The sequence below is a fragment of the Equus przewalskii genome, chromosome 6 (genome assembly GCF_037783145.1).
Source record: "Equus przewalskii isolate Varuska chromosome 6, EquPr2, whole genome shotgun sequence".
Lineage (NCBI taxonomy): Eukaryota > Metazoa > Chordata > Mammalia > Perissodactyla > Equidae > Equus > Equus przewalskii.
The window spans coordinates 98,248,167-98,391,005 of record NC_091836.1 but is presented as its reverse complement, the minus strand read 5'-3'; the positions used below and the strand labels follow the sequence as shown (position 1 = coordinate 98,391,005).

Genomic DNA, 142,839 nt, shown 5'->3' with positions numbered 1-142,839 from the left:
GTTGTATATTCTTCGTTGTGGGTCCTTCTAGTTGTGGCATGTGGGACGCTGCCTCAGAGTGGTTTGATGAGCAGTGCCATGTCCGTGCCCAGGATTCGAACCAACGAAACACTGGGCCGCCTGCAGCGGAGCGCGCGAACTTAACCACTTGGCCACAGGGCCAGCCTCTCAGTATTTCATTTTTTAATGGCATATTTTTGTTAATAGTGTAGTGAAAAGCTGGGATGGTCTTACAGACCTCCACTTTGAACATCCAGCTTCTGTTATGATCTCTATGTATGTGAGATGTTTGTGCAATGAATGGAATTCTCACTTTAGCACATGTTCAAGCTGGAGACTGACCCTCCTCTCTCTGCTGGAACTTTTCAAGGCGCAAAGCAATTAACAGCTTCCTTTCAAGGACAGTGTGCGTGCGGAGTGCTTGCTGATAAAAATCGAGGTGCCCTCAGACAGGAGCAGTAGTGACAGCTGATTCCTCCCATGTCCAGCGGTGGAGGAGAGAGGGTCAACGATGCTGCTCCTGCTGGCCTCTTGGTCCAGCTGCCAGACCATCAGTGGGCCGGGTCAGAGAGAAGGAGAGGTTACAGTCGGCTGTACATGAAAGAGGGGCAGGAAGTACAGGCCAAGCAGTCCTCCCAAAAAGTACCTAGAGTGGTCTTAGAGTTTCATCATCTGCTGCGTGATGAAAGCAGCATTTATTTCACTGTTTGGTAAGGCTTTTTCAAATGTAGCAACAAATTCTTTCAGCAGCTGTCTTACATTGGGTTTCTGAGAAATAGACTCTGAAAACAGACTTGCCTCCAGTAGGTTTATTCCGGAATGCTCTTGGGAACAACATGTGAGGGAGGGAGGGAAGCAGGACAGGGCAGAAGGAGAATTGAACTGTGGTGCAGGGGCGGCAGAGGCCTCAGCTGATCCCAGCGGGTTCTGGGGCTGGGATGGTCTGTCAAGGTTGCCCTGAAATGAGGCAAGTGGGCCAGGTCTTTATACTTCACCAACACCGCCCGCCCCCCTGCCACTGACCAATTACAGACGGAAGCTGCGCCTGGGTGAGACTTTGGATAAAGCAGCGGGCTTCAGCCCAGGGCAATTCCTGGAGATGGAGTCAGCTGCGAGGTGTGAACAGCCAGCCCTCCCAGCAGTAGGGGAGCCTGCTGCCGTCCTGCAGGGCGAATGTGGGCAGCGCACCACAGTGTCCACTACAGCCACAGAGAGAGAAAGGGGGAGGGAAGGAAGGCTTCATAAAAACCAAATACTGAGCTTCCACATTTCAGGAAAGTTAATGAACTTATAACTTGCACATAATATCTGTGTGCATTTACCACTTCCGATGGGGTCCATAGCGGTATTGTTGACTAATGGAAACCAAGAAACACAAATATTTTGAAGAAGTATTAAGTTAGAAGTTACTTGAAGAAGACAACACAGGCAGCTTCAGAAGTTGTACTCGTGTGTCACTCTTTAAAGCATGACTTTTCACTTTTATAAATTAATTTTGCTCATTTTGGTTTGAGTTATCTTAGCCTGGTTTCCCCAGAAAGTAGCACCTAAGATAAATCTTCCCATTCAAACGTTCAGTTGGTGAACATGATTTGGGCAGCAGGAATGAGGGACAGGAAGAACAAAGCAAGAAAGGAGGGGGCTGGTCAACATAAAGTGTTACAAAGTTGGCCACTACTGCATGTGACTTACTGTTGACCCATGGGGCTGCCTCAAGAGCCACACCAAGCACATCTCAAGACAGTCCTTAGGACACAAAAAATACAACCCATAAATGAAAAAAATGGATAAATTGGATTTCATTAAAATTTAAAACTTCTGGAGCCAGCCCAGTGATGTAGTAGCTATTTTCTCGTGCTCCACTTCAGTGGCCCAGGGCTCACGGGTTTGGATCCTGGGTGCAGACCTACATATCACTCATCAAGCCATGCTGTCGCCACATCCCACATACAAAATAGAGAAAGATGGATACGGATGTTAGCTCAGGGCCAATGTTCCTCAAACAAAAAGGGGAAGAGAGGCAACAGATGTTGCCTCAGGGCCAGTCTTCCTCACCAAAAAAAAAAAAATTTTAACTTCTGCTCTTCAAAAGTAATCACTAAAGTAACAAAAAGGTAAACCACTGATGGGGCGGCAACATGCACAATACATGTAAAACCCGACAAGGGACTTGTGTCTACAAAATAGAATGAGTGCTTACAACCCAATAATTAGACAAAAACCCAATTAAAAATGGGCAAAAGATTTGAGCAGAAACTTCACTGAAGAAGACATGTGAATGGCCAACAATGATATGAAAAAATACTCAACATCTTTAGTAATCATTTCAGGTAAAAGCAAATTAGAAACACAGCGCGACAGCCTTCATACCTACTAAAATGGTTAAAACTAGAAAGACTCACAACGCCAAGTGTGAGTGAGCGTGGAGCAGCTGGAACACCCAGACGCTGTTGGTGGGAGTGTAAGATAGCACAGCTGGTTTGGAAGACAGTTTGACAATTTCCCATACAGTTGAGCATTCATTTTCCATATGGCCTAGCCGTTCCACCCTCAGACATTATCCAAGAGAAATGAAGGTATCTGTCCACACAAAGACATGCACATGAATATTCACAGCAGCTTTATTCACTGTCACTTCACAGTGAAAAACAAGTAATGGATAAATAAACTGTGGTATATCCATGCAACGAAACACAACTCAGCAATAAAAAAGGACAAACTACTGAAATGAACATCCACATGAAAGAATCTCAACACATCACATTGGGTGAAAGCAGCCAGATTTAGAAGACTATTGACCGTATGATTCCATTTAAAGAAGCTCTAGAACTGACAGAACATGTCTACAGTAAGAGAAAGCCAGTCTCTGGCTCCGTGGGCCAGGAGCCCGGGACAGTGAGACCAACCACAGGGAGTGCAAAGGGACGTCTTCGTGTGACACAAATATTCTGTAGCTTAACTGTGTTGATGGTGACAGGGATGTGCGTGTGTCCAAATACATCAAATCGTGTTCTTAAAATGGCGCTCTTGTTATAGGTAAATCATACTTCAATCAAGCTGATTATAAAGTATTTAGACTAAAATATTTACAAGTTTTTTGTTTTTGTTTTTGTTTTTGTGAGGAAGACAGGCCCTGAGCTAACATCGTGCCCATCTTTCTCTACTGTCTGTGGCTCGCTGCCACAGCATGGCTTGATGAGTGCTGCGCAGGTCCACAACCAGGATCTGAACCTGCAAATCCTGGGCTGCTGAGGTGGAATGCGCAAGCCCAACCATTATGTGACCAGGCTGGCCCCAACAAGTTTTATTTTTAAAAATAGAATTAGGGGGACACATCTATGGACAGCTAATCTTCGACAAAGGAGCAGAGGGCCTACAATGGAGAAAAGAAAGTCTCTTCAACAAATGGTGCTGGGAAAACTGGACAGCCACATGCAAAAGATTGAAAATTGACCATTCTTTTTCACCACACACCAAAATAAACTCAAAATGGATCAAAGACCTAAAGATTAGGCCTGAGACAATAAGTCTTTTGGAAGAGAATATAGGCAGTACACTCTTTGACATCAGTTTCAAAAGAATCTTTTCGGGCACTGTAACTCCTCAGTTGAGGGAAACAATAGAAAGAATAAACAAATGGGACTTCATCAGACTAAAGAGCTTCTTCAAGGCAAGGGAAAACAGAATTGAAACAAAAAAACAGCTCACTAATTGGGAAAAAATATTTACAAGCCACTTATCCGACAAAGGGTTAATCTCCATAATATACAAAGAACTCACACTGCTTAACAACAAAAAAACAAACAACCCGATCAAAAAATGGGCAGAGGACATGAACAGACATTTCTCAAAAGAAGATATGAATATGGCCAATAGACACATGAAAAGATGTTCATCATCGCTAATCATCAGGGAAATGCAAATCAAAACTACACTAAGATATCACCTTACCCCCGTTAGATTGGCAAAAACATCCAAAACCAAGAACGACAAATGTTGGAGAGGTTGTGGAGAAAGAGGAACCCTCATACACTGTTGGTGGGAATGCAAACTGGTACAGCCACTATGGAAAACAGTATGGAGATTTCTCAAAAAGTTAAAAATAGAAATACCCTATGACCCAGCCATCCCATTACTGGGTATCTATCCTAAGAACCTGATAACAGATATCTCAAGAGTCCGTTGCACCCCTATGTTCATCGCAGCATTATTTACAATAGCCAAGACGTGGAACCAGCCTACATGCCCAGAAACTGATGATTGGATAAAGAAGATGTGGTATATATACACAATGGAATACTACTCAGCCATAAAAAAAGACGAAATTGGCCCATTCACAACAACGTGGATGGACCTCAGGGTATTATGTTAAGCGAAATAAGTCAGTCAGAGAAAGACGATCTCTATATGACTCCACTCATAGGTGGAAATTAGCATATTGAGAAGGAGATCTGATCGGTGGTTACCAGGGAAAAGGGGGGGTGGGGGGAGGGTACGGAGGGGGAAGTGGTGTACCCACAACATGTCTAACAAAAATGTACAACTGAAATCTCACAAGCTTGTAATCTATCATAACATTAATAAAAAAATAAATAAAAAAAAAATAGAATTGGGGGGGCTGGTCCGTGGCCGAGTGGTTAAGTTTGCGCGCTTCACTTCGACGGCCCAGGGTTTCACTGGTTTTGATCCTGGGCGCGGACATGGCACCTCTCGCCAGGCCACATTGAGGCAGTATCCCACATTCCACAACTAGGAGGACCCACAACTAAAAATATGCAACTATGTGCTGGGCCTATTTGGGGACAGAAAAATAAAAAAGAAGATTGGCAATAGTTGTTAGCTCAGGTGCCAATCTTTTAAAAAAATATAAAAATAAAATAAATAAAAATAGAATTAGTAATGTCTTCTGTTTAGTATAATTTTCTCTGAGCTTAACAGGCACCTCAGGATCTGTGGAGTATGTTTTTTAAAAAATTATAGTCTACAAAAAATAATTAATTAAAAGTATCAATAGTTTCACACTCACTTTAAAATACACTTTAAAGAGCAGATAATTTTATGAAAAATTTAAAAATAATGGCTTCTTGAGAAAAAATGGGTCCTGATCTGGATGATAAACTATATGGTCACCTCACCTGTAAATGTGGCCCGAATTTCCCTGGCTGTGTGTTCATTCTGCTCCCGTCAAATGGAGCTCTCCACTCGTGCACATCCACGTCTTGCATTTTCTGCCTCTTTGCCTTGATCTCTGTTAGTTCCCAATCCTCAACCCCGTTTCCGTTCCTCATGCGTCGCCTCGCCTTTCTCCAAGGCCTCAGTGGCCTTCTCTAGAAAGCCCTTCTCTGGACAGATTTGGCCTCTAGCACTTTGATTCTCTTGGATGACATCACATTTTTTTGTCTATAGTTCTTTAAGTACATGTTTCATCTCCTCTTATTTCCAGCTGCTCTAAGCCCAGAGGTGGGATTCATTCCTCTTTATATCACCATAGTTGCTAGAACAGTGCCTGGCACATAGTACGCACTCAGTAAATGTCTGTTAAATAAACAAATACGTGAAAGAAAGAACAAACCAACGGATGGAGGCATGAATGAACGAATGAAACCTCTGTTAGCACAGGTGCTGAGCATAGTGTCAGCACCCATGGTGTAGAGAAACAGATTTTTAAGTCCTTTTTTCACTGCATTGGTGATCATTGGTAAAACTTACAAGTCCATTTTAGGACAAGGTTTGTGCACATGGAGTAGTTAAACATGTTTCTTCTGTCTCCGGAGACAGGAGTCCAGCCAGCAGCCCAGATTCTGACGTGTGATGCCCATTGTCTGCAGACTCTGCCCCAAGATTCTTCCATGAGGAAGTGCCAAGATTTTCCCTGATCATAATTCAGGCTGAGCTAGGACAACCCAGACATCACAGTTCAGAACTTTTCTGTGTGTCCTCCATAATGCTGAGCACAGACAGTATGTGCTCATGACTCGAACAAAATCATTGTAATGTTCACTGCATATCGACAAATGAGTGAGCAATCTAATCAGCACGTAAAGCAGGAAGGGCCGCCCTTTGTCCGGAACTGTGAAACTGCGGGCTGTCCCGGGACGTGGGGGGCCGTCCTGCTTAGCTTCCCAGCTGTCTGACTTTAGCCACCACTGTGGAGGTAGCATTTAGCTCCAATGACACAAGTCTACCGAGAAGGAGGACACTTTCCACAAACCCTGCTCGAGTGCCAAAAGCTCACAGCTGAATGAGAGCAAGGAGACGCCAGCCAGCCCGTGCTTGTGGCACTAACTGCACGTATGCACAAGCACTCTCATAGGCTCACAAGTTCACAAAGGAAACACAAGGCACTATTCTCGCTTTTCAAGAACTTTAAATTTTGTTGGGATGCAATATTAAAATATTCACAAAACAAAAAACAATGCACAACTATAAGTAGCACAACATCAAATCACATAGTTGAGAAAATAAGGCAGTGCTGAGTTCAGAGAACAGATTGGGCTGAGGAGACCTCTGCCGTCGCGTGGTCAGCGTCTGTCAGCAGATGCCGTGCAGCTCGTATCTGAAAGCATGTTCAGACCCTGTGGCCCAAACGCCTTATCTGATCCCGGCACCCACAAGGCAACACTGGCTCTCTAAACGTCCCGCTCTCTGGCTGGTCCTAAGGGAGGGAAGTGAGCTCCAGGCACGACACCTCCATCCAAGTGCAGAGAGCCTAGAAGCAGGCTGGACCAGGCAGAGCATTTCTGTAGAGCCGCGGGAGACAGGCACCCAGAGAGAAAGGAGGCAGAAGGGGATGCCGGGCACAGGGTAGAAGCTAACAGATCCCAGCGGTGAGGGAGGCAACAGCCAGGAGGCTGACCCGCTAGATCATGAAGCAAGAAGCTCTGACAGGTCAGGAAGAGAGGCGTATACTGGCCCGAGTTGTGCCGGTCTGTCAACTCCATAGGGTACTGGAGGCCAGGAGTGGTCATGGGTGGAAAAGGAAGGCAGGGGTTGGAACGCCAAGGGGCTTCAGAGAAGTTAGATCGGAGGTAGAGAAACTATCTAAACAACCACTAGTTGAAGATTAACCTGTCCAAGAAGTCCAGAAATAAGCTTTTGATCCAATATCTATCTTGGGGAACTCCAATCTGAGTACAAAACTTTCAATCCTACCATTGCCAGGGACGTCATTTACAACAAACTGTGAAGGAGAGACTTGGGTATTAAGAATAAAACTTATTTAGATTGGTTTGTTCCATGTGACTTCTCACTCACCATACACCAGTCTCACTGGTATTTTTCTATTTCTTATACATGTAAAGCACATTCACACCTCAGGACCTTTGCACATGCTGTTTGCTCTCCAGAGAATTCCTTTGCCTTGAATCTTCAAAGGTCACGTCCTTAACCATACCTTCTAACATTGCTTCCCCTCCACCTCTAGCCTGGCTGAGCCTCAACTGAAGACCTCACTGGGTGGATTCAACCTGTGATCGCCACCATCTTAGAGGAGACTTGTCCACACCCTGAGGAAGCTGCTCAATGGTGTTGGTGACATCTCACGGACAGCCTTGATCTGGAGGAGCTCGGGAAAACTGGTGGCCATCAAGCAAGGATCATCCAAACTTACCTTTTCCTGAACTACTTAGAATAAATTAAAGAAAGAGAAGGGGCTGGCCCCGTGGCCTAGTGGTTGAGTTTGGTGGCCCACGTTCACAGGTTCGGATCCCAGCTGTGGACCTGCACGACTCACCGGCCACGCTTTGGTGGTGACCCACATACAAAATAGAGGAAGACTGGCACAGATGTTAGCTCAACAAAAGCAAAATCTTCCTCAACAACAACAAAAAAAGAAAACAGAATGTGGTCAGCTTCAGAATATTTTAATGCTTCTTTATCTATGGAGAATGTAGAATCATAAAGTTTGGGCTTTTTTAGCACACCAAACTGGCAGGTTTGGAAGAGCAAAGTAATCAAAGCCAAATATTAGCACTGAGAACATTAAGAACAGAAATAAAGGACGGGAATATTAAGGCATCGTGCTAGATGCTTTATTAATTAAGCCATTCTTACACCCACCACAAAAACCAACAGAAATTCCCTTCATGATTTCAGCGGTGTTGGTGGATCACATGAGCACCCAGCCCCGGGAACCAGGAGGGTGATCAGAGCTGAGAACAGAGACGATCAGAGACCCCAGTCAACTCCCATCAACTCCACGAAAGAATTCAACCCTGTGGTTTTTATAATTTCTGCGGATCTTATGATTTTCTGAAGTAATGTGTCTAAGATTTCTGAAACAAACTAAAGGAAAAATGATCTAACAGCAGGATAGACTATTATAAGTAGGACTGTTTTTAAAAATCCTTATGATTTCCTTATCTGACATCAACTGACCCATGCTTAGAAAGACTCCAACTTTGGGCCACGGCACCAGTGTCAGAAGATGAGCCAGTCTCTTCTATTCCATCCGCATGTTGTCTCAAAGCTCTGGGGCTGACACACCTGTCGGGAACCCCAACTATCACAGCACACAGTTTCCAAAAGCACACATCTTAGTACCTGCACTGTGTCTGGGCTTTTAAAAGTGGGTAAGAAGAGAGGAAGACAAGCATGAAGGCACAGGTCCCTGGAATCCAAAGGCTAGACAGGACCTTCCGTTGCTCTGGCCCAACCCCATCACTGCTTATATGGAGACGCTGAGTCCACTACGCTGAGTCAAGAGGTTTTTCCAAAGTCCCTTAGAATCTGGGGCTCCTATTCCCATTTCAGTATGCTCAGAAAGACAGTTAAGATGGTTGAATTCGCTCACTCAATAAGTGGTTATCAAAGGCCTATTTGTGTGTCTGGCATTACGACCGGCGCTGGGGGTGTTTACTGAGTGAGGCAGACACCACCCCTGCCTGCACAGAGCTTAGAATCCGTTAAGGAAAACAGATTATTAAATAAACAACTGCAATGAAGAGGGACAGTGTGATGATAAGGCAAGTGCAGGATAATTCATTCATATCTTCATCAAAAGATTATTAAGTGCTTACTGTGCGCCAGGCACTGTCCACGTGTCCTGACATCACAGTAGAAAACAGACAAAGCCTGCGCCCCGGGGCTCACGCTGCTGCACGGGCGCCAGGCAACAAGCATCGCAAATAAGTGAATGATCGGCAGGGCATTAGGAGGCAGGAACGGTGGGGAAAAGGGAAGATGGAGCTGGGGACGGGGCCGGGACCGCGGAGGTCGTGAGGGAGCCGCTGCGAAGGGGCGGTCGAGCGGGACCTGCAGGAGGGGGCCCCACGCGGACATCGGGCGGGGGGGGGGGGCGTCTCAGGCGGGTGTCTGCCCGGTGGGCTCACGGACCCCGAGGCCGGTGAGGGAGTGAGGGGCCGCTGCGGAGAGTCATCCCGGACCGGGCTTCTCGCCCTGCGGCCTGGGGCGCTTCCTGGAGGAAGAGGGCGTCGAGGGAAGACGCGGAGGCGACTCTGGGTGGGCTGGACCGCGGGCCGCGAAGCTCGAAGCCAAACCCGCAGATTCAGCGGTCTCTTCCTGAGCGCCGACTCCACAGCCGGGCACGTGCTGGGTGTAAAAATAAATTAACAGGGTCCGTGTGGCTCACAGGTGCCTTTCCCGAAACACCCGGAGGTCACCGACCATCGCACAGTCAGATCGGGCGCCTCTTTCAGGGGACGGTGCTAGCAGGGGTGAGGCCGGCCTCCAAGGCCGAATCAGCGAAGACCGGGTTTTGCAGGGCTCGCCCCGACTCGCCCTCCCCGGCCGGCCCCTCGGAAGCAGACGGGCCTGGCCTGGCTGCCACGACGCCCCGGAGCGCCCGCTGCGACCCGGCCGCGCACCCCGCGCTTGCAGAGGAGACCCCTGCGCCCAGGCAAGCCCTCCGGCGGAGCGCGGGGTGCGGGGCGCCCGGGGCGCCCGGGGCACCCGGTCAGGGGTGGGAGGAGCCTGATCTTTTTTCTCCCCCGTTCTCTTCTTTCCTCCCCTAGAAAACAACGTTCGCGGTGTTTACCTTGATTTTGCCTTCATTAATCTTATTAAGTTTCTGCAAAGCTTGTTCCGTGAGTGCCCAATGGGCATGTTTTCTTTACCAAAGTTCACGGCTCTATGTTCAAACCACTAATTTCCACGGCTTCACTCCAGTGCTTTAGTGCTCCTCAGGCCCTCCAGGAATGAGCTCAATTATCAACCCCGAGTGAATCTGAAACCCGACTCAGTCTTCGCATGATCTGATGAAAGCAGCGGAGTTTTATAAATGTCACTAGAGAAATTGTTGAAGCTGGGCTGCTAGAGGCCGGCCAGGCCATCGCTTCCTCCTGCGGACTTGTGGCTCATTATCTTTCAAATATTTGAAGCAGATCAGTGGTCATTGTGGGTCTTAGGGTTTAAGATTTTACCCTGAAAAGCATTCCTTGTAATACTTGGCATGCACATTCAAAAAAAAAAAAAAAAATCATGTCAAGAGACTGGCAGTTTTTAAATTAATTATTTGAGCTTGAACAATTCAAAAGTGTCATCAAATTAAAACAAGGTAATTTGGCAGAGAGGTCATTGCCCATCATGTCTTCTAATTGCTTTTCTGTATTTTGAAAAAACAAAAACAAAAGGTTAAATGCTGAGATAATGAACTTTGAGCACAGCGTTCCACAGCAGCCCCACTGGTGATGGAAAACAGCGCTGGTTTCCAAACAGACCCGTCAGATCCGGCCCAGAAGGATCTGTTTCAGGAAGTGGCAGGTCTGAGACGCCATCTCCTTAGAACACCTGCACAGCACAGCCGCAGACTGCAGAGCTGGCCATGGAGCAAGGAGAAGAAAAAGGGAAACACAAAGGTGCTTTAAAAGACTCTGCTTTACTGATGGGTAACTTACGTATAATTAAATGCATCTGTTTTAAGTGTGTAGTTTAAAGAGTTTTGACAAATGCACCCAGTTGTGTGACGACCAGTACCATCAACGTAGAGCACATTTTCATCACCCTAAAAACTTCCCTGTCTCCCTCGGGGTCGATCCCCACAGTCCATCCCACTTTCCAACCACTGGTCTGTTTTCTGTCTCTACAGATTAGAATTTCATGTAAATGGAATCTCAGAGTACGTACTCTTTTGTGTCTGGCTTCTTTAGTTCAGCAAAACATTTTAAAAAATTCATCCATGTTGCTGTGTGTATCAGTAGTTCTTTCTGATTGCTAAGCAGTATTGCATTGTACGGATGTAACAAAATTTGTTTATCCGTTCACCCGTTGATGATCATTTGGGTTGCTTCCAGGTTTTTATTTTTGTTTTTTTACTATTTTAATAAAGCTGCTGTGAACATTCGTGTGGAAGCCTTTGTGCGGACACAGCAAGTCTTTTTTGCAAGAATAAGTCTGAGAACTATAAAAGGTTGAGGCAAACTCCATAAGCTCAGTTGTCACAGGGAAGAGGTAGGTAATGTAAATGAGGGCAGCAGGTAGGCACGCGACAAAATGGAGTGGTGGGAGCTGTATGCAGGAATAGCTTTCAGCTCCTGGTTTACAGGAATAATGTGAGGAAGTATGAAATGGTAATGGACCAAAACCAGCAGAAGAAAAGGCTTTGTTGGTCAACTCACTCCGTTGGGTCAGGGAACGAACAGCCTTTTTCAGATTTTCCTCTTCCCACAGGCATCATGGAATAAAAACCAAGAACATAAAATTTGGGCACAGTCTTGCGTTTGAATTTGTGATCCACACCCACCAGCTATCTGTGTGGCTCTGGACAGCTTCCCAACTTTCCGAATCTTGGATTTGTTATTTGTAAAATGGGCATAATATTACTAACAACTAGTAGTAAAGGATAAGTGAAGTGAAGGCCACAGGTGCAGTCGGCCTGAACATTTTCGGAGCTGAGTGCTGATTCCCTCCCTCACTTCGGTACAAGCGACACACCAGGAAAGCAGGCACTTTACTCTCATGATCTTTTTATTAAATCCTCACTCCATTTTGCTAAACAGGAAACGAGTCTCGGAGAGGTGGTGAGCCAAATGATGAAGGCAGAGAACAAGAGCCACCAGCTCCAGCTGGACTTTGCGATGCTTCCCTGAAGCACGAGCCACAGCAGGACAGTCTCTGAGACCCTAGACGCACCTCTTCTCTGAGTTTGTGGTGAAGCTCAGTGTTCCCCAAGTGCTGCAGCCTCTGCCGCGGTCCACAGCCCGGGTGTCTGATGTCCTCAGGAGCACTGGAGGCAGAGCTTTTCCAGGAGCGCATCTTGGACTAGCTGTCTCCAAGTTTTCAACTCAAGTGTCTCCCCCATGAGGTGACATAGTGCCGCTCTGTGCTGCTTTCCCAGGACCTGGTGCAGCACCCAGCATGTACTGGGACCCCAGTCAGTGTGATCCCAGCGAAGTTGCGAAGGAATGAGCACGAGGAGAATAACACGGCTGTTACCCACGAGGGCATTCGTCCTATTGTCTGCACGAACACACACACACACAGCTTGAACCCATGAATGATTGTAATAAAATGTAATCACATCCGAATGAAAGGAGAGTTAAGCAGATAATTTCCATAGATGTGATATTGCTTTTGGGCTTATACAGTCTCTGTTAAAAAATTTAAATGAGCCGGTCCCATGGCCTAGTGGTTGAGTTTGGTACACTCCACTTCACTGGCCCAGGTTCAGTTCCCAGGCACAGACCTACACCACTTGTCAGTGGCCATGCTGTGGTGGCATCCCACATACAAAATAGAGGAAGATCAGCAGCATAGATGTTAGCTCAGGGTAAATCTTCCTCAAGCAAAAAAAAAAAAGTCTATAGTCATCTACGTTAAATTTTATATACATATATATGTGTGTGTACATGTGTATATATATACATATATATATCTGCATGTACACACAGACATACACATGTGTGTGTGAGCTGATAACCTGACTGACCATAGAGTTACTTAGAAGTTCAACTTATGAAAAAGATTATAGTTAACTAAAATAATAGGGAATATCTGTGTACTAAACATTTTCATTCTAATGAGATAACTTTTAACTCTTTGGTATGGGTCTGTTTTGTTTTTCACTTGCTTATGAGAATTTGGGAGCAACTCCTACCCAGAATGTGTTTCTGGAGTTTTTCTTCCTGGATTAAGTATGGGGATAAAACGATACTGAATTTGTTCAACTCCTGGCAGTGTTTGGCAGGACAGAGCACATGTTTTCATTGATCAGGTAGAACGATTAAAAAGAATGTTCCTAGAAACCACTAACCTCTGTCTGGGGACCCCTGAGGGAGTGAGTTCCACGTTGGGGTGTTGGGGGGGGTTTCAGAGTTGGAAGAGACTGTCTTGTGGGTCCCACAGTCACATCTGCAGAGCTGAAAGGGACCCAGGGCAGCGTGGAGTGCCGAAGCTCACTTTACTGAAAAAGGAAGAGAAATGACCGTTTAGTTCACAAAGCAAATGCATAGCACTGAGTCCAGAAACCCAGACCTTCAAACACTCATGCCAGTGCTGAGAATGCTGCCAACATCTTATGAATAAATATTTCAAACTTAGAGAAAAGCAGAAAGTGTACTATAACGAGCAGCACGCCCTCCACAGATAGTCAGCAATTTTTAATATTTGCCACATTTGCTTGATCTCTCTCTCTGTAAACCTGAGTAAAGCTTCAGGCTTATTTATAGCTCTTTTTGTCCTTACAATATATCCTATTAAGGATGTACAATATATCCCACTAAGGAACACTGTAGTCAAAAGTTACCTTGAAGAAGTCTTTCTCTGTCTGGTTGCGACATCCATTTGATATACAGTTGGGTTCATTTGTTCCTGTTTTGCTTCAGTTTTAGAGCGTCTTTGTTTTTTCCATTTGACACAAGTTTATTTTTAGAACATATAAAACATATACGGTGTTCAAAGTCAAAGTGACATGAAAAGCTGCGCTCAGAGAAGTCCCCCCCACCACCAACACCTTCTGCAAAATAAACATCTTCCTCCTGTTGTGATTTATCCTTCCTGTAGTTCTTTTCAGGAAAATAAGCAAATATGGGTATGGATTCACATTCCCCCTTCTTTCTTACATACAAGGTAGGGTAGTAAACATCCAGCTCTGCAACTTGATTTTTCCCCCCATTTCACCACAAATCCTGGAGAGCTCTCTGTTTCGGTTCCTCACTCTCTTTTATGGCTGCAAAGTTCTCTGTTCCATGGATGATCCAGCCTGTCCCCTGTTCATGGACTAGGGGCCATCTCTGATCTTCTGCTCTTAAATAATGCTGCAATGAGCAGCCGCATTCGTTTATGCTCGTGTTGTTCACATTGTGGAGGCTTATCTTCAGAGCAGATACTTGGTAGTAAGATTGCTGGTCAAAGGGTAAATGCATGTGTAATTTTGACAGATCTGGCCAAATTTTCCTCCATAGGAATGTACTATTTTGCATCCTACTAATGGATGAGAGGCCTGTCCCACAGCCTCACAGTGGTCTCGAGCTTTTGGGTTTCTGCCAGCTAATAAGTAAGAGATGGTGTCTCAGCACAGTTTTCATTTACAGGCCTCTTATTGTGAAAGAAGTTGAGCATCTTATCACATATTTGAGTCACTTGTCTTTCTTTTTCTATAAACTGCAGGGTCATGTTTTATATCTATTTTCCTATCAGTTTTTGTTGTTTTTCTTCTCAATTGTAAGAGCTCTTTATGTATGGGGAAATTAGTTCTTTATAATGAGTTGCAAATATGCTCCCACCATTTGTGTTTTGTTGTTATTGCTGTTGTTTGCTTATGATATTTTGTTGTTTCTCCATAAAAAGTTTTTAACATATTCAAATTTATTGTTATTTTTTCTTTTTATTGGTTCTAGTCTTTGAGTCGTAGTTAAAAATTTTCCCACTGCAAATTATAAATAAGTTCATCTATGTTTCCTTAACTAATTCTCTTGTTTTATTTTTTATACGTAGATTTGAATCCATTTAGCATTTATTCTGGTAATACTGTAAGTAATAAAAATTCATTTTGGTGTTGATTTTTTCTTTGTTTCATAGTATTTTTAAGATTAATCAACTGAATATTTCTATATTTTATCATTGGCATCTTTTCTGATTTTAAAAGTAGCATAAATTAATTGTGGACAAAATGAATAGTAAAGTATAAAGAAATAGGGGAAACAATCCAGAGAGTTTACAGAGATGCATATTTTTATGTTTTTAATTCTATGTTATATTATTGTGACAAAACTGCCTATACAATTTTGTACCTTCCTCTTGTTCACTTAACATTCTGACACAAGCACTTTCCCATGGTCCTAAAAGCTATTCATTAAACAGGCATTTTGGTGCCTGCAAAATAGTCCATAGTTTGGATATATTATTATGTACTTATCCACTTTGACAATGTTGGTTTACTTTTTTGGTAACTCTTTCATTCATATAAGCAACTCTGTGGTGATTATATCAACATGGTTCAATTTGGAAGATAGATTCCAGAAGAGAAACTGCTTTGTGAAAACTTAAGCACATTTTTTTTAGGATCCTGATACATAGTGTCAAATGCTTTCCAGAAAGGTTATAGTAATTAATATATATTATATATATAACATCTATGTAATTGCTAATATATATAATTGCTAAAAGTATATATATAAAATTGCTACCAGCAATATATAATCCTATCACAACATCCAAGTTCAACATTTTTGAGAAATATCTTTTCCCTCCAGTGAACTTTTTTTTTTTTAATCAAAGAGGAAGTGAAATCTTTACTATGGAGCAGATAAAATAGAATTAGTCAGAATATCTTTACATTGACCAGTAAATTTAGTTTTATTCTCCTTTAATTTTAAGTCAATATAGTGATGGCTACACAATCAAAACACTACTAAAATTTTAGATGTATAATTTGCATACAACTAATAAAAAAACTCATATTAATTCTTTTAATTTTGAGTGTTTTCTATGTACCAGGCATGCCTGGACCACATGAGACTCATGACTGACAAGACACCCCTTCACATGCTTGTCACCCAGCCAAGCCTTGAAGGCATCGGAATTCGTAAAACCTTCTATCCATTATGCTGTCTCCCATCTATTGCTTTACAAATGTTTACTCATTCATTTATGAAACATGTATATATTGATGGCTTACATAGTGCCAGATACTGTTCTGGGATCTCAAGATAAACCAGTAAACAAGACAAAGCCTATCCCTCAGGAAGCTTGTCTTCTGGGAGGGTAGCATGCGGTCAACGCTAAGCATAATGAGTAAGTGTATCCTAAGTTAGAAGGTGGTAAGTACCTGGGTAAACAGAGGCGGGAGCAGTCAGAGGTGGCAGTAGGCTATGAAGGTGGAGTATCTGAACCTCCAATCTTCTCCACAATTTTTTCTCATTAAATTCTCTTTGAGGGTAAAAATAGTTTTAATTTTTTTTTTAAACTTTTATTTTGATCTAATTTTAAGCTTACAAAAAGAGTTGCAAAAATAGTCCAGAGTTCCTGATACCCCTCACCCAGCTTCCTCGAATGTTAACATCCTACTGAACTGTAGCACAATCATCAAATCCAGGAAATTGCCACTGATAGAATTCGAATTTCACCAGTTTTTCCAGTAATGTTCTTTTTCCATTCTGGGATCTTATCCAGCATCTCACATTGATCTGGTTGTCCATGCTCCTTCATCTCCTTCAGTCTGTAACAGGTTCATAGCCCTTCCACGTCTTTCATGACCTGGACACTTTTGAAGAGAACTCATTTCATAGAATGTATCTCAGCTTGGATTTCTGATGTTTTCTCACAATTGGAGTGAGGTTATAAGTTTTTGCAGGAACACTGGGAATGAAATGTTGTCCTTCTCAAATCAAAGGCTTTGTGATGTGAGTATATGATATTGTTGGTGATTTTAACTTTGATCTTTTGGTTAAGGTGGTGTCTGAAAAGTTTCCCCACCGAAAAGTTACTATTTTTCCCTGTGGAATTAATAAATATCTTGAGGGAGATATTTTGGGACTTGGCAAATCCTCAAACTTGCCCACTGATTTTTTAGAACTATCTGTGGATCTTGTCTGCAACAATTACTACTGTGAAATTTGCCTAATGGTGATTTTCTACTTCCGTCTTTTTTTTCTACATTTATTCATTGGAATTCTACTCTAAGGAAGAGCTGTCTTCTTAGCCATTTATTTATTTGTTCAATTATAAATTTATACCAGTCTGGACTCATGGATATTTATTCTATTCTATGGACAAAATCCAATAGTATCAATATTTATTTTGTTGCTCAAATTGTTCTCATTTGTCCATCAGAAGCTTTTTCAGGTAGACTTTTGTTTTCTTTTGATATGCCCCCATCTTATTTTGATCACTGTCCTACCTTCCAGCTCCACAAATTTTTCCAGACTCGTCTTGTATTTTCCCTGTCCCTGCCCTGCCACTTCCCCAAGGAGCCCTGGTTCCTTTTACTGGAGAATGGTGCTTAGAAACCAAGATCTGGGCACTGGGTGTGCTCATTGAGACCGAGTACCATTGCTTCCTGGCAGATAGAACTGGGAAATTATGTATAAACTTTGCATCTATATTTCTGTAAGTGTACAGAGAGAGAGCAGGCTACGATTACTGATAACATATTTACTCATTTGTTTTAGTAAACATTTAATGAGAAACATGTTTACTAAATATAATACAGCATTTACGGATAGTTCTTTTTGTCTTTGGCGTGATAAGACCTAGTCAAGATACTGTTTCCATGGCTCCTTAAGTCAGCTCTTTTCAGCCCCCTGCCTTAGCATAGCTATGTTCCTCATTTGTAGAGTTTGTAATCTACTTTAAGTTCCCTCTGTAGTTGGTTTTGTTTGTTTATTTTTTAGGAGAAAATGAAAGGTATATAAAATATTACTATGGTTTTAATAAACAGGGCTATAAGAAAAGGTAGACTAAAAAATGCTATTAACCTTTTAGAATTCAGGTCTTGGTAATGTTGGCAATTCAATCAATATTTATTGAATAAAATAATTAATTGAGGGCTGACCTGGTGGCACAGCTGTTAAGTGCACACGTCCTGCTTTGGCAGCCCGGGTACAGACATGGCACCGCTTGACAAGCCATGCAGTGGTAGGTGTCCCACGTATAAAGTAGAGGAAGATGGGCACGGATGTTAGCTCAGGGCCAGTCTTCCTCAGCAAAAAGAGGAGGATTGGTGGCAGATGTTAGCTCAGGGCTAATCTTCGTCAAAAGAAAAATAACTAATTTATATGTAAATGCAAAATTTTGATATTCTAAAAGCATAGTTACAATAGTATTTGAAACTAAAATGATGGCATTGGAAAAAATGTGGCTGGGAAAGAAAAAATATTAGAATAAAAAATATTAACAGGATCAAACCAAATCAGAGGAAAACATGGCCTCAGATTCTCACTTTAGCTTTTTTGACTGAATTCTATACTTTTTCAATCAGCACTTGTAGGGAGTTTTGCACAAATTTGAAAAATGTCAAATTTGTCAAAGAATTCTCAAAAACTGAGTAATGTACACGTCAGAGCTGAAGTTAGCCAGAAAGTAGAGTCACCCGTAATACCATTTTCTTATCTTTATATATATTTTTACTTCTATAGAATCTGAGGCATCTTTCATTTCTTGTCTCATTGTAGAATTTAAAGAACTTTCAAACAAAAGAACACATTTAATTATTTCACATTATAAATCTGCATGTGTCCTCTAAGTAAATGACATTATAGACCACAAGTAATTTAAATTCCATTGATCAAAGTTGGGGTGGGGTGGAGGAAGGTGTCACCTCTTTCTGTTGTCAGCTATTGTGGGACACTTTCCACTGTCAGTTCTTTTCTAGGTCACTTTCAAAGAAACTAAACATAGGCTTCTTCATAAAGTCTGTAAACGTGTTTTCTTTTTTAAAGTGGGGAGATAAGGAACTAGATATATTATGACAATAACAATGTATAACGTGGAAAGAGTTATCTGAGGAGAGTGTGACCTGGATTCCCTCAGCTGGACTCTTCTTGAATGCGTCCAGCCTGCTCTCCAGCATGGGTGGCCTTGATGTTGAGGATATTCCCCCGTGTACTTTTTGACCAGCAAATGATCATGTTCACCAAAACAGCACCTTTCCCCCAGTCCTCGCTGACACTCCTCCTTGGGCCCATGCTCCCTCTCCTGCCAAGTCCTGCTCTCAGGAAAGTCTGCTTCAGTCTCCTCCAGCGTCCACGACCTCAAGTCCACAGGACAGGGGGAGGGGAAGGGAGCCCGCGCGTGGGGGCGTGTACCCGGCACTGTGCTGAGGATCTACAGATAAGCCTCACCTCTGAGATGAGGAATGGGGGGATTTGACCACAATGCTAAGAGAATTTTAGTGAGAAAGTTAAAAAAAAAGATCATTTAAACAGATGGAGTCATCCATTTTGTGAAAGCTGAGAGCTGCTCCCCTGGCTGGAAGCAGCGTCTCTCTGACTTCACCTGCGTCTCCCTCGTGCCCTGGCTAGTCTGGTCCCTCATCTACAGACTCTGAGGACCATTAGCTGAAGCTTAGGTTGTTTTCACCCACAATCAGAGCAGATTCCCTGCTCTGACTGACCTCACTTCACAAATATTTATTGAGTTCCTGCTTCGTAAATCTCATTTCCTGTGAAAGGCGATTGGAAAAGGATGCACAGGGAATAAAATGTCACCCCATCTTCGAGAAGCTCACAGCCCAGTGACAAACACGCACACAGAGTGTGATTCGGGAGCACATCCGTGTTTATCCGTGTGGGTCTCCACACCATGTGACTTTGCCTTCTGATTCATCAGGCTCGGGGGGCTCTCGAGTCCCACGTGGACATTCTGGTTTCCCTTTAACCTGCCGTCAACACAGCCACTTTCTCTGACTGTCAGACAATAATACACGTGGGGGCGAGTGATAAATGACTCACGAGGGCTGCCCTGTTTCCAGCTGGAAGGAGCCTCCTCACCCTGGTCAGTGCTGGTGGGAGCGAGGGGCTTAGTGTGGTGTCTGAGCACCCTTTTCTATCCCGAGGTACATGACCTTTTCTCAGCTCTTGTCTTGATTCGCTCAGGGGTGTCTTTTTATTTATGCTCTTGTCCCAGCAGAGGGTGGGCATGAGGGTGTGTTGGTCTCATCTTCCCGGCAGGGTTGAGAGAGATGCCTGAGCATGTCACCCAAACAACACCCCCATCTCTCTAGATGGTTCTCTCCTGCGGCTGATGCTGGGGTGAGCACAGAGCAAGAGACGAGGCTGGTCGCCCGACCACGACTACTGTGAACTACCCCCTCCCCCCACTCTGGAGTCCTGGCTGTGGGACAGGACTCAGGTTCATGTTCATTCTCTCAGGAATTGCCTAGACTTGATGAGAAAGTGACTTCTAACTCTACCCTTGGACTCACCCCAGCCAGGTTCATTAAAACGTCAGCTGTTCCAACAGCTGCTCTCTTGGGTGTAGCCTGTTTACTGTGATGTGTTTTCGGAAGGGCTCTGTGCTCCTGGCTGGTGTGGTTGAGGACCCTGTACAGGGTGACCACAGAATGGACAAAGCTTGTCCACACAAGCACACACCGCTTCTTCATCCTCAGATGGGACGAAGTTGTGTCGCAGAGAGACCTCTGAGGGGGACAGTGCCTCGTGCCATCAGCTTTCCTTTGCACGTATCTCAAAATCTAGAAAAAAGCTGAAGACAGAGAATTTCCTAGGAAAGGGAAATAGACCATATAAATAGCCACAGCTACTCTGGTTTCATGGAAAAATAAAACAGTTATGAGTTCTTTGACACACTTCCTCATCTCACTCTAGGTTTTGGAACGTAAGGCCTTAGACCCCCTTGGATGAAATCTAAACGTCACCAGGAAGGCAAAGCTGGTGTTTCTACTTTGTTGAGTGTCCGGCAGAAGCTGAGTGAGGACCGCACCATTTTGTCAGGAGCTTCTAAACAATAGCTGGGAAAGATGTCAAGGATGCTTTGGACTCGGGGGAAAGAAAGCAGGTTGCAGAGTAAGATTCACCACGTGTCTACATGACTGCACGTGCTCCTATAAACGCTTTAAAGTATTCACACACCACGGGAGGCTGTCCACAGAGCCCCTGCCGCTGTTGCTCCACAGGACGGAGGCAGGAGAGTGGGGAGCAGTCGAGGGTGGAGACAGGGAGACTGTAATATTGTTTTCTTTACACACTTCAAATCTGTTCAAATTGTATAGCAAGTATCTAATTACATTTACAATTAGAAAAAAATAAAGCATTTTGTTTTAAAAAGTAGCTGGAAGGTTGCTTGTGCACCTGAGGCTGTCTGAGGGGGTTAAATCAGAGCCCTGCTAGCCAGGCGGGAGTGTGCTGGGCCCCACTTAGCCCCTCGACCAACCAACCAACCGAGCAGAGGCTGCCCAGGGGCCTGTCTGGCCACCCCAAGGCTGAGGCCGGCTGTCGGCAGCTCGCCTGCGCTTCCTCAGCCCTGACCTCCGGTCGCCGCGACTGCAGGCCCAGGCGTGGTCAGTCGAGTGCCTGCCAGGCCCAGGCCGGAGGGAGACTCTGGAAACCAAAGGAGCTGATAACCAGGAGCCCTCAGCGGGGCCTGGAGCTCGGCACCGGGCTAGGGGCAGCTGCCGAGTGGGCTCCAGGGCCAGGGGGCAGTCGGCGGGGCACCGCCTTTATCTGTGCGTGCCTGCCGGCCGTGCTGGTCTGTCATCTCACGACGAGAAGCAGGAGCTTATAAAGCTGCGTAATTTGTCCAATTCACTCAGCTTCCGTCACAGGTCTGGGTGAAAATGTAGTTGCAGTTCGTTAATGTGTGTGAATAGTTGCACATTCATACTCTTCCAGGAGATGTGCTGCGGCCTCCTAGTTTTTCCAGCACTTTCTAACACCTGAGTAACCTTCCCTAAAGCCTCCCAAAAAACAGCAAGCAGAGGATTTACTTCAGTCCTCCACAGGGCCTGGCATGTCGCAGGCCCTCCTAAAGAGAGGCTGAGGTGTGTTTATTGTCGGAGCAGCGCTGACTGGACTCGGGCCCCACACAGGCCGGGCGAGAAGCCCTCCAGGAGGACATGTCAGAGGCCATCGGCCTCGGGGACATTTCTTCGTGTGGAGAAAGGTTCTCATTCTTCAGCCTGCTCCTTCCTCATATCTTTCTCCTTTTCCTCTTCCTTCCCTTATAAAAATATCTGAGTTTGTGTTCTGGGATAAGAGAAAAATGCGGGTTCTACTCAATTTAGTTCTTCCTCTGCTGATCTGATTAGAATAAACAAGAGCCTCCTAGGACTTGTAAAAAAAAATCCTTACTCAGATCTTGGATGAATTATTGCTGAGAGGTTTTAATTGGCTGTGTTTGGCTTCTGACCTCTTGTACAGATTGATTTACGAGGTGAATTTGCAATCAACTGTTGGAAAAATTGATAGCATGGTAGCAGATAGAAGTCACTGTTTGAATGGGGCTTGGGAAATATTTATGCTATTCCGCGGCCCCCACCACAAGCACCCAGTTTCGTGTCAGCAGACAACATTCCCCAGGAGCAGTGAGGGGCCCTGCGCTGGCCCTCGTGTTCTGTTTCTGGAGTCAGATAAAGGTTGGCATTTTCCCGTCTGCAGAGGGAAAAATATTAAATTATCTGTTTTATTTTTCCTATAATTGTTCTTAAAACTGCTACAAGATTTTACACATGAAGTTTTCTCTTCTAACACGAAAGTATTTTTTTGCTTGTTTTTTGCCACCGTTTTAGTATTTCATGTGTTTCTTCAGGAGGCATGATGGCGCCTACTTGTGAACTGCTGCCCTAGGGATTTCAGACAAGTCTTGGACTGCAGGACGGCCGGTTCCTGGCTTAAAGAAGAAGTCAGATCTGGACAGCCAGTGTGGGACAACGGGGGCCATGCGAAGTGGTCCAGGCGGCTCATAGCAGCCTCTGCGCCTGGCCCTGGATATTGCTGGAAAATGAGAGACCTGTGGATCGTGACATTTCTCTCCAGTTCATATTACTTCTAGGATATAAGGCACAGTTCAGATCCAAGGAGCCGTTCTTAGAAAGCAGTTTAGAAATAAGTGGAGTGTTTCCTTGAGTGAATTTTCATAGGCTGTGTGTTGTGCTGATTCACATTGATCATCAGCCTGCTTTCTCCAACAAGCTTCCGAACCTCCACGGTGCTTTGCCAGGTTCAGAGTCAGTGCCTAATAACTTCATATGAACTTTATCCATTTACCCTTCATTCACTCACCAAGTCTTTGTTGAGTGTCTACCATGAATAGCCTCTGAGGAGGCACCTGTGTGCAGTGGTGAACAAAACAGACGTGGATCCCACCTCACAGGGCTCAGATTCTACGGGAAGGCAGACCCTGGACAAGTAAAACACATCAGCGTGTCATCACAGTTTATCATATAGGCTAAAAGGGAAGAAGAGCAAGATGCTGTGGGGGCCATAAAAGGGGAGCCAACACTACCCCTGAAGAGGTGACATCTAAGCTGAGACCGGAAGAAGGGAGCCAGCCCTGAGAAGAAGGGGGAAAGCATTCCAGGAGGAAGAGACAGCATATGCAAAGGCCCAGCACAGGGGTGGATTGAGCAGGTGCAATCCAGGAGCTAAAAAGGGCCTGTGTGGGAGAAGCATCCCGAGCAGAGAGAAGGGAGATGGGTGGCCAGAAGACCAGAGTCATTCAGGGCTTTGCAGCCTCAGTTAAGAAGTCTGGACTGTGTTCTGTGAACAATGAAGAGACATGCTGATCCTTATGGAGCGTCACAAAGACACTGTATCAAACTTCTGCCTAAAAAAGGCCTCTTGTCAGCCTTGAGCCAAATTCAATGAGGCTACATCTTTTCAGAAAGTTTAGTGTACCTGCTTCATGTTTTTTCAATGCATATTATATACCCTGTGTGTACACTACACCATTGGGATAGCATCCTCTTGTGCTCACTTAACACATCACAGGAGTGTCCCCATGTTATCCAGTGCTCCTCTACGACATGATTTTTTTTTTATTGAGTTATTGGTAGGTTACAATCTTGTGAAATTTCAATTGTACATTAATGTTTGTCAGTCATGTTGTAGGTGTACCACTTCACCCTTTGTGCTCACCCCCCACCCCACCTTTCCCCTGGTATCCACTAAACTGTTCTTAGTCCATAGTTTTAAATTCCTCACATGAGTGGAGTCATACACAGATTATCTTTCTCTCACTGGCTTATTTCACTTAACATAATTCTCTCAGGGTCCATCCACTACATGATTTTTAATGACATAGCATTCCCGGCATGGATGTGTCATAACACATCTAGCCTGGCTCCTATTAGATGTTTGAGTCTAATAACTTAGTAACAATATTAATAACAATGATAAGCAACTTAAATAACATTGCATAGAACTTACTTGCACAGTAATCTTTGCACACGTATACCTGATTCTTTCTTTAGGGAAAACTCCTAGAAACGAAATTGCCGAGCCAACAGAATATGCTTACTTTTATGATTGGATCAAAAGCAACAAGGGTTCGGTCTGAAAGCTATCAATTTACATGCCATGAGTGAAGTTTGAAAGCAGCCATTTCAACGGCAGTGTGGTTTTCAACTGGTGTGTCTTGGGCTGCAGAGGAATGGGGAGTCACTCGGGCCCACTTGGTTGGACTCTTGGGTCTGCCTCTCATAAGCCTTGTGTACCACAGGTCAGTATACAAACCTTAACCTGAGAGAGAGGAGGTGAGAGTATCTGCCTCACAGGACAGATGCAGAGATTGCGAACTCACATATGGAAAGCACTTAACACGGTACCCACCCAGAGCAGGCATTTATTAGTACCCGCCCCCATTTTGTGTGTGTGTCTTATGGGTGTGAATTTGGACACTCTCTTGAGCAAATGGAAAAAGGAAAACTCCTGTCTCCGTTATCACATCTTTTAGGCATTGAATAAAGTGTTTACCCACTTTCTCCTGGAAACTAAGAGTGTGATCTCCATATTCAAAGGTGAAATTTCTCCCACACGCGTATTTCTTTTCTAAACAGAAGACAAGTCCTCTTCAGCTCACACTGGCGTCGAGACTACCTGTTTTGCGCTCAGTCTTTCATTATTCACTAATATTATGAGCGGAAACACGGTGTGTGAGTAAGAGCCCTGAGGGCTGGGCGGGAGGCCGGCTCCGGCTCTGGCCGCCTGCGAGCGGGAGCTTGGGCAGGTTCTCGTGTTCTCTGAGCCTCCTGTCCCCACTCTGTAATGTGAGGTAATACCTCTCAGTGTCGATGGAGAATTAGATGAGATAACAGAAGCAAGAGCACTTAAATTCCACTGAGCAGGAGATCAATAAATGTTGTCGAATCCAAATCTCACAGCCGCTCCTAAGCAACAAATAGTCAGGATGTGACCTCGTGAAACTTCTTACATCCCTGAGGAGGGACAGCTGCTCTGAGGTCCAGCTCAGCCTTTTGTTCCTACAGTGATCGATTGCCTCTCCTCTTTCGTGTGCTGCCTTGAAAAATCACAGCGACCCTGACTTATAACCACGATAAGAAAACACAAGTGATACGGACACCAGTGGCTCTCCTGACGCGTTGCAGGGTTATTGAATGATTAGGCTGACCTGCGATCTTCTTCCTTTGTCAACTAGAGAACTCTGAAATGGTCAAGAGGGCCAGGGCAGCCAGCAGCCCAAGGGACTGAAGAGTAGAAGGAGCGACTGAGTTCATGGTGGTCCTAGGAGAGTCTCGGCAAGCAGAGAAGCGTCTCCCGACAGTCACTGTGACAGGTACGTTCGTTCCCAGTGGGAGTGATGGCCCTGTGGCTAGCACACCAGGACCCACTTGAGCAGGTACAGACTGTGTCTGGAGTTGGGGGCGGTGCAGTTACGGGAGGAAAGGGCCCAGATGATCAGGAAAGTTTGGGAGGACGGGGAGTTTAAAAGTCATAACTCAAAAACTAGGCTTTGAGACGAACTCTATATGACCCCACTTATAGGTGGAAGTTAACATATAGACATGGAGAACCAATCGGTGGTTACCAGGGAAAAGGGGGGTGGGGGGAGGGCACAAAGGGTGAAGTGGTGTACCCACAACATTACTAACAATCATGTACAACTGAAATCTCACAAGGTTGTAATCTATCACAATCTTAATAAAAAAATAAAAAATAAAAAATAAACTAGGCTTTGAGACTTTCTAATTAGTTTTTTCGTTCTTGTAACTTCTGTGAAGCTATTCCTCATGCCCCAGAATCAGGTACAAATCTCCAGACTCCAGGTTCTTAGGATGTTAGCTCGAGCATGGGCTTTGAGACTGATTTGTACCTGCAGCCCAGAGTGCTCCACCCCTCCTGGATGTTGAGGGCGTCTCGAGCCTCTCCATCTCCATTAGTGACAGCTCCGTTCTCTTACTCCGGGAACCAAAACCTTGGGGTCCCTGTTGTGTTTTGTTTGCTTTTCTCATACTCTAGCCAATGCTCTGGGAAATCCTATTGGCCATAACTTCGACATATATCCAAGCCAATTTGGTCCTTTTTAACTGGCCTATAGAGTTGTTCCATCGATATTTATTGAGTTGAATTAAACCCACATCTCAAACTAAAGCCAGGCTCTCCCACCTGTTAGCTGGGTGATAACTAGCAAGACACTTACCTGTCTGAGTGTGTGGAATACATGGGACTCTGCTCGGCCTACCATCGATTTCAACAAACATTTATTCTCTTTGCCTTCTCCCAATTCTAGTAATGGCAAAAAGCTTTCTGAAATGCTAGAAAAGTGACAGCCAAGTACAAGGATATTCTTTCTCTTCTCCTTCCCTCTCTATTTCACCTTTCATCCCCTTTTTATTCCTTGTCCTCATCATTGTTCTTGCTAAGGTTGCTGAAATAATGCATGGAAATAATAAATGGAAAGAATGGCAGACGGACTCTGAGCCAGCAGTTATAATTGTTGGAACCAGGAAAGGGAGTTGCTCACTTAGACATCAGCCCCGTACGCTGCTGATGGGAGAAGAGGCCGGGGGGGATACTGGAATCTGAAGAGTTTATAAAGGCGCAGACTTGACGAGTTTCTTGGTGCCGTTCTGGAGAACACAGGAAACGTATTCAGGAGCTGGACAGTATTCAAAAGAGGCATTTAAAGCAATTCACAAGATTAGGAGAAAGAATGTCTCTGTGAGCCCCCCACTACTCCCACCGACCCCAGCAAATTGTGTCTTCAGTCTGGAACAGTGACGAGGAGAAGGAATGTTAGACAGCAAACCGGTACATCACACTGCACACGTCAGGCTCGTGCTGTGCATATGAACAGTAACCTGTTCAGTCCTCATAGCTCTCCTAGAAGGTAGGTGCTATTATGCTCATTTTATAGATGAGGACACCAAGGCACAGAGAGGTTAAGTAATTTTCCCAAGGTCATTCAGCTGGTAAGTGGCAGAGCTGAGATTCACATCTCGGCAGGTACTGACGAAGAAATATGACTTAAGTCTCCAACAATTGTGTTGATCACGTGAATGTAGACTTGTTCATCAAACTCTAGACCTGCTGTGTAACCTGACGCTGGCTCCTGCTGACGGTCTCTGGTGGCCCAGCTGGCCTCGTCTTACCTGCCCGGTTGATACTGCTTCTGCAGCACGTGCCTACATTCTAGACTGGTTCTCCCTTTGTCCCCAGACCCTATCCACACATTTGTCCTTGCTGCCTTCCTCACATCCTTCTTAGCACGCTCCCCACTCCAAGCAGGGGCTCCACGTCCCAGTGGGAGTGTCTGCCTTTGGCACCAAGCGGCTTGGGAAACGCTCCAGGTTTCCTCTCCGCCTCCCTCCCGAACTCTCGGGCTTCGGACTGAGCTCTCTCCTTCCTGCCTCTCGCTTGTTCGGGCATCCTGCCTCTGGCCCAGAGCTTCCACCTCGACAACTTCCTGGCTTGTGGTTTGGTGCCACTGGCCGCTCTGTCTTGGCCAAGCTCTGCGCCATGCCCTGCAGCCTCGCAGACCATGCCTGCCCACCATAGCTCTAGCAGCCCAGGGGCAGGAACCGCCCTGAGCCACCTTGCCTCTTCCTCTATTGTCCAAATCCTGGGAGAGTCCTGTCAAGACTCAGCTCTTCAATGAGACCTTCCCCAAGGATGCCACCCGGGGTTTCATCCTTCTGCTTCTTGGTCATCCCCGTGTTTGTCATCCATTAGACCTGTGATTGACTGTCCCTTCAGCACTCTGCACAGTTGGTATTGTTCGACATCTATTTCTTCTTTTTTTTAAGATTTTGTTTTTCCTTTTTCTCCCCAAAGGCCCCCAGTACATAGTTGTGTATTTTTCGTTGTGGGTCCTTCTAGTTGTGGCACATGGGACACCCCCTCATCATGGCCTGATGAGCAGTGTCATGTCCGTGTCCAGGATCCGAACCAGTGAAATCCTAGGCCGCTGAAGTGGAGCGCGTGAACTTAACCACTTGGCCATGGGGCCGACCCTCCTCTTTTTTTTTTTCTTAAAGATTGGCACCTGAGCTAACATCTGTTGCCAATCTTCTTCTTCTTCTTCTTCTTTTTCTTCTCCCCAAAGCCCCCCAGTACATAGTTGTATATTCTAGTTGTGAGTACCTCTGGTTGTGCTATGTGGGATGCCGCCTCAGCATGGACTGATGAGCGGTGCCATGTCCATGCCCAGGATCCAAACCAGCAAAACCGCAGGCCGCCGAAGTGGAGCAAGCGAACTTAACCACTCAGCCACAGGGCTGGCCCCCCAATGTCTATTTCTTACCACATCACTCCAAGAAAATGGTATGTCCTCTAACCAAGGACTGTTTCACGTCCCCCATTTTTGTTCGTTTTCTCTTTCATGTGCTAATATTTTCCCAACAAACGCTTGCTGACTTGAAGATTCTAGACTAACCTGTGACGAGTGGATTAGTGAGAGGACCGTGAGGCTGTGTCGACATCTGCAGTGTGGTCCTTGCGAGGCTGGGTTTGGAGGCTGACAGGTGTGGATCCCTATCGCGGCTCTGCCAGTTTGTGCACCAGCTCTGCCTCCTGTGTTACCACCACCGCGTCTGGCCCCTCACCTGGAGTTGAGGGCTGTCGCGAGGGTTAGCCGAGAAAACAGACGGAAGTCCTTCAGAAGTGCTCAGTGAACAGTACCTATTCTTTTTCTTGTCCCTAAGTTTCAAAAGTTATATTAAGGGAACAATGAACCACTGGAATGCGTTCCCTGATGAACTTCTCTGATACTTCCTGGACCGTGAGCCTGTCCCAGGACAGCATTTTGCACAACCTTATGTTAAACTGGATTGTGGGGTTTTCAGCCCCTCGAAACTGTGGAATAAATGCTATTAAACACTCAGGAACGAGGGTTCTGGGGAGACTCTGAGAGGCTGGATGGAGAGGAAAGTGAAGACGTCTGATAATCTCCTGATTACCGGTTTCCCTCTGGCCTCTCCCCTTCCGCTCAAGTTTTGGAGGCTTGTCAGGAAAATGAAGGAAAGATCAAGAAAACCACTGATACACTTAGTTTACGTGCAGACGGGTATTTACAGATTCTTTCAAGTCTTCAGCATTTAAAACTTGAGTTTACTGTTCTTAGCAAAGCTTGGTTGGCTGATTCCTGTCACTCTGTTTTGACCTGTACAGTCTGCAGTCGCAGCTCGAGGCAAAGCCTTGTGTGGAAACCCTGCTGTTCCCTCAGCCTCTCAAGATGCGGTTCCTAGAGGCTGAGTCACAGCTGCCAGAGCTGCGCGCTAACTCCGACCTGTGAGTTCAAAGGTCGTCTCTCAATGTCTACACTTCTTCTTTATTTCATTAATTCACACACATTTATTGGGTTCCTGATATGTGTCAATTATGGAGATGGAAAGATCAATATGAGCTCTCCTCTCGAGAAGCTTACGTCTGCTTTGTCTACTTGCGTTATGCTCTACTGGATCATGATGATCGACTGCTACAGGCTATCTTGATTTCCAACGATGCATTTGAATACTAGCCTCATTAAAACACACTGAGGAAGTTTTTATTGGCTAAAGGGGTGTTTACAGGTGTGTGCATGTGTGTGCGTATGTGTATTTAATGCCCCAATAATTTTTGGTGCTTTAAACAATCTTTTAAAAAAAGTCCTCAAGTCCAACTTATGATCTGAAGATGTGTCTACTGGAGTCTCCTGTCACATTTTGTGTTGCCGTGTGGCAGGCCAGGTTATTAAAACGTCCTAGTTGTTTCCATAGTTTTGAAATGCAAAAGCCTTCTTATTCCCCTAAGTATTCTTTTGTAAAATTGACCTTTTTGTACTCAGAAAACTTGTAGAATGGATAAATGAACCCATAGGAAAATCTCAGTTCTCTTAGTCTCTCACATAACTAAAAACATTTTATCCAGCTATGTTATTTACTATTTTATGAATTTTAATGACTTTTTTGTTTGTTTTTTAGGTGATACATGTTATTGCAATTAATGACAATGAAATTTAGTTATGTTCTAAACTTTGTTTCTCTATTTGTGTTTCATGTTTTGTTGCATTGTATGCATGAACAGGTTTCTTAGCCTCAGCACTCTTGACATTTTGGGCTGGATAATTCTTTCCCATCATTGTAGGGTGTTAGTGGGATCCCCAGCAGCTAGATGCCAATAGCACTCCCATCCCGAAAGTTCTGACAACCAAAAACGGCTCCAGACATTGCCAAGTGTCCCCTGGGAGGCAAAATCACCCCCAACTGAGAGACCCCAGTCTAGGACTTCCAGAACATTCTATAATAATAGCTGTGATAAGACGTCCTGTGTTTGCTCTGGATTTTTCAGGGAATAGCACTGCTGGTGTTTTTCCATGAAGTATATCAGTTTAGCACAAGTAGTCTTCATGAAGTCAAAGAAAGAGAATTTTACTCTTACCCTAAAATAAATAAAATGTAAATTTGCAATGACTATTGATTGGTGATAATGTAGGATAAATTCCTTGTGGTCAAAAAGCCTTAATTAGTTCAGCGGACCCTCGGGAGTGTGCGTGCGTGTGGAGTGTGTGGGGACTGTTCTTGACTCCAGACGCCTGACTCAGAAGCAGAAGAGAACGTGTGCTGAGAGAGCACAGCCAAGGCTTTTGCACAGTGAAGGGAAGGAAACCAAACCCTGGATTATTGCTGTAATTGAGAAATGGTCCCTAGATGTTTTGAGTAGATGAGTTCTTTAGCCACTCCTTTCAAATGATAATTTATAGCTCTTTTTGTTTTTCTGAACTCATTTTATTAGGCTTCTGCTTTCAACATTTCAAACATAATAATGAAGTGGCTTCCAGTGGCCTTGAGGAGTCAGCTTCTGTGGCTGAGGTGATGATGGCAGACTTGGCAAGGAGCTGGGAGGTTATGTTCAAACCTCCAACAACAGACTGGAGTCGGGGCCACAGACAGACACGCAGGTGAGAGGAAGCATAAATTCCACGCCTCCGTGGCTCAGACTTCTGGCCTGGATGGGCCTCCCTTCGCGGGGGTTCAGAGGCCCCTAGGCTGGCGGATTTATGTTGGGAGAGCAGCGTAGTAGAAAGAGATTAAGAACCCTTTCAAAGGGTGTGCAAGGGGGCTGCTTCTGGATCTCAGCAGTCTGGACACAGGGCTCAGGCTGTGGGGACCTGGGCTGGTGCCAGCAGAGGGAGTAGGGCGGGCCTGAGGAATGAAGGTCACCGGCCAGTTGGGTGTTGTGATAATTATGTCCTTGTTTCCTGGAAGGGACTGGGGTCCTTGACTTTCCGTCTTCAAAGAGCACTGGCTCTGAAGTGGCACGTTCACACCTGCCCTCTGCAGTGAGTTCCGCCTTCCTGGCTGCAGACTCAACAGGACAACAACACGTCTGTGGACGTGTTCAAGGCCACACTCATAAGCCAGGCCTGGGAGCTCCTCTTCCACCCTTTCTTCCTGAATGAAAAGAAAGGTTAGTGTGCCCCATGAGACTTCAGCAACGAAACAAATTTAACGGTTTTGCTTAAACTCAGAGGCTTTACCGGTCAGGCCCTCTAAATTATCACCCCACCACCCCAATCCTCTCTCCCTCCAGTTCTGGCTTCTCCCAAAGGGACTGTCACGGACCAGAAGCCGCGTGATTGCTGGAGGTGTCAGTACACAGCACACCTGGAGTGGCCTTTCTTCTCCCCTCCCATTCTTCTCCAGAGAAGCTGCGCCAACGGCAGTTAAGTGTGAGCGTAGTTCTGCCCCTCGTATTTCCTGACAGCACTTAGGTTCCCACGAGAGCTTTATAGAGGAGAGAGAGGTATTTACTGTTTTTAATGGGACCCTGTTTGTCTCCTGGGTGCAGTGAATATGATCGAACAATGGGATATCCACTGACTAAACATATATTTGCTTCTCCCCCCAACTTTCCACTGATCATGTGAGCCCTCCCATCATCAAATGTGCAAATTTGAAACCATACTTTGATAAGTTCCACTTGTTAAAGATGAGATGGCTGGTTTCCAGCGTGTGAAACCTTCCCGAGAAGTAGACCAGGTGCCACGTGTGACTCGGGATCCTGCACTCGGATGCTCCTCTGTTGTTGCGTCAGCTCACAGACAGCCCTTCCTCCTCTGGGCAAAGGCAGGTGGTGGTCAGACCCAGGAATTAGCGAGAGGGAAGCACTGGGTGTTTTTCTAGCTAGTCCTCGTTCTGATCTTGACAGTGATAAATAGTGGTTCCAGTTGCAAAATGTTCCCTAACTCTTTTTCACTTTTGCTCCGAGATCGTGGAAATATACACTGTTCTGTTGATGAATCCCCAATTTAGTGACATATAAGTAACTAGAATCTTCCCCCTAAGAAACGTGCAGACTCTCCCCCTCCCCCATCTCTCTCCCTCCACCTTCCCTCCCTCTCCTCTCCCTTTCTCTTTCTCTCTCCGTTGTTCTGAGAGTTTTCCACTTCCTAAATTCACAGGAATGACACCAGGGGGACAGAAGCTCCGTCCTCCACAGTCAGCTCCGACCTGTCCCTGGGGACCCTGGATTCCAAGCTCTGGCCTGTGATTTAATAACGAGACCCGTGGGGCGGCCCAGGTGCTGTCTCTCATACCCTCGCCGATTGCCAGGGGAACGTTTAGTCTGTTGACTTTATTCAGTTATGCTAGTCTGGCAAACATGCCCGGAGCTGTAAATTATTGAGAAGTTTAATTTATTTGGTGTAGAAGGAATTTTCTTTTACCTTCGTTATCAAATAGCAGAAGATGAAAAACCGCTTTGTTTGCAAATCATAAAAACTTTAACAGACTTGTGCTGTAAAGAGTAAAAGAGACTTCCCTGAACTTAGAGGATAACAGGGGTCACCACACCACCCCAAGATGAAAGTTATGGTACATACCCGTTCAGATTGGGAGCGAAATGTGGAACTACTGCCTCCCGTTGGTGGTAACAGACAACCCCTCTGAAGGGAGCACTAGGCAAACCGGGGACGAGGCCAGCAGGGCCTTTGTCTCGATCCCTCTTCCCGTGATGATCGATGACTTCCCAGTCACCCAGGAGAGGGAGACATTTGAAATTGTAGGAAATATGATATAACCTAAACCCCCTTAGTATATAAAATTACTACCTAATAGTGAACATGTCACTGCTTTTAAATTCTTTGATCTTGTACTTAGTACATGTTTCATTGAAATAGAAACAACAAAAACAAATTATCTCACAGAACAGCCACTGTCACCTCAGACTACAGCCCCTCCCCTCCAACTGGCTCATTCACTCTCTTGATGAAAAAGGGTTGATCTGATGCAAAAATAACCATCATCTACAGCAATGCAAAAATATAAACAACAGAAGCACAGAAATTCTTTGTAAAATTTTTCTCTTATAATTCCCTTGTTTTAAATGTACTTCTGGAATCAGGTGACACCATTGAGCTTTTGTTTATCATCTCCAAGTATTTTAAAAATTTGCCTTTATCCATGGGCAGCAACACCGTTTCAGCTAAGAATGCTGGTTCTGCAATCCAGCTGTCTGGGTTTGAATTCTTGACTGTGTCATTAGCTGTGTGATATTGGATAAGGTATTTAATGTCTCTGTTCCTCAGTTTTCTCATCTGTAAAATAGGGATATTATCTTCCTCATAGGGTTCTTGTGTGAACAAGTACAAAAAATAGCACCTGGCACATAATAAGTGCTCAATAAATGTTAAATTATTGCTATGAATCATTTACTATGTATTTTGGATTCATTTCCTCATTTTCTTACAATAAACAATTATTATAATTGTTATTATTCCCATTTTACTGAAGAGGAAATTTACTCCTGGACCCAGAGTTAGAAGTAAGCGGAGCCCGGGGTCTGTAAGTTTCGGGGGCAGGTCTGGATCCCCCAGCCCCTGAGACGGGAGGTCTACTGGGTAGTGCTCAGGGGACATCAGGGGAGACGCCGCCAGAGCCCTGGACTGTCAGGACACGTTGGAGTTGGCCCCCCCGGGGCCAGGGCTGACCCTTCCATGGAATCGGCAGCCCTGGGTGGCACAGCAGCTCTCTTCAGCCACAGGCTCTCTCCAGAGAGGGTCTCCCCTGAAGAACCATCAGCAGCCCTCAGGCCCCACAGCCGAGGCACAAGCCCTTGAGGAGGGTCCGGCAGTGTCTCACAGGGTCGGCACCTCTCTGCAGCTCCGGAGGGCGTCCGAGGTCGTCTCGTGCATCATGGTGGCTGTGACCTCTGCCTCTTTTGCCCAGACTCTCTCAGACCCTGTTCATGTCAGGGAGTCCCAGAAGCACATGGACTGTTTCTGTGAACCCCGGAGGGTCTGGCCGCCACGGTTTATGTTCTCTTCATAGCTGGCTGTTAGACTGATCCTTTAAACATCCTTAAGTGGCCCAGGTTTTAAAAATCCAGTCTCTCTAGCAAGTGCTTTTCGTGGTGTTTATGTCTTGATCCAGAGGCCAGAACGACAGGACTTTGAAACCAGACAGAGCCGGAGAGACTCGGCCCCTTCAGTTGGGCTGGGGTGGAGGGAGTGATCCAGTCAAGGTCACACAGCAAGTTAACAGTTACACACAATGGGATTGGGACCGTCCGCACGAAAACTGATACCTCAGGGAGAGCCTAGCTGTTTGCCAACTGCAAAGAAATTATAAAAACAAATTCTTGGCTGAAAACTTGAAAGGATAGGTTTGGAATGTTATCTTAATGCACATTACAATCTTGAAGTTTCTTGTCATATCCTAGATAAAGTACTGTGTTTATACTTTATTCATTTCCATGCAAAATGGCTTCTAAAATTAAATGCCAAGAATTCTCACTGACACGGTGTGGTTCACATTTCTTTGCTTACATTTTGTTTCGTTTCTGACAATACAGTATTTTATGATTAAGACACTCTTCTCCTCCTGGCACTATAGTTTTTCCCCATATAACGATACAATTACATAAATACTGTATGGTGTTGGAAATCTTTAAAGAATCCATTTCACATTTGAGAGTAAAGTCTTATCTTTAAAATTACTTTCAGAAAACACATGAGACACACGGAGCTGTCAGCTTTAAACAGTACCCCAACTTTATGTTAACACCATCTAAAGTGCAGTACTCTCCGGCACAGAGATACATCTATAACCACAAAGATTAGTGCTCAGCCAAAAAAAAAGCTTTTAATTTTTCATTACCTCCTCAGTGTACTACCTGGCTGGAGTTAGACATTTAAAAATCCCATATGATTGTTGAGCTCCTCAGAGAAGTTAACCCTCAAATTTCCAGCAGAAAACCTACCGGACAATATTTGACCATTAAGAGTAGCATTGGAGTCCAGAGCACGGACTTGGGATCCACACTGCCAGGGCTCAAAGCCCAGCTTCAACAGCTGAGTGATTCGGGAAAGTTACTGAGCCTCCATAAAATGGGAATAGTAGGGGCCAGCCCGGTGGCACAGTGATTAAGTGCACATGTTCCGCTTCGTTGGTCCAGGGTTTGTGGGTTTGAATCCTGGATGCCAACATGGCACCACTTGGCAGGCCATGTTATGGCAGGTGTCCCACATATAAAGTAGAGGAAGATGGGCAGGGATGTGTGCTCAGGGCCAGTCTTCCCCAGCAAAAAGAGGAGGATTGACGGGGGCTGGCCCCGTGGCCGAGTGGTTAAGTTCGCGTGCTCCGCTGCAGGCGGCCCAGTGTTTTGTTGGTTCGAATCCTGGGCGCGGACATGGCACTGCTCATCAGACTACACTGAGGCAGCGTCCTACATGCCACAACAAAGAATATACAACTATGTACCGGGGGGCTTTGGGGAGAAAAAGGGGAAAAAATAAAATCTTTAAAAAAAAAAAAAAGAGGAGGATTGGCAGCAGATATTAGCTCAGGGCTGATCTTCCTCAAAAAAAAAAAAAAATGGGAATAGTATTAGTACTTGGCTCGTATAGTTGTTGTAAGGATTAAATGAGACAATATGTGTAAAGTGCTTAGAACAGCATCTACATACAGGAGTGCCCAGCCGATGCTCCATCATTAGAATCCACTTTTTAAACTGCAGAGGACTGAACCTTTACAAAGAAAGTTAAAGATGAAAATTTAAAAACTAGATACACATAAGTGATCATGTTAAATTTGAATTCTGACAATAGAACTCTTATGTGAAATAGAATCATAAACCTATATAGACTAAAAGCTTAGATTCTAAAAGTTTATTCCACAACCTGATACACGTAATAAATGAGACTGTAAATTCCCAGTTTTTAAATAGAAGAAATTTGATTCCAGAAAGCCAAGAACAGTGTTCCACTCGTGAGCTCTAGAAAGTCGTTCTCAGCTAGCAGCTCCATGAAGGCGGTGACAGTGCCTTGCTCATCATGATATGCCCAGCATTGTGCACACTGCCACGTGGTAGGAATTTCATACATGTGGAATGACTGACTGATTGACTACAAGAGGCAATGCTCTTTAACTCACAGAACTTTAGAGTTAGAATGGGTTGCCTGCTCATGACGTCATAAACAAGGAACCTGAGGATAAACAACTTAAAACTAATTATGTGATTAGCTGTTAATAGAATCAAGATCCAAGATGTTGACTCCAGGGCTTGGACACTCAAATAAGTCATGCCTTCAGTAGTATTTTTCTAAAATGATGTCTTAGAAACACCATTCTCTTGGGATACACATGGAGTAAAGGATGGAAGGAGTTGTTCTCCGGTCAACGAATTTTGGGAAATGCTGAGTTAAACAAATTAAACTGTGGGTCTCCAAGAGGGAGAAAATAGTACCATTTGCAGTATTTCTGAAGCAGGTTTGACCATAAAACTCCTTTTGAAGGGAGCATCTTTTGGAACTGATGGTCTATGAAATGCATGGGAGAAGACTGACCAGTAGGCTTCAACAAATACTTATTAAGCACCTACTACATGCACTTATCATGATAAGAACCATACAAAAAGTTAAGGTGAGTTAGACCCCACAGTGCTCCTGGGGCCCTTCATGAGAGAGGGTAAGAACAGTGGTGGGGGTGGGAGGGCATTAGGAAAAAGCACATGTAACTTCAGTCTACGTCTAAATTTGAGAAGTGTCATGAGAAAGGCTTAGATGACATGCAACCAAGATTCAAAGGTTAGAGTCCCATTGAAGAAATAGCATTTGAGATGACTCTTGAAGGATGGATGTGACTTCCTCTAGGAAAGGTCTGCTAGGGTTTGATTATCTGAAAATATCTTTATTTTACTATCATTCATGAAATACAGCTTTTTTGGATATGCAATGGACAGTTATTTCCCGCGAACACTTTGAATAATTATTCCACTGTCTCCTTACAGCCACTGTTGCCCTTGGTAAGTCTGCCGACAGTCTAATTGTCAGTCCTTTGTAGGTTAGCTTTCTTCTCTCTCAGCCTGCTTTTAAAATTTTCCCATTGTCTTTGGTGTTTTCTAGTTTTCCTATAACATGTCTAAGGGATAAACTGCCTTTTAATTCATCCTGCTGGGCTATGCTGTATTTCCCAAATCTGTGGACTTAGGTCTTTTCACCAGCTCTGAAAAATTCTCAGCTACTATTGCTTCAAATATTATGTCTCTTCCTCTCTCTCAATCCTCTCCTTCCAAAACTCCAGTTAAATGGGCATCAGAATTCCTCGCTCTAGCTTCCACATCTTTAACCTTCTCTTTCATATTTTCCATTTCCCTTTTTCCTGTGATACATTCTGAACATTTTTTTCAGATATTTCTTCAATTCACTTTCAGATATTTAATATGTTCATTAAATGTCCACTTCCAACCATTTTACTTTCATTTTAGGAGTTCTTTCTAAATTCTTTTTCAAATTTACCTGGTTATTCCTGAGGGTCCTTTGATATACTGATCCTGATTTCTTTAAATGGGTCATATGCAGCCATTCTACGTTAGAAAGGCCCCAAAATGTGGTGGTGAAGAGCACAGACTCTAGAGTCAAAGTTGCAGCTCCACCACGTAAGAAGTGTAGACCTGGGACAAATTAACCTCTCAGTGGCTCAGCTTTTTCATTTATAAAATGGGAATACTAATAGTACTTCCTTCAAAGAGTTGCTATAAGGATTAAATAAGTTAAAGTTTGAAATAAATCTTTACACTACCTAGCACTTAATAATTGCTCTATGCACTTTTGTAAATAAAAACATTGTGTATCTGAGAATTCCCATATCCTAAGGTCTTGAGGTCTAAACTGGATGTTTGTTTTTCCACTGACTCTCTCAGTGTCTTGCCCCCTTCTGTGCTCCGTGGTCTTGGATTAGTGGCCACCCTACTGTGAGATTTTGTATCCGCTTCTGTTAGGAGGCAGAGGGAAACCCACCTGAGAGGCTTTTCCCTCTCGGAGTGTCCTGGCCTAATGCAGAAGTCTCAGAACCTTGGTGTCCCCACCTTCTGATGCGATGGAGCTTCACACAGGGCTAATAAGGCACTGGCCCTTAGGACAACCCAATTTTCTTATCTTCTTAGTACTCTTGGCTCCAAGTTGTGGTTTTAGTTCACTTTTTGGGAGAAGGGCTATCCCTAGACAATTTCCTTCAACTTACAAGCCAAGTCGTGCATTTACAAAGTGATCCAGTTCTTCTGTAGTTGGAAGGCCTTCAAAGTATCTAGTTATCTATACTGCCAGGAGCTCCCTCCTGCTTTGTATCAGTCAGAATGGGTTATTTTATGCTGCAGCAACAAACAACCCACAAACCTCAGTGGCTTAGAATAGTAAAGGTTGATTTCCCACTTGTGTTACATGCCCATCTCAGGTCATTAGGGCCTCTGCACCATCTGGTACTGACTCTGGGACTCAGGCTGATGGAGTGTTGACCATCTGAACATCATCAGTCCTGTAAAAGGGGAGAGAAAAAACGGTGAATAATACTATGGCTGTTAAAGACTTCCATCTGGAAGCAACATACATCATTTCCACTCACTTTTAATTGAGCAAAGCAAGTCATAGGGCCATGCCTAACTCTAAGGAAGTGCTTAGGAAGGACTGGAAACATAAGTGAGCATTACTCACAATTACTACACGCTTTTTCACCTAACATTATAAACTTCTTTATGTTCTTATATAGATTTGGTAACCACATATTTTTTTAAAATTTATTGTGAAAATCTCAAACATAAAAAATGTAAAGAGAATGGTATAATAATATAATCAAGACCTATAAATATAATTTTAAATGTCTGCATAATAGTCCAGATGGGGGATGTTCAAACAAATTTTATCATGAAATATTTCAAACATACTAAATTTGAAATTATGAAAGCTTTTTGTTGTAAAGGTAACATATTTATATTTAAATATTAGAATTTCATTTAAAAATCATAGTAATATATTTCATTAAAAATTTTTAAATACAGAAAAAATAAAGAATGACTAGAATTTTAATAGATGTGCAATCCAAATGGAAGAGAAAGTAACAGCAAAAATAGTGAGGTAGGGGCCAACCCCGTGGCCAAGTGGTTAAGTTTGCATGTTCCGCTTTGGTGGCCCAGGGTTTCACCAGTTCAGATCCTGGGCACGGACATGGCACCACTCATCAGGCCATGCTGAGGCAGCATCCCACATGCCACAACTAGAAGGACCCACAACTAAAATGTGCAACTATGCACCAGGGGTATTTGGGGAGAAAAAGTAGAAAAAAAAAAGAAAAAGAAGATTGGCAACAGTTGTTAGCTCAGGTACCAATCTTTAAAAAAAAAAAAATGAGGTCTGAAAGTACAGGGAATGTTTGTAGAAAAGCAGGTAGCTCTGCTTTGCTGGGACATAGGGTCCTAATGGGAACTGGGAACAGAAAGTTAAATGGAAAACTTGTCATGGAGCGCTCTGAATGCCAGGCTGGAACTTCATTCAGGAGGGAATGGAAAACCATTGGAAATTTTTCAGTAGAAAAATAACATAAATTTAATCTAGCCTTTATTGAGTACCAGATACAGTGTTAGACACTGAGATACAGAAATGGACAAAATGTAGTCCTCATCACCTAGTAGCATGATTGAAAATGTACCTGGGAACACTGATCTAGACCATAGTAGGAAAGACCAGACAGCAATGCAGAGAAACCAACTTAGAGGCTACTGCAACAGTCCAGGCAAGAGCTCAGGAGGGCCAGAACAGAGGACTAGCAGGGGGCTAGAAAGGAAGGAGTGGACTGAGAGGTCTCATGGAGCTTGGGTTTGTAGAATGTTTTAATTACTCAGATATGGGGAGCAAAGGAAAGGAAAGACCCAAGATACTGAAGATCATATCATGAAGGACAGGGAGAATAATAGCATCGATAGAAATAGAAACACCAGGAAGAGGCTTGGTTTGGGGAAAAGATGATAACTTTGGTTGTATACACATTGAATTTGAGATTCCATGAGTACATCCTGGTGGAAGTATCCAGCAGGAAACCGGATGTATGAAAAACAGAACTCGAGGGAAAAGTCAGAAATCAGCTTTTGGCACAGCAGTAATGGTTTATATCCTTTGCAGAAGACAGATTGCTGAAGGAAAGGAGGCTGCAAAATCCTCTTTTAAAAATTTCTGGATGAACATGTGGAAATCACAGGATTGTCCCTAAAAGAGAGTGAAGCACAAGAGGATCCCCCACTCCAGGTCCTGTCCCGTCATGTGGATGCAGGTCCATCCTCACAGGCCCATTCCTTTGTGTCTCAGAGGCTTTTAGTCTCCAGTGTCCTCAGTTACAATCAGATGCCCCCAAACAATCCTTAGGGCTTGATCAGAAAATACCTTCCCTAGCATGGGCTTGTTAGGACTTTCCTGCCAGCTGACAGAGGGGGACCGAGAGGGCATCAGGGTGGACAATGCAGGGGTGAGGACCACTCAGGAGAAGAGGAAGAGCCAGCAGGACGCAGAATCCAGGTGAGGTGGTAAGAGACAGAACCACTGAGGCCTGAAGGGTGTCCTGAGGCTGGGCTGTGGGACACAGGCTCACACATGCACACGTTTACACACGTGTTTACCAAAGGTACAGAGTGGGAACATGGTATCAAAGTTGAGCACGGACGAGTCAGCACTGTCACCTGGTCTGACCATTACGATGCTCACACGGCAGGCCGGTTGACTGAAATACTAAATTGGTTCTCGCCCTGAATTTCACACAGGCTTCCAGGCTTTGTAACGCTTTGCCCGGAAAATGCGGGCAGGGCAGAAAATCGGGTGCAGCCTCTCCTGGTAAAAGTTTTGCACCTTGGTACTCAATACCACTGAACACTGAAAAATGGTTAAAACAGTAAATTGTGCGTTATGTGTATTTTGCCACAATTTTTTAAAACTGGATTGAATTAAATACAAAATAATTTTGTTCTGAGTATTCTAATATATGTGTGTTATAACAAGAAATAAACATAGTACTTATTGTCTTAAAGAGAAGCTTTGCACCTTGAGGGACCTTGAAGGGTGTCGGGAGAGGAACAGCCTGGGGGACGCCTTTGAGCAGCGAGGCGTCTAGGAGGGAGATTCCCCTCAGGAAAGAGTGTCGAATCATCCGACAGGGCTCTGCCCCGAGTCTCGGCAGTGCCTGGGTGGCAGCAGCGGTGGTGGGGGCTGCATGTGCTCCCAGGAGCGCGAGCCCAGCCTCCCGAGGGGTCCCTCTGACCAGGCGAGGAGCAGAGGCGCCGGCTCAGCCTGCAGCGGACACAGGGATTTGGCCTCTCTGTCCACCTACCTACCAGCTCCTGGAGCAGAGCTGGCACGCGGCAGGAGTCCAACAAATGTTTGTTAAATAAATGAATGATCACGATGAGGCGGGGCCTTGGCGTTGCATCAGACCTCTGACTTCTGCACATGCCACGAGTGGGACAGAGGCCGGGGGATGGTGACCCTTCTCACGAGCCTGGCAGCACGGGGACTGGGAGTCAGAATTAGATTGACTCCAGGAAAATAATAGCAACATCTTGCACAGCTGATAGACAGCTTTTTTTAACTGACCATTTCCTTGCGTTATTTATAAAATGTTACGTAACATATTATGTTTGCAAATAAGGGGTAGATACTTATTTACCAGGATAAAGAGCAGGGTAAGAGCTGTGGTTCTCAGAGTAGAGGCACTTTCCTCCTTGAGATCCCTAAAGAATTAGACACTCTCCCCAGGGAAGCCTTGAGTGTGAGCTGGGTCTGGGGTAGAGCAACTCCACCCTACTCACCTTACCTGGGCTCTGAGGCCTCTGGCTGCAGCAGAGAGGGCTGGAGGGCCGGTGCGGGGGCCTGGGCTCCAATCTGAGCTTTGCCACCACCTGGTCTCAGGCAAGTGCTTCAGCCTGTTTTGCAAAACAAGGGCTTGGGTCTGATGGTCCCTAGGATAGGGCTGGGGCTTAGCCTGTACACAGGGGGTCTGGCTGTCCTCAGTGTCTGCAGACTGCGTCATCTCTGACTGGTCAGGTATCTACTATACGATGGTTCGATTTTTTACTATTATCTACTATTTACTATTTTTTACTATTATTTACTATTAGTACTCTCAGGTCCCTTCCAGGTGAGCACAAGTCTCCTGCAGGTCTGCAGAGACAGAGGTAATTTGGCTTTCCAGAAACAGAAGAGTCACAGGAACTCATCCAAAGCACAACTTACCCTGATTATAAGAATTAGTCCTGAGGACTCCAGGAGCACTGCTCTGTGCCATATAAAGCTGACTTCTTATCCCTGGCTCTGTGCTGCAAGCTTCCTTTTTTAACCTCCTCTAAGTCTTTTCTCCACTTACTGCAAAGTAATGTTTTCTCTGGCTTCAAAATATGCGGACACCTTCCCCCTCGATGTGGAAAATAAGAAGAGGCTTGGACGAGGGCACCAACATCCTCTCCAGTGCCCACTGTTGTCCTTGGTGAACGTGACCCAGAGAGAAGGCGCTGCGCTGAGACACAGCCAGGTGGGCAAGGGTGGTTGTGTTCTCCCATCCCTCCACCCTCTTCCTCCACCTGGAAACATCCAGCCACTGCAGTTCTCTTTTGGAAAGTGTCTCAGATGCAAATGAGGTTATAAGGACGTGAGGTTGAGGAGGGTGACACCGAATGTTGAAAGTGTTTCCTGATAGTGATTCTAAGGGGTTCCACCCTATCAACAATAAACGCCCTTTACATAAATTAGCTTGAGAGACTCTGTTCCTTTGCCACCGACAATCCTTATCAGTCAGGGTTCTCCAGAGAAGCAGAACCAAGAGGATGTGTGTATGTATACACGTGGAAAAAGAGATTTTTAAGGAATTGGCTCACACGATTGTGGAGGCTGGCAAACCCAAAATCTGCAGGGGTGGCACAGGCTGGAGACACAGGGAAGAGGTGCAGTTTGAGTCCAAGGCAGTCTCCTCTTCCTCAGGGGAGCTCAGTCTTTTTCTCATTATGGCCTTCAACTGATTGGCTGAGGCCCACCCACACTATGAAGGGTAATCTGCTTTACTTATTTGTGTCAGTCTCAACTAAAAAACGTCTTCACAGAAACATCTGGAATAATGTCGGCCAATGTCTGGGGCCTGTGGCCCAGCCACGTTGACAGAAAATTAACCATCACAGCCCTTATCTCTGATTCTTAGCGGTGGCTGCCTTAAGGACTGTGTTGCAAATGACTCTGAAGCCAAATCCAGACTCAACAGGAAAGAACAGCCTCATGAACTAGCAGGGTCTGCAGGAAAGAACAGCCTCATGAATGAGTAATGTCTGCAGGAAAGAACAGCCTCGTGAACTAGCAGGGTCTGCAGGAAAGAACAGCTTCATAGACTAGTAATGTCTGTTCTGAGCACAGAAGGGAGGAGAGCAGCCTGTGTCATGTATTTGCTATTCCTACAATAGAAGTCTAGTTTAGTGTTTATTAAATGAGTGAAGAAGTGACAAATTTTGCCCATTTTGCCATTAAACCTAGGACTAGCCTTGATTCAAGTGGTGTTCAAACTAAACTGTCTGATATCACCCAGGCAGGCAGAGCAAATTCTCATGTGCCCCTGCACACGTGCGCAGGAATGCTCCCGCAGCTTCATTAGCAACATACGTGAACCAGAAATAACCCAAATGTCCATCAACAGTATGTGTAACAGTTCGGTAAATAAAAAATATTGTGCCACAACAACGATGAACTACAGCTACCTACAACACGGACATATCTCACAAACCTAAGATGGAGTGAAAGAAGCCAGACACAGAACAAGGCATTAATTCCATTTATATTGTCAAACACATAAAATTAAACTATATTCTAAGTAGATGCAAACTTAGGTGTTCCTAATTGTTTAAAAAAGCAAAGAAGTGATTCTCAAAAAGCCATGACAGCGATCATCTTAGGAGCGTGAGAGAGGCCGTGGGGGGAGTTGGCAACATCATCCTTGTTGACCTGGGTGTCAACTTTAAAACAACTTGTTAAACTGCTTTTTTCTGTATGAGTGTTAAACGTCGCAATCAAAAAGACTCAAGATTTTCCTAAGGTCTCCTTATGCTAGTCCCTGAAAAAGCAGACACGAAGGGGACCCCACAGACGGCTGATGCGATGCCCTGGGCAAAGAGGCCAGCACTTCGCTCCCAGCCTTTTTCCCCACGAGATCTGCTGTGGACCCTTTCTGTTCTGCCTCTTCCTCCACAACAAAGGTCTCCATTTTAGTACAGTGATTAGATTTACAATATAACAAATGTAACAGTTGAAAGTCTAAACTTCGTCCTCAGCAAAACTTGCAAAACAGCTGCAAAAAAGATGAATGTCACTGGTGGGATGAGAGGCCCAGAAGGATTCTGTGGAAAAGTTCAGGGTGTGCACGCAAGGCCTGTTCTGAGCAGAAGCCCCGTCAGAGGACAGGCTGTCGTCTGTCCCATCGTCAGCACGAGGTCCTGGGACATCTGCGCTTCGGAAGGCTGGCTGTTCTCAGGCAGCAACCCTGGGACACGGGGCAGGCGTTCACCATCCGCCCTCCAGTGTCCTGGGCTTAAACTCAGAATTCAGCTCCAAGAGTCAGAGAAAAGGCAGCTGAACTTAAGGGCAGGTGCGAGGTTGACTTTGCCTCTTTTCACAGCTTTTAGTACTTAGAAATTTGTAGATAAATATGCTTTATTCCCTCTGGAAAAAGGATTTCCCCCCCCCCCAACTCCGCCTGGGGAATAACAAATTTCATATGGAAACCTGAAAACCCAGAGAGAAATATGGAATGCTTCAGACACCTCCTGTCGGCCTGGCCGGCACAGACCTGGGGCGGGTCAGGCTGCTTGGGCTTCTCTGGCGCACGCCTTCATCCACAGTGGGTCATTTTATAGATCCATTAAATTACATTTCTCTTGGGCTCCTTTCCTCAGTTCCCCTCAACCCCGCTCCAGTCACACACGCTAAAAACCCCCTTAAGCTCCAGAAATAAATCTCTATAAACTGCCAAGTGTTCAATCAGGCTTTTACTATATCTCTTTGCAATTAGAATAAATTTACTGCTCGCAGAGATGGGGGAAATATGCAAGGTACTCCTTGGATAAATACACCGCAGTGAGAAAAGTAGAGGCTCTGTGAAAGTTATCTCTGTGAATTCAACAAGAATCAAGGTCACTGCCGCGGCTGCATACCAGCGAGCACTAATTAATGGGCCTGCAGCTGGTGGTACCACTTGGCCGCTCTGCTCCAGCCGCTGCTCCATATTTCTCTCGTTTGTAGGACCATTCTTGGATAGAATCCCATCTCTTTTTTTCCTCCAAGTACAAAAAGTACATGTCTATCCTGGAAGGGTGCCAGCCTTTCAGAGAACTAAGGAAAGTGTTGTTTCTTGGCTATTTTTATCTCCTTTTTAAAGAAAGGACACTCCGTCACCTCTGGAGCCGGATTACGGTAATCTGCGTCGGGCTCTGGTCTGAGGTCGCCGGCCCGCCCCGTCCCCGCGGGGGAGGTGTCCTGAGGACCGAGGGCAGAGAGGGACACCTGAAAGGAAACAGCTATCTCCCTGCACCACACAGTTTGCATTTTGGGCCGAAAGCAACGTAAAGCTGCAAGCAGCGCTCACCCACCCTCAGAGCTGGTGAGGGCGGGAAGGGGGTGGGAGAACCCGCAGAGAGTCCCCCGGGTCCGGGGTTCACTCCGTGCAGACCTGCTGGGAAGCGTCTGGTGAGACGCGCGGTCCCCTCAGCGGGACAGGCAGCTGCTGAGGGTGAGGGTGGCGTCCGGAGAGGGGGGACGGGGCTTCGAGGTGGGCGCCCCGGGACCCCAGCTGTGCGGCGCTCTGGTCAGACCCGACTGCAGCGCCAGAAAGATCCGGGCTCGGCACCTGCCCCGCCACGAGGCAGCCGTGTGTCACGCGGCGGCCTAAGTGGCCGCGAGGCCTCAACTTTCTCCTCTGGAAAACGGGCCAACAGTAGGAGGCGCCTCCAGGCTGCGCAGGAATTCTAGGCGGCAGCATCCTGCGGGGCTGCGCGGGCCGCCCGGCGCCTGGGCCGTCTCCGTGCACGGTCTCTGTTGCAACTGCGGCTCCCCACCCGCTTCGCCCCTCGCGAGGGAAGCCTGGAGGGAAGCGTCGCAGGAAGGCGGCCTCCCCGCGCAGCTCCCGCGCCTCCCCGCCCGCCTGCCTTCCTCCGCGGGAAACTCCTTTCCTGCGGGGCTCGCAGCGGGGACTCGCCCGGGAAAGACGGGGTGCCTGACCCCACCCTTCAGGGGGTTCTCCAGGTGGTCCGGGGCACGGGGTCGGCGTCCGCTGGTGCCAGTTCCCCCAGAGGGAGGCCCAGCCCCACCGAGCCCCCCTAAGGAAGGAAGAACGTTCTGAAAATTGGGAACTGCTCTCCCTTATTACGTCCAAACCGTAAACTGATATTTGGGCCTTTTAAAGGACTTGGGAAATCTGAAATTGAGGAGTAAGGATTTAAAGGAAGCCTTGGGGGGTCGGGTCGTTCGCCTCCGGGAAGCTCTGAAGCGCCTTCATCTGCCCCTGGGGCAGCGTGTCCCCCGACCCGGCATCCTGGCGGCATCTTGTGCCTTCTTGCGCAACTGATACTTCTGTGCCTCTTTTAAAATGTATTTGGAGAAATATTTAGGGTACAGGAAAAAATAAAGCGTCAATTTAAGGAACAAGACTATTCGAGGTAAAGGGTTGGCTTCTAAGATGCTTGAAAGAAAGTTTTAAATTTGCGTTTGGCGCCTAAGAAAATTAAACAAAAACCTGGCTGTTTATGCAACCAAAGCGACATGAGCATTCATGTGGAACTTCCCAGTCATTGCTCCTATCACGCATGTTCATGTATACGGTGCTCTACAGTATACAAAAAATGTCACACACTCTCACAGCAGCGCTAGGCGGGGAGCAGGTGTTATAATCCTTATTTTACCAACAAGGAAGCTGGGGCTCAGGGAGTCAAATTTTGCTTAAAGAAAATGTAAAATGGCAAGAACTTGAACTTGGGACTTGGGGCTTTGGTCCCAATACCCTTCCCACAACACTGGGTCACCTTTAACCCGCCGTGGGGCCTAGGCCACCGGTTAGCTTTCTGTGCCTCGGTTTCCCGGTCTGTGAGATGAGAACCTCCCCGGCCTCCTTTCAGGGATGCGGGGACAGGCCTTCCAGGCCCAAGTCTGTCTATCACGTGACCAAGATTTCCAGGAACCGGGTGTCATGAGCCCAAATGAAACACTCTGCAGTGAAATACCGTGGCGCCCTGTCTGCGCAGGCTGCCCCAGCTCTGCGGAGACCCCCGCGAAGCTTCCACATGACACAGGTTGCCAGAGGCCAGCACAGAAAGGCTACGCCGCTGGCAGATGGCCTGGAAGCTGGGAGTAACTGCGAACAGCTCGTTGTTCCAGGGCTGGGGGACCTGGAGAAGCGGCAGGGAGGCAAGGAAGGACACACACTTGCCGTCAGGGCCTGAATTCCCTGAAGCTTTAAATGAGGAGCTAAGTTGTGTCGTCGAAGTGGATGAAACTCAACAGCTGTGCAATTCTAGAAGAATGTACAGTTTTGAAATGTCTAGGAAAATACCATTTCTCCTTTTTATTTATTTATTACAGAAGCATATCTATTGTCAAAATAACGGATAGAGAAGTGCAGAATTAGAAGGTACATCTCTCCTTCATCTGCTCCTCCCTCCCTCACTGACTCTCCCCGCTCCGTGTGCCCTGCGGATGCCGTGTGTGTGTGTTCAGACACACATTATACGGATTCGTATGTACTTTTAAATGGGGACTCACGACACATCCAGTTCTGTAACTTGTCTTTTTCCAGCTTTACAATGTATCAGCGATACCTGCGCACACAGCCCTCGGATTTCCCCCCAGCTTTATTGAGATATACTTGACAGGTAAGAGTTGTGTATCTGAGGTGCTCAACGTGATGATTTCATATATGAATACATGGTGAAATGATTACCAGGACCAAGCTAATTAATATATCCATTACCTCACAGAGCTCCCTTCTTCAGCTGTGGCCAGATCTACTCTCTTAGCAAATTTCAAGACTACAAGACAGTGTTATTAACCAGAATCCCCACACCTCACATTGGACCCCCAGAACCTGTTCATCCTCCATAACCGCAACTTTGTACCCCTTGACCAATACCTCCCCATTTCCTCCAAGCCCCAACCTCTGATAGCCACCATTCTAATCTCTGCTTTTATGAGTTCAGCTCTTTCAGAGACCTCGCCTTCTTTTAAAGCACGGAGAGGATTCCATTGTATGGATATACCGGAGAGGATTCCATTGTATGGATATACCGTAGTTTCTTCAACCACTCCCTATGCAGATATAGGTTACTTCTGTTGTTTTTTCCCTCTTTTTTACAAATAATGCTTCAGTGGATAATAAGGATGGTTTACCAATATGAAAGAAAACAATCTAGGGATAAATGGGCCAGAGCAAATTTGGGAAATTTGGTGCAAAACAAAACCCTACGAGTGAGCCCAGCATGGGCATCAGAGAGAGGGGACCCTCCCAGCTTAGCCCCTCGCTGTGTCGGATCTGAGGGACCCCCAGCACCAATAGAACCCAAGAAAAAACCAGTTAAAGAAAGAGAAAAGCACAGCAGGACTTTTGAGAGTGTGGGTAAATTGAAGTAAGCATTGGGTATGTAGACAGAAATCCTACAGAGAAACAACAGGCTGGGTAAGGAAGGTCACTTGGAGAGCTCAGGCTGGCCGCAGCATGAGGAGGAGCAGGCTGTGAGGCTCAGGGTGTCTGAGCTTCAGGCTCCACGCCAGGCCTGCAGGACTGTCCTGTCCTCTTGTCTTATCCCTTTGTGGCCTTGACACCTGCACGATGCCTGACAGGTAAGCACGTCAATAAGTTCTTAAAGAACGGGCAAGGAGTGCTGCTCTCAAGGGGACCACGCCTCTGGATGTGGCCAGCAGACCCCACCCAAGTGCAGAGAATCTTGATTTGTGACTTTAAAAATAACGTAAAAATTTTGAAACATTTAGCTTAAGTTGGAAAGCAGTAAGTTCGAAAATGGTTTTACTGAAAGCCCCCTATTTATGGAGCGTGTTTCCCTGCTTAGTGTTGTGTTTTAATTTGTTGCCTGCTTAAAAAGTGTAGTAATTAAACTGTCACTGGACATTGAATTAAAAAACTTTTTAAGTTGACCTCATTTTTCTTGAACCCATCACAAAGTTGTTCTGTGTCTAGTTGTGTCAGTTGGTGGGTTTCTGCTCCTGGCCTCAGCATTCATGTCCCTAAATGAAGTAAAAAGAATCAGTGGCTGGGGCACGACTTTGGCCTTGTTAACAGAGAATTCAAGGGAAGGTGAAGACGCTCTCCTGTGTGACGGTCCTGTTGACTGCGTGACTACGTTCCAGCCAACAGGAGATCAGACAACTGGATGTGTGTGCACTTCCCTCAAAGATGCAGTCATGAGAAACGGATACGTGCAAGGCAAGCAGGTGGATGTGAAGGGTTTATTGTTAAGAAGAGAGAAGAGCAGCTCCTCTCCTCCACCTGCATCAGGGCTGCAAACTACCAAGAATATGCCCAAAGGAAGACTGGCCCCCTGTTCTCCAGCAGCCGAATCCTCGGGAGCAGTGATCCATACTCATGAGGACGGCCTCGATGCACAGGGGAAGAAAGGTCGAATTAAATCCAGTAGAGTTGCTGGTATTTCAATGCTCCATATATTATTCATCATTCGACAAATATTAGCAGAGTCAGTAGAATCAGAAAGACGACTCTCCAGCCACTCTGAATCAGCAGGACTGTTCTGTTGAGCCTCTTTTTTTTTTTTTTTTTTTTAAGATTTTTAAAATTTTTTCCTTTTTCTCCCCAAAGCGCCCCGGTATATAGTTGTATATTCTTTGTTGTGGGTTCTTCTAGTTGTGGCATGTGGGACGCTGCCTCAGCGTGGTTTGATGAGCAGTGCCATGTCTGCGCCCAGGATGTGAACCAACAAAACACTGGGCCGCCTGCAGCGGAGCGCGTGAACTTAACCACTTGGCCACGGGGCCAGCCCCTCTGTTGGGCCTCTTAATCAGTTCAGTACCCAAACCGATGCCGAACCCCCCGCCTCCCTGCTGCAGAGCTCCAGTCCACGATGAGACGCTTCAGAGGGCTGTGAATTAGCTTGTGGACAGAACTGCCTGCAGGGAGGTGACCCTCGGCTTTGTCAACAAGAGGAGGACCATCTGTTTGGGAGGAACTTTTTAAATCATCCTTTTGGCCCTGTGGCTCAGAGGATGGAGAATGGGACTGATGTCGGCAGTCTTGGGTTCCAGGCCTTTATTGCTATCCCACTGTGACTCTGGGCTTCAGTTTCTTCACCATAAAATAAAGAGCTCAACTAGGTGGCCTTTCTACCAGTGTACAGGATAAAGGATGCTGATCACACCATGTTAAGATGAGTCTCCATAGTCCTGAAGACTTACGATTCTTCAGAGAGGAAAAAAGATCCTGGGGATCCTAAGGGGGCTACTCTGGGGCCCCAGTCCTAGGTGTGGACTGTCCCCAAATCAGATGTTCCTTGTGCTCAGGGATTCTGTTAAGAGCTGTCCTTCCTAAACCAGATCAGCTGTTAGCCCCACCCTTCCTGGAGGCAGGAGAACCTGGGGTTTGCTCGGGACTCCGAGCTGTAAACCTGGCAGGTGGTCCTGTGCCAGCAGGAAGTCCTCTCTTTGTAGCCCCCTGAGCTCTGTGAGGCCACCCAGAGCAGCCACGCTGGCCCAGCTTCCCTCAGCTCCCACCTCGAAAGGGACCTTCAGGCCCCCAAAGGGAAGGCCTCCCCAGGGCTGTTGATTGGGTGGCAGATTGAACTCTGCAGCCCTGACTGGTGCCATCATTCGCTGATAATCACGAACAATTTCAAGGAGTTAAGAAAGCCTCAACCCCAGAGCTCTGAACATTTGCTGCCAGTCGCTGTCTGGTGGGTAGAGCCTCATGTTACCTCTGGGCACCTTATGTCCTCAGAGTTCTTCTAGAAGAAGGGAATCTGAAAGACGAGCTTTCTGAATTGGTTCTCTGGTCTGATTAGAGGTAAAGGCCCAATGACTGCACGTGCTGTGGTGAAGAGGGCACTGACCGCCAGTTCACGCGTGTTGTGGCAATAGAGATACGAAAAATGAGACCGCTGGATACTCCTCAACAAGCACAGAGGACGAGGATCTGGGTGACCACGTCATGCTTCTGCAAAGGAAATTCAGTGGTGGCTCTTCCAGGAAAGATTGCACTCCCCCTTCCTGTTAATATGGAGACAACGCAGACCTGAAGAATCTGGCTGTGGAAAGGCTGGCTTCACACTGCTCTTGCTGAAAGCCACGGGGGTGGGGGGTGAGGGGGTGGGGGGGAGGGGGGAGGGGGGGAGCCGCGGGCCGGCCGGGAGCAGAGGCCTGGAGGCAGCAGGCCCCGTGTGAAGCTGCCAGGACAACCTGAACAACCTGAAGTGGTGTCTCTTCAGGCCATTTGCTTTTCCCTGCCTCCCCATCCCGTTTTTAAGAGTCACTAAAACAACAATAGTGGCCACTCACACGGCCCTCACCACGTGCCAGCACACAGATCTCAGGCTGTAGAGAGGTCCATGCATGTAATTCTGACAACAACTCGATGAGGCGATATTATTATTAATCCCATTTTAGAGATGGGAAAAGGATGCAAAGTCACATAGCTAACAGGGGAGAAGCAAGGATTTGATCCCAGGAAGTCTGATTCCAGAGTGGACGCTCTTGGTGCACGTGGGTGATGAACATGTCTGTGCTGAATCCTGGCCCTGCCGCTCAGTGGTGATATGGTCTTGGACGGGGCCCTAAAACTCTCTGGGCCTCTCCCTCTGACTCTGAACACGGGAGTAATAATGGCTCCTGCTGATAGAAATGCTGCAAGATTGAAGTGGAACAATAAAAACAAGGGGCTCAGGCCAGGGCCTGACACATCCCAAGGGCTGTCAGTGGGCTTCCTGTCCCCCGAGACGCCTGTGTGCAGTCACCGCAAACCATACTTTCTCCCAGTCTGGAGCTCGTCTTTTCATCCTCTTAACGTGGTCTTAGACAGAAGAAAAGCTTTTAATTTTGATAAAGATGTTGTTTAAGAGAGCAGGTTGCTGCAGCTGGAAAGAAACAGAAGATGACCTTTCTGGAGGTCACAGGGTTGTAACTAAGGGGACTGTCAGGTGTGAGGGTGCAGTGGGTCCCCGCGTCCTTGCTGGCCTCGAGACAGGCGGGCCGATCTGGCGTGAAGATGGCCCAGCCCTGTTGCTCTGCTGCTGTAGAGCACAATCCGTCCATCGAGGCTCCCTTTGCAAGTCCGGCATGTGGGGCTTCTGATGGCTAGAACCCACTTCTGACCCCTGGACCCTGGGCCCCTGCCTCCTGTCCCAGCCCCTCCGCGGCCTGACTTGTTGGCCACATGGTAACAGCTGGGATTGGAGCAGGGGACTCCAGCAGGACTCTGCCACCCGCCCACTCTACACAGAAGACGTGAAATGGTCTTAAAAGACAGCGCTAGCTGTTTCAGAGGCTCCCCCCCAAACTTCTGAGAAGCTGATACTTTTGAAAGGGCATTTTGCATGAAACTTGAAAGGCTGTTTGAGAGAAAAAGGTGAAACTTGCTATTTAAATTATTTAGTGAAGTTAGGAAACAATCCTGCATTTGATTTGGTCAGTCTAGAATTTCACGTATCAAGTTCGTGCTCAGTGGAGCACTGCTTGAAGTACCTGACTATATACTTGCCAAGAAGATCTTATTTTTTGTTTATCAAATATTACTGTAGTTTGCTGAATACCGAGGAGTCAGGTAAAACCCCTGAATGGTGATGCACAAAAATTTCATAAAAATTTAGATTAAAAGCTAATTATGTGGTGAAAACTGCAATCTAAATGTCCATCAAAAGAGATTTGGTTAAATTATGATAGATCCATACAAAAGCTCAACAGTTGTTGCTGTAGAAAGGTACCCTTATGTGTCAGGTATAAAAAGCCAGTTATACATTAACAAGTAGAATTTGATCCTATTCTTAAAAAAGCATTTGGAAAGAAATATACCAAGAGATTTTCAGTAGTAATCTCTGGGTGATAAAGTTATGAAACTTTTTATTTTATTTTTTCCTGAGTTTTCCAAATCAATTGCATTGAGTTTATATTGCATTAATAATCAGAAAAAAAATGAAAATGAATTCCCAGAAATGTTCATAGGATGGCATGTTAAACAGAACTGTTACAATTTTATTAACTAGTTTTATAATATAAAAAGATCACAGGTGGGGCTGGTCCCATGGCCAAGTGGTTAAAGTTTCGTGTGCTCTGCTTCAGCGGCCCAGGTTCTCTTGGGTTCAGATCCTGGGCATGGACGTGCTCCACTTGTCTGCCATGCATGGCCGCGTCCCACATACTAAGTAAAGGAAGACTGGCACGGATGTTAGCTCAGGCCTAATCTTCCTCAAGCAAAAAAAAGAAAAAAGGCTCATAGTTAAAAATATTTAAAAGGGACTCGGAATATGAGGAGAAAAGTAAGCATCCTCTCCCTTATGAGTCCCCAGAACCCTCCCTGCCACATGTAACTGCTGTCAACAAAACACACCTTTAGAGCAGCAACTGAGTAGTGAGAGCCGCTCTGAGGTGCAGACACTGACAAAGAGGCAGAGGCCACCTGGAGCGGAGCGGGGCAGTTCGCAGCCTGCTGCACCCCAGCCCTCTCAGGACGCCCTTCGTGATCACAGCGCCCTTCACGTAGGGAGCTGCCCTCTCACACTGGAGCGCGTGGCGCCATAGGACGCGGGGCCCAGCCAGGCTTGAGAATCAGCCGGGCTCCAAACCCTGGCGCCTGGTCAGGGGGACTCGCACAGCGCACTGGGGCAGTGAGTCCCAGGGGCAGCGGGCTCCCCAGATGGGCTAATTTAGGAGTTTAGTAGCTGACTCCTGCTCATCCCCAGGCTGGAGCGTAAACGTCGCTTCCTCAGGGAGACAATGGGCCTGGCGAGAGGGCAGAGTCCTTCCTCCATTCTTACCACCTGATCACATCCTTTATGTATTGGTCCCGGACCCCTGCCTCCCCCTCGTCCCAGGTGGTAATCGCCACAGGGGCAGGGACCGTGTGTGAGAAAGCCGGCTTTGTTTAGCCAGCTCTTAGCCCATGACAGGCATTTAATAAATATAGTGTTAATAAGATGGAAAACTTCACAAGTCCATTTTTGAGACGAAACTAATTTTATGAATGTTTTAGATAATGGCTGACTCTTGAATGCCAGGTCCGTTTCTTTCTTCATTCATTCTTTCATTCAGTCAATCAACAAACCCTATTAAGTAGGCACTTACAAACAGTAGACCTATTTGCCAGGTCCTGTGCTAGATGCTGGGGACAGATGTGCCAGCAGGGAAGACAAATGGAAATGAGCAGATGCGACCCACGAGCTGTGATGCAGTTACACGGGGCTGAGGGGAGCATCGAGTCACCTGTGTCCTGAGCTCCACAAGAACCACAGCTGACGTCGTCTCCACCCAAGTCACCCTGTGATGTCCATTCGAGCCCAGCAACTTCATTCCCAGGGTGCTGATCTGGCCTATCTGTGTATGTATAAGTCTGTACAGAAACGATTATAATCAACTTCTTAAACAGAATAAACAGCATAAGAGAGTGACACTAACAAACAAGAAGCCGGAGGGAGAGTCTTAAAAACTCTCCCTGCAGAGGAGGGTTTTATAAAGTGCGTGCTCTCCCTCCTTTCCTTCATTCCTCTCCCCACCCTCCTCCCTCCGTTCTCTCTCACACAGCTCAGACACAAGACATGGAGAAGCAAATGTTTTCTAACTCGATGACTTCAGCGGACTAGCGCTCCTTTGAAAGTGATATAGTTACAGGCATAACGTGCTCCGTGTAACACAGGCATCTGTATGTGTAATGCAGGCGTGTCTGTGGGGACATTAGCATCCCGGCCTTGTCGTTTAACGAGGTAGGAAGTTCACCTACAACTGTGGATCCCGAAAGCTCTGGGGAGTCTCGGCTGAGAGAAGGAGGGAGCTGGAGAGAAGAGGGAGATTTCTTTACGGTTAGGTCTTTCTTTCTAAGTCTCCTGGGCTTAACTCCTACTCTTTGAGAAACAGTCCTCTTCCAACACAGCTGGGATGGTCGTCAGGCAGAGGCATCCTCGCCGAGGATAGCAGTCATCCTAGAAAGGTCCAGGCAATTAGGAGATGCTGGTAAATCACGGAGACACCACGGTGAGAGCTCGGTGACCTGACAGCAAAACGTCTGCTTCAGGCCCTGATCCACCACCCCAAAGACGCAGGCTAGAGGGAGTGTTTCCCAGTAGCTTTCTTTATATGTCAAAATACATCCTGCAAATTCACTTCTTATTCTAATATTTTAAAACTCTTTATTGTTCTTTGTGAACTGTGAAAGCAGCGCAGGCTCACTGACAGGTCAAACACTACACAGTGTAGAAAGTGACCAGCGAGTCCAGTCCCCCCGCCCATGCCCGAGGCAGCTCTGCTAGGGAGAGACCGCGAGCCACGCGTGCAATTTAAAACTTTCCAGGAGCCGCAATAAAAGAAGGAAAAAGGAACTGGTGAAGTTAAGTTTAACTATTCATTTTATTTAACCTAATGCACCCAAAATATTATTACTTCAACATGTAATCAACATTATCAAATTATTCATGAGATAAAAAATTATTATTGATATTTTTTCATCATTTTTTGTAGAAAGTCTTCTAAATCTGGTGTGCATTTTTGCACTTAGAACACATCTCAACTTGGACGCTAAATTTTCCTTGAAAAGGCTTGATCTGTATTTAGATTTCAGAAAACATACAGTTTAAAAAGTGGATTCACATATCCAAGTTGTTGCGAACATACTTAAAAGTTTTCCAGTAACTGAATGAAGCACCAGTGTTTAAATTAAATATGAAGTATTTAAAATTAAGTAAGATTTGAAACCAAGTTCCTCATTGCCCCAGCCGCATCTGAGTCCTCAGTCGGCTCGTGTGGGACTGACTCCACTAGGACCGTGCAGCCCGAGAGGGAGCCACTGTTGTAAGTTTGTCTGGAATCTTCTTGGCCTTTTCTCTCTGCACGTACATATAAACATATAATTAAACAAATATACATCATACTTATCTGGATTCCATTTCTGAAAAACATGTAAGCATGCTACATATTTTACTCAGCAACCTAATTTTTTTCACTTGAAGTTGTATGTTGGACATTTTTCCTTTTCAGTACATGTGGATCTGGCTGTGGAGCAGACTGAGTTACCCACTTCCCTACTAATGGACACACACTGTTTCTGACGTTTTGCCGTTATAAACATTCATGTTTGCACACTTATGCTAGGATTTGCATAGGATCCATCCCAGGAATTGATACTTCTGGGCCAAAGGTATGCCCATTAAAAATCTGAAAGCTCATGCCCAATTATCTTCCTAAATGGTTGTGCCAAATTTTATCCTACGCTCTTTGCTGACATTCCTCTCCAGCATCTGTAGATGCTCCAAACACCAGCATCATAAAATATCCACAAGAAAATATCTTAGAAATCGTCTCTTCAGTCCCTTTATCTTATGGACCAGGAAAGTCACGCCTCCACTCAGGGAAGGGTTGCACGGCATGTCTGAGGCCTGAAGCCGCTCTCGGTTCTTGCCCCCGTCCCAGCGAGCACCCAGGAGGCTGGAGGGCCTCTCAGCGGCATCCCTGGGAAGGTCATCTTTCCTCCAGCTCAGCATCATTATCAGCGGGTGGGCAAGATCAGCAGGCCTTTCAATGGAGCATCGCATCGTGCCTCAGTGAACAGCAGGAGCCTTTCCTTGACATTTGTATCCAAAATGGAATTCAATCTGCTCAAATGCTTGCTACAATTTCAAAGTGTACTTTTCAGGCCTCCCTTCTGCTGAGCACAGCCAAGTCACAGGCCCCAACAGAGGGAAAAAAATAGGTGTTTTGTTTCATGCAGAAATCAACTCCACTGTTCAGCAGTTCTGGCTGGCCAGCTCGGAAACTTTCGCCTTCAATAGGAGTTGCTTTGGGAGGACAGCAGCAGCAGGGCGTGAAGGTCCCTGTGGGGGAAGGTGGCTCCCTTTAGCCACCCTGGAGCGGGTGGGGCCGGCGGGAGACCAGAGGCATCTCACAGGCCAGCAGGATGGGCTTCTGCTAAGGCCTGCGCTCCTGCCTTCCAGTTACGACATCACAGCCCAGAAACACAAGCGCTGTCTCAGAATCCTGTGCAGGAGGCGGGCTCCATGCTCACGTGCTCCCTGGTGGCAAAGCCGGGGCCAGGAACCTCTCCCCTGATTCTATCTCCAGAGAGCCTCCTGCTCCCCGTCACTCAGTCCCCACCCCACTTACACCCTGCACAGCCACCAAGGGCCAAATGCCCCCAGCCCAACTGCATTACAGGCATTAGAAATGGAAACCCATTTGCTTATGCAACTCATTTATTTATTTTTAAAAAATTAATTCATGCATTTTAATTCTATTTAATTTTTCTTCCCCTCTTGTCTGACATCACCTCTTTCTGCTCACTTATAATGCCTTGTTCACATACCAGCACCGAAAACCCAAAATTCAGGTAAAAGTCGTCTCCTGTTTTTGTTGCATGCTGCCAAATAGCTCAGCTTCTAAACCTGGTGCCTCCCTTTGGTCCTGGTTTTAATTTTTCTGATGTTTCTTTATTATCGGGAGAAAGGAAAAAGGTACCACAGTAGGAAAAGATGGGGGTGGGAGAGCAGAAGAACAACTAAGGGTTTATTTCATGCTGTAGTCATGGTGTAGTCGCACACCGTTGTCAGGCGGCCGACTGTCGCCCAGCACATTCTCACCGTTGGACGCGGCTCACTCGCAGGCCTTGGTGACTTTACCGGGCACCACCGCTCAGGCCCACCCATTCCCGTTTCCACCGTCTTCACGCTAATTCAGTCTTCCTCGGATTAGCTCCTGCCAGCTTGCACTCACTCTTGCCCAAACAGTGTATGTTCCACACTATAGACATAATGACCAAAAAGGACTTTCAAGCCTCCTGCGAAACCCCATAGGGAATATGATAACAGTCATCATCACTACTGTTAAAATTTCACGAGCACTTCCTGTGTGCCAGGCACTGTTTTTAACGCTTTAATGTCTAAGTCATTTAATCTTCACAACCCTAGAGGTAGATATTATTGCCTCTGATAATAGTTAGAGTTCAGGTTCCAGTTCAGGAAACTGAATCTAAAAGAATCATCAAGAAATACCAGAGTAATTAGTATTCATACATATGGCCATGCCGGCGGGGCCCCAGCCAGGTGTAAGTCATCATACAGACCCCACATCTCACTGACTGACCGGGAGGCGTGGCCTGGATTGCGGGCTGAGAAGGATGGTGAGGCTACCCCTGGCCCTCTGGGAAACTGTGAGGGGTTAGAGATGTCTGTCCTGGGCCAGGTCCTGGCTGGAGTGGGAGAGGATGTGTTGCTGGTGTAACAAATGACCACGAATGTAGAGGCTTAAGACAACACAGATTTACCCTCTTGTCGTTATGGAGCCCAGAAGCCTCGAGTGCTTCTCCCAGGCTGCAGTCGAGGTGGTGGCTGGGCTGCACGCTTCCTGGAGGCTCCTCTGGGGAACCTGCCCGCCTTCTCCAGCGTCGAGGCTGCTGTCGGCTCGTGGCCCCAGGCCAGGAATTGCATCCCCCCCACCCCCCCACTTCTGTCCTCACCTCTCTTTCTCTGACTCTGGCCCTCCTGTCTCCCTCTTTCACTTTTAAAAGGACTCTTGTGATGACACTGGGCCCACCCAGATAATCCAGAACAATCTCCTCATCTCAAAATCCTTAAGTTCATCACGTCTGCAAAGTCTCTTTTGCCTGTAAGGTAACATTCACAGGTTCTAGGATTTGGCTGCGGGCACTCTGAGGCCGCTATTTTGCCTCCATGGGGAACGGTAGTATCATGCGGCGTGAGTGCCCCCTGTGAGCACAGTCAGTCTGACCTGCTTCTCTATCTTTCATGTCTGTCACACAAGAGGTGTGCAAATCTTTGATAAATGAAGAGATGAAAGAACGGATGAAAATACACAGAATTATAGAATATCTATTGAGATCTCTCTCTCTATATATATACTTGGGAGTGTAAGGAAATGCTGCTATTTTAACACAGAAATTTGGGGGGAACCATTTTTAAACATAGTGGGGTCCCACAGTTTGGGCAACGCCAAAATGAATGGTGGAAACTGAGGTTAATACTAAGATCTCAGTGCTGCACGAATTTTTGGATTTGCTAGTTGTCTTGATCAGTTTGCAGTGCTGTAACAAATTGCCACAGACTGGGTGGCTCATAAACCACAGAAACGTATTTCTCCCATCTGGAGGGTGGAAGCCCGCAGGCAGGTACAGGCACGGACTGGTTTCTGCTGAGAGCTTGCTTCCAGGACACAGACGGCCGACTTCTCACTGTGTCCTCACGTAGAGGAAAGACAGTGAGCTAGCTCCCTGATGACATCTGTGAGAACTCTGCCGTTGTGGCCTGATCAGCTCCCAAAGGCCCCACCTCCTAAAACCATGACCTTGGGATTTCAACATATGAATTTGGGGGGAGACGCAAACATTCAGTCCACAGCACCAGTCTTTTCTTCCATCACCATCTTTTCATGGCAGCAGAGGACAGAGGTCTGATAAGGACGGAAGGATGCAGAGCCCACTTCTCCTGCAGATGACGGAGGGAAGGAGGGGTGAGATGCCTGCCCAGCAGCAGCTTCCGTCTTCCATGGGGACACCTCTCCTCTCCCAGCTGTGGCAGTACCACCCTGACTCCCACGTCCGTCAGGTCCTCTGGGAGCTCCCACACTGCCCAGGACAGAGCTCGAGATTCCTAGCAGGATTTACAAGGTCCCACCTGCTCTGCCCCTTGCCTGCCTCTCCAGCCTTGCCTCTCATCCCCACACTGCAGTCACACCAGCCTCCAGGGCCAACTGCTTCTGCTGCAGGGCCTTTGATATGCTATTCCCTGATTCTGGAATACTCCTGTTACCTTCTTTGGCTAAATTAATTCCCACTTCTCCTTGGGCTTGGCCTAAAATCATATCCTGAAGGAAATTTTCTTTAACCTGCAGATCTAAGTCAGCACCGGCTCCTGACTCGAGTCATAACAAGTGGCGTCGTGTAAGGAACGGGGCCTGCACTCCACTGCTGGACTGCATCCTAAGCCACCACCGTGGCTGTGTGAACTTGGGCAGGACACGGAGGCCACCGTGCCTCTATTTCTCCATCTCCAGAGCGGGGCTGACAGCACCTCCTGCAGAGCAGGTTATGAGAACTAAATGGACATCCTCGCGGAAAGTCTGAAGAGTGTGGTGCCTTTAGTGTAGGCTGCTATCTTCCTTCATAGCATCTATCCAAATTGTAATTATGAAATTATTCTTGTTATTTGTCCAATATCTGCTTTTCTACTTGTAGCAGGCTCTGCAGCAGCAAGGCGGTGCCTCTCGTTCTCATGGCACCCGCAACGCCCAGCACACGGCCTTCCAGGCGGTGGGCCCTCAGTACGTGTTTTCTGAATGGACGGATGGACGGATGAACATCACCTATTCCTGGGCTGGGTGCCATGAAAAAGCGTCACCTTGTCAGAAAGTAATCAATGTGATTAAAGAACATTATCTGGAAATTCTAGATTGTCAGATTCTGGGTTGATTAATAGCCTCAAGTGAGACGCACATTCACTGTCTCTCCGTTTCTGGGGCCTGTTCTCACGCAGGGCCTTGCGATGCTCATTGCCAGGCAGATTTATGAAACATTTCAACAGACGCTTACATTCCATATGTTACAATTTACACATTCCTGCCGGGGTCAAGGTGGGGAATGGCATGCCTGCTAATAGCTGCGTTTCTCACGTGAACTTCCACATAAACCCTCTTCCCAGCCCGTTTCACTGATACATTATAATATACTTTTATAAACAATTTTTCAAGGTCATGAATGAACACTTCCTCATTTCCATTTTTAGAGGATTACGAGTCTAGAAAGGCCAACCGGAGGTTTCTGAGCCTGGCCCCTTCCACAGGCCAGAGCTGCATCTGAGCCGGCCTGGCGGATCTCCAGGAACCAGGATGACAACAGCTCCAGCGCGTCGCAATAGACCTCCGTTCTTCCTTCCTCAGGTCTCAAGGAGGCTATGCTGTGTGTGTTGATCGTGTATTTTTACTCTTATTATGTTTGAAGTCCTAGAAAAAGTGCTCTTTTGCCAGAAAATATCCAACAAAATTGCTGACTCCAAATGTCCACCGTTGAGCCAGTTTGCCATGTGGGTGGAGCCCTCCCTCAAGCGTTTGCTCTTGGCAAGGAGACAGATCAACCTCCGTCTTCCTGGGCTTCATTTTCTCTCTGACTTGAATTGTCAGTCAAGCTGTATCTGTGTTCCATTTGTGAAAACACCATTGTTCTCTCTCCTCCCTGTGGCAGTTTCGTTTCATTGTTAAAAAAATCAGAAGTCAGAGCAGCCTTGGGTTGACGGCAGCAGGTCTTATTGACTGCGCAGCTAGTTTGTGGCCAGGAGCCAGCCTCGTCTTTGGTGTTCAACAGACCATGGAAATCATCTCATGCCAACCAACTCTGGCTCCTCCAGGAGTCTACAACCCACAAAAGAATTTCTGTCACCAATTGTTCTGTGCTGGGGCCAAACTTACTGGGTAGTGGTTTCTACAACAGGGTGCTCTCTCCTCCCAGCTACCTTATCTTCAGGTGAAATAACAAGCTCATTAGAAATAAAACATCATTTTTCTAAGAGAAATGTCTGGTAAGTCTACTTTTTGAAGAGTCTGTTCCCCTAGTTATTATTAAAAGGACTGTTTAGTGCCAACCTAGGCCTTTCTTGTTCAAAGAAAGGAGTTTTCACGTGAGGACAATAACAGACATTTTTAGATGCTGAGCAGAAATACTATAATCTTGGACACTCCTACTGTCATGAATTTTTTTCTCCCCATATCTAACGTGATTTACCAAGAGAACGTATTTTAAAACAGAATTTAAAATTCAATACTTATATTAGATTGAGCTCTAAATGCCACTTATGGAAAAAGTGATTTCTCCAAAAATGGATTAGTAATTCCTTTTTCTGCATCTATAAACTGTCATTCTAAAATAGTTGTTGGGACAATTTATTTATAGATTGATCTTTTTAACAGGGATTATTGGGAACGGAATTCGGCAGTTCAGAGGACTCCTGAAGAGAAGATCCTGTCAAATTCCAGAGAGAAAAAGCTAATTTCTTCACAACAGCTTTGGATTTCTCAAAAGCAATGCTGGAAGCTAAAAGGCAAAGAGCAATGTCTTCAACATGCCAAGGGAAAATGATTTCCAATCTGGAATTAAACAGCCAGCTAAATATCAGTCAAGAGAAGGCTAAAGTCATTGTCAGACATACAATCCCCCTCCAAATTCATCTCTACCTTTATTCCCCCGACTCTGGCCTCAGGAGGCTGACCATTGCCTCTTGCAGCCTCAGGGGGCTCCCTTGCCTCCCACTTCTGGTAGGATGTGGCCACTGGGAAATCGTGGCAGAGCTTGGCGGGAGAAAGAAGAATGAGGTCAGGCTATTTGTTCCCTGCCCCTCCCTGACAAATCAGCTCAGGCCGACTTCCCCACAGAAGGTTAGCTGAGGTGGGCCTCTCCACCTCCCCACACTGTCAGTCAGTTCCTCTATCTGGGCTCCAGGACCCACTCCCTCCCTTTACCCCCTCTCAGCCCCAGGATGGCAACAGGCTCCCTGGGCGGCCAGGGTCAGGGGGCTTCACCCTCGACCCTGCCCACAGCTTTCTAGACAGACATTCATTAAACGTTCCTCAATCAGCCCACCCGACTGTGTCATCGGTTGCCTGCAGGACCCTGACCAACACAGAGGCCGGGTGACCAGCAGATGGTCTCACCCACTCACCTTTCTGCCATCTCCCACCCATGGGATTCTGGACACATGAGAAGCTCTCTGTGCCTCATCTATAAAATGGGGATGTTCTGGGGCTGGCCCCGTGGCAGAGAGGTTAAGTTCGCATGCTCTGCTTCGGTGGCCCAGGGTTTCCCCGGTTTGGATCCTGGGGCGGACGTGGCGCCGCTCGTCAGGCCATGCTGAGGCAGCGTCCCACATAGCACAACCAGAGGCACTCACGACTAGAATATATAACTATGTACAGGGGGGCTTTGGGGTGAAGAAGAAAAAAAACAAGATTGGCAACAAACATTAGTGCAGGTGCCAATCTTAAAAAATAAAATAAATAAAATAGAGAATGTTCTTATGATTTTTCTCCCAGAATGTCTGTGAAGATCAAATGAAATAATTGAAGAAAATATGCCAGTCATCTAACAGGCCCAGGATAACAGGTGGTTATTATCATTATTATTGTCCTTGTGCCATTGCTGGCCTGTGAAAGCTGCCCACTCTGCACAGGGGCCAAAGGACCCACGTGGCGGGGATGCCTCAGAGCCTCCTGTGAATCTGGAAGGGATGCCAAAGAAACCCGAGCTGGGGGAGGAAGGTGGAGCACAGCCCCTGAGTGCGGCTTGGGTGGAAAGGGCTGCTCCCGCTCTTGACGTTGGACCCCGGCAGGCAGGGGGCCACCCAAAGTCCTCAGTCCATGATCACAGTGCCCTTCGCCAGAGATAAAGGGGAAACTGGAACCAAGACGCGTTTCTGGGAAGAGCTGCGATCTCAAATACTGGCCCAGGGCTCGTCATCTTCCTAAGACACCCTCCTTCTCAGCCAGGCAGAGCCGTCTTGGCCTCGGAGCACAGGACTCCCCGCGGGGGTCCCGGACTCTCTCCTACCAACGTGCAGAAGCTCCAGGAAGTCACCTCGATGGAGCTCCGTGTGTCAGTGTCCGTGGAAGGCGCCAACTTGCCCCCATGAAGCCATCTTCCTTTTTAAATTTGCAATATCCTTTTAGTTCAAGACTTCAGGATTGTTTGTGATGGGGCGTGTGGAAGGGAGAGGACGTCCCTTTTACAGACGGGGTAAAAGTGAGACGGTGCAGCTCAGTGAGCATCAGAAACGTGTGTGGGCACGTGACCATCTGCACACACACAGGAGCTTCTGGGTTTATAAAGGTGCGTTTTCTTCCTGTGACCGCCAGGAATGGCCTGTCTCTGAGATCTTTGGGAGCTACCTTTTAAACACCTGAGCAGAGCCTTCGGCGGAGCTGCCTCTGGCTTCTTGTAGACACAATGCTGGGGTGCCTGAGCGTCTCTGCTCTCCAGTCAATCCTGGCAGACGAAAATTCAAGTTTGGAGAGAGAGGAATGACTCAGGAGGGAAAAAAGTCACCTTGAGATTCCTTGAAATAGCAACTTTTTTTTGTAACTCCCCCACAGTGCAATGATACTATTATTCACTGTATTTAACAAAAAAATTAATTTCAGGGACACAGCCATTGTGGGAAGTAGGTTATGCCAGAATTTGATACAAACAGGAAGTGGGTAGGTCAGACTTTATTTGACACTGTGTGGTGGAAACAGATTCTGTGGCAAAAGCAGTTTAATTCTGCTTTGGTCTGTGGATCTTGTCCTGATGGGGCCGGACAGTAATTCTGCTGCTGAGGACGAGCTATGCCGAGGTCTGGCTCTGGATCCCCACCGTCTAACCACTTCACTTCCTTCCAGAATTGGGATGCTATACACACAAAACCATGACGGCTGCTCTGTCTGGTCACACCACATTCTGGATGCCAACAGTGGGCAACCCGACCTGCCAGCATCTGCTTCCTCATCTCAGAAATAGTGGAAATAACCTCTAAGTAGAATAGTTGTTATGAGAAGTAGAGAGAACGTATGAGAGGGCTCGGCTCTCAAAAAATGATGGCTAATAATAATAATAATAACTGTTATCATGAAAAGAAGAGGAGGAAAGCTAATTCTAATCACAGGGAAGTCACCCGCAGGGCCATCAGGGAGCATGAGAGAGATTTTACAGCAGCTTTAAGAAATCTTATTTCACATTCTCTTAAAGAAGCTTGCTAATGTTCCTGATGGGATGCTTTCTTTGTTTCTAAGCCTCAGTATTTTATTCTGTTTTAATTACAGAGAATTTTAGGTCTGATGTCACAAAGAGCGTCATCTGTTTCTGTCCTTCTCAGCCTCGTCCTGTCCTGGTTGCTGCTGCCACGTGTCCTGGGGCCACGCAAGTCCTCGTGTTCTGGAGAGTAAGCCGACAGGGCAGTTCAGAAAACTTCTCTTGTTTGTGGACAAAAAAACATAAAACAACCAAGGGAGCAATTACTTTCTGGGATAATTTTTTCAATGCCATACTGGACACATTTGAAATGCTTTTCAGGTCCTTTGGGAGTCAAATTAGGAGAAAATCTCTTTTATTTTGTTTATCTCTTGGAACTTGACTTTGGTAAATGTCTGTGATGTCTGCACATGTGTCACTAGAACCCTCGCCCCCCCGCCCCCCATCCCAAATGCTGTCAAGATGTCATCAGCTTGAAATGGGCAACAAAAACACAGGCTGGAGAGGATTCCTGATTTCCTTGTGTCTCTCAGGTCCTCCTCCTCTGACTGTGCCACTAACTGCGGCTCCGAAAGGCTGAGCTTTGGGTTTATCAGCCAGTCGCTTCCATTCAGTTCCAAACCAGAAGAGCTCCCCCTTGGGGCACCCTTGTCGCTAAACCTCGGGGAGGCACCACTGACCGGTTCCAGCAAACAGACATCAGCCTGTCAGCTCTCCTGTCGAGTCCTCCTCCGTCCAGCACAACAACGCATGGCTCATTTCAGCAACATGGTGATTAGCCAATTACTTACAGACTCACCAGAGCCCTCTCTGTGGAGCTTAACGGAGTGGCCCTTAGGCTCCCCGATCACCAGAGGGAGGGACTGAAGGGAACTCTTGGGCCTGGTGTGAGGGAGGGCTGCTGCCAGGATCCTTCTCAGGGCAGACTTTCCAGACCCTGCTTCTGTATGACCAAGTCCTGGCACAGCCAGGCTGAGCAAGCTGAAAGCAAGGGCTGCCTGGCTCCACTTTGGCCCCGGGGTCCGTTACAGGCATTCAGGAAGCGTGCGCAACTCCATGCTCTTGCAGAAAGGTGGCTCGCCCTCTCACGGGCCTGACCTTAGGGAAAGCTCTGCTACCAACTAGCTGTGTCATCTTGGGCAAGTCATATAACGTTTCATCTGCAAACGAGGGGCAGGACTGGGTCCTCCTCAAAGCCTCAAAGCCCCTTGCAGCTGTAACCTGCTGCAAACCGCTGATTCGACCTGGAGAGAAAGTGTCTCATGGGTCCTGCGTGAACTGAACTGCCTCTGGGAAGGCACCTTACTGAGTCAGGAAAAGGAGATGACTAAGGATGACTTCGTGATATTTAGATTCCTCCTGCCCCAAATAATTACTTAAAGCACACACAGTATTTCTTTTAAAATGAAGAAGGCCAGCTTGTCAATATCCTCTGCCTCAAATATCCACATTTTTTGAAAGTGGTTCAGTTGATGGAATTCAGAAGGAAACTGCGGTCTCCATGGGGCTCTCCACGCACGTGACCCATCCGAGATGAGCAAGTGAATGTTTTCCTTTTTTAAATCTGGTTTTCAAACACAGAGAGGATCAAGGAACAGCTCTGTCATTATACACCCATCTGAGACCCACCTGCAATGGATGTAATTAGAACTGTGCTCAATGAAGCCAGTTGCCTCAAGGAAACAGGGCAAAACTGGCCCAGCAGATGTTCGGCTTGACCAACAATAATAATGATACACTGTGTTTATTTGGAACAGACTAAATTGTTCCTGCTGACTTGAAAGTCCCAGTGCAAACCCTGGATTCAGATCCTGTGGATTTATCACACCCACTGGAGGATGCTGGCTTTCCAGCCCTCTGAGTGGATTATCCACTTCCATTAGAGCGGGCTCATCCTTTCCAAAAGATAACATCTTGTTTCTCTGGCCTGAATTTCCCTTCACTTCTTTCAAAACACGATTTGTGAAAACACTGTGTGGGAACACATGACAATGGGAAGTGCTCAGCGGGAATACTGCAATAAATATGTCAGGTATATAAACTCGCTGATGCTGTTTATTTGGTCCTTAAGAAGAAAGTTTTGGGATAAATAAATTACGACCATTTTTCAGCATCTCGGATTTCTCCAGTAATGCGTATATGTTGGCAGACCTTAGCGGATCGTGCTAATTTATTTGTAAATCATCAAAGGGAAGAATAAAATATGTGTCTCCAGGCGAGTGAATGGACTGGAAAACCAAATTGGGCAACAGCGGTATTTTCCTTCGCCAAAAGTAAACACGTCGACGTGGGGAGAAGGGCTTTGTCCTACTCCTGGCTGAACTCTGAGGGTGAGATGGCTGAGACCGAGGGACCTGCTTTGTAGTCCTTTCTCACAAAGCGTTCCATGATTCCAGAGGAGGACAATCTGCAGCATGACACCGCGAACTGGGTCAGAATAATATTTCTTAGTGGCGATTCCTGCAGTGTTTTATTAATTACAGCATTGGTTCAGAATTTTCTGTGCCTGGATAGGTTGTATTTTTAAGTAGGCACCCATTTTTTAAATTTGATGCGATATAAAACTGAGTTCCAAGGAATCTCTAATATGTAAGTGGTGAAAAATGATGTGTCTCTCCCTGTACACACCACAAGCGGCGTTCACGAAACGGTCTTGGGGAACATAGACAACATTTATGCTGTCTTTGATTTGTGTGCTTTTCAAAAAATGCTAGCAATATTGAGGGATCTTGGAGCATAGCGTCAGAACAGAACCCTTTGCTCTGAGTGTGTGTGTACACTCTGCCTTTCTCTTACTGCTCCACACGGATTCCCCCTCTTTTCTGGCCAAACCAGTTAACCCACAGCTCCTGCGTGGACGGCAGCCCTGCACCATGCCTGGCCTCTCCTCACCTGCTGTTTCCTCACCACCATTTCTCGAGCCTGGGGAGTGGAGTCTCCACCCGCCCTGGGGTGGGGTGGGGGAAGTGAGCTCAAGGCTCCCTCCGCCACGAACCTTTTTCCTTTGTACTCCAGCTAGAAATGATGATCTCTCCTGCTGACAGTACCTAGGGCAGGGTCTTTCAACCTCAGCACGACTGACATTTTGGGCTGGATAACTCTTTTTAGTGGGGGACTCTACTGTGCATTGAAGAATGTTAGCAGTGTCCCACTAGATGCCAGTGGCGTCCGCCTTCCTACCCCACTGAGCTGTGGCAATCACAACAGTCTCCAGACGGTGCCAGATGTCCAGGGGGTGAGGGTGGGGGCTGTGTGCAAATCACCTCAGTTTAGAACCACTGCCCTTGGGCTCTCCCCACATCAGATCACAGATTCTGGAGAACAGGGTTAGGTCCTTAGCAGTGTTTTGGTTCATGTTCAAAGCTATTCGATGATTAATGAATAAAAGATGTTTGTAAAAATTATCAGTTGGGAGTTTCTGAAAATTAACACATTAGGTTAATTTAAATCAGGTCAGACCCCCACAAAACTATAAAAAGGGACTATGTTATTGCCTCTCTCCTCTTAGAAAAAGCACACAAAACTATAAATTAAAGACTACATCATTTGGTTGAAATGGGAAACCACCAATCAGAGAATGTGTCCGCAGTTTTTGAAACATTATTGTGGAAGTCACTAACCATCGTCTGATGACCCTTATAGAAAGGCCAGTGAGATAAGATCCTCTTAGAGTTTAGAAAAGTTTGTCTCTTCTGAAAAATTGGGTTTCTTCCTTTATTGCATATTGAGAGATAAGTAACTAGTTTTATTTTCCCTTTTTGACTAAGCTGTCAGGAAACTCAGAACTAAATTTATTTTCAACTACAGTAACTATCCTCATCCTTTGATTTCTAATATTAATCCAATCTTTTCTTCTTCTCCCTAGACACACTTAACTCTTGGTCTTTCATCTTTGTTCTAATGGCTTTCTTAAATCTTTTTTATAAAATAAAATTTTAAGCAAGTGGAGTCCTTATCATTTAGAATCAAAACCAGGACACTTCTGGGAATAAAAGGAGAGCAATTAATAATTAAGTCAGGACAAGAGCTTAAACTGAGACTGTCCTGGGCAAAATAAAAATGTGGAGTCACTCTAGAAATAAATAATAAATATAGCAGATAACAACAGTTACTCCATTCCCAGGTTGGGGATAATTAAAGATAAACATGTGCTGTAATAGAGAATCCAAGTTAAGTTATGTCCTTCTCATTTATTGTGGTCACATCTGCTGCTTAGTTTATTTATTATCTCCTGGGAAATTTTGTAATTAGCCTCTGTATTGGTAGAGAAAAAAATCCTAGGCTTTCTTAAATGTCTTTAATTTCTACCAAAGGGGAGAGGGGAACCCTTTAGATCTGGAACAGTGATCACAATAGAGGTTTCATTTGTTTGTGATTTATGGAGACTTGGAATAAACGCACTATTGACCAGTATCAGATTTCTAATGACTCTATCTTGTTTTTCCTAAGCAACTTCTCATAAACTTTTGTAATCTCTTGAGCAGCCAGCTGATACTATGTTCAAGCCTGTTTACGGAGCTATTAATAACGCGATGTGGCAACTCGGGAAGAGTCAAACTGCTTTTTACCTCCATTGGCTGAAACAGCTTCCTGCTTATTTTGCAAAACATGGGGTTACCAAAGTCCTTGATGTATGCTGGATATTCTGCAAAGAAACCCAGTGAAAATAAATGGGATAATGTCTTTTAACCTACAGAGCTTGTAGTCAAAGGAAACATTGTCAATGCCTCGACTGCAGCATCTTTCATACAGGGAAGAGTGAGGTTTCAACCTGGTACAGGTTTAGAATTTAAAAGAAGATGGGAATCTGTTTCTGCGCATGCTCAGTCACGCTGTAAACCACCTTCTTGATGGCTGATCTGTTTTTCGAAGTCGGTTAATATTCTCTGATTAGACAAGTTGAAAATTTAATAATGACCATTTATTTTTTTGTGACTACATGCCAGGCACCACGTAGGGACTTTACACGTGTGTGTTGATTTGTTCTCAAAACAACTCTGTGAGGTGAAGGCATCGTTAGCCCCATGTTACAGTTATGAAAATTCCTGCTCAGAGAGAATAAGGAAGTCACCCAAAGCCACACAGAAAAAAAGGAGCAGAGGAGGATTTAAACCCCAGCATCTGACCCCTAAGCCTTGGTCTTCCTACTGTTCTGAACTTCCAGAGTAAGAAACTATCAGTGTGTAGACACAGGCTCAGCTCTGGGCCCAGGAGGAGGCCAGAGAAGGTGAGAGTAACAGTAACAGCAACGCCCACGGCGCACACTCTGCCAAAGGTTGTTTGCAAAGTTCACCAGGCTCGTCCAGGTCTCACCGCAGCCCTCTGGGGAAGGTACGGTGCCCACTTCACAAACGGAGAAACCTGGGAACAAGCCATGTACCCTCAAAGCCCCAACAGCACTTTCTGCGGTGCGTTCCCACATGACAGAGCATCCGGATGGTTCTCTGTCCCGCCTAGCACTTTACAGTTTTCAAATCACTCTGTATGCTTTATTTCATTTTTATTATCATCCTTGTTTCAGGTACTGAGAAATTGAGAACTTAAGCTGTTTCCCCAAAGCCACGGTCCTTGGCAGACACAGGATTTGAGCCCAGGTGTTTTTATACCTAGCCCAGGATTCCTTATTCCGGACCAGCCTGCGCCCCTGAAACGCAGCTGTAAGGAACAATGCGATCCTCAGCTTTTCCAGCTGATGTTAACCTATACCCTTCTGTACTGAAGGAAAGAATGGAAGCTTGATTTTGAAGCAAAATCCACATATTTCCTATTTCAGGGCCCAGGTGTAGGACAAAATGGTTTCAGTTTTCTTCAAGGTGGCAGCAACCTTCCTTAAAGTCAGACTCGGTGGCAAAGGGCTTGCCTTCCTGGCCCCTCCCTGACCCAACGAGAACGAAGACTGCTACTTTTCTAAACTCACACCCGTATCAGTACTAAGTCTAGAACTTACACATTATCAGAAGTAAAGGAAAACAGAATCTATGTCAATACAGATAACAGCCACCATTCCCTGAGCACTTCCTACCAGCTACGAAATCCCACGACTTCCCTCAGCCAGTTCTTACAACGCGAAGAGGCACTGTAGTTTTTTTTTTATCTTGAAGGAGAAAATCGAGTTTCCCAGAGGTTAAGTATCTTTCATAGTCGCTCAGCTGGTGGTGGCGATTTAAACCCAGCTCTGTCTCAACAGCTGCTCCGTGGAGTCCCTGAAGTCCAGCACCTTGCAGGCAGAGATGGACCCAGACCGAGCGTCCTAAACCCTTCAGGCCCCTCCTGCGTCGGCAGTCGGGTGGGATACTCAGCAGACACGTGAAAACGTGGCATGTGGTGGAAGACAGAAAGCAGCAAAGGAGCGAGGGCTGGTCGTTCCTACTCCCCTCTCCCTCTAGTGATCTCTCGGCTAACAGACATCCTTGCTCCTTTACGGCGGCTGCCACTGTCTGAAAGCATCTCGCTTGTTCGCTCATAATTTGTCTGTTGTTCCTCCTGGAACATAAGCTGCGCGGGAGCAGGGGGAGCCTGGCCGGCAGCATCCTCAGTCCCTGCACGATGCCTGGCACTCAGGTGGCACCAAAAGGATGAGGATGCCCCTGCTGAAAACAAAGGGGGACTACTCCCTTTATCTGGCAGATGCCTTAATTTTAAAAAAAGCTTCAGAATCACCATTTCTAAAAGGCAAAGAATGCCCTGATTTGCCAAGATTTTCGGAGAGCCGTGGTTATGAGCTGTGCCAGCCATTGCTCCTTAGACTTGTCTCTGATTTTTGTCTCGGTAACCCTGCTAGGGAGCCTGACAACTCCCCTGCCTCACTCCCCACTCTCTTCTCCCGTCCACCTCCAGTGAATACACAGCCTTCTCCGTCGACCAGCTGCACATCCGGGCTTGTAAACCAAGGCCCAGGTGGCTCTTCACTGATGGCTCATTCGTTATCTGTATGCTGAGCCAGTGCCTTTTCTGAGCAGATTTTTTTGCAGCTAAATTGATTTAAAAAAAAAATGCATTCTACAGAAAAAGCACTGCCTTTTGCTCTCTGTTCATCTCTTCCTTATTTCTTTGCTTCCCATCAAGTATATCCTGCAAATCTCCCTTTAAAAATCTGTCTACTGAGTATTTCAAATGCAAACTGTTGAGATTTTTTGTTTGTCACTTTTTGAGCCACCACAACGCCAACAGGCTGCTCTAAAGAACACCGCCATCCTGCCACCGCCCCATATTCCTCTCAATGTTTGGCTATTTTTACAACATATATCCAGTTTGAAAGATAATACTGATACCTTGTTTTATACGAACATTTATACACCAGGACCCTGGCAAGGGACTGACTTCATTGGGATATTTTATGGCTTAATACATCTGAATGATTTATACCTCGTTTTGTCTAAGCATTTATGCTAATAAATTTAACAGATTCCCCAGCACTGCCTGGTCCTTCACTTTCTTCAGGGGTCAAAGTGAGAGGAAAATAAAGCAGCGTGTTACTAAAGAAAGAAGGAAGAAATTGGTCCAACCGATTTAGAACACAAATAAAGTTACAACACAAATAAAATCTCTGATTACAGTTAAGCTGGAGAAACAGTCAAAAGAAGAAAAGTTCCTAGATCCAGATAAATTTCTGTAATTAAGCTGTTTCTCAAAGGCGAAATCACACAAACAACAGAATATTCAGCAATCTAATTTACTGAGGAATCTTTTGGTCCTACATAATTAAATCCAACACTGAGGAAAAACTGACAACTATTAAACTGAGTGCAGTCAGGAGAGGAAAAAGAGATAAGATAAGATCCAGTCTATAAAATATATTCCATTATCTTTTACAGGTTAAAAAAACACAGAAGAAATACTTGGAAAGAATTCTCTAAGATAGATTTTAAGATTGTGTGGGGATTTTTTTTTACAGGTGCAGAATAAGTTGAGTGTTCTTTCTCTTGCTTTTCTGCTTTTCTCCTTTTTCCCCTGTTGTCTGCAGAGTTGAATCTGGGGTCAGGAGTTCTAATTGTAACCTCAGACTGGAATTCCAGATGGTGCGCCCGGGACTGGAAGCAGCTCTCAGTTCATCAATTTCATGGGCCGAGTATCTGCTCCGGCCACGGCCCGGCCTCCATCCCCACTGTGGCATTAATGCAGAACAAATTGAGACATATCCTCTATATAATTAGTTCCAGAATTTAAAAAGATTTACGGTATCGTAATAGAGGCGGCGCTGCAGCGTCCTTTCACCGGGGACTCTGTGGGAGCTCGGGGACCATCTCGCGGGGCGTCAGGACAGACGGTGGCCCCGGCGGTTCGAGGCACCGAGCGGGGAACCGAAGAATTTTCACGGCGCACCCGGCAGTGTGCGCGCCCCCTGCGCCCCCAAAGCGGCTCGGAGAATTGGGTTTGAACTGGAGATGGGGGATTGGTCAAAACATCGACCTAATTTTCAAATGAACAGAGGGGGCCGGGGTGGAGGGTGGACTATAACAAAAGTTCCTCCCTTCCTTTTTTTCAGTTTAAAGAAATGAAGCTGCGATCTCCCGTGCCCAAGCGCCTGCCCCGCGACCAGGGCGGGCAGACTCCGGCGCTGGGCCTGCTGCCGGTCTGCGCCGCCGAGCCCCCCTCTGGCCGTCCTCCGGCCGTCCCGGCCCCGGCCCCGGCCCTGACTGCTCCGCGCTTCACTCAGTTGGGGCGGCCGCGGGGCGACGCCCGGAGCGCAGCCTGAGCGCGCTGGGCCCTGGGGCCACGGCTGCAGCGCCCGCGCCGCGCTCGGGCAGGGGCAGTTGACAGCGCCGGGGTCAAGCGGGGGTTCAGAGGTCCCCACTGCCCGCTCCCACTCAGGCGCGATATTTTGATCCTGTAATAATTAAGCACCGTTAGGCCAGGATGAGCTTTACCGACGTTCCAAAGCCACCCGGGCTCCCAGAGTCCCGCTCGCCCTCCTTCTTCCTTTCCCCCTCATTCCTTTAGCCTTTAGGGCCTTGGGATGGTGGTAAAGCCCGAGCTGGATGTCGAGGGACCTGGGTTTCGGCTCGGCTTTGCCACTAACTTGCTACCTGTGTTTGAACAACAATAGAAACAAAAGTGGTAACGTCTGTTGAGCGCATAGGCCAACACTAGCCTCCTGCCCAATCCCCGAGACCTCATGAGCTCATTTCCCATTATTCCGTTTGACCAAAAGGGAAACAGGTTTGGAGAGGCTACGGAACTCGTCTAGGGTCACACAGCTGCTGGTCACCCGGTGGAACGGATTCCATTCTCTGGCCACCAGTCCTTGCTCTTAACCCCTGCGCTCCACAGCTACTTTTTCTCCCGTCTGTGCCTCAGTTTCCGTCTCTGTAGAATGAGGAGTTGAAAGTCCAGCTCTGCCAATCAGTGATGCAGACCGACTCTCTGCGCCGCACGTCTCAGGGCTGATGGGGTGGTAAAGTGGGTGAAAGAAGGGGCCGGCCGGGTCTCCGCAGCCTTCGTTCCCGGGACCCCGGGTGGGCCTCGACCACAGCGGGTGCAGGAGAGCGCCGACCTGCGGGGGCGGGAGGAGGGTGCAGCCCGTGCCCAGCTCGGGCACCGAGGCCGGTTTGGCAGGGGTACCTGCCTGGGTCACCGAAGAGCGAGCGGGTTACTCGGGGGAGGAGAGGCGGGAGCGGGGGGGCCCTGCAACCGCAGGAGTCTGCGCCCCCCCCGCGCTGGCCCAGGTCCGCCTGGACCCCTGGCAAGGGATGGGTGGGCGTGAGGCCTCCGGCTGCGGCTGCGGGCGGCTCGGGGCGCCGCGTTCACTGCGCGGTCCGCCGGCGGCAGGGAGCTCCCCCCACCGCAGCGGACTGACTGCGAGTCCGGGCGGGAGAGGGGGTGCCGGGGCCAAAACGAGGTCGCACCGCGGCTCTTCCCTTCCTCGAGTATTGTCAGGCAACACGTGGCGGAGGGGAGACGAGTCCTAAATTTACTCGGCTCCCCTTCCCCTCACCCTACTCAGCTCCCCCCCCCCCCAACCCCCGGGCAAAAATTCTTTTTAACGTAAAGACCGAGAGTTAGGCGCCTTTGCCCTATCTGGGATTCAAAAACACAAAAGCTCCCATTCAAGTCACCTCCTCCAAATACCAGCCCAAAAGCTTGCCAAGGAGGATAAAAGAGAAACAATCTCCACCTTTCGTTTGGAAATGGAAGTCCCTGGCTTTTCATAAAGGGCGGTCCTTCCCGCGCGGGCTCTTGAGTGAGTCCTGGGTAAGAAAACGACTCCGAAGTAGAAATAAAATCGGGGGCCGGACACGGGTCTGGGCGTTCCAGGGGCGACTCGGCAGGAGAAGCTGAGCCTCGCGGGGCGGTTCTCCGCCAAAAAGACCCACCGCGCAAGCCCCCCGTGCAACCCTGGGGCGCGGGGGCTGCAGATGCGGCCTACGGGAGAGGACGGGCGCTGGCCTCTAAAGTCTTTTCGTTTCTAAAACAAAAATAAAAAGCTTCCGAGTGGAGACCAAGCAGAGTTAAGGCACCAAAGTAGCGCAGAGAGATGTCCACACCTGCGAAGGTAGCCTGGGGACACGCGGGGAGCACACGTTCCCGACCTTTGCCCTTACGGTCTCTCGTGCCTCCAGGACCCGTGCCGCCAGGAGTCCCGAGTGCGGGTCCCGAGCCTGCGCGCGCTTCGGGTCCGCGGCCGGAACCGACGGCTACTTCGTTTACTCCGTGCAAATTAAAACCAAAACGTCAGAAATGGAGAGTAAGTCAAGGCTTTCACGACGCGCGGTTCCTCTACAGCTGCAACTGCCCTGATGCTGCTTCACGTGGGCTTGGCTGGGAGCCGGGGGCCCCTCCAGGGCCGCTTTGGTGAGACGCCCACGGCCACCGGCCGCTCCCCGCCCCGCGCTCCTGGCCGTCCCAGGCTTCGGCCGTCGCCGCTGCCTCCCGGCTCTCCCCGGGGCGTTTCCGCGCGCCCCTGAAACGCACTCCAATCCGGTTCTCGGCGTTTCTCCTTGCCTGGGGTCTCCTCCATAGATGCCGACTACTTTGGAAGAACCAAAAAACAAAACCAGACCTCAAACACCTGCTCTGGGGCGCGGGGCTCGCAGAGTGAGTAGGTGGAGGAGGAGTCGGCTTTGGTGATGCCAGGCGCCCGGAGCGCCCAAGGTGCGAACACTGCCTTGGACCGTGGGCCGCTGGAGGCTCTCCTCCTCGGTCAGCCTAACTGGCTCGGCCTCTTGAGCAGTCTGCATCCCGAGTGGGACTCCCGACCGCGAACAGAGGCAGAGCTCGGCGGGAGCGGCTCCAAGAGCCGACGTCTCCCCGCGGGCTTCCTATTCAAACCCTCCCCACGTCCCACCCCCACAGTGGGCACCGGGTTCTCTGGCCGGGATGTGTGCAGGCGCTGAGCGTTCCCTAAGGGTTTAATGCCCTCCCAAACCAGCTGCTGTTTTCCCAGCTTCACCGCAGAAGGTCAGGTACTCACTAGAAGGGGCGATGGTGCCGCTGACATCGATTTTAGTACGGGGCCACCGCCCTCCTCTGGGCGCAGACCTACCAAGTGACCAACTACCAGACGGCCGAATACGCCCTGGTTATCACAACTGAATGCAGCCCCTCCAGGTGACCCACGATGGCCTGGAGTCTGACCTCCGGAACCCAAAAGGGGTCACCCCCTCCCCAGTGACCCCGGGATTATGGCTACCACTCCAGCCCGACAGACTCGCGGGCGCCGAGCGAGGGAATCCGGGAAAGTTCGCTGCGCTCGCCTCAAGATCCCGCCCTCGGCGGGCGACCCCCCGCCCCCCCCCCCCCCCGCACCCGTCCCTCCCCCTGATCCGCCCTCTCAGATTGACAACCCCATCCCTGCCCCCATCACCCACGTTCGCGGAGGACACATTCACCGCTCACCTGGAGAGGCTCGCCAGTGCCTCGAGGCGCCCACACCCGCGAAGGCGAAGGGGAGGAGGAGGAGGGCTGTGGCCCACAGGCCAGCGGAGAGCGCGCGGCGGGTAGGAGAGGAGGGAGTCTGCGAGAGGAACGCTCCTTCAGGCCCGCCCCCCACCCCCGCTGCCAGGGCGCCCCCAAGGAACCGCGCGCGCCGCCTGGACCGGCCAGGGCTGTGGTGTGAATGGAGCAGACGAGGCTCCTGGCTCCTCCTCCTCCCCCGCCGCCAGCCCCTCTTATTTGAGCTTTGGGAAGCCGGGGGCAGCCCGGCAGCTGGGGTAAGGAGTTCAAGGCAGCGCCCACAACTGGGGGCTCTCCGCAACCCGAGCGCCTGCCGGCTCCCCCTTCCCGCCCTCCCTCCCACTCATTCTCCCACCCACCCAGAGCCGGGCCCGCCGCCTCCTCGCCGCGACCCTGGACTTCCTCCTGCTGCAGGAGCCGGCCTCCACGTGTGCCCCAGAGCCGGCGTCTCCGCACGCGCTCCGCTCGGCGCCTGGGTGCCCTCCGCAGTCCGAGCCGCCGGGGGTCCGGGGCCCGGGCGGCACCTGGGCCAAGCTAGGCGCGGCCGAGCCGAGCGCCGAGTGCCTGCCGGGCCGGAGGAGCCGCGGGGCGGCCGGGGTCGGGCCGCAGCAGATGGGCTCCGACGTGCGGGACCTGAACGCGCTGCTGCCAGCTGTGCCCTCGCTGGGCGGCGGCGGCGGCTGCGCCCTGCCGGTGAGCGGCGCCGCGCAGTGGGCGCCGGTGCTGGACTTCGCGCCCCCCGGCGCCTCGGCCTACGGCTCGCTGGGCGGCCCCGCGCCGCCGCCCGCCCCGCCGCCGCCGCCGCCGCCGCCGCACTCCTTCATCAAGCAGGAGCCGAGCTGGGGCGGCGCGGAGCCGCACGAGGAGCAGTGTCTGAGCGCCTTCACCGTCCACTTCTCGGGCCAGTTCACCGGCACGGCCGGAGCCTGTCGCTACGGACCCTTCGGTCCTCCTCCGCCCAGCCAGGCGTCCTCCGGCCAGGCCAGGATGTTCCCCAACGCGCCCTACCTGCCCAGCTGCCTCGAGAGCCAGCCCGCTATTCGCAACCAGGGTAAGCAGGCCAGGGAGCGCCCCCTGCACACGGGGCGGTGGCGACCTGGCCGTGGCCGAGCGCGGGCCTTCCTCGCCCTACCCCTTCCCTGATCCCCGCTCCAGCCCGGGTGCCTCCCCGGACTGCGAGTGTAGCCGCTTCCGCTGGGGGCGAGGAGGCCCAGGAGAGGGAGCGCACGCCGGCCCGGGCTCCTGACAGTCTCCGGAACCGGACTGTTCGTAGGAGCCGGGAGGCCCCCTGGGGCACCTCGGACCCGGGAGGCTCCTGGACTGCGAGTCCCAGTGGGAGTGGGCAGGGGGAACCGATGCAGTGTCTGACTCTGCCTCGGAAAGAGGTTTTGTCCCTCAGGGCACCACCAAAGTGTCACCAGGCATTGGACTTTTAAGACATTTAAATTTTGGATTCGGAGTGAGACCAGCGCAGGGTGAGCAGCGCATGCTGCCTCTGCCGCCAAAACGTCCAGGAGCCGCTCTCGTCCCTAATACGTAGTGGCACAAACTAGACGCGCAGTGAGTACCCCCGAGCTCAGAACGCGCAAAGGAGCGGGCCAGCCGTGGGTAGAGGCTTTCCTGGAACGCTGTCAGCGTACGGCTCCCGCGTCTTTGATATAGAGGCCGATCTCTCCTGGGTTCCAGCTCACGGGGCGGCCACGCGGGCTCCGGCGCTGGGAGGGAACCCGGTTTATGCGATTCCTAGTCTGCGGGCCGGGGCCCTACCGCAGGAAGTGGAATGAGCCCCGAGCGTGGCCTGCCTTCCAGCTTGCCTCGGGCGCCTGCTCCTCGTGGAACTTGGGGCTCAGCTGGTGAAAGGTTTTTGCAGGACGTGTGCGTGAGAGCAAGGACGGGCTTACTTGCCGTCTTCAGTCGTCCGTCGAGGGATCTGGCTGGTGGTTTTCCCATCCTGCGCTGGCGCCCGCACACCTCCCTCAGGGACCCGCGCGGGACCAGTCCTGCGGAGTCCTTGTAGTTGGGTTTATAAATTTGTTCTAATTGGACTCCACTGTTGAGAACCTAAACTACTTCGGGGTGACTCGATATTTTAGGAAATGCTTTACAAACGCAATGACGGATGTTTTTCCTGGAGGAAAAATTCGCGCGGGCCTAGGGACTGGGATGTCTCTGGAGCGTGAGAGATGGGAGGAGCAGAGCGTACCGTTTGCAGGACGTGCCGGGGCTCGGGAGGCGCGCGAAAAGGGCTCTCTTCTTCCCGCCGTCGCGCGCACCTGCTAAACGCGCATCTGCAGGCCGTCTCTACCGCAGCTCAGCCCGGAGCACCTGGCCCACTAGAAGCCCAGCGAAACCGCAGTCTCTCTCCTCACTGCGTCCGGGGAATCTGGGATCTGGTCCCGTAGAGGAACCTCAAGCTGACCCACGGGGTTCCTCCTCTCTAGGTCTTTTCTAAATGAAATTAGTATTTCAGACTCAGGGGATATGGGAACAGCTCAAGTAGAACGCAGAAGCTTAGGTTGTCTGATGTGCCACCTTTAATTAGCAGGTTGGTGTTATATTTGGCAAATCTCCAGGTCTCAGTTTCCCCATCTGTGAGAGGAGAGCTGAGCTGGGCAACCTGGAGGTCAGTCCGGCCTGAAGTTCTAGGCCGCAGAAGCAGAAGCCAACTTTTCATGGCTTTGGGGTTTAAACAAAAGGCAGCAGCCCACCTAAACTTGACTGGGCCAGAAACGCAGGGCTGGGCGGCAGGTGTGTGAGGCGAGTGAGTTTCTGGGGACTGTGCTGTTTGGAGGAGCCTGAGAAGCGTTTGATCTAAGTCCCCAGGGTACAGAATACTCCTGGGTCATTATCATTTACTCCTGTCCTTCTCCGTTCCTTGGGATTTTTGGAACCTGGGCTCTGTTGCTTTGGGCCCCTGTGTCCAGCCTTTTACAGGGCTGGTCTGGTGCCTGGAACCCCATCAACCTAGCATGGGGGGGGGCAAGACTATGGGCTTCTTAGCTGGTGGGCACTACATGTAAGGGGAAAATCAGAATTCCTCTCTAGCAGATAGAGTGGCTGCCAAAAAGACAAAGGGCTTGGGAGCCAGGGACCAGGACTTGCAGGTGAAGGAGTCCGCTCTCCCTACCCCGGGGGAAAGCCTAGTGGAGAGCTGGCCCCAGACTCAGGCCACAGACTGTAGGCTGGTTCCTGTCTGTGGGCTCAGGTTTTCTCCTGCATTGAAGACATAAATGGGCCACCCTGACCTGGACCTTGGACCCATGAGGGAGCTGGGAGCTGGAGTGGGATGTCAGAAGCTGCTCTGGCCTCAAGATTCTGGGTTTATTCTCTTGATTCCTGGGTTCCTGTGTTCCCCCCCTCCTTGTGGGAGGCCTGGGCTGGGGGAAGCCGGGGCTTCGGCTCCTTCCCCAGAGTGTGGGAATGGCCATCAGCAGGGTGAGGCCACACTCAAGCAGAGAGGAGCCCAGACTCTGGATCCCTGTCTGCAGGCAGGGCAGCCATGCCACCGCCCACGGGAGAGGACAATTGCTGGTACCCACTCCTCCCCCCACCAGACATCTTATCTCATTTACTTTCCCCCCTATTTTTTTTTTTTAAAGATTTTATTATTTCCTTTTTCTCCCCAAAGCTTCCTGGTACATAGTTGTATATTTTTCGTTGTGGGTTCTTCTAGTTGTGGCATGTGGGATGCTGCCTCAGCGTGGTCTGATGAGCAGTGCCGTGTCCACGCCCAGGATTCGAACCAACGAAACACTGGGCTGCCTGCAGCGCAGCGCGCGAACTTAACCACTCGGCCACGGGGCCAGCCCCCTTTCCCCCCTATTTTTTAAATGTTATAGCTGATGCCCTAACCTTACTTCTAAACATTAATTCAGCAAGGATTTATTGAGCATCTCCTCTGTGCCAGGCTGGGGGTTGAACATTGGTTAAGACCATTAATGTGCCTCAACCTTTGCAAGAAGCTCCCAGCCTGGAATTGGAGGAGTCCCTTATGTTTGGATGAGGAGGCCTGGCTCTAGGAGATGATGTGCAAGAGACCTCTCAGTTTGTGGCAGAGCTGGAACTCCAACTCAGACCATTCTAAGCTATTTCTACCTCCTTTTCCAGGGATCTTGGCCCCACTGTTGAGATGATTCCCTCTGCCGGGTTAGATGGGCAGTGAACCCTCTGCAGTCCAGGTGTGAGGGTTGGGGGGGGGGTTGTCAGCGCAGAAGGGTGAGAACTTCAGTAACCCCAGAGTAAGCGAGGGATTTAAGGAGGGAAAGAGAAGATCGCTTGTCAGTCAGCCCGATTCGCCAGCCCCGCTGGCACAGGAGGAGGCCTCGGCATCGCCAGGCCATCCCAGGGCCACGTGGGGGACCAGCTCGGCCTAAGGCCCGGGGTGCCTCCTCCGGTCGCACGGGAGAGGGTATCTCGTGGCGGGACAGATTCCCCGTGTGCTGCTGCAATGCGAAGTCATCATTTTCAGCCTCTCCCGCCTTCTCGCCTTCCCGCCTGGGCCTGCTGTCCGCTCCACCTCTCAGCTCCCCGGCCCAGGCCCATGCTTCCCAGCTTCCCCCCCCCACCCCCCCACGGCGGGAACGGGGCGCAGGGCACAGAGCGAGTCTCCCCTCCCCGCGCGTCAAGGTTGCGCTCCCTTCCCGGCCGGGACTAACCGTGGGAACGGCTAGAGCGCGTCCCTCTAAGGCCTGGACCAGGAGTCTTCGAACGCGCTGTCCTTTCCGCCCGCAGCGCCCCCGCCCCCGAGCCCCCTGCACCCCCTGCGCCCGGCCCAGCGCGAGGCCCCGACCAAGCGCCCTAATCAGCCCCGCGGTCAGATAAGCTTCTAACTAAAAGAGCCCTCCCTCTCTCGGCGCTTTCGCCGCTGCCCCTGGGAGGACCTGAGGGAGGGGTTGGAGGCGGCCCTGCCCCCCGGGGTCTGCGCGTCCTGTCTGGGAGGGGACGTGGGGGGCTCGCCGGCACGGGAGCTGCGGCCCGCACCCCGTGGCCCTCGCCGCACGGCGGCTGCGGAGCCCGCCTCCGAGGACAGCACGGTGCCGGCCCAGCAATGGAGCAGGGTTCGTCCGGAGACGATTTCTGTCGCTTCTCTTTCTCCTTTTCTTTACTTAAAAAATGTCCTTTCAGAATTCGGTCTTTCCTCTGCAAAATGGGGCACTGAGAGCCAAATTTCGTTTGTGTGCTGATTGGTAAGCCTCAAACGGGGCCTGACCTCCGCTCCCAAAAGGAAGCGCCTGGAAGCCCAGGCAAGCTCACCCGTCTGACACCTAACCGGTGGGTTATCTCTGCCCACCTAGCAGGCGAGAAACGAGGCCTCCGGGGTTACGTAAATTATAAAAGCCGGTGGCTTTTTGAGTTAACCTGTGGCGCCAATCGGTGCGTGAGACTTGGCCTGCCCTACACAAAACCCAGTGATTAAGAGACGCTCCCTCCCGCTCTGACACCACATCCCCCGGGGTGGACGGTAGAAGTTCGGATTTTGTTTCTGTTTTAGGGGTGTGTGTTTCCAAGACGTCGGAAACAGCCTCCTTTCTCTGTGCAACCTAAGTCGGCGCGGACACCTGCTCCAGAGCCCTTGTCATGGGAATGGGATTCGTGGGAGGCATCTGGCTCCCCAGAACTGAGCAGAGTTTGGAGACCCAGCGCAGTGGCTGGAGGTGGGGGGACTGGGACTGACCCGGTGGCTCTGCAGGGCCGACGTGAGCGTCTGGGCCAGCCTCATTTCCCATTAGGCCAGGGCCTCAGGCCAGAGACCCGAAGCCTGCCCGTAGGAGGGGACCCCACCTTTGGTCTCAGGGCCCCAGGACTGATCCTTATTTTAGCGGGAAGGTGTTTATTCCCCACAGGCAGCAGCAGTTTTCCAGAAGCTGATAGGGTCTATGTTTAAAGCAATTTAGTAACAATAATCCTAGGAGACTTGTTCATCAACGGAGACACCAGGACACGCACCGTATTGCCCTCGGTTTCTTCGCAGGGAAACTGAGGCAGAGGACGGTGCACTGCCATGGAGGGAAAGGGAGATGCAGCGTCAGGCACACACCGAAAGAAGCTGGCTTCTCGGCCTGGGCACGGGGAGGTGGCCCCCGCAGTAGTGGTTCGGACCACTGGGTGCACGGTGGGTCCAGAGCGGAGAAGGAGGCGCAGTGTCTAGGCCGGCGGACCCAACTGGAGAGGCCCCTTCTCTCCCTTCCCCCCAGCTTTCCGAGGGCCTGGGTGTCGGGGCGCACAGCCTCGGGCAGATTAGTCGGTAATTACTCTCCCCATTTGAAGTCCCTGCCGTTTAACTGGCTCGGAGTAATTAATGAAAGTGGGTGCGCGGGCCGCTGATTTACGGCTCCGAGTCAGCGCGGGGTCAGCCGAGCAGCTTCATTTCGCTCGCCGGCGCTGCCGCTGCGCGAGAGCCCCGGGTTTTGGTTTTGGGGGAGAACAACTTTCTCCGCCCAGCGGTTTTCGTACCCAACTTGCTGGAGGTTCGGTGCAGAAGTGGCACACACCGTGGAAGGCAGGGCGGGGACCACGTACGGGGTCACACGTCGAGGCTGGGGCCTGGCTTCCCGCCCAAAGCCCGGGAGGCTGGCGGGGCGCACAGCCCTCCGCCGGCGTCCCATTGCGGGGCGGGGGCCCCTACGCCGGTTCTGGTTCAGACCCATCGGCCCCGTCTCCCCGCTGACGCTGTGCTTCTCTCCACCGCGCCCGCAGGATACAGCACGGTCACCTTCGATGGAACGCCCAGCTACGGCCACGCGCCCTCGCACCACGCGGCGCAGTTCCCCAACCACTCCTTCAAGCACGAGGACCCCATGGGCCAGCAGGGCTCTCTGGGTAAGCCCGCGCGGGAAGGTCGGGGTCCACCCCCCCTTACATGCTGCCCCTCCCCGGAGTTTCAAACCCATAGCAGATCCGGGAAAGGAGAGTACATCTAAAGAGGTTTTAGGAATAAGTAGGTCTACCTCACTCGACTTAAAAAGTTGAGTTTCTCCACCCCAAATGCGTTGGGACAGCTCCACTCAGTCACACCTTCGAACGTCTTTTCGGGGTACTACTACGCAGTGGCGACTAAAGGAATGTAAAGTGTCCCGATCAGGTCGCCCTTTCTCCGCATCGCCCAGCGTCCAGGCCCCATCGCCCCCAGCTTGGCCTCGGAGACCGGCTCCGCATGCTCTCCCTGCCCTGCCCGCGGCCTGGTGCCCCCGAGGCCTGGGGGCGCTCACTCGACTGTTCCCGGCTCTCTGCAGGCGAGCAGCAGTACTCCGTGCCACCCCCGGTCTACGGCTGCCACACCCCCACCGACAGCTGCACAGGCAGCCAGGCCCTGCTGCTGAGGACGCCCTACAGCAGGTAGGAAGGCAGTTGGCACCACCGTGAATGGGTCCCCGGGACACGGAGGGGGAGCGCGAGTGGCGGGCGCCGGCAGCCCGGACCGGGGGGCGCAGGGTCCTGGAGGCGAAGGACGCCTTAGCCCACTCGGTACTTAAAGCAAATTAAAGCAGATCTTCTGGCTCTGACTTGAAAGAAGGGCGTTTGTTCATTTCTTGGGGTTCTTATTTTGCATATAAAAGAGGGCGATTACTGTTTGGAGCTGAAGAAGAACGGCGCTTTGGGAAGGTATTTTTTTAAGGGCTCTGCTGGGAGGACTTGAGCTTCCTTGGGACCCAAGAAAAGCACGGGGTCCACTCCCACTCGGCTCTTCTCGCTCCTCAAACCCCGCGCCACTGGCACAGGGGCCGAATTTCTTGGGGACTTGAATTATTCGAGGGCGCGCACAGCCCCCACCCCTGCCCCCGCCCTGCGGAGTCCCGGGAGCGGCGGCGCTCGGGGGCGTCGTGCTCCGCGGCTGCCACCGCTGGGCCGGACCGGGCCGTGCAGCCGAGGCGCTGCCTGCGGGGACTGCTCAGCCCGCGCCGGCCCCTCTTCCCGCTCCCGGAGGCGGAAGACCGGCTTCTTCCTGCGCCTCGTGCCTTCTCTCCCCAAATTTACTCTTCACCTTCGGGTGAACTTGGCTGGCGTCCGCGTCCGCGATAGGGTTGCCTGGTAACGCGCGGCGGAGGGAGGCGGCGCGCAGCGCCCGGATTGGGCGCGCATGACCTCATCGCCCCCCACCGACCCCGGGCTGCGGGGGTTTGATACCGCCTGCCCCCAGACTCACCTCCATCCTCCTCGGCTCGGGACGCGGGGCTGATGTCACGGAAGGAGGTAGTGAGGTCATGAAGGAAGGAAAAGGGCCTGCCCCCGGAGACTGGGTGGGGGCCGGCGCCCTGGGCCTCCTGTCCACAGCGGGAGGAGGGGACCGACTCTTCCTTCCGAGCCCACGGGCGCGTCCCACCACCCGGCGTGCTCTGGACGCTGAGCCTGCGGCTGGGCTGGTCTCCAGGTCGCCTCTCCTTCCGTGGAGGGACACGGTCGCGCACCCGAGCGCGCGAGTTTTGAGACCTTCCCTTTTGATGGGAAAATCCCATACATCGAATCGGGTCTTGGGTTCGAGATCACTCTCGCTCTCTTCCTTCCTTTCTTCTTTCTTTCTTTCTGAGAAAGAGAGGCAGAGAAACGCACGCGGTTGCACAGACGGAGCTGGAATGGTCATCCCTCCGCACCTTCTCTTCTCCCTCCTAGCTGGAACCCAGCTCTGTCTTTGGCACTGCAGGTTCTGCCCCAAGTCCGCCATCTTCGCTCCTCCCTCCGTGGGTCAGTCTCTGGAGTGGGTGTAGAGTGGCACCATTCTCTGTCGTGACCCCCGCCTCGCCCCAGAAAAACTTCGGCAGCTGTCATTGCCATCCTCCTGGAGGAGCTGCTCCTGCCCGTTGCGAAAGCGGGGTTGCTGTCCTTCCGGGAGTCACTGGGGCAGAGTTGGAAGGGTTCCCCATAGGGTGACCTTGGCCCACTCCTCCTTCCTTGGCTCCTGGTGCCTCACCCAGGGGGCGAGGAGGACCTGATGCCGGGAGTGGGTGCTGTTTAGATGAGCTGGGATACCCCCTTGGGGTTGGGGCCCAGGAGGCATTGGAGTCTGGTTGGGTGGTGACATGCAGCTACACACACTTTCCTTTCTCACAAGTGTAGACCCAGCTTTTGGGTCACTAGGAAGGGACCCATCAGAGGGACTGAGCAGCCTAGAAGGAAAAGGAGTGAGGGCAGGGAGGGTACAGTGATGACACCACCTCATGGAGTCCCTGTGGTAGGTTTGACTCAGGGCTGAATTTGTGATTGCTGTGAAAGCAGGGGAAGTCACTGGATTGCGTTTTATACATACGTTTTTCACATTTCATGATACAGCTTCTCATTGGCCGTGGTGTAAAGCAGCTTTGTCAGGTTCATCTTTGGGAAATAATTCCTTATCCCTTTCTTCTTTGTACGTAATTGGAACTTTTTTGGTTCTTGTTTTTATGTGAATGTCATAAAAATACCATTTTCTCCTGTTACAGAAAATTTCCTAAGCAACAACCTGTCCTAAAAAAGAATTTGTGACCCTGATAGGAAGAGTTTGCTCTCTTAAGTCTGTACTGTCTGAGACTTTGATGCTCTGTCCACCCTGAATTCACAACGTTTCCAGTCGCTTTTCTGAGATCAGGTCAGACTCTTCCCCTGAGGTAACATGAATGGACAGGTGAGGGGTGTTTTGCTATGGGGTCTGTGCATCAGCATGCCTGGAGTTATGTTGGTTCTTTCTTCCTTGCTCCTAAAAAGCTTTGAAAGGATGTTGAAATGCCTTTGTAAATGCAGTGTTTGAAAAGTCATAAGGAATAGGACTAAACTTCCATTGCTTAACGACTCAACGTTTAGTGGTGCTTCCACTGTCCCTGGCTCCATCCCTTTCCGTCCGACATTGGGACCTCCTGGAAAAGGCTGGCTTGCGTTCTGTGTGCCTGGTTGCATTTGACCCCCGGGCAGCCTGCTCCCTCGTCTTTGCTTTTCCCGATGCCCTCCCTCCCGAAGCTCTCTCTCTCCGACCTCAGAGCCCCTCCCTTCCCAGCGTGAAATTAAGGTGGCATTCCTGGGCCGACATTAAATAGGCACGCACAGCATGACTTTGCTTTGAGGAAGTTCTCAGAACTCGCTCCTCGTTGGGAGAGAGCCGCACAGCCATCCTCCCTCTCCCGCAGGCGGCAGGGCTGAGGAGGTGCATGTACCTGTGTGCAGACACAGGCGGTAGCCAATGGACGCTGCCCCCATGCAGCTTAAGGAAGTAACTGGAGATGGGTTCTCCCTTCCCCCTGCCCCCACGTACGAAAGAGGTTTGTCTGTCACCAAGGCTTCTGAAACCTGATGTCAGCCCTTAGGGAACCCAGTGACCACAGCAGGATAAAAGCATGAGACCCTGTAACATCCTAACTGGTATTTGTTGCATGCTGACCGTGTGCTGCTGGGCACTGTGCTGCGTGCTCCACTCAGGTCCCTCATTAATCCTTCTGACTACTCTGTGCAGTAGGTGCTCCCATCGCCATTTTCCTGAAGAAGAAATAGGCCTAGAGACTCAAAGTAACTTGTCCAAGGTCACACAGCGAGTGAGAATCAGGACCAAGGTTTGATTCTCAATCTCTGACGTCAAAGCCTGCCTGTGTTCTGAATCACTGAGGGATTCCAGGCCACTCTGCGTCCTGTGCCTGGAATATTCTCCGTAGACAGTCTGGGCTGGCGCTGTTGCTGACGAATAAGAGCAGATGCTTGTGTAGACCTACTGCGTCCAGGCACCGTTCTCAGCGCTTTACAGAGTGTTAAGTTGTTTAATCCGTGACTCTTTGGGGTAGGCAGTAGGTTATCACCTCCATCTCACACAGGAGGAAAGTAAGGCCCTGGGAGGTGAGTTAGCCCAGGGTGACTCGGGACTGGGCGGAGCTGGTGCTCAAATCCAGGAGGTACGGCTCTGAGCCCTCCTCCTACCAGCTCGCTGCTCCCCCTAAGGACACGTGTTTTCTTTCTAAAGGTGGCATCTGTCCTGGGTCTCACTAGAGGAAGGTGTTTATTCCTCACAGCTGTGAGAGAAACCCTGCTGTTTGTTAGCTTAACCACTCTTTCAATAGAGAGCACTTAGTGGACAGGGGTGGTATTTTCCCTGGTGGACATTGTGGCACCACCTGGAGCTCTCTCCCAAGGTCCTGAGGCACAGAGCAGTGTCTGTCTCAGACCCCTCCAGCTGCTGGGCGGGACACGCCGGGTGACGCTCAGTCCAGGCCCCCGAGGAAACCCAGCACAGAGACCTCCTCCCTGTGCTTCCAGACCCAGGGGCTTGCAACCACGCTGGTTTGTGCTGGCTCAGAGGCCAGGCCCAGGGAGGGCTGGACCCCGAGCTCTCTTGGGGGGTGGGAGTGGCGAAGGGCACCCTCGGAGACCTTGGTTTTCCCCTGATCTCTCCCCAGAACGGGAAGCTCGCAGGGCCTCCCCTGCTCTCTTTTCCTGAATTCTCCCTCCACAGGCCCCTCTGCCTCCTCTGCTGCTGACCTCCTTGGAGCCCCCACTTTGAAAAGGAGTTCCGTGCACTGTTTGGAAAATATTCCCGTGCACGCTGTTCTTTTAGGCATTCTAGTCTTTTCTTTGTTTTCGCTCGTTTGTTAGGTTTGCAGATCCCCCTTGAGCAACTGTGCTACCGATTTAAATGAGGGTAACTCCTTCTGCCCCTCGGCAGGTAGAACTGCTCCACTGTGGGAAGCAGTAATTAGTCATTTGGATATTTTAAATTGAGTGTTGATGACTCACAGATGGTGAAGTTGACAGTGGAGCCTGTTACAGGAGATTGTGAGAGAAGCTCCTGAGCAGCCGTAGAGCTTCTGGGAATCTGGGTCAGTGGGAAGTCCTCAGTCCAACATTACAGCTGGACTTCTCCAGAGACAGCTTGTGCCCGGGGAAATACAGTCATAATTCGTAGTGCCTTTTTCGCTTGTGTGTCCATGTACACTTTACACTGCATAAGAGTGTCACTTAAGACGACACTGGTAGTTGTTTCCCGCGTCGTAGGCATGAAGACAAAAAGTCTGAAATGGTTTCCAGGGTGTGGGCACTGTTATCAAAGCCAACGGCCTGAATTGGACTTGTCTCCAGGGAAGGGGGAAAATCTGGTTTCAAATATTCCTGCAACTTTTTGCTGACCAAGTGTTTATTAATAGAAGTTGAATCCCCAGTGGGTTTTTCTTTGGTGAGCTTGAGAGAAATTACAATACCAAGAGATTGACTGTAAAATAATTATTCACCGTGGCCTGCTGGGCAGAGATTTCTCAACAGGCAGCCTCCTCGGCGCCTCAGAGGGAAGAAGGCAGGAAGAGGGCTGTGGAGTCTGGCTGCAGCCTCTGTGCAGGAGCCTCGGTTATCAGGTGGAGGTAAACCCACAGAGGCCTCCCTGTCGGTGTGGGCAGGGCTACTGCAGCAAAAGCTGGAAGCAGCTTGGGTTCTGATCGTGGATGCATTGTCTCGCCTTTTTCTTGTTTGGCTGTTTTTTTATCCCGTGGGGCAATTCTTTTCTTCCACCAAGATGCTCCTTTGCCGGCTGGCACCATCTGGCAGAGGGAACTCCAGGCTCGACCAGGTTTGAGGGTTCCATTCTGCTGGTGACATGAACTTCTCTACCTTGTTCTGCTGAATACAGTAAACGGACTTAAAGATGAAACGTACTTGAACTACAGATGCATTTGAGAGTGGAGGAGTTCTAGTCCAGATAATAGCCGAGGCTTTTTCTTCCTTTCTTTTTGTGTGGAGGTCGGGAACTCGGTAATACTGCAGTCCTGGCCAAAACAAACTCTATATGATCTACTACTGGTTTCCTTTAAAGTTCCCCTTTTTGCAAGGACTGACTTCCTTTTATTTTACTCCAACTTGCATTAATCCCGGTTAAAGAAGTTTCTTTCCTTTCTCCCTTGCCTCCACTTCAAACATTTCTTACATAGGAAACAAGTGACTTCTTTTTTAAAGATTTACTTAGAAAAATATAAAGGACACCATGAGTTTTGGAAAGTATTTTGACAGCCTGCGATTTCAGAGTTCACTTCCGAGCAGACAGAGTTAGATGGGAGCTGAACTGCCTACGTGACGGCTGTGGTCACTCTGAGCCAAGCCACCTGCTTATCTGATCTCCCCTGGGAATGAGGTGATCGACACCTACAGCGCTTGTTTGATAACTACATGCTTTGTTTGTCAGAGGCCGTATATCCTTTGACCAGTGCTGCCTCTTTCCGTGGGTTTCATGATGAGAGCTGAGTGTTGACCGATTGCCCAAAGAGATCAGATCCTGAGCATGCTGGGGCCCAGTATTTTTAGCTCATGCTCACATTTTGTCCCCTCCTCAGCAGGAGTTATCGTCATTGCTGTCATTGACTTCCAGTTGAATGGTTGTGCCAGCCAAGCCGACTCTCGGAGCCACCGAGGAGCTCCAGACAGCAGAAGGCAGGATGTGTTCAAAACTGTGCTCTGACCCTATCACTGGACTCAGGAAACCTGTTAGGAGCCTGGGGACTTTCTAAAAGTCCTTCTCCCTGGTGGCCCATCCCACCTTCTCTCCCTTTCTGAGGATTCTCAAGTTGAGCTACCAGGACACTAACATCAAGAAGTGGGGCTCCTTGGGGGTCTTAGTACCCCATTCTTAGTCAGCTGAAGAGGGTGTGTTGAGCGTCTCACATCTGGTAACTTTATGAAAACAGAGAGGTCACAGTGCTCCCTTGAGCGTGTTCTCTTTCACCCCAAGACTTGTCTGTACTGTTATTGTATTTATTATTATTATTTTTTTTTCTTTTTGAGGAAGGTTAGCCCTGAGCTAACATCTGCTGCCAATCTTCCTGTTTTTGCTGAGAAAGACTAACATCTGTACCCATCTTCCTCTACTTTATATGTGGGACACCTGCCACAGCATGGCTTGACAGGCACTGTGTAGGTCTGCACCCGGGATCAGAACTGGTGAACCCTGGGCCACTGAAACCCTGGGCCACTGAAACGGAAGGTGTAAACTTAACTGCTGCACCACTGGGCTGGTCCCTTATTATATTATTATTACTGTCACATTTAGATAATGGCAGTGAGAGGATAAGGCTCAGAGGCCTAGTCAGCCAGGGTGTCCCTTAGGGTGGGGTGGGATAGGAGGGGGCATCAGACAAGCCAGCACCAGGCACCCCCCTGAGCCCCGTCTTCTCTGATGAGTGGGCATCATAATTACACCTGCCTCACCAGGTGTGAGTAGTGGGGATGTGTGAAAGTACTGTGCAGAATTTGATCGATTAGAAAAAGTTAAAATACAGGATGCGTGTGATCCTCAAAGAGCCTATATTGGAGCTTGACATCCCTGGAAAGCTAGACGACTGAGATTGATAGCTCCATCTGGCAGGTGAGGGAACCAAGGTGCAGAGACTGGCCCGATCTGCTCAGGTCTGAGGCTCACAGAGTGCTGTCCAGTGGACATGCAGCACATGCTGTGTCTGTGGTTTGAAGTTCGCTAGTAGCCACATTAAAAAAAGAAACCGTGAAAATTAATTTCTAAAATATGCTATTTAACGCAATATGGCCAAAATCTTATTCCAACATGTGGTACCAGCCGTCCTTTGAGCTCAGTACTGCGCATCTGACTGGTGGCCGCCATGCAGGGCGGTACAGTACGGGGTGCTGACTGAGCCCTCCCTCGGAGGATGAGCAGCAGGACACAGACGCTGTGTGGGAGAGAGCTCGTTTTCTAGGGGCTGAGAAATGCCCTTAGAAATACCTTCTCTTTGGGTGCTTCCTCATGGAGACCCTTAGGAGTCTGCAGGCTGCTCTTTGTGAGAAATGCCTGTGTCGTAAAGCGAGGTGCGTGTAAGCCTGCGGCCCTCTTCAAAATCATGGTTTGTGCACTCTTACGCAGGAGTGAAATAATTCCAGAAAGATCCCACATCCCGATGGGGCCGAGGAAAACTGTCAGCTGGGACTGAGTGATCTTAGTTGGTGAACAAGTTTTTAAAAATTAGTGACAGAAATACAGAGCTGTCTGGGGAATACAATACCCATTGGCTGAGATTAATGGCAAGATTAATAAATGGACTGCTTGATGAAAAGGCAGGAGAGAACAAAAACCAGTGGAGATTGTGGAGGAGGCCGCTTATTAATGAACTGTCAGCCCAAAGAAAGTTCAAGAAGCTCTCTTGTGCTAAATGCAGCAGGCTGGCACTTCTAATAAAAATCGGGGTCCTTCAGGAATTAATTACACCAGTCTTACAGCAGGAATCTGTGGAATTGCGAAACGTGGTGGCACAGACCAGCACGGCCGCTGCTGCAAGCGGGGAAGCTGCAGGGGAAACTCATCATTTTTTTCATTGATATGCAGGATATTGTAGTCGCATTGTAGCCAGGCAGACGCGGGGTGAATGATGGGGTCCAGACGTACACTGACTAATGAAGCTGCACATACTTGGAGTTTGAAGTCACTTCACATTTCACATGTAGAAATCCCTCCTGGAATCTGATTTCCCCTTATCCCAGGCACCCACGGCTGAGGAATTCCACATAACTTTCAGAGTGATGATGCGAGAGGCAGATGGACTCCGCCACAACTTAACAAGTGTGCCGAGAGAACCAGCATTCATTTATTCCAAGTTGCTGTCGTTTTCCTCACCCGCCACAAGTTCCCAGTTTGGTTGACCTGACATACCTTCTCTTAATTAAAATTTGGCGTTGCCTCTGCCAGATGAAGCAACCCAAAGGAATGCCGTGGCAAGACAGAGGTTGTCCAGGGTTTTTGATCTGATGTCGAGAATCAGCTATCGGAAGCGTCTTACTTCCACTCCTGCCTGCCAGGACAGTGGAGTGCAAGTTATCTTCTGTGATGTGTTCAGACCAAGGGTTCCCAGACAAACCATCCATTCTTGGGTCTCAGATTTCATAATGAATCCTTTCAGTTCAGGAATAAATTTATTCCTAGGAGAGCTTGGTAATTCAGGACACTTCTGGCTATTGATTATGTGCTAGTTTTCCAGGAATGAGGGAGAAATAAAGGGGCAAGAAGAGCAGTGTGGTTGGTGTACCTCGTGGTGTATTTTCTCCTTTGGGGTGTGAATGGAGGTGACCAGCCAGGATTTTCCCCCACAGAACTTTATGGAACTGAGATTGGGGCTTTTTAAAAATTGTGTTTGACTTGTGCCAGGAGGACAGACTGCGGAGAGAGCATTCCTCCAGTTGCTCAGTCTCCCGTCCTCTTCCTGCTGCTTGTCACGCCTTGAGGATTGGGCTCCATTGCCCCATCACTCTGACTTTTCAGGCCCTCATAATCCATGTGATACTTCTGCTTTTGGTTAAAACAACTTAATGGTCTTTTCAGGAATAATTAACCTGCTGTCTTTTACCTCCAGCTCCACGCCTTTAACTTTCCTGTCAAGTGACTGGCCTGGCGGAGGCTACTCCCTTCAGCCTCTCCCCTCAGAGGTTTAGTTCTCCTTTAGAAACTGCAGGGTTTGCCACACTGAGGGTTTTTAAAGGCTTCTGAGTTCCTCTCAATCCTTCCCGCTGTGTGTGAAGTGAGTAACTGTGCTGGGATCAGTGGGATAAAATGAAAATCACCTCAGACCTGGGCGTTCCGTCATTCTGGAAACTTGGAGGCCACTGTTGTAAGGAGAGGTTAAAACTCCATTGCTCTTTGAAGAAACAATTGCATATTTTTTTGTAGTTGTGTGTTTCTAACTCTGGATGTTTTTCTAACAGTGACAATTTATACCAAATGACCTCCCAGCTCGAGTGCATGACCTGGAATCAGATGAACTTGGGAGCCACATTGAAGGGGTAAGGTCTTCTCTATTCCATTGCCCGTAAACAGTAATGTACACCTGTCTGAACTGCTTTCTAGGTGCTTGTAACTTAGGAAGAGAGTGCAGTTTTAGAAGACTGGGCATGGCTCTCTGTAGAATTAACACACTTTCTTCCCTCCCCAGCTGGTGGGTTGTGTTCAGTGTTAAATTTCCAGGAATATAAATCGAGATGTTTGGTCTGGAACAAGGACTGCTGGAGGGCTCTTCACAGTTGTGTCCATTCAACCACCTCAGTGCTTGTTTTGCTAGTGGTATCACAGACGTGACCCATTACACCGTCTTATCAAGAAGTGCTTTCAGTTTACAACGTCCAGCATCCAAGTTCGTAATGAACAGTAGTGGTTTGGACAGTGCAGTCGCATGTGCTCACACCTGGGTACCCCATGGGTTTTCTTTGCCCCTGATGGATGGCCACAGTTGGGAGCATGCAGCATAGGCAGGGGCAGCTCCTTGCACCTGAAAGTGAGTAAAGGAAAGCAGGTGGGACTTGCTTTCAACAGAACAAAAGCTCACTTTCAGTTTTCCAGTAAGTATGAGTGGAGGGCAGTAGGATCTGACACTCAGAAAGTCCCTGTGCTGTGTCAGGTGCTCTTCTAGGCCATCTCATCGAATCTTCCTAAAGGCATTATGAGGCCTGGTATTGTTGCCCTGTTCTGTCAACCTCAGAGAGTTAAGTAACTTCTCCAGTTCACATCGTATTAAGTGGTGGAGCTGGGATTCCAAGCCTAGATCTGGTTCCAAAGCACAAGCTCTTTCCAGCCTCCCTGTGGTGCCTCCCCCGCTATTAGCCCCATGGGGTCAGGGACTTAGTTCAGCACTCTTGGCTAGACAGCTGGTTTCATGTCTCTGTGTACTTAGTGGCCTCTCACTGGATTCTGGGATCAGGGGGCTTGCTAGCGCCATGCATGCTCCACTCCCCATTCCCCACCTCTCCTTCTCTTCTAGAGTTGCTGCTGGGAGCTCCAGCTCAGTGAAATGGACAGAAGGGCAGAGCAAGTGAGTGGACAGTGCGATGATGGCAAAGCAAATGACGTAGGCCTTTGGACGGGCGCCTGGGTGGTGCGGGAGTTAGAACTGACAGTGGTAATCAGGGTCGCAGCTGGCGAAGGGGCGGGAGGAGCGAGTCAGTCCCTTTCTCTTTGCCTCTCATTTGTCCCAGATGCCCTGTGGGCAGAGAGGAGGTGGGGACGTTTCTCGTCAGCATACACCTGGGAGACGGTTTTGAAAAGGATGCAGTAGGAACCCTCTCAGATGTTTCACGGAGTAGATGTTTCACATAGCAGATTTGTGGTTTTACACGTAATCCTTTTAGATCAGTCAGATATTTTGGACATACTTAACTTGCTTTTTCTCTATTTACCTTTAAATCTCTCAGGGAGAACTTAATTCTTAGCCCAAGTCCAGGGCCAGACTTGTTTTCATTCCCAAACTTCTGTGCCTCCAGCCCGGAGTCTGCACTCGGGGTGTAAACTCCAGCCTCCCTCTCTCACCCTCTGTCTGTCGTCGGTCAGTCCTGGCTTCTGGGTGATCATCCTTCAGTGATCAGTAGAGTCACCATCAGAGCCCCCTCTCCCCCCCACCCCCCAACTTCTCTGCTACTGTATCCGCATCCCCACCTCTTCTCTCTAGACCTGGAAGTAAAAGGCCTCCTGTTGATTTGAATTTTTTCTCTCCCCTCTTCCATCCAAGGGGCTGTGACCATTTCAGTGTTGTCTTCTGCCCACCTCCACTTGTCTTCTGTTTCTTGGCTTCTGGGTCCCACCCTATCTCTCTGTCTCTCCTCCTTCTCTCCTGTCTCCTGTACTCAGAATTCAGTAGCTCTCCCCAAACCAAATGCCAAGAATGGACAGAACTTGATTGTGAACTAAGCCGCAAGCTTCACTTTTACAGTTTCTTCATGCTGGAATACAGCGTTGGCTTGTTTGCTTACTTACAGAAATTATAGATAAGCAGTCTTGGCACATGTTTGAATCTGGGTCTTTCCATAGTTGAGATAAGTTTGATACCTTTTAAGGTCTTTAAACATGTGGGATTAGTCACTTGCTGGGGAATCAGAAGCTGTATTGTAAGGATGAAGCACAAAGTGTGAATCATTTGTTTTTTTCAATCCTGTATAAGAAAAAAACTAGAAGAGTTTTTACTGGTCTGGTGCTTTCATTTTGGAAAAGAATTCCTGAAGTCAAATGTATTTCTTCAATACTTTATTCAGAGAGCTGTATAAAAAGGATCAAATGGCCCCAACAGGTAGTCTTACAGAGGAGCAGCTCTTTGGAGAGTAAAAACTTCCTCTTGTGTAACTTGCTGACATCTCCCCTCACGTTGTGGAGTTTTTCTTCTGGCAGGCGTTGTGAGTCAGCTAATGTCTGCTTCCATTTGTGAATTGAACGTTCGTCTGAGGGTGGAGGTTAGCATTACTGGGCCCTGTGTTGGGGGCTTTATATACGCTTCCTCTTGATTTCACAATAGTCCTGGGATACTGTGGTCACCTTTGTCGTCCAGGTGAGGAGGCCAGAGAGCTCACACCACTAACGAAGTTCATACAGCGATTAAGTGGCAGGGCCATGCTGGAACCCACTTCTGTCTGACTCCAGGATCTGGGCTCCAGATTAGAGGTTCTTAAACTTTTTAGACTGTGACCATAATTAGAAATACCTTTGACACTGAGATCCAATATACACACATGCGTGCACAGGCACACCCCACAAATTTTCACAAACAGTACTTACCCTTACTACGTGCTGTGCATGTTCATGCTTTCTGTTTTATTCCATAATTTTTAAAGTGCTGGTTGTTTATATGTAGATTGATTTTACAGCCCACTGATGTGTCATGACCCAAGGTTCGCCTCTCTTTCAGCTCTTAAGAATAGCGACTCCTTAGATCCTCCTCCAAGGCCGTGAACAGCCTCGAGTTGGGTTCAGTCGGATCTGATATTCCAGTAGAAAGTTTGCCTTTTCCCCAGGGGGACATAATCTGGGGAAAATAATCATTATTCTCTATTATACTGAGTTTACTTTCTTTTGCCATGTTATAAAAACACTGTTAATATGGACAATACATTTGAGAAAAGATATTTGATGAAGAAAGATGAAGAGAAATAGCCATCTTTTGCTTTAATCCACAACTAGTGTGTTGACATTATTTGAAATCAGTGGTAAGAACAATCATGGCGACAGAGTAGATCTATAACAGGAAAACTGAGGTTTGACTCATGTTTTGGAGGAAAAAAGATATAGTTCCCATGCCACACCTAAAACTGAGGCATTATCAATTTTTTATGAAAAGATCATATACCTTGGAATAACCCCCACTAAATATTTGTTCATGTCTTCTTTCCTTGAAAGTGTTTCTTTTACAAAAAGAATAGGCATGTTTCCTTGGGTCCTAAGCAGGTCCACCGAAACATCTCTCACTGGACGTGAGGGAGCAGCAGTGGGTGGGGACGGGGTTCTGGGGAGAACGTGGACCAGATGAGATGAGAAGATGACACAATGAGGAGGAGGGGCACTCTGATTTCTCTTGTCTCCTTCCACCTCCACTCATTTTCTCATCTCTGTGTGCCCATTGGGATCAGAACTACTTTCATGACCTCAAACGGGAGAATATCCTATTTCGATTTAAGTCAGAAAGAAGGTACTTTATGGAACCACTTTCTTAACTCTGACTTTTTTCCTCACCCACACACAAATGAAATTAGATTTTTTTAAGTGGGTCACAGGAAAAAAAGATTGCCAGAACTCTTTGTAAGCATTAGTCCACCTTTATGTATAATTCTGTTAACGGTGCCTTGCGTTGTCTGTTTTTTATTTCTTTAAAAACGTTTTCTCTGCATTCTTAATGGCTGCTGATTTTCTAAGGCTGCTCACAAACCTTGGCGACTCTGTTAGCCTCTGTTTTGTCTCTTCTGAAGAAAATATCCTGCAAAATGGAGAAACACATCAACCTTGACTGTGGTCCAAGTTACTAAAACAAGGAAGAAGCTATTCTCTGGAGACTCGGGCAGGGGAGTGGGAAATGGAACACAATAGAAATGCAAAGGAGTGCTCAGCAAAATGAATGTCCCTTTGCTGGTCCAAGAAGTCTACAGACTGTTGGGAACACACAGTGTTTGACCTGTGGATGCTTGAAAGGAAAAACGAAAGACTCACGATGAGTGATGTATAGTGAAAACAAAGCTGCGAGTTTTGGTAGGGCCAAGGCTGTCGAATCTGGAGAAAATTCCCACTAGACATGGTCTCATCCCTGAGAGCCTGTGCCAAGAGAGATAGCGGTCCTCTCTGGCCGGAAGATCCAACACACAGCCCGGCACCTTCCCTCTCCAGCTCGTGAGCATAAGGTCCTTGTCCAAGAGATTTACTTCTTGAAAATAGATAGCTTGCTTGTAAGTGGCTCCTGGAGCTTGAGATGCTGAAGCAAAGGTGGGGAAGCAGCTCCTGGAACATCAGCTTTCCTGAGTGACTCCTTCTCCACACCCTGCAAAAAGTTGTTAATTTCTCCTTTCAAATGGTGACCTTGATGCCTTGGGAGCCCCTTTGTCTTGCACCCGACTCCACGAGGGTCTGGTGGCCTTGCTGCACAACAAAGCATGGGACTCCTGGGCTGTGTTGCCTGTGCCTCCAAGAGTGGATGAGTTGGGGCTGCTCCTTCCCTCCTGCCCGACCCGTCCACATTTCCCACCCTTTCTCTCTGAGCACGTATTCAGTTAATGTATGTGATTTTTTTATTATGTCAGGAATGTGTATGAATTATGGAGCACTTAGAAAATATGACTGTGTCAGGAAGGAAATTAACACCCTCAGAGCCCTGAACAGTGCGCACACTTCCAGACCTTTCTCTGTGTCCATGCACATTTGTGTCACTTTCTGCCTTATGACAAACCATCGGTTTCCACGTAGATCTATGTCAGCAAATACATATCTGTAGCTGTAGCAAAGGTCTGTGTTTTGACCTTTATGAGAGCCTTGACTTTTGGAAAATATTCTCAACATCTTAAAAAATCTTCACTTAAAAAATATGTCAGGCATATCATTTCCACACTATGTTTCTAACTATTTTATTTTAAAGCAAGGAATGGTCTTCATTGCATAAAGGTGAGGAGAAGACAGGTTTGTTTAGATCAGGAGAAGAAAGAAGCCAAGCAGGAAGGATAGTGGAGGGAAGATGGTGGTGAAGGGGCCAAGCTGAAAATGAGCATGGGGGTGAAGTGGGGCGGGGGGCTCCAGTCTGTTGATGAAGGGGTGTGTGCACGTGCATGCCTGCATCTTGAGGGGAAAGGGCATAGCAGAGGAGTGGAGGATGTCTTTCATGACCTAAGGGAATATTTTGGACCTCTCATGTCTATGCTCCCATCTTGGGCCCTTCTGAGACCCCTACTTATCAATTATCTTTCTCCCTGTCATCTACCCAAGAGAAAATCACAACCTCTAGCTAGGAAAACATTGATATTGAAGCTACACTAGTAAAAGGTCATCCTAATAAATGTGTCTCTGAAATGAGGGCTCCTGCATATTTTAGTAGGCTTTTTTCCTACTAAAAGTAAACAAGTTCATTTATTCTAGCTTTATTTCTGACTCTCCACTTTAAAAGCAAAGCCACAGATGTAGTGTTCCTAAGGCTAAGATGGGGACTTTATAAAAAATGAAAACAACTTTTTTCCGCCTTGATTATAAAAGTAGCACAGGCTTATTATTAAAAAAAAATGCAGACAGTACCAAAACATTAGAGAGGAGGAAAAAAGTCATCTGTTATCTCCTCGCCCAGAGATAACTATTTTTTAAACATATTCCAGTGTATTTGTATCTGCAGAGAAAAAATTTTGGAAACACTTATTGAACTGTTAGCTGTAGTTGCCTCTGGAAAGATTGGAAGGAAAGGCAAAAGTCCCATAGAGCCGCGTTTAAGAATCAGGGGAGCAGAGAGCCTGGAGACCTCGTGTGAAGACAGCACTTCATGGAACTTTCCTGCGAAAGAGCAAAGAAACGGGATTCTGGTTCAGTAGGGATAGAGGGTGAGAAGGTGGTGTTTTTATTGCTTTGCTTTCCTTTATTTATTTATTTTTAGATAGAAGTACCTGCGTGTTTGTTTGCTGATGAGAATGATCAAGAAGAGGAAAACTGTTGATGACGGGAGGACAAAGAATTGTTGGAACGATGTCCTTGAGAGCAGAGGCTCCCTGTGCAAGCGGGCTGGTTAGCTGGGAGCTGGGGCAGTTCGTCTAGTAGCAGCGCTGATTTACAGAGTGCTTGGTTTGTAATGGTGTTAACCCTTTGCTTGTCCAATGCTCTGCAAATATTTTCTCTGGTTTGTATTTCAGCTCTGTTACTGGTGGTTTTTTTTCTTTCAGAGATTTTTATTTTTATAGTAAAAATGATCAGATTTTGTTTTATAGTTTAAAGTTTTTGGCTTTTGTATCATGCCTAAAATGATTTTTCACATCCCAACATTTTTAAAAATTTACTTATTTATTGGTACATTTTTAAATTTGCTTTTTACATTTAAACATTTAATTCATCCTGAATTTATTTGGCAGTTGGATTCCACCTTGATTTGTTTCTAGATGACCAGCCAGTATTCCCGAACCATTTTGAATAATCCACCCTTTCCTCATTAATTTCAGATACTACCTTCATCAATCCTTGGATCCTATCAGATTTCTTGGATCCATTTCTAGACTCTTGATTCTCTTCTTTTGATCAGTCTGACTCTTTCTGCCAAGTATCAGACTGTTTTCTTTGCTATAATTTTGTAGTCTGTTTAAATATCTGAAAGGAAAGATCCCTCACATTGGACTTCTTTTTCAAACTATTTCTGCCTGTTATCTCTTGTTTATTCTTCAAGATGAACTTTAAATTCCTTTTGTTAATTTCAAAGAAAGTCTTTGTCAATGTTGGTTCTTTAGTTGTGACAAATGCACGACACTAATGTGAGGTGTTAGTAATAGGGGAGACTGGGTGTGGGGTGTATGAGAACTGTGTATTATCTTGGAAATTTTTCTGTAAATCTAAAAACATTCTAAAATAACAAGTTTACTTTTTAAAAGTGTTAATTGGGAGTTTGAATGGATTATATCATGTTTAAAAATTGATTTGGAGGAAGATTGACTTTTGAAAAAATTTTAATCCTTTCTTTAAGAACATGGCATTTCTCAGACTGTTTCAAGTTTTGTTCTATGTCAGATGTTCCTATTTAGAATTTCCTCCTTTTCCAGATTTTTAACAGTGATGCCTCTGGCCTCAAAACCTCTTTACAGTGAGTGTGATTCCTGTGGATGCGTGGCAAGGTTTTCCTCTATTTCTTCACCTTGAATTACTTTGTTGTGTTACTCACGTCAGTTTGGAGGGTGGGGTCCATGGAAGAGATGATTACACACACATCCCTCATACCTTCAAGCCTCCATTTCAACTGGAGAAGCAGGAGAAATCTTAGTCTTAAGAGCTCTGTACTTGATCCTGGGGTTTTAGGGAGGACATTTTTTTTTCTGTAATTTTATGTAATGACTTGTTCATGTAATTGAGTAAACTTTTTCAGATTCACTGGTGTGTGAGCAAGCTGGGTGGGAGCCTTTGGGAATACAAGCTGAAAAGATCCTGTTCTATCTTTCCTGTATGAAATGCAGGGTTTGTCTAACACGTGGATTTAGGATACCCATTCTTGGAGTGGAGCCAGCAGCAGTCTCTGGCCATAGAGCCAAAGCGTTGAGCACATAGAGCCCAATGAGTTGAGATGAAATTGGGGTTCCGATGAACTGGCGCCTCAATACTGGACTCATGTAAGGGGAGAGCCAGATATTTCTTGTGATCTGATGAGATGGTCTGTGAGATGTGAATTCCTGTGTCTGTATGTGTTGAAGTAGGAAGGAAAGTCCTGCCTAAAAACGTTCTTCTGAGGAGTAGGGGCCAGTAAACACTGTGGTTTTTTGAACCATGTTCTCCCCAGACTGTTGTGGGAAACTGGATGTGAAATATCTCTTAGCTCTGCTCGGAGTGTGAAATAAAAGGAAAAAGGTCAGTTGGAGAGGTTGTGTACCATTTCAGGTGGTGAGGAAAGCTTGGTGGTTCATCAGGGCTGATTTATACAAGTGTTGCTGGCAGGCTGTTAACCTCTCAGCCTGTGTCCCTATTAAAGAGTGGCCAACGGCTAGGCTGCATGGGAAGTGAAGACACATGAGCTGTGACTGTAAAGAAACTTAAAAATAGGAATACAAACAAGGTTTTATTAATAATAGCATGGTTGGAACAAGTGGGCATCTTCCAAAAGGCAGAACTTTGAATGGACCAGTGTTCATTTACAGGTATCTCGTTTAGATATATTTGCTGAAAAATAAGCCCAATTAACTTTAAATAACTGTCAGATTATGTATTAATTGGGACCTTTTCTATAGCAGGTGGCAGAACCCCAGTTGTAACTGGCAGCTTGTTGTGTTGCATTTGAAACTCCGTATTTGGATTCAGGAACTCAGTGTCATTAGAACTCTCCTGCCCTGTCTCTTGTCTCTGCTCCCTGGGCTGGCCGCCTTCTCAGGCAGGCTCTCTCCATTGTGGCAAAAATAGCTCCAGTTTTTGGCACCTAAGCCCACAAGGAGAATCCCTCTCTGTTGGTTCTTGAGCGAAAGACCCCGAGAAGGCGTGGATGGGCCTGGATGGGGTCACGTGGTAGAGAATGCAGTGGTCTGGCTGGCCGGGCGTTGCTCACACACTCACCCCAGGAGCCCAACGGTGGGATTAGAGGGGCAGAGCAAGAGACGCTCAACAGAAAGTTTAGCACACTGAGTCCGTGCAGTAGGGTGAGCCCTCTCCCCCCAGATGTGAGGTGGAGCTGGACGGACCTGGATGAAAATGATCGCAGGCTGCAGTAGGGGGAAGCCTGCTTTCTGATGCTTGTGGGAAAAGTGTTCATTAGAAAGTACAATAGCTAGGATCCCTACCATAATGCAATTTTTAGTTAAAAGTGACACAAAATATATTGTGTTTCTGTTAAAAGTCAAAATGCATTTTTCTCTTGAGGTCTGAACTGAAATGAAACACCTGAAGGTAGGAAGAAGGTAAATTTTTCATGTAAAAAAATAAGTGATTCTTTTCCGTAGACTACTTCTGAGGAAATTTTATACCTATGAATTGTCAGATGACAGGAGTGACTTCTGTTTTTTTAAAACTCAATCGAATTTAACTTGGTTGTTTTACTTTTAGGTTCTGCTTTCTGTGCTGGATTAGTAAAAGAAATTGCATCGTCCACTCTTTCTCTTTATATTCTCAGGAGCAGAATAATCCTTTGGTTTTTAATATATCCACTGACCTATTATATTCCTACTAGAAAAGATGAAATTGCACAAAGCAAAGAGAATGGCTAGGTGGCATTGCTGATACTGTTCATGTAGAATTTTGAGTATTGTCCTTAGCTCACACATGCTGGCCAAGAATGGAGCAGTGTTCACGCTGAGCTAGAGGTGGCTGTGCTAGGCTGCCACCAGCTCTGAACATGTGCAAAAAGCTCATCTAGCATCCATTCATGTCCCCAGGTCAGATGCTGTAAGTGGATGTGAGAGTGAGTTTTGAAATTGGTTAGAGAGAAATTCGCTTTTCATTCAGTAAATCTTTGAACCTGAGCATTCTGCAGTGACCACTGGGGCTTCCTAGGAGAAGTTCCTGGTTCTTTTGGTCCTAAATCCTCTAGGACTGATTAGTTCAAGTCTGACTCTCGCTCGTCCTCATGCATCGTGGGCATTTGTGCAGAGGCTTGTTGTCCTGTGGGTTTTGTTTTATTTTGTTGGTGTCCTCTTGTCTCTTTTATCCTGTAAGTGCCCTTGCCTTCCCCACCCCTCTCTGGGTCTCGAGCTGCTGGTTTGTTGGAGAGAGCAGGTCAGGTGGCTGGTCCAGTTTCTCACAATCTGAATTTGGCAGATTGCTTCCTCTGATCTTATGGCTTTGGGCCCCATACCCTGTATTTCCTATAAAGAGGTAGTTCAATAGATCTGGAGGCTTGATTAGAATAACCGAGTGGTGGTGGTGTGTTTTGAAGGAAGCATACTTTCTGAACATGGTTTTCTTGCTCTTTGCCCTCAAAAGTGGCACACTAGACAGAGGTGAGCAGCAAAGTGTATTTTCAACACCAGAATGAACCAGGCACTTAAGTTTCTCGCATGTGAGCCTGAGTGTCAAGGATGGAGAGAGAAGAGTGGCTGATGGGTAAATTCCCTTTTCTGGATAGTTGATGTTTTCCCAGTGCTTCCCCTCAATCTCATCAGCTTTGCAGAGATCAGAAGACAGGTGAGGGTGGGGGACGCCCCTGGGCAGGGACTGGAGGTGGCCGAGAGAATTCACAGGCCAAGGTTGCCCCTTTCTGAATATTCATATCAAATGCTAATCTCTTTCAAGGTTCTTCTTTTTCCTCTTTTTTTCTTCTGTTGATAAGGGATTTCAGGGCGGCTCTGGTTTTCCTCATCTGTAAAACCTCAATTCCTTTTTATTAATCTTCTCGTGCCTGTGGAATATCAAAATTAATCATTTCTCAAGAAGCTACTCAAACATTAATTTCTGGGCCAAACCTCAATGTACAAGTTTTTAGCATGAAGAGGGTTCATAATTTGTGTTATATGAGGGACATTTTTCTCTTTTTGCAAACTTTCTAAGGACATGCGTTTATGTATTTTAAAGCTGTCTAGGAAAAGCAAAATTTCTCAGGATACATTTTTATGCATTTTAAAGCTGTTTGGGAAAATGTACAGTCTATACCACTGCCAGAAATGAAGTCACACAGTGTGGGCTCTGCTTGGTTTATTTTCCCAGTTAGGTAGAAATAGCTTTTTTGTAAAAAGGTTGCTCAGTTTCAGCTGCTCTTGCGCAGAAGCAGGCTGCTTCCATCAGTCAGCCTTGGGCTTCCTTTATACTGAAGCACATGCGGCACCTCAGCATGGAAGCTCAGTTGCTGAAGAGGGAACATTTTGAAGTGGCTCCTCCTCGCTGCCTCAGTCTCTCATCCTTCCCGCTCCCAGCACGTTTTTTAAACCTTCAACCATCATACTCCTGGAGAAGAGAGCTGGGGATCATGCAAGTGTCATGATGACAGAATGAACCCAGGATGGGGTTCCACCACCAGAATATCTCCTGGTCTTGAAGAAGACGGGAGCTGACCTGGACTCAAACCCCCTCCCTGCCACTTGCCATCTGTCTGACTTTGTGCTGATAACTCCGTCTCTCCTTAAACCTCAGGATCCTTTGCTGTAAAATGGGGATAAGGCTGTTGAGTAATAGGTACCCAGCATTGTGCTTTGCTTAGTCTCCTCTGATCCTGTGACAGTCCGGTGGGGGAGGGAGGCGCTGTTTTCTCTTTTATGTGATGCTGAGTCCAGGGAGGTTGAGTCATTTGCCTAAGGTGCTATGCTTAATGTCTCCTAGGTTGTGCTAAGGATATAAAATAGGAATTTTATAGCTCTCAACCACCAGGCTTGTGGGAAGCAGAGAGGAGACAGTTTCTCTGCTTGCTGGTCATCTGCTGCCTGCACTCATGGACCTGAACGTTTGTTGGGATAGGGCCAGAGTGATGCTTAACTTGTATTCTCCATGTAATTTACCTCTTTGATTTGCAAACAAATCTGTGAAAGAGGTGATTGGGTTCGTCTTACAGATGATGAACCTCAGTCACAGAGAGGTTTAGATGACTCACCCAACCACAGAACACAGAAATGACAGAAGTAGGCCTGGAGCACAAGCTCTCAGACGCGGAAGCCGTGTTCTTTCTGACGAGTCTTTCAGATTAATCTGGAGATAAGGATCCAGATTAATTTAGCTCTTTCACAACTATCTGTAAGAAACCAAATATCCAGTTCCCTTGGTTTGGTGGGCTGAGTACTGACCCCAGCATTGTCCAAGTCCTGATCCCAGGACCTGTGAATGTCGCCTTATGTGGAAAAGGGAGTTGGCAGAGGTGATCAAGTTAAGGATCTTGAGATGGGAGATTATTCTGAATTATCTGTGTGGGCCCTAAATGTAATAAGTGTCTGTATAAGAGGAAGGAGAGGGAGATTTGACACAGAAGAATAGAAGATGAGATGAAGGAAGCACGAAGTCGGAGTGATGTTAAGAACAGACCAAGAGACGCACACGAGTCCTAGGACAGAAAAAGGCAGGGAGAGGCCCCCCTCAGCCTCCAGAAGAAAACAGCCCTGCCAGCACCTTGGCTTGAGCACAGTGAGGCTGATTTTAGACTTCTGATCTCCAGAATTGTAAGAGAATAAATCCGCGTTGTTTTAAGCATCAAATTTGTAGTGATTTGTTACCGCAGCTGTAGGAAACAGATACACTTGAATTTACTGGGCAGAAAATATGGTTTTCTGAGTATAACTCCAGTGCTTACACCGACTTTTAAGTGGGCCAGTGGAATTGGAGGTAAACAGCTGACACCTGTGGATGATGACATCTTCTGGATTTTTCTCTAGCAGCATTGGCCATTCCCGCTGTACAGGTATAGCATCCTTGCAAGCTTTGAAGAGTCTGGAAGATTCTAATATTCGATTTTCAAAGATTCAGGCACATCCCCACCTCTACTTTGTTGCCATGTGGGTGGAGACAACAGAATCAAGATGGAAGTTTCCAACCTGATGGTGATTCTATTAATTTCAATTATTTGCCAGAATTAAAACCCAGGCAATCTCACATAGAAATGCTGATTTCCAGCTTCTCTGGAGAGTGGAAAGATCTGACAGCACTGGGTTCCTGTTACTGCCAGTGCTCGGCTGGTACGGCAGAGTCCTGGCTGCCTCCTTTGGGCAGGGGGTGGGGTGGCCCTGGTGGCTATCTTGCTCTGCAGGGCCTTCATTTATTTTCCCCACTTTCTTGGCCCCTGTAGTCATATCTGAGTTTGTGACTCTGCTTTAAAGAAAAAAGAACCAAATCCATATTCTGACCAGTTTAGCAAACACATAAAATAATTGCCCGTTGGCCAATAATCTGGAAATTCGTGGAGAATAAGGGAGGTGACAGAAGATTGAGACTGTTGTCTTGGTTGAGGTAAATGTCTTAGTTTTCAACTAGGAAAAAACCAGTGGATCCTAGAAGCCACAGAGCAGTGGGATTAGCATGAGTTCTCGGGAAGCTGTTAAGCTGGATGTTCAGGAGCACGTGGGGAAGAATGGAGATCGTTAGGAAGCTGGGTGTGTTAACTATACACATGGCGGTGCTCAGGTCTGTTCTTTGCTCAGGTAGAATTACTAGTCTCATAGTAGAAGGTCACTAATTAGTGGATCTTTATTTTGAAAAGACATTTCATAGTTATCTTTGATGTCCTTATGGGAATTATGGGCTAAATACTTAAAGGAATGCTTTGTGTCTAGTTGAACAACAAAACCAAAGGAGCTGTCTTGTGTCTCCGTCAGTCTGGCCAGGTTTGCAGTGCCGTGCTCTGGTGGCAGGAACGGAGCTGTCTTGTGTCTCCGTCAGTCTGGCCAGGTTTGCAGTGCCATGCTCTGGTGGCAGGAACCGAGCTGTCTGGTGTCTCCGTCAGTCTGGCCAGGTTTGCAGTGCCGTGCTCTGGTGGCAGGAACGGAGCAGCAGTCACCTTGCTGTGAGCCTCCTTTGCCACGTCTTCCCCTGCCTGCACCAGACCCGCCAGCTCCGCTCCCCACCTGAAAGACCATAGCCGCCCTCCTTACACCTCACGGTGACCTCCCTGGTTATCTTGGCCAGGGAGTCATCAAATCCCTTTTCCCTGTAGTTCAGCTGAGTCCAGTATCTTATCTATCAGAGACAAGTTTATGAGGCAACAAAACTTGAAAACATTTTATAAATCACCACTTTTCATCCTGAGAAAGTCCAGCCTTACCCAGGCATGGCCCACATGTCTTGCTGCTGTAGGGCCAGGGTTCCTTCGCTTTCCTTCTCACTACCTGGGTTGGAAAGTGGGTGCAGCCACTGCGTGCATTTCTACCCTCTGGGAGATATGGGTTTCTCAATTGCTTGGTCTGGTGGGAGGCACAGTCTGCTCTAGAACCTGCTTTCTGGTATCAGCTCCATGAAGGATAACACCCTCGTCTCTGGGCCACGATGAATTTTTACCCCACAACTCTCCAGGGCTCTGTGATTCCTATATGTGGAAGGTGCATCTTTGGCCCTAGAAATCTCTTCATGATGCTGGTAGTTCTTGCCCTTCTTGGAAGGCTTTATGGCTCCGGACATCTCATCCTTTTTGGTTCATGCACAGTACAGTTGCTGTAACTGTTTAAGGCTGGTCTATCTTGGGGTGAAGCTTGGCTTCGCTTGACTGTCTAAGCTAGCAGCTAGGTCTTAACCATGGCTGTTGTCGCAATGGTAGCCACCATCATCCTGGGCCTTTCCCTCTCAGGTTAATTCCTGCTGATAACATGTGCCCTATTGGGCTGGACCCTGCCCAAATGACTAGATTCTCTGTGACGGCTTCCCCCAGGTTGCTCCAGAGAGACCTTCTAGAATCCCATCACTTCCTGAATATCAGAGAACAATTACATGTATTGTAAATATAATCGTTCCCAACAATGGCAGCTCTTATGAAAACACAGAAAAGGTGCTTCTCGAATGTAGAGATGACATGAAATTGAATAGGAAGCAAATGTTTTGGAAGCCAAATCAAGAGTCAAAAAGATTTCAAGAGTTGAGGATGACTTGCTAAAAGAAATAGGATGGAATTTGAAATATAAATGCATTGTCCTGACCCATAGTTTAAAAAACTGTGTCTTCAAGCTTGAGATTGGCCATAGCTACCTTAACTGCAGTTCATGCTGGGGTGGGAGTGGAGATTCTGTCTGGCTGAAGACCATGGCAGCCTGAGTGCTAAGAAGCGATGAGCTCTTCAGTATGTTACTAGTAGGACTTTGTCCAGAGGGAAGGGGAAGCCCCAAGCCCTCTGTCCAGGGATTCAGCCCTGGCAGCCTGTGGGCCTGACGCACTGTATTGTGTTTGACTAGCATGTTGACTTTGAAAAATCTGGATTCCCTTTGGGTGAGGCATATACTCTCCAGGCTCAGGCATTTATGTTACTTCTGATTCTCTGGTGTTTGTGTGTGGCCTGATGAGTGTTTGCGGATGTTCCTCCCTCCACACTCCCTTATGGCCATGCTTTTCTGGGGCACTGGAATCCATCCTGGGCCCACACTTTGAGAGGGACTTAACAAAATGAAGGGGATAAAGATGTTCTGGAGAGGAAAGCAATTAGACACCAGCTCACACTGTAATAGATGAGAGAACTGCGTCCCAGAGAGCTGTTGGGACACTGAGGGGCTATCCTGTGGGGAGGGTTAGGTTCATTCCATCCCAGGGAAGGTGATGGACTGTGAGCCTTATTCAGTCACTAAGTTAGAGGAGGCTGAGAGGAGCGAGTCAGTCTCTGTCCTCAAGGCCGTGTACCAGAGAGCAGAGGAGATACACAGAGATGGTGTGAAATAGCAATATGCACTCCGTGTTCTCCAGAAGACGAAAATGAGGAGGCCGGTTTCCGCTGGGTTTAGAATGGCCTTTCCTAGCAGTTAAAGCTCTCCCCAGATGGGATGGCTACCCGGGAAACTTGTCATGAGCCATGCTGTCCCACTGATGGGGAGGAGGTGGAGCCACTGTGCGTGGGGTCTTGGTGGGCGACATGTCTGCCTCTGGTAATCTCTGGTTCCAAGACCATGACTTGCTCTCCTTCACTGATCTAGAGAGTCATCACCATATTATATGCCCGTGGGTTGTGAGTGGTGTTCTAGGCAGACCACCCTGGGTGAGCGCTGGGTTGCAGGGTTTCCAGAGTGTGTGTGTCTTTTGGAAGCACAGAGCCAGTGCAGGGCCCGGCTGTTTTCCTTGTTCCCAGGCTTGGTGGAAGATGCTGGTGGCGTATTAGGCAGGTACAGGCTTGTTGCTGGTGGCATCTCTTGTTGGTTGGCTTGCATCTGCTGGGAGGATCATGATAGCCTCTGAGTGGTGCAGCTCCTCATTTCCTGGGACAAGCAGCCTGAGGAAAGTGTGTTTCCCATGCCCCCCACCCTCCAGGAACCCAGATAGAATCCAGAAATTAGCTGCCCAGACAAGAGAGTCCAAATTCTTCCCCTTTGATGGCAGAACTTTAAAATAATTCAGGTTTCTATTGTGTCCCTAGAGTCCCTGAGCCCTGGAAAACATGTAAGCCACATCTTGGCTCCACGTGGAAGGCTAAACCAAGCAAAGGCAGCATCTCTTCACGCCCTTGGGGGAAGATGTTCTGGTAGCGCATTCTTGTCCTGTCCTCTTCCTGCTCCCACATCGCCGTTGTCATCAACTCTCACATCCCCAGTGTCTACACGACTTAATTGTGAGGAAGGCACACATGGCTTCTTTCTCTTGGCAAACACACTCTAAGGTTCAGAAAGGCAGATGCTATCTGAATTTGGCATTTCTTCTCAGTTTTTGCATGTTTGACCCTGGTTTTGCTCTCTGGAACATTTTCCCCCAGATATGTCACAAACCACCTGAAGAATGTAGAGACAAATTGTAGTAGGTCATGGGGATGGAACTGCCACCCATCTCCCCAGACTTGCTGTCACTGCTCTATGCAAAGGAGACAGGCAGCTCGTTCTAAAAAGCTTGGAGCCAGAACTAAACGTGAAACCCCACAGCTGGTGTGGCTGCAGGGTGTGTGGATGTTTCAGTCATCCTGGCAGACACTCTGCCCTTCTGGGAATTCTCTGCTCTGGGTGAACGAGAGTTGAGCCAGCCCAGGCTTCCCCACACCTTCACAGGAGGGGGCCGATTGGCCACACTGCCCGCCTCCCACACCAGGGCCCCTGGAATCTCTAGAGTAATAGCAGAGGATGGACGTTCTCAGCCCTTGCACCTGGAAATTGTACGTGGAGGCCTTAAGAAGTGCTGGTGCCTGGGCCCTGTTCCCCAGCGGTTATTCTTCAAAGCAGCTTTATATATTTCACATGCTGTACAGTTCACCCCTCAGGGGTGTACAGTTCACTGGTTTTTAGTACAATCACAGAGTTGTACGACCATTACCACAATCTGAGGACATTATTGGCTGTCACTCTCCATTTCCCACCAACTTCCCAGCCGAGGCAACCAACCAGCAGTCTACTTTCTGTCTCTATAAATCTGCCTATTCTGCAGATTTCTTATAAATGGAGTTACATAATAGGTGGTCCTTTGTGACTGGCTGCTTTCACTCAGTGTGATGTTTTCAAGGTTTGTCCACAGTGTCATGTATCAGTACTTCATTCCTTTTTATCACCAAATAGTATTCCAGTGTATGAATATACTATGTTTTGTTTATCCAGTCATCAGCTCGTGCACATTTGGGTTGATGCCACCGTTTGGCCATTATGAATAACACTGCTAATGAGCAATGTGTACACGTGTTTGTGTGGACATACGTTTTCTTCTCTCCTGGGAATATACCTAGAAGTGGAATTTCAGGGTCATATGGTAACTTTATGTGTAACCTTTTGAGAAACTGCCAGACGTTTTCCAAAGTAGCTGCACCATTTTACAGAGGAATTTCATAGAAGCTCCCGTGGCGATTCTAGGTGTGATTCTGTGTGCTGCAGTGTGGACGAGAATCCTCACTCTGCCTCGTTTGGAAGTAAAATAACTACAGAACAGACATCAGCATTCTCACTGAAGGAGGGACTACTTTTAGAGCAGAGCATGCCCTCCCCCCAATTTGTTCTCTTCAACATCCACATCCCTCAGCTCTCCCAGTCCAAGGTTAGCCTGAGCACCTGCTAGGAGACTGGTCGGTCTAGTGTCCACCTAGGGCACAGCTTGGCTTCAAGGAATTAAGCTGATCTGGAAAACTGATCTGTAGGTTAAGCAGAGTGGGGCCACAGATGTGTAATCCCCACTTATGAGGATGTGACATCTCTTCTTGTAAGTGTCATCATTTTCCTGGTGCAATCTGATCAGAACTGAGTCATGAGGTGCTGACAAAAATCCAGGGCACTTAATGTGAAATTTGAGGCATCTGCTCATTCCTGAGATATTCGCAGCTGTCAGCCTGCCGTCTAGATGGTAGACAACTTGCTGGGGATGAAGTCCTGCCACTGGGACTTTTCCCGGCTCATCTGAGAGGCATTGACCCGGAAGGTGTGGTGCGCCTGTGAGAATCTGATCGTGGCGGGGCGCTGCGTGGTGGTGGCAGAGGATGGAGCAGCCCACCCTTCACAGCCCTGCTTCCACAGTGCCCCGTGGAGGGAGGCAAAAACCACCCCCTGTCCTGTGGGCTTTTAGGGAACGTTGCTTCCACCGCAGGTGGGCATTTCCAGATGGTGCCTGTGAACCGACGTGAGCCCGGTGTTCTCTTCCTTGTGTTTGCAGCCATGGCGCAGGGTACGAGAGCGACAGCCACACCACGCCCATCCTCTGTGGTGCCCAGTACCGGATACACACCCATGGCGTCTTCAGGGGCATTCAGGTGAGGACGTGCCTCCTTCCCCTCTCGGCAGCCCTCCCTTCCTTGCTGATGGCCATTTGGTCCTGGAAAATCTGTTCCTAATTATAGGCTCCTGTGGCAGCAGGGACCCCTTTTCTTCCCCTGGCGCAGGTAGGGCAGCCTGCCCATCTCCACAGGCCAGTGTGAACGTGCCACCTCCGGGATTCAGACCCAGGTGCTTCCTGCAGAACCCTTTCCTCCCTCACCACCTAATTAGCCTTCTCCCAGGTGGGGGCACATCTCTTCTGTTTGGGCTAATTGGGCCTGAATTAATGACCTGGACCCATGACTTGTAAGATTTGGTCTGCATTGTAAAGTGCCCAAAAGTAGTCTCTGTCTTGCTGATAATAATAGTAACAACAACAACAGCAACAATAGCAGCACCACCTGTGGCTGGACACCTGCTAGATGCCAGGCATTGTGCTAAGTTTTATAAATGGACTCTTTTTTAATAGCCTTAATTTTTAGGGTAGTTTTAGCTTTACAGAAAGTAAAGAGCCCGAATGTCCTCCCCCTTCCCCGTGCTCCCCACAGAGTCCTCTGCTTTTAGCAGCCTGCATTAGCAGGTACATCTGTTATGAATGAGGAGCCGGTACGCACACATTGTTGTACTCAAGTCTGTGGGTTACATTACGCTGCACTTGTGTTGTCAGATTTGTGTGTTTTGTTAAATGTGTAATACGTGTATCTACATTACAGTATCATACGGAAGAGAGCCATGACCTAAAGATACCCCTGCTCACTGCACCCCTGCAACCACTCACCTTCTCCCTGTCTCCATAGTTGTGCCTGGTCCGGAATGTCATGTAGTTGGAATCACACAGCATGTAGCCTTTCCAGACTGCCTTCTTTCACTTAGTAACATGCGTTTAAGGTTCTTCTGTGTCTGTGCATGGACTTCCTTTTCTTCATTTAATCCTCAGCACACCTTTATGAGGGTGGGTACTGTTAGCATCTCTGTTTTATGGATGAGGCAGCTGAAGTCCAGAGAAAACAAGTGACTTATCCAAAGTCACGTAGCTTTGAAGAGGTGGAGCGGAGACTTATAACACAAGTCCTGTCCGGCTCCAGACCCCGTGTTTAATGGCCATGTGATCAGCTTGGGGAAGGGTGAGTCTCCAAGGAGAGTAAAGAAAGTCAAGCAAAAAGGTGAATGTTTCAGAGAATTCAGGAAACTCCTGGGAGGCCCCCACGGAGCCTCTCTGGGTAGCCAGACCACACACTTACCAGGGGTTCTTGCTTGTGACTTTGCGTGTGACTTGGTGGCTGCATCGTCAGTGACAGCACTTTCTCCAGAGTCGTCAGCACCCTAGAAATAAGTCCTGGGGGCACTGGGTCCCCACATAACATCTGGGGCGAGGAGCTCTGAGATGTTCTGAGGGATGTTTCCAGAGGCGTCATGGTGATAGAACAGCGTGTCCTTCATCCTAAACCTTCCAATGGAGAGAAAAAAAGGGAGAGGTTACAGAAATAGGGAAATCTAGTGTAAGGACAGAAAGAGTCAGCCAATCTCTCCTCTAACAAATTCCACGAGAATCCTCCACCAGGACCCAGACTGATGTTTTATAGCCCATTGCTGTATGTGCTGCATCTAGGATGAATTAAAGGAGATGGGAAAAACTCCTTCTTTCAACCCAGCCCTTCTGGTCAGACTCACTGTCGTGGCCTATGATTAGACTTCAGACCACACAGGTGTAGTTTCACTACCTTCTCATGACCCAACACCACTGGCTCACCATTTACATTTATGCCACCCTTTGCCTTAAGACAGTGTGGCCTATCAACAGCAAAGCTGTATGTCAGTACAGTACCTTTTCTTCAAAAAAGATGATCTTGCAGTGCAAGGCAGTGTGAAATAGGAACCAGACCACAAGCATGGGGGTGGCATGATAAATGCACAGGCAGGGGTGGGTTAAGCTCAGAAGTGGCTCCAGTCCTCACACATAACATGCACGTGCTCTTCGGCCTTGACCGGCTCATCTCTAAGAGACTGAGGAGGGTTTGGCCCCTTGGGCCCTTCCGGTGCTCCCATCTGTGGCTCACCCACCAATGCTGAGAATGGGAAGAGGTTTGCCTCACCATCCTCCTCTGGCTCCTTTTCAGGGAGGGTTGACCATACACACACTCATTCTCACGAGACGAAGGGATCAACAGGAGGCCCTGTGAGGGGCATGGAAAGTGCATGGGAGGCACACATGTTTCCTGGGATCACTGTGAGAGGGCTCCTCCAGCTACACAATGGGCCTCAGCCGCCTTCACACACAGAACCCCCACCTGCTGGGGCTCCTCTGTCCTTGTCCCTTGCCACACACTCACACGTGGAGGGCCTGGTCAGTTTGGGGCCCATTCAGTGCCCGCAGTTCCCTCTTGTAAGGACTCCTTACCTGTTGCAGGTTGGGCCTGATGTCGTATGTCCCTGTCTCCGATGGGGAGGGAACAGAGCAGAAGGTGGAACTGTCGGCTCCAGGCCTCGCTGCCCCACGTGGAGATGCAGAGGGGTGGGGGTGGAGTAGGGGCTCTTCTGGCACGAATGTTTCTTTCCAAATGCTCGGGGTCATGACCCCAAACAGACTTCGTTTCAAGTACGGGTTCTGGTTGATCGGTGGGGATGGCGTCGGGCTGCGCTGCAGGATGTCTCCATCTGCCTCTCTTGACGGCATCTGCTAGGGCCTGTGGGGTGGAGGAGTGTCCAGGCTGCGTAGCTTCCGCCCCTTCTCTCGGCGGGTCCCAGCACCCTCTCCCTTAGGGCGAGCTCGGACAGCCCCGTGTGGCTGAAGCCTCTGTTTCTCCCACTCTGCTTGCAGGACGTGCGCCGCGTGCCTGGAGTCGCCCCGACGCTTGTCCGGTCAGCGTCAGAGACCAGTGAGAAACGCCCCTTCATGTGTGCGTACCCCGGCTGCAATAAGAGATATTTTAAGCTGTCCCACCTGCAGATGCACAGCCGGAAGCACACCGGTGAGTGTGTGTACCGGCCAGCCAGTCCCAGTGGCCTTGCACAGGGTGCTCAGAGCTCCCGCTGCCGGAGCTCACATGCCCGGGACACGGGTGGCTTCTAGGGTGGGACATAGCTCTGCTTTGGAGGGTCTGGCCTCGGCGATGGGAGAAGCTCGGGCCATCTGTGTCCTGACTGCCCCTCCTTTGTTAAGGAGCAGAGCAAGAGTGGGAACGAAGTCCCCAGAATGAAAGACTCTTGCTTGAATTCTGGCTTCACTGCAAGTGATGAGACCTTGAGCAAGTCACCTATCTCTCTGTGAACTTCATTCGCTCATGTGGCAAATGGAGATGAGAATGCCTGCCTTGTATGGCTGTTAAGACTAGATCAGCTTTTAGAATCAAATTGAGGGAAAGGAGTTAGCGATATGAAGCACTTAGAAGAGCACCCTGTGTCGACAGTCTGAGTGAATGATAGCGTTATTGTTAGAATGCTGTTAGTGTCTGTGACGAGGGAGGAGCCAGCCTGGGGAACTCAGTTATCCGACCATTTTGAGAGCTTTGAGGCAGGTCATCTGAGATAGGAAGAGATGGTCCAAAGGAAAACAATTGCCTGCGTCAGTAATAACTAAGCAGATAGGCATGAGGAGATGGATTGTAGGTTTAATTTTAATTTTAATTAAAAAAAGATGATTTTTGAAGATGTACCAAAGAAAACTGGATTTCCCACAGTCAAGGGGCCTGCCTCTGGGAAAGAGAGAGCCAGCCTCGTCTGCTTATTGGCCCCCTTGAACGTGAGCTGCCGCCTCCCAGATGTTTGCTGTGGGCCTCATGAGCACTGGAGGGGAGTGCGGTTGGGTCTCCCCTGCAGGGAAGCGTTCTTTCCTACAGGAAGGAAGGGAGCTGGTGCCTTCTTTCCACAGCTGAAGGACAGCTTCGCCATTATGATTACCATTATTATTTTACTGTTACTGCTGACTTTGCTTTTGGGAAGCTGGAGAAGAAAGCAAGTTGCATTCAGATCTCTTTAGACTATTGGGCTTTGCTAATTCCTTGCACCTAGAGGATACAATTCTGGCACAAACCAGGGTTTGCACTCAGTAGACCACTTGCTTGAGGCTAAAGGTGAGAGGACCAGTGGCATGTTATGGATCATTTGAAAAGTATCTGTTCAGGTTACAAGGAAAATTGTAAAGTAAAATTCTGCCTGGAAAAATGCAGGGGAATGCATTGAAGGCAATATAGTTGTAGGAACTTTTAATGGGAAAGAGGCAGTTAGAAAGCAGTGACAGATCAATGTGTGTGTGAAGGAGGGCGTGGGCAGGACCCCCAGATTGCTGGGGCCCTTAGGCAGCTCCTTGAAGAAGATGAGGAAGCAGGCTGGTATTTAACAGCCCTGCGGCCCCTTCTCAGAAGCGTGCCATTTTTTCTTATTTATTTATAGACCAGTAGTACAGACTGTTGCGTTAAGTACTTTCACATTAAATACTTTCTATGTGCCGGATTCTCTTAGTCCTCACACACAAACAGTTGATGGGTAGGATACGGTGGAAACAGACTCAAACTCGTGCCATTTCACCCCGAGTCACAAGCCGCCTTCTCAAGGAGTTTTTGGTCTCTTTCGGAGCTAGGGACTTGGAGGGTTTGTGCTAATGAGCTAAATTGGAGGCTGGGGGTGCTGAGGAGTGCTGAGGGTATTGACTTGAGCTAGGGTCATCCCAGAGGGCTTCTTGGAGGAGGAAGGGCCTGGGCTAACCATCCAGGGGTTGGTAAGTTCAGGTAGAGGAAGGACGAGCAGAAGCAGAAAGGCGAGGAAGAGAAATGAGACTGAGTGGGGGCGTTTAAGTCTCAGGCGCTGGGCCAGGTAGAACGATAAAGCCGAGGAAAGGCCCCTGCCCTCCAGACTTCCAGCCCTGGAAGAAGGCAGACCTGGACTCAGCCCCCGGCGGCGTTAGGTGTCGTGGTGATTCTGTAATGAGGGGAGGAACGCCTTGATCTGAAGGCGAGGTTTCCGAGAAGGCATTGCCGAGGAAGCAGCATTTTTGAGGGTGGGTGGTGGACGTGACGGGCGGGGGTGAAGGGTGATTAGTGTCAGCAAAGAGCAAGGCCGACTTTGGGGATGGTGTGCTTGGGAATGCCGATCAATTGGGGAACGGGAGGAGGTGGGGAGGCTGGAAAGTAGCCGGGACTGCCCTGCAGGGGAAAGACCCGGCCGAGGCTCGCTCCCCATCCCAGAACAGTGACTCACAATTCTCCTAAGGAGGTGGGCAGGCCCTGGCTCTCGTGCATGCCTGGGGCTCACTTCCCAGGGTTTGGCTGAACTTTCTCCAGGAGGACAGGGGTGGGGCTCGTCCCTTCTGCCCCTGGCAGGAGGTTGTGTAATCACCCTGCTGCCTTCTCTTGGATAAGGGACACCAAAAACCTTCTAAATGCTGTGACTCCTGGTTTAGCTTGAGAGTCTTGCAGCCACGGAGCTGCCTGTGTTTGGCCGGGAGCGAGAGGTCAGCAGCAGAGAACGCCAAGTCTTCAGGCCGTGAAAATACATCGTGGGGCCAGCTCTCAGGCCCATCGCCCTCAGAATTTTGCCTCAGACTCAGTCTGGGAGCTAAGACCTCTGTGGTTGTTATTTGTCTGAATGCTCTCTACCAGTGTTTTCTGGGCTGAGCCCTTTACCTGGATGGTCTGGTTTAGTCTGTTCAAAGATCCGTTGAGGTTGTCAGATTAGGGGCCCAGTTTCACGAGAAGGAAATGGCACCTCGCCCAGGGCTTTGAGGGGCAGAGCTGGTGTGATCCTTGGGTCAGACTTGGAGCCTGAGTTCCCCTCCACCTCTGATGGGGGAGGGGCCATCTCCTGCACCTCGGCCCGGTTCTGGGCCCACTGACCACGAGTGCGTGTGCACGAGGGCCTTAACCTCACTCTGCCGTTGGCAGCACCCTTTGGACGGGCTCCGCCAAAGAGCCTCAGGCGTCTGGGACCCCTTCAGGCTGACTTGAACAAGACCCCGTTCCCAGTGTCCCTTTCACATGGGTGTGTCTCCCCAAGGTGAGAAGCCGTACCAGTGTGACTTCAAGGACTGTGAGCGGAGGTTTTCTCGGTCAGACCAGCTCAAAAGACACCAGAGGAGACACACAGGTTTGTGGGCTTGCTTCTTGCTGCTGACAGGTCATTCCTTTGGGTTACGGTGGACTGGGGATTCGCTTTGTGCTGAATGTGGATGTGAGAGGGTCAGCCATTTGTTTAGTTTTTCCAGTAATTTCTCTTCTAACCTCTGGAGATTTTTCCCTCTCTTAAAAATAAGAAAAAGGAAAGAAAAGGAAACATCCCACATTTCTCCTGCACACCACAGGACAGTGAGACTGCACCGCAGTTTGCTCATGGGCACTGAGCATCAGTAAAGAGCACAGGTGCCGCCTGCAGCAGGAGGTGCCTTTGCTGTGTCTCGGGCATGGCTGAGACCTCGCGCGAGCTGGACAGTTGTGGTTCAGGGATAGTTGTTCCCAAGACAGCAGCAGGTCTTCAGGGGGTACTCGCGGCCTCAGGTGGTTCGTGCTGACCTGGAGAGTCGGGATGTGAGAGTGAGGCCGGCGTTGCAGGTGTGGCCGCCGGGAGGCAGGCCTTCTGGGCCTCGAGCCACCCCCACGCTGTTAGGGCCGCGGTGAGACCTTCTCTGTCCGTTTAGGTGTGAAACCATTCCAGTGTAAAACTTGTCAGCGCAAGTTCTCCCGGTCTGACCACCTGAAGACCCACACCAGGACTCATACAGGTAAAACAAGTGCGTAACTTTTCTTCACATTTATTTTTCATTATTTTTTTAAACTACTGTTGGATGCAGTTGTTTGTGATGAGAGAGACTGGAGAGGACCAGGGTGAACCCCTAGCAGGGTTAGGGGCGGCCGAGAAGGGAGAGAGTGCGTGACTGTCTTTAAATAAGGACAATGCTGAGGAAGGGCTGTGGGTACAGGGCAGAAGAGAGACCTGCCAGACTCCTGTCACGAGTGTCCAGAGGGGACGAGCGGTGAGCGGCTCCCTCTGTCCCTGCTTGTTGCATCACCTTTTTATCACTCAGTTTGACTTGATAATCAACCTTATGGAAAAACAGCAGAAATTCCAGCAAGCCAAGTGTTTATTCTCCTGAAAGCCCCCGTTCCATGACACTATTTCCAGAGACCTGGCTCCTCACTCTGCTACAAGTGAGGGCGGCAGGAGCGGGCCCTGTGTCTGCTGGGCTCAGGCCAGTGTGTGGACGTTCTGGCAGAGAGCAGGGAGCAGGTGTCTGCTCGCGGGCTGCCAGGCTGCTGCTTCTGCACAAGGCTGCTGTGATTTGTGTGAAAAGAGCCCCCTCCTTGTGTGGGAGGAGGGACAGTGCCTTGGTTTCCTCAGTTTATCTTCACGACAACTTCTTCAGGCGAGTAGGGGCCTGTTTTACCCCCGTTTTACAAATGAGGAGACTGAGGCACACGGTGACTGAACGACTTGTCTGAAGTCCCAGCGCTAGGAAGTAGCAAGCCCAGTTCTATCTGCCCCAGCCCTCCACATCCCTCTGCCTTCTTTGTTGGAGAAAGAAGGCTTTGGGGTTTGGGGTTCACCTCTCAGCCCAGGGAGGAAGGAGAATCAGGAAGAGCCAAAGTCAGCAGAGCTGAGCACCATTGAGAGCTGAGAAGAGTGCAGACCGACAGGAGCAAGGGCTAGGATCCGTCCCTCAGGACGACCTCTGACAGCAAGGCCAGAGGTGGGGGAGCGGGAGGCAGATCTAGAAGGAGAGGAGCAGTGAGTGGGGTAGAGGGAAGCCTGAGGGCGCCAGCCCCCTGTGGTCCCACCTCCTCGGCCCACCGTCAGGGTCCAGGCACCTGTGCCCGAGCTGATGAGATGGGCGTCTCCTTCTGCCTGCTCAGGGGCCCTTGGTGTTGTGGCTTCTTTGCCTTAGTCCTGAGTCCGTAATTTGAGGGGAAAGAGTTATTGTCCCTGCCCCCGGCCCCACCCCATGCACATCTGCATGTGTGTCGCCAGCAGACCCTTTAATGCTGGATTTGATGGGCCCCCAGTTCTGACCCTGGGACAGTGCCCGCCCCTCCCCCCACCCAGGACATTTCTTAGTGCTGGTTTGGACAAGTAGTTCTCTGAGAAGGCAAAGTGGGACAAGTGATACTTGAGCAGCTCCCCCAGGTGTGAGAGGGATCAGCTCCTGTGGCGTTTTCACTTAGGAGAAAGCACAGGGGTGCTCCCGTTATGACTACAGTGGGGGCGCGGTGTGGGGGCACATATAGCAAAATACATGGGCTTTGCAATTAGACGGACGTGGACTTGAGTCCTCTGCGTCTGCGCTCGCCAGGTGGCCAGCCTCTCCCGTAGAGTGGGGATAGCAAAGCTTCCCTCGCAAGGCTGTGGTAAGGAGCACATAATGTGAGGGCACAGAGAATGTCCAGCACAAGGTTTGGCGTAGAATAGGCATTTAATAAATGCCAGTTATCTTCCCAGTACAGAACGAGGCTTGGAAGGAACCACTAAGGGCTCCGTAGATGGAGAAGCCTCCATCTTTTGGCAAGTTCGTTAAAAACCTCAAAACCATGCTCAACTAGAATTTTCTGTATAATAGGGTTTGTGCTCTAACGCCTGAAGGAAAAAGAAGCGAGCACCAGGCACTCAGATATTGTGATTTATTTAAAATACCCCACCTCTCCAGAATATACAGACAGACATTAAAGCCACAGTGCAGCTCTCCTGCTGCATGGCAGTCAGTCAGCAATATCCAGGATGAGCATCTGGAGGCCCTCGAAGCCCAGTTAGGCTCAATTCTCTGCTCAGACAGCAAAGGGGGAAATCAAACAGCTCACAAAACAGTCCAGCAGCAGAGGTTGAGGCCGATGTTTTCTTCCCCTAAACTAAATATGAATTGCCCAGATATTTCATTAATTAGACTCATTCCTCCGCTCCCATCTCCCAAGTCATCTGACTTAATAATATTTTATAATTCTTACAATATTTCAATCCTTAAGGCCCCAGAGGTACTGCCATTTCCAGGCTGCCTGTGAAATGAGCCGTTGCTCAGCTCAGGGAGAGAACAGGAGGGAACATGGAGGAGGGGCCTGTGTTGACTGAACTCGGGCCTGGATGGTTGAACTTGGCCCGGCTCTCCATGTGAGGGTTTCTAACTGGCAATTGTGTCAACAGGTGAGAAGCCCTTCAGCTGTCGGTGGCCCAGTTGTCAGAAAAAGTTTGCCCGGTCAGATGAATTAGTCCGTCACCACAACATGCACCAGAGAAACATGAGCAAGCTGCAGCTGGCGCTGTGAGGGCGGCCCAGGGCAGCTCCGTCCCAGCCGACCATGTGGGAGCTGCGCTCAGCTCTGGCTCGAATGCCTCCTCACTCACCTCTCCAAGAAGGACATGGCAGTTGACCTTCTTCATCCAGCTTCCAGGACAAGATGCCTGAACCACTGGACCGACCAGGTTTGCCTGGAGGAGCTCCGGGCTCTGCTTTGGGGACTTGTAGTTGACTCAGGGCCCTGGAGAAGTGGTTGACATCGCTGGGTCGGTTAGAAGCCCACCCCATTTGGTCTGGATTTTCCACTGTAAGAAGAGCTGCTGTCGATAGCTCCCTTCTCCTGTGCACATTTTCACTGGGAATGGAGTCACTGTCCATTTTTCATCATAGAATATTTATAGGCCAGGGCATGTGTATGTGCCTGCTAATCTAAACTTTGTCATGGTTTCCATTTACTAACAGCAATAGCTAGAAATAAATTAGAGAACGAGGCACTGGGGCGAGTCGCGTAGACATTCTGGAGGTCAGGCGGGCTGCTAACCTGGGAGGCAAGATGTAGTGCTCCCAGCAACTGTCAGAACTCCTGCATTTCAGCAGCTGAAAAAGAATCAGAACTAACCAGTACCTCTGCAGGGAAATCTGAAAGAATCTTACTGATCAGTTAATTCTGTGTCAACATGTGGCACATCTTACAAACCGTGCTTGAAGATCGGAGGTGTTGTTTTTGTGTTTATTTTTGACTTTTTGGAGTTGTAATCTTATGCATCTTCAGAAACATACAAATCTCCTCACACAAAAGGAGTAGAGCTCATCTTCATCATGTGGGGTGTCCTAGAGTGTGCAGATCATGCCGGTTATGTGGCTTCAAGTTGTAAAAATTAAAGTGACTTGGAAAGAAAATAGGGGCTAGTCCAGAGTCTGCGCTGATGACTGTTCTCAAGTAGCGTTGGGTCCTCCTGTGAGGAAGCCCACTGAGGAAGGCGGTTGGGGTGTGGGTTGTTTTTTTTTAAGGGAGGGAAGTTATTATTTACTATTGCTTGAAATTATTATGTAAATAATATATCTGATAATGATTTGCTCTGTGATGACTGAAGTTAGGAAATGTACAAGCGTTAGTTGCATCACTGTTCTCGTGTTGATTTTGCGACATATTGATGGTGACACTGAAATGTAACCTGTGTTTTCACTTCTCTCAATTAAAGTCTGTTCAAAAGGACAGTGGCAGGATTCCGTCAGCTGTATTGTGTTCAGATCTCGAGGACAGTCGAGGCTCTTTTAACAGGTAAGAAGGCACCGACCTCCATGACCACTAGTTAAGCCGGCCCAGGACCCGACCACGGTTTGCTTCCCGGTCAAACCTCAAGAGGCGGTTACTGTCCCAGAAGTGGACCGGGCGGCGCCTTCACTGGCATGGTGAAGTGACTGCTGGTGTTAAGGCTGGATGGGCGCACAGATGGCGTGGCAGGAATCAGTTCTCAGGGTTTGTTTTACCCAGCCTGTCATTGCAGCACCTCTTACTCCTCGCCAGCGGAAGAGAGTAGGGAGATGCTGATGACAACTTGTCTGTTGTGAAAAGCTCACAGGTAGACGCTATGATGAGGAGGGCTCAGTACAACTGAACTTAGAACTCTTATTGCTATAAATCAGCTTGGCTGGCTGACAAGCGCCCAGGCTGCCCAGGGCAGCTGTGTGAGAGCAAAGATCTACATTATCTATAAACTGTAAACACTGTCTCTGGTTCTGCTGTATGGCTTTTCAGTTGTAAATACGGAGGTTAATTTGCTGCCGCCCCTCTCAGCCCCATTATCTTGAAGGTTGTATCTTGGAGGGTCCAGGTTTCATTTCTTCATTTAAATGTGTCTTGAACAGATGGCAGCTCAGCCACGGAGACTCTGTTCTGCATTGAAGTGCAGCTCAAAGTTTGGGCTGCCTAAAAGTCAGGTCCTGAGGCCCCTCTTAGTTTGCATCTGGCTCTTGCATCACCGTTAATTATAGCGAGTGGTGACTCACTTGTATCAGCCGTTTTTATCTTTTCCTGCCAGAAGACAGCATTTCTCTGGAGAAGCTCAGGACCAGCACGGCAGACGTCAGCGGCGAGGTGGGCGAGCCAGTTTCCCAACAAAAGCAGCCACATTGTCTTAGCTGCACTGGGAAGACCAGAGAGCCTGACACTGCCCCAGCCGCTGGCGTGCAGCTAAGGTCAAGGGCTTTGGGAAGCAGACCAACCTGGGTTCAGATCTGAGGTCCCTGTTTCCTCATCGTTGAAATGGGGACCAAAAAGTCCCCACCTAATAGGGTTGTAGTGAGGATTAAATGGGGAAAAAAAGCATCTAGCATGTAGCAAAGACTTAATAAGCATCATCTGGGAAGATGACTGCCCGGGACTCACCTGCTGTGCAGTCGTCTTCACAGGTCAGTTCTGAAAGATGACAAGCCAGCCCACCTCCCACTTCCGTATGCCCAAACCAGAATTGACTTCAGGTTTGCATAGCAGGGCCTTTGCCAGCCTCCCCACAGGCCACAGCATGTTCTGTCTTTTCTAGGGCGCTGGGGGCGTTGTGTGTGTGTTTCTGAGACCATGGTGCTGACGTCAGCACATCGTCAGGGTGAAGGTTGGTCAGTTGGAGCTCTCTGTCTCCTGGGCATGTTAGGTGCAATTGTCAGAATGTGCATTTCTCCATCTCGATTCACTGTAGTTCCTGGTCCAGTTTGTGGTTCCATGTCTTTAGAAGACCACCTCCTGCCCCCTCCCCTTGCTGGATTTTCCCAGGCAGTCCAGCCATCCGTGACATCTCACCTCTAGGCGATTGCAGTACTCAGAGCATGAGTAGTTAAGGAGTACCTCGTGGGGGGCAGCGCTGTCCCACCCAGGACAGCCTGCAAGGCACCTCCCACTCCACAGATGGGGAAGCTGAGGCTCTGTGAGAGTAAGTGGCTTGATGATGAGACCTGACTCTTGCTGTTGTTTCCTATCATCTTCCAGCCAGGTGAGCATCTAGAGGGAGGGACAGGCCACCCTTCCCGTGTCTCTCATGTCAGGACTTCTCGACCCTCTGTCCAGGGGCATCCCCGAGGAGCCTGGGGTGGGCCTGGGATGTGCACTTCTAACCAGCTCCCAGTGATGCTGCCCTGCTGGGCTGTGCACCTCACTTTACGGAGCCAGGACCTGATGGCAGGCCTCAGAAATACTTGCTGAGAGGTGACTGCTGAGATTTGTGGTTGACCCTGGGACTGCAAAGGACCTTCTAGCCTAGAGAGGGTGGCTGTGAATGTGGCCGGGGCTCCGCAGCACTGCTCTAGGGGCTGTGGACATTGTGTTGCGTGTGGTCAGAGGAGCTGCACGCGCTAGTCCAGGTGAATCCATCTGTGAGGAGACTTGTTTTCAGTTTGCCTGTCCTGTCAGTGACTTTTCACAGGCAGCGGGGGAGGCCTTCCCAGGTGACAGGAAGCGTGGGGCATGGTCACACCTGCACACTAGCCCTTGCCCCTACTCAGCCCACATCATGAGAGCAGGTCTCTACCTTCCGACCCGCACACACTTTGGAGAGGATTTACTCCCTGTAAGCAGGCAGCCTCGCTGGCAGCTAGGATTCCCCACATCTTGCTCCCACTAGGATCCACTCGCTTGGCTCTCTTGGGTTCCACAGGGAGGGGACAGTGGCTCCTGGAGCCCCATCCCTCCCGCACCTCTGATCATGGACCGACAGGTGAGTCAGGGGTGTGTGAGTGGAACGAGGGTTCTTGACGGGGGTGTTTTCCTCAAAGCCTTGCAGCAGACAGAGTGGCTTCTAAGAATTTTTCACAGGTAAAATGCGTAAGATCCACAGTAAGGAAAACAAAACCTCAAGAAAATATGAAGTCTTGGCCCTTTTCATCCAGGTCTTTGCTTCTTGTGACCTTTTTACCTATCAAGTGTTTGAAACCTGTGCAGAACTTAATAAACATGTTGAAATGATCATGATGACAACAGCCATACCTGGTCTGAGTCCTTGCATAGAGAAACCAGCTGCTTCAGTGCAGGTCTGGGCTTTTCTCTGTTTTTCAAGCAAAACTGTGATTCTGTTAGTTCTCAGACTGGCCTTGAGAAGGAAAGAGCGAGCCAGACAGCATAGGAAGGGTGGTCTCTCAGACGGCTGGAAACCCACCAGCCCAGCCGGCAGACAGCGGTACACAGTCGAGTCTTCCTGATGGAGGCTGGGCCTCAGGCTAGTGAGGGGGTGAGGCTGACTCCTGAGGACCAGGCTGGCGAGGGGATGAGGGCAGACTCCTGAGGACCAGGCTGGCGAGGGGATGAGGGCAGACTCCTGAGGACCAAGTCTGGACAGTCAGCACCTTTCTGCACAGACTGAGACCAGCGGTGTGCAGAAGCCTTGCACAGAGACCTCAGATGCAAGCAGCTAAGGCAGAACCCATGAGCAAACGTGAGCTTGAGGAATGACAGGTATTTTTATGGAGCGGGAGGACTGGAGGATGGTCTGGAGGATGCAGCTGAGATTGCTGTGGATGGTGGGTTGGTTGAAACACATTGCTTTCCCCATTCACAGCGTCCCAGGAACATTGCCGATGGTGATGCTGGGTGAGAAGGGATTCTGAGGGCCACGAGGAGGCAGTGGACTCCAGGAGAGAGAGGAAGGAGCGAGTGGAAAGAGGGGGAAGACTCTGGGAAGAGAGATGAGACGGATGAGGAACAGAGTGCAGATGACCCTTGTGAGCCTGCACTAGTGATGTGCACACGCACCGAGGGCTTTCCCAATAGAGATCACGCGGTGGCGATGGCACCATCTGTGTACAGACCAGGGCCAGTTACAGGCATTCTCTTCCTGGAACGTCCCATCTCACAGATGAAGAAACTGGGGCTCTCAGAAGGGTCACACAGCTCATGTGTGGCAGAGCTGAGCGTCCCTGACCCCGACTTCTGTCCTTGTCCCCCGTGGAGGGCACGTCGGCCCGTGGGCCAGAGCAGGAATGCCAAGAGAACGCGTCCGCCGTCTCGCTTGTTCGGATACTGGGCACGTTTGTCAGGTTCCCAGAGCGAGGACAGACGTGACCGCGTGTTCCCTCCCCCCATATCCAGTTGCAGAGCCTGTTTGTAAAATATGTTTTCATTCAATATTTTATGTTAAATACCGGAACTTAAGAAATGACATAGCATAATGTTAGCCGGACAGTGATAAAAGGGGAAAATTGAGAAACACATTTAAAAGTTCAAGGTCAATGAGCACTTTTTAAAAGCAGCATCCTGCTTTCCCAAGGAGGCCTACGTCAGAGGGAGCGGCTGAGGAGGAAGCTGCCGGCCTCTAGTGACGGCGACTGGGGGGACTCCTGCGGACGCGCCCCGTGGACAGGACCGTCCCCTGTCTCAGCGGACAGCCGCCATCTCTCTAAGATGTCTCCGGGCCCTCACCATGCAAAGGCAGGAGGCCGGGGAGCCTGTCCCATGTCTGCTGTCCCGGTTTTTCTGAGGTCTAAAAATACGGCGACCCGTGTCCGTGGTCTTGTCACTCGGTGGGGGCGTCGCCTACCAGCCCTGACAGACAGCGGGAGGAGCGGCGGGGTCCGGTCGGCTCGTGGAGCTCTCGGCGGAGTGGAGAGGGCTGCACGGGCCAGCGTCTGCCGTCCCGCTGAGAGGCCTATGAATTCACCGAGGGGCAACGGCGTGCTCGAGGGGGACTGCGGACGCGGCCATGTGGGGACAGGCGGCTGCCATTTTCAGGCGGGGACGCCCCGGCCCGGGGGCAGCTGCGCGGCCCGGAGCTGTGACACTCTCCCACCCCACGAGCGGCTCGGCTCGTGCCTTCCAGCCGCAGGGCCTGCCGCCGCCCCGGAGTCTCCGTCGCCCCGTCTGACCCGCCCGAGTCCGAAGGCCGGCGCGCGGGGGACACGAGGTCCCTTCCCCATGGCGGTCGCCTCAGAGACGGGCTGCTGGGACCCGCCCTCAGACGCCGGGGGTCCTGGGAGGCCTTCCCGCAGCGGCCTGTTTGAGCCCGTCGCCCGCTCCCCCGGCCTCCCCTCCAGCTGAGGCCGGGGTGGCGTCTCCACCTGCAGGACGCGGCGGGAGGGGTCCCGAGGCCCGGGGGGCTCAGGGCGGGCCTGGGCGGCACCCCGCCTCCTGACGGGAGAGCAGCAGAGCTTAGAAACCTGCGGTTCTGAGAGGAACTTGAGCGAGCGCTGCAAGCCACGCGGTGGGCCCCCTCCTGGGACGGGCATCTCCGCGTGCTGCTACCGCGAGACGCTCACAGTTGACGCCCGTGCCCGCCTGCGCCACACCCCCGAGACCTAGCTGCACGTTGTCTACTTGCCTCCACACTTGTCATCTTTTTTTATGTGAGGAAGATTGCCGCTGAGCTAACATCCAAACTTGAGCGAGCGCTGCAAGCCACGCGGTGGGCCCCCTCCTGGGACGGGCATCTCCGCGTGCTGCTACCGCGAGACGCTCACAGTTGACGCCCGTGCCCGCCTGCGCCACACCCCCGAGACCTAGCTGCACGTTGCCTACTTGCCTCCACACTTGTCCTCTTTTTTTATGTGAGGAAGATTGCCGCTGAGCTAACATCCGTGCTCGTCTTCCTCGATTTCATAGGAGGGACTCCGCCACAGCGTGGCTGGTGAGCGCAGTAGGTGCGGCCGGATCGGAACCGCGAACCCGGGCTGCCGAAGCGGAGCGTGTGGAGCTTTAACCGCTCGGCCACGGCCGGCCCCCACACTGGTCCTTTTTGGACCACAGGCTGTGTGGACAGTGACACTCGGTGTGTTCCCCGCACCTGCCACTTCCCAGCCCGGGCACGCGGGCCGCTTTCCTACCTCCCTGTGCCGGCGCTCGCGGACGGCACGCTGGCGGCTGGGGCAGCTGGGGGTTAGGCGGCGGCCGGCGTGGGGCGTTGGACGGCGGTGACGCGGGGCGGGCGGAGGCTCGTGCGGGCCTGGAGGGGACGCGTCAGGCCGGCGTGGGGCGTTGGACAGCGGCGACGCGGGGCGGGTGGCGGCTGTGGGCTGGCCCCACTGCGCCGCGCTGACCAAGGCGGCTCTGCCCGCAGGCCGCATTTTCACCGCCGTGTCCAGTCAGCGATAACTCGTTTTTGCGAAAAATCTCCTCGTCCGGTCCACCGTGCACGACCTGCCGGTGAGCCAGCCCTGTGCTGGTCACGAGGCCGGGCGGCGCCGCCGCTGCGGACAGTGATGCGGGCCGTGCTTCCCTCAGCCGGTGACCGGTGACCGCCGCAGCCCTGGCCGCCGTCTGCGCGCCTCGACGCCGGCTGTCCGCTGTCAGGGCGTCGTTGGGGCGTCGTTCGGTGTCTGCCTCTCCTGCCCGGGCCCGGGGCGCGTCCCTGCGCTCTCAGCGGCGCTCATCCTCTCGCCTCGCCCCGGTCCTTCCCTGCGCTGCCCTCTGGCCCGGGGGAGTCGCCAGTTGGAAGATCTAGCCCTTCCCTCTGATGCCTGCGTTCTCGTGGCGGGTCCTGGGCGACATCCTGGGGCACGTCCCTGTGGAAGGCTCTCAGTTTGGGGAGCTTGAGAGAAGGATCAGGGTCTGGTCTTAAAATCCAGCCTCCCCCCTCTGTCTGATCGCTAGCAAGTTTAAGGCCAACGGTGGTGGCCGGGCTCTTCCCGGAACATCCCTTCAGAGCTGAGATCGGCCAGAAGGAGCTCTGTCTCCTGCACTGGTCAGTCCCTGCCCACAGCTGGAGAAAGGACATGCGGGCTAGCGGCCGCCCAGCCACCCGGGTTAGCACTGCTCCTGTGGGTCCCCTGGAGACATGGAGGCTCAGACCAGCTTAAGGAGGGGCGTCGTTCACAGCCTGCCTTGGAATCCGAGTGTTTAACTCTTTCCATCAGCAGCATGTGTCGTGAGCCCCTCTGTCTGCCCCTCATTCAGAGGTGAAAGGAGCCCAGCCCTCTGTCCACAGGCCTCACAGTCCAGGAGGAGAAGCAGAAACTTCAACAGAAATGCAGGCTTGGGCGGAAGATCAAGAGTGCGTCTGACCTGAAGAGGCCAGGGAAGGTTTAATGGTCAGAGCATTTCTCAGCCTGGTCTTGAAGGATGTAGAGCAGTCTCTCAGAAGGAGGAAGACGGGATGAACTCTCCAGGCCGAAGGAACCGCAAGAAGTAAAAGGACAGGATATCTTGGAGTGGCTGGAGCCGTGGTGGGGAAGGAGGCCCTGGCCATTGTCCAAAATGTCCCCTGCTCTCTCATAAGGCTGCCCCCTGGGCGCTGGCTGCTCAGTGGTGTAGAGCTGGTCCCACTGGCTTGCAAGAGCTGGTTGTTAAATGTCCAGGGATTTTATGAGCCGGTTGTGAACACATTAGTAGCTTGAATTGGGAGTGCTTACGCAGTGGAAATTGGCTTTTGTTAGTCTGTCTTCCAGGGAGCCGGGTCACCAGCACAGCCCTGACGGTGGGCACAGCTACATCCCAGGAGAGTCTGGGGACATGTCTCTTTGTACTTAGAGTCGATTATTCTCATCTGCCAGGAAGACCTGGAGTGTGGTTCTTCTTCAACATATGCTCTTCAAATGTGGGGTCAAAAGAGAAGTAGAAAAAAATCCAGTTCTTTCTGTTTTGAAGATGGCTTGGTTTGTGCAGGCCTTGTCCCTGCTCAGGCCATATTCGTATAACTCCTCCCACGTGTCCATTCTAAAGCCTCCTCGCGCCAGACTACAGGCCAGTCCCCACTGCGGTCAGTTCCCTGCCCTGGATGCCTCTCATGGGCGGACTTGTCCAGAGGAGCTCCTTCAGGACAGGGCTGGGCCTCAGACCCCAAGACCTCAGCTCAGACAGTGTCAAGAGAAGACTGACTTTCTAAAGAAATACTTTTTCTTCCTTCCCACTGAATTGACCTGTTATTTCATTGTCAGTCAACACAGCCCTGGCCTTGATAAATATGTGTCTGGATGTTCAGAAACAATTGTCCGAGTGCAGTGTGATAGGAGGAGGCAAACAAGACGTGTTCCGATCGCGGCTTTGTTGCTGGCCAGTGCTGATAAGTGTGGACAGGTGATTTGATCTCTCTGAACCTCTTCTTCATCTGTACAATGGGAACAACAAGCTCCCCTCACAGGGTTGCCGTGAGGCTCACACAAGACTGTGTGCCGTGCTGGCTTTGCTACTTGCTGTCTTCTCCCCTCCCCGTGGGCTCTCACCACCCCCTGCCTTCTCCTCCATCAGTCAGTGGAGGGAGGCTGACCCTGACTGTTTGAAAAAAATCAGTGATGGATCCGTCTCCGTTTCTTCTGCTGGACCCCACCTGGTGCATCTTCGTCAGGTTGGGGGAAGAGTCGGAGCGGGGAGAGGACTCGCGGCTGTGGACCACCATGCTCTGATCTCTCAGAAGCTGGATGATGTGGGCAACAACAGTGCTCACCTCCTAGGTGTCGTGAGAATCCAGAGAGAGAATGCATTTGGGGTCTTGAGGAGTTTGCCTGGCTCACTGAGTGCTTGGGAGAGGAGATGCCATGATGTAACCTGTTGTGACTAAACAGATGGAAAGGATTCTGAGAGTCAACAGACTATAGAACTAGAGGGAGACTGGAATCCAGTCCTCTTGTTTGCAGAGACAAGGGCCACACAAAGCAGTGTGAGGCCAGGGCTCAACTCCAGGTGTTCTGACTCCCGTCCAGAGGCCACCACATCGAGTCAGCAGGAAATAGCTCATCCTGGCACTTGGACTTCTTTTTCCTACCGAATCTGGAATGCCAGAACAGCCCTCAAGGAAGATCGTTAATATTGGGGTTTGTTATTTGGGGCTAATTAGGACTCTCATTGCCATGTTCCCCGAGGGATAAACTGAGAGGGCCCGGGGCCTTGTTTCCAGGAATATGGAAGCTGTTACGTGTGGCCTCTGAGCACAGCCCCAGTGGGGACCGGAGTCCCTGAGAGCTGATGGACATACATCATCCAGAGATCTGGCTGCTTTAAGCCAAATACAAATACAGGCGAGACCCCAAACTGGGATTTCAGCTCTTTGTTTAGCAGAATGAGGCGTTTTAGCAGATAAGACAAAGCTTAGGAAATTGGCAAAAATCAAATAGCCTCAAAAATAAATGTATTTGGAGCAGAGTATCGACCATATGTGAAGCATGTAAATGATTTTTAAGTAGATTTTTTTCCTTTTTCTTTTCCTGCGTGTTTATTTTGGCAATTAGCTTGAGATGACTATTGACATTCTTGACTGTTGAAAATCTCCCTCTAGGAACTGGCCTCGTTTCTGCATTTTTGGCCCTTGTTTTAATCTGAAACACCCAGGACACATACACATGAGGAGGAGGAGGCGAGCCTATCACTCTCGTATTTGGCCTCTTCCCTTGTCTTTCCTCTGACTCCTGGTTAGCGCGGCAGAGTGGTGAAACCAGCTTTAGAGCTGATGGTCTGGCTTTGTGTCCAGCTCTACCACACTCCCCATGTAATCCTGATAAACCATTCAGCCTCTCTAAGTCTCATTCCCTCATCTCCAGAAAAGAAATACTAATGGTGCTTGCTGGGACCAGTCTGGGCGAGTCAGGAGACAGAAACCATGCCATGGTTTGAACAGGGTGATTTAATCTAAAGAAATATTAAACCGTGGTAGGTCAGCTATTCACTACAAAGACGTGAGGAGAGCCCTGCAGGGTACCCCAGGCCGAAGGAAAGTGCCCAGGGGAGACAGCTGGGGTGGGGCCTCCCCAAGCTGGAGAAGGCGTGGCTGTACCGCTGGGAGGGTCCTTTGACCCCAGCTGGTGAGCAACCCTGAGCAGGTGAGCCGGGTGGCTGGGCCAAGGGGCTGGGTGCTGGGAGTGTGCTTTCTGACTGGGTGGCACGTGGCCTGGGGCTGTGGTGTTGACTTTGGGAGGGCCCCGGAAACCGTCGTCCAGGGTGCAGATAAGCCTTGGTGCGCAGGCGGTGTGCAGGGCACTTAGGGAGCCTGAAGGGGAGGCCGCAGTGAGGTGGTCACTGGGCCCTGGGTGGGGTGGAACCCTACTGGAATGCCTCCACTGGCTGGCAGATGCCTGGAGCAGCAGGAGCAGCAGAGTGGACCCGCAGAGCCCAGAGGAGGAGTGTCTCCCCCTGTGGTGCGTCTCCATCACCCTCTGGTGACAAAGCCTGACACGGTGCTCACAGTGCCAAGGAGAGATGTGGAGCCCAGGCTGTCACCATGGAGCAGGTACTGAAGGGTGAATCTGGAGCTGAGAGGCAGGAAGTCATTAACCAGCTCTTGACTTCCAAGAGTTGTTTGAGGGTTAAATGGAAGAAGCCACGTAGGGTCCGTGGCACAAAGCCTGCCAACTTTCAGTGAATGGAATCTGTTCTCTTGGTTCCTGCTAGGGGATATCAATGGACATTTTCCAAAACGTGTACTCAGGTCTTTACTTTATGTGGTAATAACTCTACTGTTTAGTGAGAAACTGGCTCAGAAGAATAGCGTGAATATCCTGTAAAGGCCACAGAGGAAAACAGCCCCACAGGCCAGAGTCTCTGAGTGGTGATAATTAGCAAGAGACCCCTTTAGGGATCATCTCTGGGTAGCTGCAGCCTGGACTGCTTGGAATAGGATTGTAATGACCTGCCCCCACCAAGGTTTACAGGGCCCCCAACAGTGACCTCTTATTTGTGTTGGCTTACACCCTCTCCCTAGGCTTGGACATTGTTTCCTGATGGTTCATTCCCACATTTCCCTGCATGAAGGGGGCTTCCCTGGGTCCCAAAACCTTGTGAATAGCTACATTGAAACAGACCTTAGAGGCCGCCTGTCCCGACTTCGTTTTTCAGACGATGCCCAGACAAGGGAAGTAGATTTCCCAGGGTTGGCCAGCTCAGTGCAGAACAGTGACTGGAGTCCAGATCTTCTGAATACATCCTGTCTGCAAAGAGCATGCGATAAATGAGGCGAATGTTTTATAGCCTGAAATTGAGTTTCCATGGATGAGCGAATGTAGGTAGTCTCCCCCAAAATTATGTCCCTCCCAGAATCTCAGAATATGACTTTATTTGGGAATAGGGTCATTGCAGATGTAATTAGTTAAGATGAGGTTATACTGAAGTAGTGTGGGTCCTTAATCCAGAATGACTGGTGTCCTTACAAGAAGAAGAGAAGAGGCCTAGGAGAGAAGGCCCTGTGGGGACGGAGGCAGAGGCTGGAGTGATCACAAGCCAAGGCATGGCAAGGACTGCTGGAGCTGCCAGAAGCTAGGAGAGATCTGGATGGGCAGACTCTCCCTCTGAGCCCCCAAGAAGGACCCAGTCCTATCCACCCCTTTACTTCAGATTTCTGGCCTCCAGAACTGTAAGAGAGTAAATCTGTTGTTTTAAGACACCTAATTGCGGGAGCATTAATACCGTGTGCAAAGATGAATGTCTAAAGATTCGATGTGCTAGGAGACATTGTGCTTAATGGATACCCATGGTTGCTTGTCATGTTTCAAGGAAAATTTTATCTCAAATCACCAAGTCTTGCTGTTGGGATTCACTAGGCCAGGCCTCCATCATCTGTCTGTCCATTTACTCTGTGCTGTGGGAGCTGCTGGAGCTCAGACAGATGGAGTAACCCACCAGGTCCTAGGGCTGGTGAGTGCTGCCTGATATTTGGAGCAGTTCTATTTTTCTCCCAACTCAGTAAATGCTCTCTCCACTGCACTGAAAAGAATCCTTTATTATAAAAATTCTTCCAAAATATCGGGGTGGGGGAATGATCTGTTAACTGAGGTTATTATATGAATTGAATTTGGTTGTTTTTTGCAGGGAAAGATTTGCCCTGAGCTAACATCTGATGCCAATCTTCCCCGCCCTTTTTCTTTTTCCTGCTCAAAGCCCCAGTGCGTGGCTGCATATCCTAGTTGTAAGTTGTTATAGTCCTTCTGTGTGAGCTGCTGCCACAGCATGGCTACTGACAGGCAGGTGGTGTGGTTCCACGATAGGGAAGCAAACCCAGGCCACTGAAGCAGAACACACTGAACTTTAACCACTAGGCCATCGGGGCTGGTTCAAATTGAATTTGTTTTTTTTTTTTTTTGAGGAAGGTTAGCCCTGAGCTAACATCCATGCCCACCTTCCTCCACTTTATATGTGGGACGCCTACCACAGCATGGCTTTCCAAGTGGTGCCGTGTCCGCACCCGGGATCCGAACCGGCGAACCCCAGGCTGCCAAAGTGGAACATGCACACTTAACCGCTGCACCACCAGGCCAGCCCCTTGAATTTGTTTTTGATCCTAAACCTGACAAGGACATAGCACCACCTTTACCCTGTTCCCCTCACCACCAAATGATTCACGCTAATTTTATGTGGGAAAAGATGCAAACACTGTATGTCAAATTGTATCCGTTAGAATAAAATAACACATATTAAAAGAATTGTCCACTGTGGTAACATAAGCTTTATTCTGGGAATGAAAGATATAATTTGTGGAAACTATTAATGGTTTCCTTCTTGACAGGAAAAAATTATCTTAATAAATATAAGCTCCTTAACCAAAAATATGTCATTTTCCTTGATCAAACCCTTACAATTTTTATAGGAAGAATTTCTTCACACATACACACACACACACACTTACACTTGCAAATTAAAACAACAGTGAGATACCATTTCACATTTGCTCTAGTGGCTACAATGAAAAAGACTGACGCCATCAAATATTGGTGAAAATGTGGAATACCTGGAATTCTCATATATTCCTGATGAGAGTGTAAAACAGTAAAGTAATTCCAGAAAACTTTTTGGCAGTTCCTTATAAATACACACCTATCCAATCCTTAGTATCTATTTAAAAGAAATGAAAATGTACATCCACAGTAAGAATTGCATAAGAATGTTTATGTCATCTATATTCACAGTAACTAAAAATAGGAAACAATTTAAATGTCCATTGGCAGGAGAATGAATAATAAATAAATGCAGTCTTATTCATACAACAGAATACTGTTCAACCTCAAGGAAGAATGAGTGACTTATTGATGCAACAACATGGATGAATCTCAAAAACAGTTTGAATGAGAGAAGCCAGACACAAAAGAGAACATAGCATATGATTCCTTTTACATGAAGTTCAAGAAAGGCAAAATAGGGGCCCGCTCTGTGGCGGAGTGGTTAAGTTCGTGCATTCCACTTCGGCAGCCCAGTGTTTGCTGGTTCAGATCCTATTCACAGACCTAGGCACCAGTCATCAAGCCATGCTGTGGCCACATCCCACATGGAAGAGCTAGAATGACTTGGTAACTAGGATATACAACTATGTGCTGGGACTTTGGAGAGGAAAAAAAAGAGGAAGATTGGCAGCAGATGTCAGCTCAGGACCAATCTTCCTTACACACAAAAAAGAAAAGGCAAAATAACTCTGTGGTGATAGAAATCAGAGCACTGGTTGCCGGTAGAGAGTGGGATTGACAGAAAGAGGGCACAGGGAATTGTCTAGGGTGATGGAAGTGTTCCATCTCTTGATTGGGGTGTTGATTGCTTGGTGTATGCATTTATCACAAGTCATGAAATTGTACACTTAAATCTATACATTTCATTGATTGTACTTCAGTTAAGAAAATAGTCCAGTGTGCCTCATTGTCACCACCCCAAGCCAAAAACTGGAGGGGAGGAAGAAGAAAGAATGGAGTAGAGTCAGGAGATAATACAAGAGTGGAGAAATGTTAGGAAGCTGTTGAGGCTGTGTGTTGAGCATGTGGTTCAGCGTACTTTCCCTTGGGCTTCCATCATAAAAAGTTTTTAAGAGCCAGCCCTGCTGGCCTAGTGGTCAAGTTCGGTGCTCGCCATGTCTAAGGCCTGGGTTCAGTTCTGGTCGTGGAACCACACCACCCACCTCTTGGTAGCCATGCTGTGGTGGTGGCTCACATAGAACTAGAAGGACCTAAACTAGAATATACGACTACGTACTGGGATTTGGGGAGGAAAAAAAAGGGGGGAAGATTGGCAACAGATGTTAGCTCCCAGTGAATCTTTCCCTGCAAAAAAAAGAAAAAATTATCAATGAAACTTAAAAAAAAAGTTTTTAAAAATTAAATGCAAAAGCCAATAATATCCGTGATGAAGAAGAATCAAAGCAATTCTCCTTCAAAATGGAAGCAGCCAGGGTGTCTCATGCTGCCACTGCTGCGTAAGGGGCTAGAAACGCTGGCAGGAACTAGCCAAGGAGATGAAGAGACAAGAGACATTAGGAGAGAAAGGCTAACAGTGCTCGTGGTGATGCAGCAATACGTCCGTCTGCACTGAAATGTGAGTGTATTATTGTGTTATATCCTCCAGGGCACTCTGGTGCAAAACTATTTCCCCAAAGTTTAATTTTGTTTTTAAAAATTTTTATTTGATTTGTTAAAGTTACAAAATTAATGCCTTAGTTCTTTCATGAGCTTCTGAGTCCTGTTTACAACTTTTACTATTTTATTTACAAAACTAGCAAGATTTGATTAATGTTTGATGCTATTTGAAAACTCGATTTTGAAGTGCATTTTTACATTTAAATTTTACATTTTACATATTGGGCTTTAATTTCAATACCCTACTTATCTGATCTGACAAACAAAACCTTCCTGCGAACCTAGTAACTCTCTCAAATCCAATAAATTAAACTCATAAGTATGGTGATTCTCAAGCCCTCTTCAAGCTTGGGTGTAAGTTTAATCAAAGTTCAATTTAAATATTACACATATACATCAACCACTCATTGCATTTTAAAACAGAATTGCAAAACTGACCTGTCAACTCAACTCAACCAAATTCTCTTAACATTATACTTAAAATACCAAATATGTACAGATATTTTAACACAAAAATATTAGTCTTTTTGTTCAGCTCTCTTACCATTTCTATACTTACATATAAAAAATCCTCAAAGTTTCAGAATTAAGGGAGCTGTTATCCTCCGAGGAAACAATCTCATTAAGCAAAACACTTTGGGGTTACCTTGCATGTGGAATCTGGATGCTGACTGTGGAACTGTCCACCTGACTGAGGGACCCCCCTGAGCTGTGTTCAGGGACCAGTATCTCAGCTCCCTGGATTCAAATCACACAATTCCTAACCCTTCTCTCCACTCACAGAACTCTGCACTCCTCTCAGTCTGCTGCTTCACTTGACTGGGTTTTGCATTTCTTTGATTCTTAAGATATTGAAATGTCTTGGGTCTAGTTTTAAAGACTTTTAAACTTGGTAGAATCCTTCATTCTTCTAATACTTTTCCAGTCTTGGAGTCCAACAACACATAAAAGATATTGAAACAACACCCAACTGGATTCTGGATATTTCTCATTGCATTGCCTGACCTTGTGCTCACCACTTCCAAAATTGTCCTACTGACAGGAGCACAGGAATTTGAAATGCTGTTAACTATTTAGATGTTAATGTTCCTTGAATTCCATTTTTCTCTTATGAAGTGGCTATGTTCATAATAATATTTAAAGGAAATAAATTGCCTCTGGTGTCTCATAAATCATAAGACTTTCACTTGTACCAAATGGTACTTTTGCCTGGGAAAATTAATTATTCTCTCTGGGGGGACAAGTAGTGTTAAACCACTAGGAGAAGTCACCCATATTCTTTCAAGTGCCTGTGTGCCTAGATGTTCAGACAGAGGACTCTCTCTGATGGCAACACTAGGTTGAAATCAGAGTGAAGAGAAGAATCTACTGTTTGCTGATGTTGTTGGTGTTGCTGATGCCGAGAAAGGACTGCCCCCACCCCCTACGCCCACCCAGCTTCGCACGAAAACAAACCAGCCTGGAGCTGATCCTTGCCATCAGCCTAAGAGCCCCCGACTCCTCCAGGGGATGTTGGGGAACTCTTCGTCCAGGGCTGACCCTCCCTGGAACGGCAGAGCAGGTGCACCCAGGGGTTTGTTCTCTCCATAGTTGGTTAATGCTAATCGATGCTCCCATGTCAGCAGGTAAACTGCCACCTTCCCCTGCTTGTCCTTGGGACTCGGAGTGAGAGCATGGGTGTGCACGCAGCTACACAACCACCCTTTTCCTTGTTCTCTCCTTACTTATTCGCCTTCTTTTTGTACACCGTCCCCCCTACCCCAATGGCTCACAATGTGGTTTATTGAAACACAGCACAGACTTGAGTATAACACTAATAAATAATAATCATGCCTCATATTTTTTAAGTACTTACTCTGTGCCAGCCACTGGGCTAAGTGCTTTCCATGGATCATTTTGTTTAATCCTCACAAGAACCCGATGACAGAGCTGTAGCCAACGGCTTCCTAGGCAGCTCCACTTGACTCTCGCACGGGTGCCAACAAGTCAACATGTTCAGAGGGAACCCATCATCTTCCCCAGCCTCCTCCTCCTCCTCAGTGACTCCAGCCAGAAAACTGGGGGTCATCCTGACTCTTCCTTCTCCTTCATGCCCCCTAAACATCCAGTCAATCCCTGAGCCCTGATGGCCCTAAACCTAAATCTGCATCTCTCCAATGCCTCTCCTTGTCTCCGGCACGCAGCCCCAGCAGCCGTCTCTGGATCACTGTAACAGCCTCGTGACTCTCCTCTCTATCACCCCTCCAGTCTACACTGGCACGGCAGCCAAGAGGGACTTTTCTCAGATGTGGGTCCTCTCCCCTAACACCCATTACCACTGGGATAAAGCCTAAACTTCCTAGGTTTGCCAGACCTTTGAACACCTGACCCTTCCCTTGCAGCTTGGCTCAACAACTCGCAGCTCCGAACATCTACTTACTTTATCGTCTTTGAGTCTTCGTTCTAGACTTTGTCCGAATCCCTCCCTCTGTTGCCTCCTCTTCCCATTTCTCTCAAATCCCTAACTCTTATTCATACTCCAGTTCTCCCAGACAGAGAAGCATTTCCTGGTCCCCAAATCTGCTATCCCTGTGACCTCTCGTACACCCCTACATTTCTCCCGTTGTTGCATTACCACAGCAACTCCAGACTCTCAGGCCCCTAGGGGGCAGAATAATGGCTCTACAAAGATATCCCAATCCCAGAACCTGTGAATCTGTTACTTATGACGCAGAAGGGACTTTGCAGATGTGATTAAATTAAGGATTTTTAAATGGGGAGATTATATCAGCTTATGGAGGTGGCCCCTAAATGTAAGAAGGGTGCTTATAAGGAAAAGAGAGAGACAGAAGACTCAGAACCAGAGGAGGAGAGAAATAAAGGAAGCAGAGCTCAGAGTGACGTGGGGCCACAAGCCAAAGAACATGGCACCTCCAGAGGTGGAAAAGGCAGGAGATGGATCCTCTTCTGGAGCCCCAGAGGAGCCAGTCCTGATGACGCCTTGATTCAGCTCAGTGAGGACCGTTCTGGACCCCCATTCTTCAAAATTGTAGTGTAATAAACTTTTGTTGTTGTGAGCCACTGAGTTTGTGGTCATTGGTTACATCAGCGAGAGGAAACTAACCCACCCTCCACGTAGACTTTCTCTACCTCCATCCCGTGGCGGGCGCTCAGCAATGCGTGAAGGACATGGTTGGGGAGTACTGCCCTCTTCAGTGTCCCCTGGCGCTCTGCTCTCCCTCTCCCTGATCCAGCGGCTTGTCCTTGGGTTCCTGTCCACAGGAAATGGGCATGACAAGAAGAAATGGCCAGGTGGTCCTCTCTCAAGTTTTTATGTATTTTTATATTTGTATTTGCCACTGAGTGGAAAAAAGTCATGGCAGGAATGACTGAGAAGAAATCACCAAGATTTAAAAGAAGGAGAGATTTTTCCTGAAGACCCGAGAAAGATTCCTTCAGGCAGGAGGCGGTGGAAAAAGAGGATGGGGCTCAGGAAGGGACTGGAGAGGCCCCAGGAGGGGCAGCTGGGATGTGTCTTGGCAGATGGGGGGTGGAGCGCCACAGCTGCCCGGCTCGTGTCCAGCGCCCTCCAGCCTGAAGGTCAGGCAGGCAGGAGAAGCATCTCGGTGATTCCTGTGTGCAGATTCCCGGACAGCGGAAAGGCCACCTTCCCAGCTCTGGCCGTGAGTCCCTGACACTGAGAGCAGAATCTTTAACAGTGACGATTAGCCCTCCGTGACAGGGGAGTCTGATATGGGAATTAAGTTCCACTGTAGGAAAGTAATGTTGCATTTCTGATGCTCTTGAATGTATGGGCTGAAATTCAAACTCCCCGCTGGCATCTGTCCGGTGGACGGCCGTCCTCGCCAAAGATGCCCTTGTTGCCCCGAGTGCCTGCAAAAGCCAACTCCGTCACTACTTTAGTGACGGTCCTGCCACAACTCAAAACTCTCTCTTAGCTTCAAAGAAAATATGTTTTAATAACCTGTAACACAGCAAGTGCTTTAAGCCTATTTTCTTGATTTTTGAAATGAAAATTTGGATCTCTAAGCCTAATATTTTCATGTGTTCATTCATTCGTTCAATGCATTCAAACAGGCAGATTATACAGTACAGTGCTTAAGAGCAGCTCCCTGCTGGGTGTAAATCCTGGTGCTGTGTAACCCTGGGCAAGTCGGCCCCTTTACAAGAAGCCTGTGAGTTAGGCTAACACAAGCTTCCTGTCAAGGTTGTTTGAGTTAACACATGTAGAATACTTCTGTTTGGGTGTGCTGCCTGATTTAGTTTGCACTGACCTTTTTTTTAACCTAACATGTGCATAGAGATTGCAATAATGTCTTCACCATAACTGGAGGTAGCAAACATTATAGCCTGATACAAAAAGCACCCCCTGGCGGGTCAGGCATTTACGCATGTGCTACTTGTTGGGAGCCTGTGCAGACTCGGTTCCAGGTGCCAGGAATGTCAGTGAACAAAACAAAAAATTCTGCTCTCCTGGGACTTACAGTCTTTTGGGAGAAAGAGAAAAAGCAGTAAGAACAAAATCAAATGAATATCTATTAGGTTGGGTGAAGAACAACGGAACAGGGTAAAGGGGAGTCCATTCTAAATGGGTTGTTATTTGGGCAGAGGGAAGCACGAGCATTCCAGAGGGAACAGCAGGGGAAGAGGCCCGAGGTGGGCATCAGAGTGGCCCGAGGACCAAGAAGGAGTCCAGCTTGTTGGGCCAAGTGGGTGAGTAGTACGTGAGTTTAGAGAGGCTGCAGGAACCAAGTCACGAAGGGACCCTGTAGGTGTGAATATTTTTGTTCTTATTCTGTGTGGGAAGCCATGGGAGGGTTTTGAGCAGAAGAGTAACATGATCTGACTTAAAAATTAAAAGGATCATGATCCAACAGTTCCAATGCTAGGTGTATATCCCAAGTATTGAAAACAAGTGTTCAAACAAAAACTCGTATGAGAATGCTCACAGCAGCACTACTTACAAAAGTCCAAAGGTGGAAATGACCAGATGTCCACCAGCTGATGAGTGGATAAACAGAATGTGGAATATTGCTGGGCTATAAAGAAGAATGAAGTGCTGACACATGCTACAGCATGGCGAGACATGAAACATGCTCAGTGAAAGGAGCCAGAGAAGAACCGCCACCTGTTATGTGATTGCATTTAAAGGAAGTGTCCAGCATGGCAAATCCACAGGGACGGAAAGCAGATTAACAGTTGCCAGGGGTCGGGGGTGGGGTGCTGGGTAGTGACTACTTAATGGGGATGGGTTTCCTTTTGGGTGATGAAAATATTTTGGAACCACATAGAGGTGATGGTTGCACAATGTGGTGAATGCACTGAACGTCACTGAATTGTACACTTTAAAATGTTTAATTTTATGTTATGTGAATTTTAACTTAATAAAAAAAATTAAAAGGATCCTTCAGGCTGCTGGGGAACAGACTGGAGTGGGGCAGGGACAAGGGGCAGCGAGGGTTCTTGTGATAATCCAGGTGAGGTGGCTTGGACAGGCTGGCAGCAGTGGGGAAGGTGAGAAGTGGGCAGGCCGGGTAGATAATCTAAAAGAAACGCCCCTCAGTGTCCTTGCTGAGGCCAGTTCTCAGAGGCCCCGTGTGCTCTGTGCGCCCCATGGCCCTGCAGTTCCTCTCATCACTGAGCAGATGGGATTGAGGAAGACGCTTCCTCATCTACGGAGACACTGAGCCCGAGGACATCCCAGTGGAGGTGTTGTGGGCCACAGAGAGGTTTTACTGGGACAGTGTGCTGGGGGTCACATTGCCCCCGATGAAGGATGCACTCACTTAAGGGCGGATGGCATGTTAAATCTCATATAAACGGTTTTCTT

At 48.7% G+C, this 142,839-nt stretch overlaps 1 protein-coding gene and 1 long non-coding RNA gene across 9 annotated transcripts; one reads left to right on the top strand and one right to left on the bottom strand.

Moving 5' to 3' along the window:
- Positions 1-37,453: 37,453 nt before the first annotated feature.
- On the bottom strand, positions 37,454-77,638 carry LOC139084235 (uncharacterized). The gene is made up of 2 exons (XR_011541654.1): positions 77,390-77,638; positions 37,454-39,097 (listed from the first exon to the last, which is right to left on the bottom strand). It is a non-coding gene; the product is annotated as an uncharacterized lncRNA (long non-coding RNA).
- On the top strand, positions 77,559-122,997 carry WT1 (WT1 transcription factor). 8 transcript variants are annotated; one of them, XM_070626584.1, is made up of 10 exons: positions 77,717-78,497; positions 84,143-84,265; positions 84,679-84,781; positions 94,076-94,153; positions 95,125-95,175; positions 112,473-112,569; positions 115,392-115,542; positions 118,562-118,651; positions 119,199-119,282; positions 121,688-122,997. In XM_070626584.1, exons 1-10 carry the CDS (start codon positions 78,059-78,061, stop codon positions 121,807-121,809), a joined length of 1,338 nt encoding a protein of 445 aa, XP_070482685.1. In that variant the 5' UTR covers positions 77,717-78,058; the 3' UTR covers positions 121,810-122,997. The 8 variants fall into 8 exon arrangements, with proteins under 8 accessions (XP_070482684.1, XP_070482685.1, XP_070482687.1 ...); XM_070626582.1 differs by having other exon boundaries at positions 77,811-78,497; positions 119,199-119,291; XM_070626590.1 differs by lacking the exon at positions 77,717-78,497 and adding an exon at positions 82,312-82,503 and having other exon boundaries at positions 119,199-119,291.
- Positions 122,998-142,839: the final 19,842 nt, after the last annotated feature.

Coding starts and splice junctions, on each gene's coding strand:
- WT1 (XM_070626582.1), top strand. CDS start 78,059: ATGGGCTCCGACGTGCGGGACCTGAACGCGCTGCTGCCAGCTGTGCCC. Junction 78,498..84,142: donor GCCCGCTATTCGCAACCAGG/GTAAGCAGGCCA, acceptor CCGCGCCCGCAG/GATACAGCACGGTCACCTTC. Junction 95,176..112,472: donor TGGACAGAAGGGCAGAGCAA/GTGAGTGGACAG, acceptor TTGTGTTTGCAG/CCATGGCGCAGGGTACGAGA.